Source organism: Chlamydotis macqueenii, chromosome 15 (genome assembly GCF_036417535.1).
Source record: "Chlamydotis macqueenii isolate bChlMac1 chromosome 15, bChlMac1.mat, whole genome shotgun sequence".
Taxonomy (NCBI): domain Eukaryota; kingdom Metazoa; phylum Chordata; class Aves; order Otidiformes; family Otididae; genus Chlamydotis; species Chlamydotis macqueenii.
In genome coordinates, this window is record NC_141570.1 from 7,506,202 (window position 1) to 7,642,058 (window position 135,857).

Sequence of the window (135,857 nt, forward strand, 5' to 3'; positions counted from 1 at the left end):
TCATTCAGGTCACAGAGAAGAACTGATGAATCACATAGCACACAACTCCTCAAAACTATATCTGAATGAAAACTAAACTGGACCTAGTAGATAACTGACCCTTCATGAGTAACAGGCTGTTCTGAGAGCTGAACACAGAACTCCTATCTGTACTGAACCATCCCACAGCTTTACAGCATCGCATCTGTCACAAAAAGAATTAAACAGGCATTTTTGTGTTTTCAGTAGTTACTCATTCACAGCATACTGGCTTAGTGAAATGGCCAAAGCAGAGACAAGCAAGTCATCATTTCACCTCAAACTAGTGCTTATTTTCTTCCATAACTGTGAAAGGCTCAGCAAGATTGAGTCTCTCTTTCCAAAACCACCAGATCAAAACCAGGTAGCAGATGGTCAGAGGAAGGGTCCCCACTATTTCAGTCTTCTAGCATCTCTCCTTAATAAGTCTTTGGGTTTAGATCCCTTTCCAGAATACAAAAGATCACAATGCGTATTTTGACAGGCCTGTTAAAATGTTTCACTGAAAGATATGAACTGTCAAGGCAGTGGAACACTGGACTAGATCGTTCTGATAATTTTTGTGGTATACTGTCTTTATTCACAGGTTAAAGACTAAATTATTGCCCCAATGCAGTCAATTAAGGACCTCTCATGAGCAGTACATAATTTCCTGAAGAAGAGTACATCTTTGCAGCAGGGTTGGTTTAAGTTACCTGTTGCCAAATTGGCTCCTCTACAACTAGTCTAGTTCATCTGAATGCCATGTAATTCTGAAGCAGGGCTGTGGGATTCTGTGTGTGAGTGAAGCTCTATGACAACTGACACCCTAGAATTAGCTAGCTTGAATTGAAAGTACCACCACAAGAGGAAGGTGTGAATCCTTAGAGGAAAATCTTGATTCTGGGCAACATTCAAATTCAAGTTAAGAGTGCACTAAGGATGAGCTGCTTGCATAGAGAAATAGATAAAACCTTTACCAAGGTATCAGTCATGCATTTCTGCATGCATGCTTGCCTACAGAGAAAACCACTGCAGTTACAAACCACATGCAGCAATATGCAGTAACTGCTTTCTATATTCTCCACAGAAATTTCAAAGGCTAAAGCAAGAGCAACACATCTCACAAAGGATGCATCTAGCTACACATCTGGAAACCAAATACAGCCTGAAAAGCAAATTCATCTGACCCCACTTATTTTTTTAATTGTGATCTTGCCATCTTCTACGTATCTGTGCACATCCATACATTTAGTCACTGCTTGTTGTTGACAAGGTTGTGTAGTAAAAGGCAGAATAAGAGGGTAAAGGCACTATGGGAGATCACAGAATTTTGGACATCCCACAAAAGTCTCTCTAAACTCATTTAATCCCAACAAAATTGCGTTTGGACCACCTAGATTGCAGTACCTTAACAAGAAAGAGAAGATTATTGTAACTGAGAGCAGCATTTTTCACCCATGGACTACAAAGCAAATATATTTTACAGACACTCCTCCACCCCAAGCATCAAAAGTATCAAATCTTTTTTTTAGAATCACAGAATCATTTTTTCTCCTCACTTACTTCATACTGGAGAGTGTGCATCACTCAGAGTTAGACAAGGAATCCCGAAGTTCTCTACAGAATCTCACAAAGATGGAGAGTAGTCACTTTGCAGGCTCAAGCTAAGAAAAATGAAGGAAAGTATAGAGTTTATTGCATGACATGTTAAAAAATAGACTTTACAATAATGCATGCACTTATTTTACAGAATTTTAATACAGCATCTTTCTTGATAATTGCTTTTTTTTTTTTATTACAGAAGGGAATGCAGAAAGCTATTACACAATGAAACAACATTTTGGGGACACCACCAGACCTCAATTAAAAGTTCTGTGCCACTTGTATTGCTTCAAGGGATGGTTAAGCAATGGTTACCCACTGTAAAGTGGTTTATGAATTGCTACTGATGAGAACTCTTGCTGAATAAGCAGAACAGATTCTTTAATGCCAATTTCTTACTAACAGCAACAAGGAGTGGAGAACAATAACTAATGTGTTAGTATCAAGAGAGACAAAGGGTCTGCAAAGGTCTCCGTCTTTTCCCAGGTAACAGACTGAGAAAGCTTCCTTAATACAGCTGGTACTGTAACGGTTCATGGAGGCTGGAGTGAGGGTTAGCAATGGTTGATCGATTAAGGTACAATTCTGACAGCATCTTAGAGCCTGGATAAATATCCTTTCCTTAAGAAAAATAAAAATAGGCTGCAGGCTGCAAGTGAGGCCTGGTATTAGGGCGTAGGGCATATGCATTTTAAAAGCCAAAGCTAATATCACTAAAGAGGTTCGCATTGTTGAACACAACAAGAAATAAACAGTTTCTGCCCTTGTAAATCCAAAAGACTACACTGCCAAAATATGGGACAGGGGAGAAAGCACCCACACCAGTTATTGTTTCTCCCTTGGAAACACAGACATAGCAGAACGTCACGACACACCTGAAACTTTGCCATGACTGCAGGGTTTGCACCACATTTCTTAAGAGAAGCATGATATGGTCTTTCAGGACTAGACAAGGTCATGACAAGTTTTATAGCTCAATCAAGAAAGATTTTCCAAGAGCATATTAACCACACGTAGTGCTTTGCTGGAGTTAGAAGGAAATGCATCACCTAATGAAAAAAAAAATATATATGTATAGTTACTGCTTTTTGTAGCACCAAAATCTCCCTTAACAAGTTTATAAGACAATGTCTTCAAAGTCCTGGCTGTACAAAATCCACCATCAGAGTAAGTTACCACAGCTAAAAACATTTGCCAGGCTGCTTATTGTCATCAGCAGAACAGTCTAGACTGGGGGAATTTCACTCAATTTAATTTATTGCCAATCAACATAAAACTTTAATTACTGAGGGAAAAAAGAAACCACAAACAATGAAGCAAACCCTTAGGGAAGCACCTTTCTTTCCATTTCGCCAGGCTCAGCTTCAGTCTGCCACCTCTCCTCCAGGCCTCCTGGCCTCAAGTTCCTGCCTTTCAGCAGAGGATTCCACTCAGTCCCTCCCAGTCCCTCGGGTAAGTGCATGGCCAGCGCGGAATGGTGTCCTTCAGCCACTCCTTGCTTCTTTCTCTTCTCCTCCACAGGTCTTTCCTTCTTAACACTCCCCTGCTCTGCATGGATCTCCTGTAGCTGGGGTCCCTCGGGGCTGCTGAAGCTCTCACCGGTTTCCCAAACCGGCTGGAACCGGTACGGGGCAGTTTGTGGCCTCCTCCCGGCAGGACGCTGCTCCAGCCCCTGCTATCCAGACTCTGGCATTCATGCCCAGTACGATTACACATGTGGTGTTTTCTGTGGGGTAACTGAAAGAAATAAAAGATTTCTTAAGTAAAACATCAGATTATAATAGCAAAGGGAGACGTTTGAAAGCAGAGAGGGGACACAAAATGGCTGACACAGAAATACTATTTCCTCTGCTCTTTTCTTGAAACTCTCAGGGAAAAGCAATGCTAATTTAGAGCAAATGAAAAGGCCACAGTCAAGAGATGAAATTCAAAGTTAATGATTTCACAGACTTTCTTTTTTTCCCCTGCATTTCAGCACCTTTAGTCCTCCCTCAAAAGAAATCCCATGTAGCACTGCCATTTCGCGAACACCCTAGAGTGAGCTTAGAGCTCCTGCACACGTGGGTGCCAAGGAGCTGACACGTCCCATGAACAATGATAAATCATATGCAAGACACCAGTTGTTTCACATGTGCTCTCTTGAACCTCTTAAATGTGAAATGCACCCACACCAAGCTGATTAAAAGCTTCTGTGAGTTTGAATTCTTCTCCCTGAATAGGTTTCTATACCACAAAAGAACATTTCATACATCATATCTGAAACAGATCGGAGCCTTAAAAGCAACTTTATTCTACTGCCATTACGAAACAGAGCTTTCATTGTCTGCTGCTGAAATGCTTTGAGTCATCTTCTTCCAGTAATAACTAATCTCTGGCTCACTCTCTTTGTATCTGACAATTCATGGACAGCCCAATTACAGGAGAGGAAAGTGGCATACCAGCTTCAGAGGGTGGACTCAAACACCCAGCTCACATTAAATGATTTTGGAGTATAATTCACTTAAGCAGATGAATTCTGATAATCTACTTTGAAAGCAGACTGTAATAATAAAAGGTTAAATTGCAGTAGCATCTTCTAATAAAGACAGAGCCAAACATTATTACAAAAATCAGGAGACTGAAATAATATAGTGTAATTTGAGAAACCTGACAACTATTTGTTCTCCGTGTAAAATCCACAGCTCACTTTTTTGTCTACAGTTTTTCAAGCCAAATCTGCTTCTTAGTATTTCTGTCACTTGAGTGATCTACCATAAAGCTCACTTCACACCAACACAGGTGTTTGTGCAGAAGTCTACCAGCATGTATATCTCTATGCATGTCATACAGATTTAAAATATGGCTGGCACAAGTTTGGTGTCAAGGACTTGTCATCAGTTACCCTCATGAAGATTCAGACAAATCTGGCCAGGACCTTATAGAGGAAAAAAAAATAATCCAAAAACATGGCAGAGGAATTTTAAGAATGGCATAATATCTGTGCACAGAATTTCAGAGATAATTTTAAGTTTGATCTTTCTTAATTCTCAAGTGTTTGATTTTGCAGAGTAATACCATGGGCTTTTTTTGTGTAATACCTAATCTAAGGGAAGAAACCTTAAAGGGAACACTTAGAGTGAATAGACAATTAATGGATTTCACTTTCAAGTATCTGCTCACCAAGATGCATATTGAGCATATATCTGAACTAATGAGGCAGAGGGAACTCTTATCTACAATCATAAAAAATTAAATGCAGCTAAGATATATGCCACATGTTCTTGAAGATAATCAGGAACTTCATATACTGAACTACGTCAAACCACTTAGCTGCTAATGGACAGCTGCTATCATACAAGATATTTCAGATTTTCTCCAGACTCTGAAGAAAGCTCATGTATGACTAAAAACTTTCAGGATTTACCTCCTTGGAGCCAGTGGTAAAACTCTATGTTAAGACTGTGTCAGCCTTCTCACAAAATAAGGTAAATCCATACCATATATTCAGGAAAGAAGAGAACCAGGTATTCACATTTGCACGTTAACACCATCAGGGACCTAATTAAAATAACTCTCTTTTCCCTATTATCACTGCTTGCTCACACCCCAAGTTTTCTTTTAGGAGTATATTTGAATAAACAAGAGAGATGTCACAAATCTAAAACCAACAAAGTTTGTCTCTTTTAACTTACATTCTCATTTTTCCTTTGATTTCTGTCATGAATAGAAAAGTGGCTGAATTATCTGATGATTTCCTTTCAGGGAATGCTGTCGTATCTCAGAGTCAGACATATCTAAGACATGCAAATGTCTAAGGAAAAAATACTGCAACTCCTCTGATGCAGCATGTGCCATATTTCACAGCTATAAATGTTACAATCTTTAGTAAAAGCAAGCCAACAATTCCCTTCAATTCATGAATGCACTAAGCTTAGTTGTGAATGACTGCCTATGTTGTGACACATGCAGGAAGTGTTATGTTTTATAAAAAGAAAGTTCAGATTCTTTGTGCCAACATGATTTTGATAAGGAAGCAAGTCTTTGCCAAAAAAAGATATGTTTGTTTTCCAAATCCTTATATAGTCCTTACCACTCATGTGCTTCCATTTATATATACTGGCATATAGCATGACTCAATCAATTATCCTCTCTTCGATACATAACGAGCACACAAACCAAGCGTGGGAATAAAGGGGCGCCGCTTTATTCATCACTCAAGGAAACAGAACCATAATCTAGAACAAAAAGTATCTGGTGAGAAGTAATAAATTCTTCCTCCCAGCCATATCCCACAGCAAATCCTTTTATCCACACAAGAACTATGTTAAGCAGAAAGGTTTGATCCCCTTGTTCTAAATGCCCGCATCTCAAGTCCACAAACTGACCTGCCTTACGTGTCATCACAGCCGTTCAGGGTCACTCAGTTGGCTACCATTCTTTTTTAAACTTTTGAGGCCTGAATGCTTACCATTTATTTCCACAGTCCGCTCCTGACTCTTCTGGACCCAGGGACGATATAGGTAGACACGTAGGAAAGTCATCACTTGCTTCATGAGAGTCCCTTTGCTCTTGCTAAGGTCCTCAAACCAGCTAATGGGAAAGACAGAAGGGAAAAGCTCTGGTCCATCTTGCCTAGGAACGAATTGAAAAGCAATTTGCACAGGAAATCCTCTAAGTGAAATAATTTCAGAGAAACGCATAATGCAAACAAATATTTCCAATTCACTTTCTATTCCAAAACTTCTAGGATTAGATTATTAGAACTCCTACACAGAACAAGCTAAATTTATTACTGTTTCATAATTCTGCATTGTGCTGTACTGTACTGTATTTTACAATGAAAATGGAATATTTGTTTATTTTCCAGGCTTTTTCTCCAAAAATATGACATTTCTCCATAAATTAATTATTGTACATTTACTTTTTATTTACAAGAGCTAATGGTAAAGCTTTCCTTTTCATTTAATTGCCATTTTCAAAATTGCATTTTATATTTCCAGATATATTAGAGTTATATTCCAAAGCGGGAAAAAATGTATTGAAGTTGGAGTGCAAGTTATCTTCATTTCTAATACTAGATGAGCTAGTCAAAAAGTAAGGAACAGGCACAAATTCATAAATTAACCTAGCAAAACTACACATTATCCTCTATACTATGTTTAACTGGCACATACCGTAACATTTATGCATAAATAACATATAGCAAAATATTCTGACACTCAAGTCCGTATCAATTGAGTGGTTCTGCTAACGGCTGCAAAGATGAAAGGAACAGGTCTTTTTGCAGCTCTCTGAGACCTATGGAAAGCACACGTTGCTTTGTTTTTAAATAATGACTTGACTACATCCATACCTACCGCAAGGCTTGATCTGCAGGTAACCAATGAGTTAGATGTTGTTCATCTGTTAACTTGCGGGTGAGCTCACCCACCCAGGAAAAGTCATCAGATGCCTTTAGAAATTCCCCTTGTTTCACAGTACACTACTGAATGGTGGTGATTACCTTCAATTATGCCTCTCATGTTATTCTGAAATATGTAAGAACCTGTTGACTGCTTATTAAAAGAAGACAGACTCACTCATCCTTTGCTACGGCAACCAAGATCATCTTTGTTTCTGTGGGAACAGCAGAAATCCCCTAATAGAATTAATCTGCAGGTATAATCTTGACCTCTGAAAATTACTTAAAAGCTGAATTTCTTGTATACAGGAAAGACTATTCTGTTTAAAGAAAGACTTTTAGAAAACAGGTGGTTAATACATTAATTGACTGGCCAGGAAGACAGACTGTACACTGAATGAAGAAATTCTTGTCATATACATAATTCCTATTTGCAGCTCTTTTTCAAACAAATTCAACACCATACATGAGAACATCACATCCACATCTCTCATACGCTTGCTTTTAGGTCTTTTCTATTTAGTCCATAGTATAATATAAAAAAATATTCTGAATAAAATTAATACCACTGAGAGTTTTACAAAATATTTATTTTGAAAAAATCACTCTGTACAAATTTAACATTCTCAACACCGAAGTTTTATAGAAATGCTAACACAACAGAAAAACAAGTAAAACATTAAACCTTTCTTAAATTACAAAGAAATGGATCCATTCTAAAGAAGCTATTGTAATTCTAAACATTAAAAAAAAGAGAGAGAACTTTATAAGATTTTACTTTTTTATCCATTACAGCCAAATACATGTATCAAAGGATTACTTTTCCCATCCTTTTTATAAACTTCCCCCCCCTAAACACTGTCCACAACTAAACCAAATACTCTAAAGGGTTTACACTTTCACTGTACACAGCTTGTGCTCCAAGAAAAGCTATCACAATTTGATCATCATTTTCTCAGTGCCTAACCAAAAGTCACCTCTATATATTTGGTACAAAATTCTCTGTACAAACCAACTTTGCTTATGTAAATTCGAAGCAAACTTAAAGGAAGAGTATTTATTTGTGCCTTCAGTTCAGTATAATGAAGGGACAGCGATTAAGTAAAATTTCAGAAAGTAAAATTCCATAACGGGAATACTGTCTTTTTTTTTTTTTTTTATAATTACTACTGTATAAAAAATGTACATACTGCAGGTTATTAGGAATGGCAGACCCTAAATCTAACAGTGCTAGTTTTATAGTCTTAATCATAAAATATTTTTTCTGTAAATTATTTAAGTTTCCTCTCTTTGTTTTAAGCTATTTGTGAAAGTTGTTGTTGCATATTAAACAACATTTCTTAAACAGGAAGAAAAGTCCCCTCATGAAATTAAAAACAGTAAAATTGTCATACAACTGTAAACAAAACTAAAATGAAGACTGACAAAATGCAGTGTGACAGGTAAGCCATAGTCTGAAAAGCTTTTTTCACATTTTGTTAACACAATATATGGCTCATACCACAAACAGCAGCAAAAAAAGCTATTGAAAATTGAAAATTACAGCCAGGGGTGCCAGGCAGGATCCATACGACAGAGATTATCCAAGCTATTTGCAGCTGCTACCAGAGTGTTGACTTTGCTTTCTCCTCCTTCAAACTGAGCAAGATTATGAAGTCGAGTCATGATAGCAGTAACAGCTTTCTGAACTAGTGAAACCAGCTGCTGGCTGTCCATATTTTCGGGTTGCCCAGCTGCTGAGAGTGGAGATGAAGTATCCTCTTGTGTCTTTTTGTGCCATGCAATTATTTCGTCCCGTAGCACAGTTTTTAGGATGCCATCAACCTATACGAAGGAGAAAAATCAGACTATTATATTTAATCCAAAGAACCATCAAGGATTATAAAACTGCAACTAGATTTTAGTCAATGGCATTTTGACACTTTTGGTCCCACATTGCAATCTCAGTCTTCTCAAGATGAGTGTAGCTTCAAACTTCTTTACTATTTTCTCTCAAGGTGTTTCTTTTCATAAATAGCTTTTGTTATGAAAATGCAACACAATTACTCCTACGGAAATGAAAAATCACATAAACTATAATATATTTTAAGATCGTCACACACAAATACAGTCATGTACATGCTATTTTTAAATTATTCCCCTAAATTTATTACTTTTTCCAGATACATGCACACATACACAGAAGCCTTGTGCAAAGACTGAGTACTTTGCAAAGCAGAAAATCGATGAGGGAAATCTAACTGGGCAGACATCATTCAGATGTTGAAATTACAGGCTATGTCTGCAAATTCATTTGCACATATAGACATGGCTTTGTAAGTTAAAGATGATGAATTATTAACAAATATTCTAACATAGCTTCATGTATTACAGATAAAGAAAAATACCACTTTAGGGTATTTTCCATCTTTTAAAAAGTAACTCGCTCACATCATAACTACAGTACGTTCTGTGTCTTTCTGGTGCAGATTGCTTACTAAGTGCAAGATGCCTCATTTTTGGAAAGCACTAGAATTTAAAAGGAAGTTGGACAATTTCTTTAGAAAACTACACCCTCCTAAGAGCTAGAATCCATCAAAGTAACAGTGTATGCCTAGCGTTCTGTTCCGCTAACAAAGGACCCTAGACACATTTCTATTCACAGATTATTACGAAGATTCGAAATGATGTTGCATTTGTCATTTTACTATTTGCCAGAATTCATAAGGAATTATGAGGCTAGAAACAATCAGCCTGAATTAACATGTTTGGACAAAAAATTAAATTAAGGGTAGAATTACACCCTCTTCCTCCTTTTTTTTCCAAAAAGGCAAAAGTGCAAACATTTCAGCTGACCTTTGTGATGACCACAGGGTAAGACTTGAAAACAAACATGGACTGTTCAGTTTCTATCTTAACCAAGAAAGTGCAGTTTAGTTTATAAACTGCCAAAGATAACACACCTGCAAACAACCTTTCCAAACATATACAAACCTTAAAGTTCGGCTGTGCAAAGCAGCGGGCTACTGCAATCATAGATGCAGTCAGTGGACCAGACACCCCAATGGTGGTCAGAAATTCAGAGATGTTTGGTGTAAGCCGGAATGGAACTGGACGATTGGCATCCAAATCTCCAGTAGCATCATTTATGTCAAAGCGAAAGTAAGCTACATTTAGCTTGCCAGTATCCTGGATTTAAAAGTAAGAGGCACAAAAGTAATTAAAGGAACAGATTTTCGTTAATGAAATCAAAAGAAGTTGGATTTTTGTTTTCTGTTAATACTCAGAGTACAAACAGTATTCCAATAGCTTTTCATTCTTTCAGTCAAACAGTTTTGAGCAAAAAATTTTAAATTAAGGGCATGCACAAACTCAGGTATGTATCTCTCTCAAAACGTGTGTAAAAAACCCCTTACTGAATACAGATTATTGTCATATCAAACACAAGGAATAGATTCTTCTGTAGCATGGTCTTTGAGAAGTCACACAGATAGACAGGTCTCTGTTCTCTATGCATCCCAGCTCCCAGTAAGCATTCTCTATGCATTGTTCACTCTGGGTAAGCACCTGAACACTCACCTAGAGGGATTAAAGAATCCTAATTGCTATACAGAGTATAGCTGTCCATGCATTAAAATGGCATTAAGACTTTAATATATACCACCTTTGCCCTACTAAGGTGGCAAGTCTCATTTTAACTGCTGGGTTAAAACACAAAAATCACTATTAATAGGAGTTGTAGCTTGATACTATGGCAATGCTGAAAAGAGAACAGTATTTGAAAAAGGGTATTCCCCTTTAAGAAAATTAAGCCTCTAATATGTTGGGATTTTTTAAAATCTGTTTGACACAGAGATACATTCAAAGCAATATATTTGAAGGAGGACTAAAAAGGGAGACTTATCAATCATTTACATGAACAGTTCCAATATCTAAGAACAATTTTTACAAAGTTCTAAATTCTCACCACAGAAGGCAGAATTGATGTCCATGGGGACTGCAGTTTAAATTACTACCTACATGATGTGCAATCACATATAAATGAAAGGCCTACTGACATGCACTGCTAATTATACATGTCGAATTACCGTTTTGACTCATTTCACAAGTATAGTCCAAATTTCCATTTGATCAGACATGACAGAATGCATGTAGAACAAACCAAAGCATACCTGGGCAATCTGCAGCATTTCAGGGTTGAGTCTATTTAAATGAAAGATAAACTCTGCAAAGCCAATTAGAGCTAACTGAATAGTGAACATCTTTCGAAAAGTCCAGTAATCGGTAGCATTGGGGAATGTATGTAAAGCCCACTCCTTAAGCATACTGCGCGGAACCATGTTGCTCTGTACTTCTTTAAGTATATCTCGGAGAACCTGTGTTGTGAAAAATATCAGTTGAAAGAGACAATTTTTAATACACTTCTTAGCAACAGACAAATATGCCAAAAGCAACTACCAAATGTCTCTCTACTGCTGTATTCCACTTTAGGAAAAACATCCTGAACTTGGACTCTTTCAATCCAACACTGTTTCCTGACTTCTTTGTCAGAAAACACGTAATATTTTTAGCCCACCCTCTCCACAGATAGAAAATATTCTTAATCTGAAAAGCCTAAATTTTTAACAAAACCATATAAGTGTGGGAACTACAAACAGGCATGTCAGAAAACCTGAAACTGATCCATTATATAACCTGATTTGAAGTATCTTCTGTTAAAGACTTTCAAGAAAATCAGAAGTGAGGTGAAGAGACATTCAATTCACAATGCCACACTACCTTACGGGAAACTAACGGAACATGCTTCACTGTCTTCTAGCTTCAGTGCAAGCTGGATATGCATTTTGCAGCAATAAAATAAATATTTTCTTTTAAGCATAATGGCAAGATATGAAATTATACGTGGGACCTGCAAAGCATGCAACCTAAAGATGGCTCTCTGCATGGTTTCTTCATAGAGAGGATAAATGGACATACAGAAGGATTTTTGTTACACAAGATAGGGAAAGACACTGGGTAAAGTAATTTGTAACATCTATTATTACAGCAAAATTACCTCAAAATACAAAGAGATAAAAGCTGAGAGCCGTATTCAACTGTTTCTATAAGTGTATACTGTGCAATAGTTTTTTCCCCTACATGTAAACATTTGCAATCTACCAAAATACTTAATTACTGTAGCATATAATAGCCTAATTAATTAGAAAAAGAAAGGTTAGGATCTGTTCTATGATACCAGAAAGCATGATAGTCATACTGACTTCAATTAAATGGCTGTTAAAGAGTTTCATAACCTGAAGGAAAAGTTCTCAAAATAGAAACAGATGTTACGTAACATTTCATTTTATTTTGTAACAAAGCAAGCCTGAAAAGATAGTTCCTCTAAATGATGTCTGTGAAACATGTATACCATGTATTTTCCAATAGCCATATTTGAAATGGGACTGGTATTTTATGTAAGAATTTGCATTAACCTTTAGATAAAAAAAACCACAAAATAACCTTATTTATCACCAGCGGATGTTTGATGGAGGTTACAGAGAGAGGGGACCTTTGTTCTTTCTGAGTACCATCATTTATTAGGGTGAGGTTACTCAACTGTTTCTATTTGACTTAGATTAAATGAATCCACTGGCAATTTTAGGAGAGACATTAGAAGAACATGGGGAAGCCTGCATCACATATCATGCTGTAACTGCTTATTTAAATTAGGAATGCTCTTTCCCATGTTATCAATTAATTCTTTTCAAAGCACTATATGAAAGGGCCAAAAAGCAATCAACACCTCGTCTGTTTTCAGTTGCAGTTACCCAAAACAACCTAGAGTAAAAGAAATACAGCTTTTTGAAGCTTTCCAAGAGAATTTAAAATATCAGAGAGATATAAAAGTTCTCAAGAATATATTAACCAAAAACAAACTGAATCCCAAAGTATCGAAACACTACCTCTGCAAAATACCTGGCTCACATCTAATAAAAGGTGAAGAGTCAGGGCAGGGGAGGATTGGACATAATATAGTAGAGTCCTCAAGAAAAGCCCTTGATTAAAATTCATTATGTATTCTGATACCTGATGGCTTGCTTGAGTCCCTCGTGCTTGGACCGTTGCCAGTCTGTCATAGTAACGAGAAATAGGGTTGTCATGCTCAATGCCCTTCTTGGCACAGCGTTGCTTATAGATCTCCACCAGGGAAAGAGAAGAAGGATTGTCTTCCACCAAACGCATCTGTGGAGAAACCGCTACAACACGGGGGACTGGGAGTAATTTGGGAAGGGTGACAGAGGATGGTGATGGGAAGGCAGGAATGAGGGCAGGGGAGGCAGAGAGTAAAAGAAAACAGAACAGTGAATCCATAAACCAAACAAATACTAAAAGAATTAGCACGCAAATATCAGCCCTTAAAACACAACTGTGATAATCAACTGAAGTGTATCAAGAGAAAATTTTTGTTACTATACTCATAACTAATTCACAAGCTTAGTTAAAAAGAAAGTATGACAGCAGGTGAGTTTTTTTTTCTTAACAGAAACATCAACTATATTAGCAAAAAAAAAAAAGAGCACAGGTTCGTAATATCTGATTACATGACATTGGCATTATGTCAATAAAAATTACTCTGAAGAACAAAACTACTAAATTCAATAGGGTATTTAAAGTGATTCAGAAATACTGGAGGAAAAAAAATCTGAAGAGAGTTGAGGAACAGATGTTTAAATGACACTATTTGAAAACAATATAGGGAAGACACAGCAAAACATTCAGTAATAAGAAAACTTAAGCCGCTGAGCTTTTCCATGATGAGCAGTAAACTTGCAAAAACCCTATTTGCACTTCCATGGTGCTCCACAGATGTATCACCCTACTGAGTCTTATGCGCATCCCCACCTACAACAAGACAGACAAAGCCTCTTCCATAGCTAGCTTTGCCAGTGACACTGTTTGTACGTTGTCAAACGACAGCAACCTCCAGTTACCACCCAAACTGTTCTCTCATCATTTCCCTCAGAAGCTGTAATAATTAACCTCAGAAATATAGGGGAAAGTTATTTAAGTGCATTTAAGTTGTTCAATGTAATGTCTTCAATCTTAAAGAACAAAATCCATTCTGCAGAAGGGGTGTTAATGAACTATTTCTTCTGGTCTGATTCCATTAACCTCTCACAGCAGAGAAATGAATGTTCTTTAGGTTCTTTCAAGTAGTATCAAACCACAAGGTATAGATTTATTTCCAAAAACAATATAGTTTAAAAACAACCCTTTGAAGGAAAACATGTTACTTCACTCATCATGTTATACAGAGGATATATTTCTGTATCAGTGGCCTTGGTTATCATATCTTTCAAGGCTTTATCTACTGCATTTCTGTTATTTTGACCTCAAAGTGATGCAAAATTGTCTTAATATATGTAGAAATACTATATTTACCATTTGTTACAACAAATCCTTTGGCTTGTATATTTTAGTCTTTTTAAAGTTAGGACTCAAACATGCATTTCCAGCTCTGTAAAGGCAACTTGCATGATCTGGCAACCTAAACTCATGTCAATAGATAATATTAGCTCAAAAAGGAGGACTGATAAAACCATATTTTTAAAATATCTGATCTCAGCATTTTTTTAAAGGACAACCACAAAGTAGCAGCATTGTCTTAGTGTCTTTGATTAAAGTTTCCTGTATTCGTAATATATTTCCTGCTCACCAACCAAGGATTATTAGAACTGAGTATGCAATGTACAGAACTCATTTATATGAAGTTAGTGAGCGATTCATTGACCTTCTGAAATGAAAAGTATTTATACATTTATATGAAGTAGCTACACTGCTGTAAACTGGGACTTGCCAACAGTCTTAGTATCTGGAAAACACAAAAAGTTTAACTATTTTAAAGCATTTCCATTAGTAGTCGTATCGCAAGCAGATCAAGTATGTTGCCAGGTGACGCTCTTACATTCTTTTTTTCTCATTTCATGTATGAATTATTTATAATCAACACATGAAAAAGCCAAGATACACAAGGAAAGTAAAAGAATTAAGACTGTGGGTTCAGCCTTCATTCACTGTTTCTGTTTTGAAATCCATCCCTAAATATGTGACCTTTTTATTATATGACTATTTTGGCAATTTATACACATAAATCATATTGGAACCCTCCTTAACCCTCGTCATTAAGGTCTCCCTACCATTATGTTTGTTAATTCTGTAATGTTTAAGCATTGCCAGGTGGTACTGTTGACAAAGCACACACTCCAGACCAAGTAACCTTTTACAGGATCACAGCAGTACGCTCAACAGAAGCCCTGCATCCAGTATCTGGATTATGAACGGATGTTATCTGGCAACAACTAACAGTCAGTATATAGTCCTGAATTCATAAACTGTATCAAATTCAAAGCTCTACAAAAAAAATTCTTTCTTCTTCTGTGTTACGTGAAAGAGGGAAAAGAAATTCAACATTCATATATTGCAAGCTGGGGAGAAAAAGGTTTGTTCTGTCCCTCCCCAATTGTCTCTGCATGCTTGTTCTGAGGCACAGGTATCCATCTCCACAGCACCAGGTCCAATGGGCATGCCTCTGCCTTACATATGTTATTCACAACTGAACTTTATACCACAAATGATGTGTGTAAGCGCTTCTAAGAAGCTCTAGATCACATGCAATCAACTTTACTTCTTCAGAGGGGTGCTACAATGCCAGAAAAGACTGATTACCTAGACAGATGTCAATTTACCTTCTGAATATTCAAAAACTTCAGTTTAGTAGCTGTCAAAAACTTTAGCAATTATAATCTTTGAGTATAACATATATATAAAAATAATATAAAATCTCTCTTTTCAATACCTGTAAAAAACAAATGTCTTTTTGTGGTTTCCTTCCTTTTCTCTAAGCAGGGGTTCAGAAGTCGTAGAAGCTGTAATACTCGCTCTTCTCTACGAGACTCTGTCAGGCAAGCATCATTCATTACCAGATACGGGTAAATCTTTCCATTATGGCCTCGGATATAGAGTCTTCTAGCTGCTGTATTGTGTTTCTGAACTATCTCCACTCTGGGCATAAACCTATTGGGAAGAAAGGTAGATTAAAGCACCTGATGTAAATTATTAACATTATGTAAATTATTAAACATTAAATCATGATGTAAAAAAAATATCCAAACAAACAAAAAACCTAAAACAAACACAGAAACCCCACCAAAGAAATAAGGCAGTGCAACTGTATTACAAGGTACAACTCTACTATCCAGCTAGCCCATGGTTTCTATTTTGTAGTCAAAAAGGCTCTTCTGTTTGATTTGTTTCTCTGTTTTTAAGAAAACATAGTTCTTGAGCATAAGTAATCATTAGATCAGATCTTTATCACTATGTTGAAGAACAGTACCTCTGTGGACTACAATAGAAGAATTAATCTCAGCTTATATCAACATAAAAGAAAATAAAATACACTCTTTATATAACAGTACAGTTGCTTAGTGAGGTAATGTAAAATTACTGAAGGAGGATAAAATAAAAAAATAAAGGTGTGACAGGAAAGTATGACTCTATATGTGTACTTTAAATATATGAAATGTACACAGCATCTACTTTTGCAGAGTGGACAGATGGAGGAGGTTTTCATTTTCTTCTCTGTTTTCAGAATTATAACAACCAAAGGGTATTTTTAGATTACCTTGCTATCTTGATGTAGTAATGCGTTGGCTTTGGCATAAGGAATTCCCCAGGTATCTCTACTTCTGCAGTTTGAGCTGAAAAATTACTTAGGAAGCGGCACTTTTCCTCTATGAGGAAGAACTTTGGAAGTTGTTTAGTTTTTGCTTCCAGAATTTTGATCCATTTCTTCAGTTTAGAGATCAGATTGTGAAGTTTCATTGACCCTGGCACACTGAAGTCGAAGTCTAAAAGAAAAAAAAAAAAAAATATATATATACATCCTTAGCTTTTCAAATGCTATATAGAATATTTAACTATAAAGTGTCTGAAGTTTGCATTTTCAAAGAGGTTTTTTCAGTCATATGCCCTTAAGCAAAATACTTTACGGAGTCCTACATACGGCACACATACCCGTTACGCAGAAAAGCATCGTGGTAGTCTCAAATACTATAGTAAAACTGAAAGCTACCACAATCAGCAACTCACACAAAGGAAAGCATACTGCCAAGCAAGCCCACCAGAGAAACATGGCTATGTGTGAACCCTAAACACAAAGAAAAACTAGGAGGTTCACACCTGTCTACACAGGTTCACAACTTAAAACCTGTCAGAATCTGCTACCTCTTTTCTGTACACAGCTCTAAAATAGTCTCTATTATTTAGTAAATCATGAACTTCCCAAGATTTTCCTGGTTTACAGTCATGCTGTGAAAATGTTAAATACTATGACTGTACTTAACTGTCTATATACTGCAACCAGACACTCTGCATGCAAAGAAAGGAGTAAGAAACCAATCGATGCCATTAAATCAGATCACTTAGTGAAAGAGGAAAGGTAAGCTTATTTTACAGTCTAGCACTGTAATTTTCTGCCTGTTTCATTAAAAGTGATTTACTTATTTAAAATCAGTGGAGGCTTTTTACTTTTAAAAGGGATGAAAGAGCCTCAACTGAGGATATAATGTAGAATCTCTGAGCAACTGCAGGACAAGTAGTAAAACTGCTATTACTATTATTCTCCTATTCTAGGCTGCAAGAAAATTATCTTTATTCTTTCCCGGCTTCGATAACAATTGCATGCCATCACAGGAAGAACAGATATGACAGCCTAAGCAAAAATGACAATATTATACAAACGGCCTGCTCTTTCCTTTACAACACAACAGTATTGCAGCATGGAACACTCTACTCTAGCCCACATGCAAGTGAAGTACGAACTTTCTCAAGCTCAATATGGTCTTGAATACACTATACAAAGAATTCTGTAACAGAAATCACTGCAATATCAACCATTTTCTGGGCCAACAGCAGTGCCATCTTCTCAACACTGCTTTCACTACAGTTTCAGAACACAGTAAATAACCAAATAAATAAATAAAGGAGTTTGAATTTCCAAAAGAGGGAAAATTAATAACCCCAAACACAAATGAAATTATGGTTCAGTCCCTCAGTACCACAACGAGAGATTAAACACAACCGGATAAGAAAACAAACTGCTGTCTCTGTAAACCTCATTAGTTGTGGCATCCCAAATTGTGCAAATTTTTAAGAAGCATTTCTACACCAGAGTCTAAAAGATGCCATTTTAAGTTCAACATGTTACGAGTGAAAAAGCAACAGCAAGAAAGAAACAGAGAATGTCAATGTAGTATTTCTGAGATTTTCAGCTAAAGCAGAAGAGAATCGTCACTGTGGTTCAGTACAACAGAAGATTAACAGTCTCAAAAATGAGTTTGAGTCTTATTGCAGAACCTACGTTTCAGTATGTAACATACACACAATATCTTCCTAAATTGACAAAAAAAAACCAAACCAAACCAAGTGCTGCTCAGAGGGGAAATTAATTTGACCACATAAATATGCTGCAGGCATCTATCTAAAAGTATGCTAATAGTGCGCTAAGTACATGTGCACAGCTATTAATTACTGCATATAAAAGCTTTTTTTAACCACAATTAAAACCATTCAAAACTCAGATTATCCACAAGACTTACTCCTACAAACAAGCTTAGAACATCTATTCTTTTAGCCAGAAGAGTTCATATAATTCCACACATACATCTTGTTCCTCAAGTTCTCTTATTTAGATGTACAGGATACTATTCCCAAATAAAATAATACAACCTTACTTTTTGCTATTCTTTTACCTAAACAAAATATCAGAGAACACATAACCCAACATCCTGCATCGTCTATCCACAACACACTGATAGGCTACAAGCTTCCAGGGAAAATCTGAAGTCTACTAGCCCAAACAGAGCAAAAAAACCAGCACATACAAAATCCTTTCCACTTCCATACGGAAAATTGTGAAGAATACACTTTCATATTTATGCACGTTAGAAATTAGTAAACTCTGTAATATTCCCTTTTCTTTTTCTACCTGGTATGGAGAGTGTATCTATGGCAGCATCACTGTTAAACACTCTTATTACAATCCCAAGCCTACCCTCTAGTGAGCAGTGGGAGTAAATCATTTCATGAAGGTAACAAAATTATTGAATCATTTCTCTCCTGAATCCCTGAAATGCAGGAAAGTATTCCCAAATTGCAACTAGTTTTTGTGCTGATGTGAATCACTAAAGTATTGAACATATGCATCAATATATATTCCTTACAAAAAAAAAAAAACAGTCAGTCAGTTCACCACAAAAATAGCTCTAGTTTGTTTAAATGTCTATTTTAGGATTTTTGTTGTTGTTCTGTTTTCCAGTGGCAGATGGGAAAAGCAGAGTTCAAGTGCTCTTTTTGCTCATGTCACAGAGAGCCCATCTGAGAAGAAAAATCACTTCAGCTGAAAGAAAGGGAAATACAAGGCCAGATATTATTTGTGTACAAAGTCTCTCTGCTTTGCAGACATCTTAATCTATATAAATAGTACTTTTGTTTCAAACAAATCCACTTTTTCAGCACTTACTACTGGAGAATATCTTTCTTAAGCTAATACATAGCGGTCTAAAATACCTGACTACTGACACCATATTTTCCTACACAGAGCAGGCAGTTTACTCCCTCATCTTTAATGGAGATATTCACAGAAGACCGTGATACAGACTGCAATTCAAGAAGCTTGCTCTCTCTTCTCAACACTGCTGAAGATTTTACGGTGTGATATATGTATTTTAAACAAACACGTTCATTCAATGCCATCTTGAATGCTTCAAAATGCTTCAAAAAATTGTTGCCTGAGTCCATTCAACACAGCATAACTGGCAAGTTCTTGCCACTCTCAACAAAAGGACAAACGGGGCACAATCTTCCTGCCAGTGAGACAGACCTAAAAAATCCTGATTGGTCTAAACACAACTAGATCAAGCTTACTTTTTGAATGAGAGCTGTACCATCACTTCTCATGAAGCAATAGAAAAAAAAAAAACAAATACACTTGAGTTAGGAAAATTAGAGTACCAGCCCCTCTGTCCCCCTAAAACCTTTGACCTACAGAACATTAACACAGCATTAGAAAACAAACAAAGACAACACCTCCAAACTAAGACTTAACAGCTAAACAATCTCCTTCTGCTACACTGGCAGAAAGCAGTTCTAAGCAGTTAAAAGTAACCGACAACTAATGCTTTTAGAGCAAGCAATAGTTCATCTGTAAGATTTTAAAGATAATTCTGACCACAGGCAAAGCCTGATGACACTCGAAGTTCATGACCCAAAGATCTTCAACTAAAAAGCCAGGACACCCATTGTGTAAGATGTCACTCCACTTAGGACTGAAACGTAAGCTTAGCTTTACAGAGCAGTTCAAACCCCTTATACATATGATACTGAAGAAGATCCAAGCATTCTCCAAGAGAGAATAGCTGTTTTGCTTTTGAAGTTATTATTCAGACGTTTATATAATCTGTACTTTCCCAAAGGTTCTTTTTAATCTCATAAGAGCTTCTGGGAAGCATCAACAAACATGAAACATCTTGGTGACAGGTAAGCAGAAATATGAAGCAGGACTTGTGGTTTATCACTCAGCTCCAGAAAACCAAGACTGCAAAGACCAGACCAAGGTCAAATATGATGCTAACTCCAATCTCTTGATCTGGATTTTCTGGATTATCTAAAACTTTGAACTGAAGTAAAGAAGAGGTATCCAACTGATGCTATGGTCACTCTTGAGAACATGAAAGAAAATAAAATTCCCTAAAAAAGCTGAAAATTCATAAAAGAGCTCTTCCCCTGCCCTCTCCCCATGCTTCAGAGAAACAGTAGAACTTCAAGAAGATTCCTTCTGATGACAGAGTTTCCATTTGCAGTACAGAATTCATTGTGCTGGATGCCAAAACTCTCAAGAAAATTGTCTTGCCCTTAAAGGGTATATTTGCAAAACTTCCATTTGTACTTAGCTTAAGTGGAGAGATGGTTGCAGAAAGAAGTATGATCCAAACTCTAAACTATCATCTGCCCACAAAAGAACAATTGAGGCAGTTTTTTTTCCTTTCACTACCGAGAGAACTCTCAAAGGGAGCATTTCTCAGCATTTGCCTGTTCTTTGATGTCAAAGGTTTAGCAGAAAAGGAGAAGGAACAAAGAACAGATGGTCAAAGAACTACACATTTGAAGTCCCAGGCAAAAAATTCAAAGAAAAATTTGGTTTTAAAATATATAATGTTAGGATGGAAAAAGATGACCTATCAAAGCTCCAATGGTCCAAAGTATTTAGAATGTAAGGAATAGTGTGAGAGTCCCCAGTGGCTCCAAACAGGAATCAGGATGCAATGCAGATGTTGGTGGAAGAGATTATGCAATCAAACATAGTTGAAAGTGTCCATAAAATATAGCTGGCAACATTAAACTGGAAATAACTGAAGAAAAGAGTTTAATCCAAGACAGTCTCTCAGCCTGGACACAGTGGTTGCCTTCCATTTCAAAAGTAATTATCTGTCCATCACCTAAATGCAACTGGTACTGAGAATCAGAAAAACAAACATGAACGGTCTAGTATGACAAAAGGACACAGTAGTCATAATTTAGAGATGGCTTCTCAAGTGTTAAAACAGTCTTTGCTATCTTTCATACAGTAATTACAATCTATTCATTTATTTATGTACATTTTACTGTTATTGCAAAATTAATAAAAAACTTATTTTCATTTTCTGCATAATGAATTAAACTACAAAAATGCTAAGTATATTGATCGGTTTAATTTCTTGTTTTCCTACACTTCATTGTGAATTAGAACACTGAATTTTTTAGATTAAATCAAATCTAGCACTAAGCAAAATAATTATTTTAATCCTGCAGATATTCATATTTAATCATACTTGGAAAATAAAACACCAACTCTTCAATAAAAAAAATACAGAAAGTAATTACTTATTATTAAACTGAAGTTTACAAAGAAACACTTTGCTGTGTATTTTTTTCCCTGTATGCTTGTGTCAAAGACACACAAAATGCTGCTTCTTCCATTACCCTCCCTAGTACACTTTATCATTAAAAATTAAAATCATAGGGTTCAGGACTTTCAGTATCTGCTGTCATGCCAACTGTTGTGCCTCAAAAAGGACATCATGCAATATCCAGCATGCAGAAGATATAGAGGTCATATCTACAACTGAGTTACTTCCACGAGATTCCCATCAGTCCACTTATTTTCAGGACATTATCAGTAAAATACTTGAAAAAACACTGCACGTCTACTTGTCAAACTCCGTAAATGCTCAGTACGTGTGCTGACCTCAAATAATTTTAAGTTAAGGCATCTTTATTTAACTTAAAATTCTAAAAAGAGTAACTTTTCAATGCATGATTCACTTCTGCAGAGGAACCGGCTTGATGCGGTAAGGTATTGTTTTTTAAACCATTACAAAAGCTAAGATGATTTTTAAGATGAGTTTTAAGTCATGCTAGAATATGCTAAGTCAGAGTCCCAGTGGGGTAAAGAGAAAAGTATACTCAGAAAAAGATTAAAACTCAGGTCTTCACAAAAAATCTATCTTTCCAGTTTTGAACTACTAATAAGTTTGAATTCTTTAAAAAAAAAAAAAAAACCCACAAAACCAACAACCTGTATTTAACTATTCATTTTCATCTAATTCTACAGTTACCTTTAAGGAAAAGCTGATCTAGTTTACATTGGAATTATGTAAAATTCAAAATCCTGGCAATCCACAACAGTGATGGTAATCAGTGTCATCTTCCATAATACACAGCTGCATGGCCTTAACACTTTTCACCAAATATATCAAAACCACACTCTACTGTACAGAAGCTTTTCTTAAAATTTTAAATCAACATCAGATACTCAAACATGTAACATCACTGCTAAAGAGAAAATGAACGAAGCAAAAAAGCTACTTCCCTTAAGTACCTTTTTTATTAGATCTGATTAAAGTTATTGATTCAATTTACCTAATAATGATGTAAATTTGTGTAATAGGTTTTTTATAATGTAGTTCTTTTCCAAAACACTAAAGTAATCTTCCTCATCAGAATGAGGCTGTTTTGAAAGACTTCACATAATATTATCTGTTTGGAGTTCTGGGCTGAAAATTTCATTAAGTTCTGGCATCACCATAAAATAGAGGTCATTATTGTCCCTCATCTACAGCAGGCAGTTCTATGGAAATCGCAAAAATACTAATAGTGAAGTCATCTAATTTATCTTTAAACACATATGTGATTTGACCACAGTTTTAGGTAATAAAAATACAACAGTATACTCATTCTCTTTGTTCAGGTCTGTTTTACACTTGAATTATCTTTATTACTCAGAAGACTGGAGCTGATAAACTATTTCAGGTTTGGCGAATGACAAAAAGGTGCTGTTTTCTATATTTTCTCTCAGGAAAAATATTGAAAGAAGAATAAAAAAGCAGAACGCCTTCACAGTTGAACTTCTGGGGGGAAATGGAGATTAAAAGTAACATTTAAAAAAAAAATAAAATTAACACTTACCTGTTGTAAATTGCCCTTTTAACTTCTGGAACACGGGATCTTGAGCTGTTGCCTGTGCTCTCCTAGCTAGCGACTCTGAGGCTGCACTAGAAAACATGGTGGACACATTGGAGACATTCTCAAGACCTACTCCAAAAGTGCTGACTAACTTCTTGACAAAATTTAATGTATGAGGCGTGATTTTGGCATCTGAAACAGCTCCGCTTTTCTCAAAGGCAACCGAATAGCACTTTGCCAAGCCCTGCTGCAGTTGTCTAAGAACCTAAGGATTAAAAAAAGATGAAATAATCAGGAAGATTAGGCCTTCTGATTTAACAACAAGTATCTATTCCTGCACTACATTTTATATAGTAAAGTTATCCTCTCAGAAACATTTATTTAAAATGTTACTTTTAGATTGCATCATAGGGTCAATCAGAATGACAGCCCCGATTCTCATCAGCACTGCAACTGAACAAAGGGAGCAGTGGAAATGCTGCATCACCAAGTACATCTTGCTCTTTCAATAGCAGCTAAGTTTCAGATTTCCTATTTTGTGAGATATTAGAAAATGTGACATGAGGAATCCTCCTTCAAACAAACACTGTGCTAAGTAAACAGAAGAGGATAACCTGACACTTTGAGAAGAAAATAATAAAAGTAGAGTGGCATGTCCATTATAATCTGCTCTCCATTATAATTCAAACTTCAGACAATAATCACCACCTGTCACAGACCACCAGATCAAGAAGGAACTGGTATCTGTGAAATTTAACGTAAGAATATAAATTTTCAGTTAGTACAAGCAACAGCTTAAATCCTAGAGGCATTCATCAAATTAACAGTTTTGAGAAACCTCTGTATGGCTTCCAGAAATAACCAAGCTCCTTAAAACTCCAATCAGAACAATCACTTCTACAAATGCATCAGTTTACTAACCAGAACAAGCAGTTATGTTTTAATGTTTAAAAATAATTCTAGATAAATATTTTGCAGTTAACTTTTCCTTAGATGATACATACATATGAAGGTATATTAAAGTCAAATACCTCTTCATGCCAGTTCTCTCTGAACCAGACCATCTGATCTACAATCCCTTCCAGAGAAGACAAAAGTGTTGGATGCAATTCTCGCTGCATATGCATAATTCTGCTGCATCGCCACATTGGTGCAGTGGCTCTGATTGGCCCAGGATCTGAGGCAGAGTGGGACTGATTTCCAACTGAACTTGGCTGTTGTTGCCCAGAATCTGGAAAGTGGAAAAATTTAAAAAATAAAAATTACCTTCCATAAACTTGATAAATGTCTGCATGAAATAAAATAAATTGTTTTGAGAATTTGCTTTAGATTTGCATTTTACTTGAAAATTCACCATAAGAAGTTATTATGGAGACACTAAAGTACAGATTATTCAAAGAAAGCGGTTTACCTCACTTGTGTTACATGAACTCATCTTTTGTTAAATTATTTTTAAAAGTTTGACTAATTTGAAAAGAAACTGAATATCTCATGGTTCATGCTTCCAATTAAAATTAGAGTAGAACACCTTAGAAAACTATGATGGTCTTCTGTATTTGCAATTCAAGAATTTTCTACCTCTCCATCAATTTTTAGACATAAAAATCTATAAAGAATACGTGATTCTCAATAATTAAGGTGACATCAGAATGAAGGAGATAAAACTGTTCTTGGTAAATACTCTATTCAAGAAAATTCAAGGCAGCTCAAGCCATCTGTAGATTTAACTTCACAGAAACAAATGAATCTGAGCAAGGTTTATCAAGAATTTTTTTCCTTAGCCTTGATGAGTTGATATGTTCTCTGGAGAATCTATTTTCCCCAGTAACGTCAGGTGAAACTCAAAATATAACTAAGTTAGAAAAAGCCCAAACAATCAGATCATTATCAAGCTCACCACTTTTGTAGCGCTCTCGCTGTTCTATCTTCAAGGTCAAATAGAGGGTCCTGATAGGGAAGTAGACAGCCTGGGGATAGACTCTTCCCACCTGTTTGGAGATACACACACACGTATTTCTCAGTTAAGGAAAACTGACTATAGATCAGATCAACACCTACAGATTCTCTTTGTAAATGAGTGCAATTCAACAATAATCAGCTCCTTGTTTCAATAACAGCTTATGGAAAAATAGGAAATTAAAGATTCTGTCCGTAACAGAAACCCAAAGAGGATGAAATGGTAACTCACCACACACACCGTTAAGGCATTACCTACTTACAGCTTCCAGATCACATTGCCTAATAAACCTGAAAACAGCGTAATGCCAGGGTACCAGCTGGGCCAGCTCAAAGATCTTACTCAGGTACATAATGGAAGAAAACCAGACATAATGGTTAGTCACTAAATAAGGCCACAATTCCCAGTGAGCCCCATGATACTTGATAAGAAGGCCCATTAGAGAGTAACTTTACTCCATCTAATTGTGGCATTTAATGAAAGAGGATACTAATTTCACCCAAAAATAAAAAAAGATTTTGCAGCTTCCATTAAAAAAAAGCTAAAGAGATAATACCATTCAGTATCCCCTTTGAAATCTGTAATTCTCAGTATCTATTAAAGGAAAGAAACGATGTGTCTAAGTACTACTCACTATAGAGGACATGTTAAGACATTATTAGAGGCTTCTCCAGCCACAATTTTACTAAATCATGGATTCTTCCTCCATCCAAATGGAAGTAAGTGGTAGAAATTTTGCAACAGCACTTAACTGTTCAGTGACATGATATTTATGGCAGATTGCTAACACAATGCTTCACAGATTGCACACATGCTTCATGCTGTAATTAAAGAGTAAATTACTTGAAAAAAATTGTAAGGTTTAGGTTCTAGTATTTCTGCAAAACTAAAGTTTTCAATTAGTAACTCAGAAATTCTGCTATTTTCTTTATTTTATATTCCTTCTATGGACTGGAGGTTTAAAGGCAAGATAAATAAAAACATCTGCAATATTTATAAAGTCCAACTACAGTAGGACTTCCAAGCAGGCACTCACTTCTAAAAATGTTATACAAATCTCAACAAATAAAAAGTGTCTACAACTCACTGAAGTAAGTTTTTTTTTCTGTCTGCTGTCACAAGACAGCTAAGCACACTGGTGTTGCAAGACAATATCAAGTCACACGCATCAGAAAATTTGCCTTAGCTGCTTTGCTTTCTTAAGCTGTTCAGGCACATGGTCTCTTCAAAGTTTTACTTATGGAGAGAGAGGGAATGAAACATATGTATGCATATACACACGCATAGTTATCTAGATTTATGTACACAAGAATTAATGCACATGCAAACACATACTACTATATTCTCTCTCTACAAAAACACACATTTTCAGAGCTTTGAAAGAGCAAAGATAACGGTCATATAAAGGGAGCTGAATATCTTAGAATCATAGAATATCGTGAGTTGGAAGGAACCCACATAGATCATCAAGTCCTTATCTCAAAAATCAGGAGTGGAGGGAAGGAAAGAACACCACTGTGAGGAATTCAGCACAACAGCTGCCCTTTGCCAGTGTTCAGGAAACTGTGGAGCACTGCAGACAGAAGTGGCCTGGGGTACAGGCTAATGTGAGAGCTTCGTATGTTCACCTGTAGGTTAACAGGACTTCACAATTGGTTTACATTAACCTTAATAAACAAACACCAACACGCTTCCAGGTTATGTGCCTGCTAAAATGGAGCTGAAGTTAGACCATGAACAGTTAACATATCTGAAAATATGATGTTTGAACCCTGTTTGCACCAAGCCATAACAAAATAGTATCTAAAAACACGTTACCTGAAAGAAGTCGCTTATTCTCCCTTAGTCAACAGACATGCTTAAACCAACCTTATACTGAGATACAGATACATGTTCTACTCTTAGATTCTGCTTCAGAGCAGACAGCAATAGGCAGTAAAATCTTAAAATCCCACAGTAAGACTAACTAAAACTTGTATCTGTCAGTTGAGAGGTACAAATCCAGGAAGTCACTTTCTTCATCTAACTCCCTAAACCTTATCCTGAGTTGTCTAATCATTTGTCACGCTAAACATCAAGTGAAAATTTACAAAGCCCTGGTAAAGATTTCTGATGGTATCAGACAGAGTCTTGTTTTTTAAAATCAAATCTATTAAAAAACAAAGCACTGATTAGTTTGCCCTTTAGTCACTAAAGCTAACAGTCCTTTATCCCTACTCCTACGTTACAAGCATTTAACTACATATTTCTAAAGGTGTTCTATAATGTTCACAAATACGTAATAAATAGAATTCCAGAAAGAATGCTATAATGTCTCATGCACATACGGCATACAATTTCACTGGATTTAATTTCATGTGGCGGTTTAGCTGAAACCAGAACATTTCATTAAGTAACACTCACTTTGAAATTTAAAATATTCTTACAGAGAGAAATTAGCATTTTTTAACTCCTCAACAGTTACAAACAACAGTATTTTTAAAGCTTGGCATTTTCTTAATTTGCTTTGAAAAATATTTGTATCTAATCCTGAAAACAAAGATTAGAGACAATAAAGAATTAGTGATAACCTTCTGTACCTGACTAATGAGGTTCAGAAGAAGTTTGCCCTCTGAGCCAACCAGGCACGTCAACAGCTGTGGAATCCAGGCCAACCACTGAATGGGCGGGACACCGATACAGTACTTGTCTACGGCATCTGCTAAAGTGTTCTTATCATCATCAAAACTCAGAAGCCAAAGAACCTAAAAGAGAATTTCAAGAGGACATCTCACGGTCTTAATTCAAGACACGTCAATCATTATGATGTACAAAAAACCCACAGGCATTTTATTAATATGATAGTGGAGTCCTTTTAAGTGTTAAAGTTGCCTCGGACACAAGAGCTTACATTCATTATGACTGGCCAATGTAATTTTTAGCCCTTAGAAATAATATTTAAAGGATGTAAAAAATAAATGTAGGAGTACTACTTGCTATGAAATGAGAAAAATGCCAATGAACACAACTTTATTCCACAAAGTCTTCAAGTTTTTGTTTGGAGGAGTGGGTGGAAAATGAGGTATGTTTATAGAACCTAAAATATGCTACTCAAATAAATTAACTTTTATGCAAGAACTTGAGTATTTCTTTGGCTGTTTTTCATTATTTTAACTGTCCACTTCTAATGATACTTCTTCTATAATTTCATTTAAAGGTAAATATATTAAGCACTGACTAAAAATCACTAACAGTCATGCAACCAGAGAGGGAGAATAACAAACTTTCAAGTGCTACAGAGGCCATCTTTAATCTAACTTTTTTTTTTTTCTGTGTTTGTTTCAAGTTCAAAATAGATTGTCTTTCACAGTCTGCTATCATTTTTTAGACTTTTTTTCATGAGAGAAATTATAGCAAATATCCTTAAACAGAGAAATACATACTACAAAGAGCTTTGGCCGAAATTCTGTGGAATTAGAGCAAAAATTTACAGAAAAGGCTTATCTGGAATAAAATGCAACACTGAGGTAGAAGTTAATATGAATCATCCATAGTAATGATAAACAGGCATCAAATTATGTCACTTTTTAAAGCACCAAATAATGCCCTTCTGCAGATACTTCACTGCATTATACAGTGTGATTTGTCCTCTTTCTCCCATAAAGAGATTCCATATGTAAAGAAAACCCCAGATATCCCAATGAAACAGAAAAACCCATGATAAGTTACATGCAGTGACCTAACAGCAACCACATGCAAACTTTCTGCCTACATTAAAGCTTTCCATCAGTAACTGATATTTCTCTAATTGCACAAATTTAAGCATTGAACATTGTTCCAGCCTATTCTGAAGGGGTGGAGCCCCAATTCTTTTTTAAACATCTAGATCTTACCTTTGCTAAGTATTTTCTTGATTTGCTCTCATTCTGATGACGACACGCATGTAGGTAGCAAGTAATGGCAGACACACCTAGGTGAAGCTGACGTTCTTTCACAAAGATATTCTCCAGGTAATCACCCCACATTGCCCATGCTTTCACCAGCACATCATGCATTTGCACAGCTGCAGAAAAAGCTTTATTTGCTTCTTCAGATCTGCATTGGGACAAGTAAAGCATTAGTTTTATACTAACAAGAAGTTACTAAATTTTTTAAGAGTCAGATTTCTGATAGGGCACTCCATTACTTCCTTAACACTCAATGGTATTTTCCCATTAAGTTCTTTAGTAAGTCCTTATGACTGTTTATCTTAGCTTTCCTTAAAGTTCAGCACCTACAAAAGCAAATGCTTCATAATGGAAACAATTATGTAAGTGGTTAAGATCTCCAGACACTCCCTGAGAAAAAATGAAAAAATGTTCAGTGCACTGTCATAGCAACCCAAGCAACAGAGTACGATACTGGGAGAAAGAAGAACAAATGATAACACAAGAAAAGCAGAAGCAAAAGTATTAAAAACAGCCTTTCTATTGAGCAAGAAAAGAAAAAGCAACGTTCGGAAGATGTTCTACTAGCTGTCTCTTGATAGACTGCATCTTAATTGTTCTCCCACCAAAGTAACGAAAAGATTTACAACCAGCATTATCTGGAAGAAGTCAGTTCCTCATCCTCACAGCTTTAAAAGTTTATTTTTCAACAGGAAAAGTAAAGGAATATTAAGCTTAATCACACAGTTCCTGGTAACCAAAAGATTATTTAATACTTTTTAAGTCTTCTCTAGGTTTCCTGAAGTGTTCCTAGTTCAAGATTTGGCATGATTCATCCATATACACACACACACACCCCCACACCCACACCCACCCACCGCTACCCCTTCAATCTATGTAACTTTTCAGGTATGAAAATAAAGGATGAGAAAACTCACATACACATTACTGAAATGAAGAAACTTTTAAAGCATTCCAAGATTCTTTAATAGAAAGTGCTTCACTTTTCCCTTACAAAATAAGCATTGAAATAAACCGTACAAAAGTAACATAATGGTTGTTTGATTCATTTTTTAAAATTAACTGTAAAGTACTTTTAATATAAAAATATTAGTTTGGAGGATTATAGTGATAAATTAAAATTACTAGCTATTGTGGCAAAACTATAAAAACAAAAGCAATTTCGTCTGTCAAGTACACATTAGTTTCTGTGTTACAAGAACATGCTACTTGCTTTCAGAGGCTTTCTGCACCCTAGATCAAGGTTTTGAACAACCACAGCAGCAGCCTGATAGATGACTTTTTATCACTACTTCCTCTTTCTAAAAAGGGGACTTTTCAGTCGGTTGTCTTTTCTCCTTCTTTACAATCCATCATTCTTGACACCTGAGATGACTTTTTAAAAATGGTTTCTATCACCTCGCCCAGGAAATGGGCAGCACAGGGAGATGTAAGAGCAGAGGTGACCTTTAACTTCCACTTCAGTTGACACACAGGTCATCAGTAGTCACGCATTCTCAGGTTCAACACTGCCATTGTTCCTAACTGTAACCTTCCTAAATTCTGACCTCAGCTGCAGTGCTAAAAAATGCCTGCCTGGTTTTCTGGTAAGATTAAGAAAGCGTCAGTACATCAGAACCATGTTTTAAACAGAAACCTTGATCTAGTCTATCCTGAAAGAACAAACAGAGATAGTTCACCTGCCTTTTACTTTGTCTGCATGAATTTTAAAAATTAAAAATTTAAAAAAAAAAAAAAAAAAGATGGGAGGAGGTACACTTTATTCTCTTTACATCTCAACTAATGAAACTAAGCTCACTTATGGTCATAAAAAAGCCCATTGCACTTTCCAAAGTAATTACATTCCGCCTATTTAAAATTCTCTCTTGTATCCACAGAAGAAGATATTCATCACTTCCTGACTTAAATTGCTATGTGAGGTTGCAGTGTACAGCTTAAAACCTGATGGATTTCATTCTGTAAGCGTCCACAATGTACTGGTAAAGGAATTACTCCACCCACATGTAACATGTAGCAATACTGTCATTAAATACCACACATACTAAAAGCTGTTAAAATCAGAAGGGTTCTTCTGGCATCACTGAACAAAATTTGACTGCCGAGATACTTGTTTACTGAATTAAAGACAGATCTTCCTCAAAATAGTAAGATGTCTGTCAGCATAAAGCAAAAACATTACAAAAGGAGTTGTGTGAAAGCAAGGCTTGCACCTAGGTGTTTAATTCCTGCAATGCAAGATGTCTCCAACGCACACCACGTTAGTCTTTTCAGTTCGATTATCTGAGTGTTGCATTTCCATACTGCAGAGCACACCAGATTTGTCTAAGCACTCTGAACTACGCCACCACACATTTTCCTATGCCTTGACCAGCTGCAGCTGGTAATGGGACATCCACAACAAACGATGAAACAGAAATGTGAGAAAGAAAGAGGTAGGCTAATTTTGTTTAAGTAGCTGCAAGCTTATACACTGAACTTTTTTTTTTCCTTGGTTTTCTATCTGGTATTTACATTAAGAACAAAACTAAAGCAATCTCCTTTTGTAAACAACATTAAGACGTCACTTAGACATCAGTTTGTCACAGGACCAGGCGGAAAAAAAAGTGTATCTTAAGCTGCAAAGATTTGGACAAACCTACTCTCCTTGCTTCTTCCCATCTCACCCCTTGAAATATAAAACGTTTTAAAAAAGAACTGGTGCAACATTTGCTGTAACTAGTTCTTTCCTACCAGTACTTCAAAATATGATCAATCATTAAATCTTCTAACTGCAAAGGAACTCTCATATATACTTTTACTTTCCTATACAGTTGTGACAAATTTTAGGCTGGTATAAACATATGGAAAAACCTTCCTGCTCAAATACTGTGTTGAAATACTTCAGTTGCATTTTCCTCAGATATGTGCTAGTGCCTCTTCCAGCCAACACACTTACTTGTTAATCTGTGCCAAGAACATTCCCTTCAATGCATAAAACTCAGCAGTCATCTCCTTGGTGAAGTACTTCAGATTGGTTGATTCAATAACTTCAAGACCCTGTTAAATAAGACTTAGTGAGAAAAGCCTTCTAAAATGGAAGGTTTTATTAAAGTGCCATAAAAAAACAGCCAAAATGTTTTCCTGAAATTTAAATACAGTGAGTTTCTAGTATTTAATTTTCATTTTAAAAAATCTGGACTAACAACAATTTTAAGTTTCCACTGGCCTATGCAAAATTATCAGATACTACAGACAACATTCATCAGATGATGGTTTATCTTTTCCACTTCATCTTTTTATGTTATATTATTATTATTTAAATTACGTTATATTACATTATTATTATAAGGTCCTAGTTTGCTGTTTTTATAATCATATGTCAGTGGGTTTTGCCTACAATCACATTTATTCCTTTCCTTTTAACATATATGATTTAACTTCAGTATGCCAGCATCCATCACTCATGAGTTAGACACTCAAAACTGACTTGACATTTCAGTTAGTCTTGCAACCATGTTGTTTCTTCTTATTGCAAATAACATGATTTTCAAAGTCCCTTCCATTTATCTATCTTGTAAGATTTCAAAAAAACATATTTCCACTTTACCTTTTTTATTCTGCTGATTTTTAATATATTCACAGTACTTAGTTCAAAGAGAACAAAGACTGCTTTTGACTAACAGCATTACTTAAAACAACACTGTATGCACGGTATAACACGGCCAGCAAAATTCAGACCATGTTCTGTATACAGGCAGTTTATTTAAATCAAAGTATCTGATGGCCATTGTAATCCTCCACATTCCAACAAAAATAAAGCTACCGTACCTGCATACACTCGTTTTTCCCCATGACTCCAGCCAGCTGAAGATAACATTTAACTTGCTGGCGAATCTTCTGAAAGCAGTCCACAATGGGCACAGTTGGAATTGTATGAATGCGACTCAGTATATCCAGAGCTACGTTGACCAGCCCTTGTTTTCGAGCTATCTTTCCATACTGGATAATTGCCGATGCAGAAGCATGAACTCCCAACATAGCGTTATTAGAACTAGGATCATGCTGAGAACTATTTTCATATGCAGTTACAATGGCTAGAAACAAAATATTAAATGTTTGTCATTATAAATGAAATTATATATACAGCAATATCTTACACAGCAATACATATGCAATGATGACTTAAGATAATGAAACACTTAAATGGAAACTGAATAAAAACAAACACTTGTCAAAATCAACAACATTCCTGTACGTTTAAATAAGAAAAAAAAAAAAACAGAAAAAAACCAAAAAACAAAAAACAAAACTTATTTCAAACAATGTGTTGTCTGGAAAATTACATGATGAATGCATGCTGGACCAGGCAGTTTTACCCTGGTAATGATGTTGTCTCCACATGAAAATGCTGCTCCAGTGGGATAAATCATCTGACACAATAGGTAACCTGTTCCTCCAAGTCTTTACAACAGTCTTCATATCATGTAAGCTGTTGTTCCTCCCCAGATTAGTTGGTTGCAGTCCTGCATTTATTTGGGCTGCTTCTTGAAGTTCAATTATTTGCTGTGCTGCCTAGAAAACATTAAATAATATACATTATCATGAAGGATAGTACAATAAGCTGGCCAATTTCACTGTCAGAAAAAGATCTCTATGAATGATGCCACCTTTAAACGATCAAGTAAAGACGAAACTATTAATGCTGTTTTAGGGACTTGTCTATTAGTTGCATAAATGATGTTTAACCAATCTATTCATTAACAAATTAGCAAAAAAATCCATGAGATTGATGCAACACTTCAGTCATTCACTGAAATGTTGAATTCATCCACCGAATCACCAGTACAGGATTTTTACCAATGGGTTGCTAGTCTTAATAAACAAACAAATTATTTTTAAAAATAAATAAAGTTTCCATAAAGTACTTTCTTACTTGCTTGCAAAAGGTCCCTGCATAGCTTCAGGCTCCTCTCTTCTCAAGGGATGGAGTACACGTATCAAGCAGTTTATTTCACGCACACCTCCTTCTGACAAATCCTAAATGCCCTGACACTACTTGGTTGCAAACAGTCATTACTGATCCAGACTTAACGTGTTCTTCCTCCAATACTACCGGTTGGCTTGCTATGTTTAACTTTGGGCAACTATGATATGGCTTTCCTTCATAGTATTAAGACAAAAATCATCCTTTCTTTTATTTTGAGCTGCAAATGCTTTCACAAATTATCACTCAAATGGCAGTGTCTTGCTTTTAAGAAGCTTTTTTTTTTAAAAAAAAAAAAAAAAAACCAACAAACAAAAACACGGAAACACAGACACCAAAGGGAAAAGAGTTTACTGGAATCTACACTCTCTCTTCACCCCCATCCTATTCCCCACAGACACAGAAATAAAACCACAGGTTAGAGTTACATTCTAGCGTACAGGTTTGAACTTACTACATCAACCCTAACCACAGACAAGCACAAGAATATATATACAGTGCGCTAGATACAAGGGTCAAGAAAAAATACTGACCTTAAACAAAACTTGTAACAGAACTTACTAGCATAAATTCCCTGGTCATGACCTGACTTCTTAATAGAACCACAAATGTATAGAAATACTATCTATGTGCTCCTGAAGGTGTTACTCCAAGATACTCTGCAAAGACCTTAGCTTTGAGAAATTACGTAAGTGAAGAATGGTTTTTCACTAACATCTACTATCCTCAAATTAATGAGGAGAAAAAACAGAAATGGCAGTAGTCTCAAACCTACTTAAAGGCAGCAGACATTTTGCTAAAACTTCCAACAACCTGAAGAAAAGGCCCACAAACTTCAATGGAATTTAATTACCTGTAGTACAATAAAACCAATGGAGTATTCTCTAAGGTACCACTTGGTAGATAACAGTTGTATTCAGTGCAAATCAAACCAAATAAGATAACTATTGGGGGGGGGGGGGGCAAAGGCAGTCCAAATTTACAGAGTGAAATCTCTGGAAACAAACTAAATTAAACAAAGTAATATTTTCCTACAATCATCTCGGTATCAGCTCTCACAATAGCTTAACCTCCATCCTACACTCATTCATCACATAAATTTAATTTTGTCACAGGTATTTAATCACATACTATCTGATATTAAAAAAAGTAATTACTGCAGTGCAAATCCATGGCTGCATTTGTACCACTGTCAGTCAGTGACTAATTTATCATTTCTTCATGAGGGATATATACATATTAGATTATTTTAAAAGCTTATTTTAATTAATACCTGAAAGTATTTAAATACTTTATTTAGCAACACTAATCCTTTCATGCTGCAGATACTGCCAGTCTTAGGGGAGAAAAAGGTGAAGTATCAGTGAAAACTTAACAGGAAGGAATTAATTTCATTAAGAAGCCTTCTAGCTGTATTGTATCGGCTCAAACAAATGAAACATTGTACGGATTTACTTGACAACTTCCGCTTAATACGGGGAAAACTTCCCTATTCATTCACTTTATCTGATGCATCAACTTAAACTACAAAAATCTGAACGTATGGGCTGCTGTGCAAGCTCTCCCCACAAGTGCAGTCATTTCAGTAGATGTACCTTAGATCCTGCAGATTTAGTCACCTATGAATCACATCAGGCATGACACAGGGTGAAGCTACTGATCTTAAACAGAACTACAGAAGTCACTATATCAGAACTCAGAAAGCACGGTGCTCTGCATTTCTACATTTAAGGTTCATTCATAGATCTCTGAGCAATGGTCCACCGAGAAACGCATCCCTGTTAGGAAATTTCAAATTGTGCTGCACTGAGATAGCCCAGAATTTCTCCCCTGGAGATGAAAGGTTCCCTCAGTGGCAACAAGAGTTGGTCTTCACCAGGTACACGTTTACCAGGACACCTAAGCAGGGACACAGCCAACCTAAATAGGAAATGAATGGCATGTTTTGTCCAGATCTCACACGACGTGACACACTGAACACAATCCTGCCCCAGTCCCACTTTCACACTCTGGCTGCAGCTGTACAATACAAATCAGAAGACACAAGGTTCATTTTCAAGAAGCTTCTGGAAGAATCTCAATGCAAAATTCTGTTTTTTAAAGATTATTTTAGCCACCTGCTTCCATTTGATTATTCTTGTCAATAACATCTGTGCTCAAAAATTCTTCTCTTACAGTTGCAAAATGAATTATTTATATAATTAAATCCAAGAGATAACAAAGGGGTGTTGACATTTCATACATTTCAAAAGGAAACAGAAGTCTATTTTTGTTACAGTGAAAGATGTGTAAAAGTTGCAAAGGACACAAACCATGCATTTCTCACCACGTAATACAGGTTATTTCATCTCACATAATAATTAAACTGCATATTCTGTATTATCAGAGTTGTGCCAGCTGCTTCCCAAAAATATTTCTGGAGGTCTGAAAAAACAGTCTCAAGTTCTTACAAGCTCTTCCTGACAGGACATGAAATAAGTACTCTTCCCTAATTTTCTAAGTGGATCATTTGCGAGTAACATACATGCCAAAGAGAAAATATTTTATGCTTACAGTTATTAAAAGTTCTGCAACTTGCTACTGGAAAATAACTAGCAATAAAAACCTTTTCATTCTTACCTGGAGAAGGGGAGTATGAACATGCGAGACGACGTGAGGAAGCCTTCGCCATTCTCGAATAGCTAAACTACTCGCCATCTCTACCAGGCGCTCAATGAAGTTAAGCTGTTGCTCTTCCGGGTGGCAGATGGCTAAGTATCCTCTGTACATATTCACTTTCCATGCCATCTCTTTTGGACAACTCAACTCCACCTGGTAATGAAATGGAAAAAAGTCTAGTAAAGATCATTCATACTCAAATGTAGACTTTTTTTTAAAAAGCCTTCTTAAGCAGTTTTATTTTTTAGAAAAATTAGCTCATTTTCTAAAAATATCAGACTAAAATATCAAATTTTTTGTCATTGAAGTAGTTTCAGCCCTCTTAAAAGTTATTGGCAAGGGCAGCCTAGCAAATAAATTGCAAATTCAGCACAAGAGCAGAAGTGCCTGCACACAACCTGCTGTTAGGGTATTTTTACACCGAAAACTGTAGTGCAGCTCTGAGACAGCTGAGTAAGCTGAAAGCAGGAGCACGAAGCTTACTGCACACCAGTTCCCTCTGTATAAAGAAAGAAGATGCTTCTCAGCAGACAACACATACTACCTCCGAAATGCTCAGGGGCTCCAGAACGAGTAATGTCAACTTCTGACATAAAAGGATCTCGTTCCTGTACGTCAGCACATTATGTGAGCATTGTACTTCCTAATTGCCTGCTCTAGGACATTACTAAGTTTATGAGAATAAAAAGTTAATAATTTTTAAGTCATCTACAACTAACCTTCCTGTTTATGTCAAAGTAATTTCTGAGTACAGGTGCAAAGTCACATCATAGTGCTAAGATAATTTAAAAAATAATTTAAAACCATTTTCTTAAAATCCAGGAACAGCAGAAATACGGCAACTAAAACCAGCAAAGTACTTGAATTGTCTAGCAACTAAGTTCTGTGAGTATTTTACAGTAAACCTGGACTCAAACAGTGCTCAGTAGCTGACACCGCAGGCCTTAAATATACAACTTTTTCACATCCCTTTCTTCCGCTTTACATCAAATCCTTTATGGATGGATATGCCACACAGAAACCTCTCTGCATTATCTTCCTGTTGATATTCTGTATCTTAACCATTACAACTGTTATTTCTGTTATCCTCAACTGACTTTTACGCCTGAGCCACCAAAGAGAAACTGCCAGGTAGCAACCTTACACTTCCACAGTGAAAACAATCTCTTTCTTTATTACATTATCGACTGGATCATTAAACATAACGGCAATGTGAGCAAATGGAAATGCGTCTTGGGTCCTATCAAAGGCCGCTTGCTATTTTAATAGCCCAACTTTAATAGGTAGATTATTAAAAATGTTTCACAAAGATTTACAAAATCTGCTACATATTTGCTGTCTTTTCTGACCTCTATTGTGAAGCAACCATGGAACTTGATAAAAAACAGCCACGTTAAAGAATATCCATAAAATTGGAGTAAGGCGTACAGCAGCATAGAATCAATTATTCTCTCATATCCTAATATTTATGCAAACGTGTCCTGACACTTCTACAAGAAGCTGAGTAGAGCCACAAAATCTCCATTTATGGCTTCAGCAGCATCTTCTGCTTAGTCGTTCAGTAAATGTCTTATTACTGAAAATATCTCACTTAATACAACTGCAGCTAAAGCATAACAGCAGTTACTCGTGGTTGTCACTTCTACTCAACTTACAAATCTCCAAAACCAGAACCTGCCAGACATGATCCATTTTATTCTGTTTGAACACAAGGTTTATAATATAGTGTACAATACAGTTCTTATTTTAGAGTTTAGACGTTTCTCAAATATTGTTTCTATAATTAGCCACTGAATTTGCATAGGTAAATAGGACACAAAATAGCAGTTGTTATAAGAACAAAAGAAGTTACCAAAATGTAAATATAACCTGTAAGACAATTTTTGTAGGATATGCAGCTTGCTACTTACAGCTTTGGCTTCACATGGGCTGATAAACAATAAAACCCATCTTTAGAGACAGCTACTTGATTTGAACCATCACTACGACAAATATTGACAAAATCCATTTCAAATGTTGCAACGGTTGGACACTTTTAACTTAGGTTGCAACAAAAGACAAGACAATCTTTAATTAATTAATCAACTTCTACCGTTTTCATAGTTTAGCCTTTAAAGTAAAACATACTAGTTGTATTAAATGTACCCGTTTTTCCTTCTGACAAAAGAAAGTGTTACAGAAGAACAAACATACTACATTTAAAAAAGGTTTTGAAGAAAGTAAGAGACATAAAACTCGGCACATTTATCATGTGAGTCTAAGCTGTTACAACGAAGCACGCTGTTAGGATATTTTGTACATAGGAACTTAATCCTGCAAGATATTGGAATTAAAGGATGCTCAGCATTTTTCATAATCATGTTTTATCTTTTCCAAATGTTATGAAGCTAGACAGTCAACTGTCATTTTGATATGTAGTACTTTTAACCGGTAGGTATTGGTTCAACATTTGAACAGTACCAATGAAACAATAAACTCCAATTATGTGAGGGATTAATTCTTCTGACTCTCTCCGCAATATGAAAAAACACTGCCAAAGGCTCTGCTCAGAGCTTTGTCAGTAAAACTGTATTTTAAATATGCAGTTCACTCCCTTATAACTCTGGCATATTTAGCAGAGTAATTCCAGTAATGTCACAGTATATAGCAACAGTGCAATGAAGATCAGCAAGCTCCTTTCCACTTGTGATTTAACGCAGTATTCTCACCTTTTAGATTTCAGTTTTACATCTGGTTTACGTTTCTACATTAACTAATCACAGATTAACAACTCTGCCTACCGTGAAAAAAGGACATACTTCCTTAAAAGGAAAAAAAAAAAAAAAAAGCAAAAAACCACCTTCAAAAAAAAGAAACACACGAAAAAAAACCAAACCTCAATCTTCTGTAGAACAGTGATATCACACACAAGGTTAAAAAAAAAAAATCCCAGAAAAATCTACTGGTGATTCTAATACATAACTCTGTCATTTTCCCCAAGAACCCCGAGATGGCTGTACAGCCCGACATTTTATAGCAACCTCAAGAATAATAACCACTAGCTTATTCACATGGGATGGTTCTTAAAAGAGTTGGGAAGATGCTCAAGAGAGGATAAGTAATAAATTACCTAAATATGGTCATTTTTTGCACATGGAAGAACTCCTCAAAATTTGCTCTCAGATAAAAATATCTACCTAAGTATTTTGTGTTGCACTTTTTCAGGAAATGGAGGGTCATTTTCAGCATGTTTCACTATCCATTTAAACTTTATTCACACACACAAAGAAATGTTTATGATCTTCCAGATTTAAATTTGTTGAAATGTTATCTTCTGCATATGCTGTGCCCCCTGCCTTCAAACTGCTCTGTAACAGCCAAAGCTTTACTGAGCATCCATTCATCAGGCATATGGAGAGCACAGAACACACAGTCTCATGAGTGAAACCCAGGAAAGGAGAAAGGGAAGGTTAAATGTTTTACAAGTGCATATTGTTCAGCAAAATGAATTACAAGGAGAACACAATAATGAACTCCAGAATGAATCAGGAAGGTCAATAGCAGGAAAGTACAAACAATACATATTATCCTCTACCAAATGAAGATGATAACCTCACTTGCCATACACAAGTTCCTTAGTCCCTAAGAAAAGAAGCTAAGTACCGTGCTGGTTTCTAAAACAACATGTAACAGGCAGGGCACACCCATGATACTTCAGATGAAGAATATCCCCAGAAAGGCTGTGGCATCTCAGTTCTTAAGAGTTCTAAAACTCTACCAGACAAATCAACGTAATCTACTCAGGCCCTGCTCTGAATAGAGCATCAGACCAGATGACCTCCACGAGTCCCTTCCAACTCAAACTATTTTATGGTTCTGTGAACTTTACATTAAACTACAAAATATAATTATCAATGCATTAAGCTTCTGAGGAAATCTTGGAACATCAGAAAATTCCAAGTCAAGTTGTCTGATTCCACAGAATAGCAAATAAGGAACTTACAGGAAACAACACCTACTAGCAGTGCTCTCTTGAAGCCTCAGCGCTCTCTGTCATGAACATATATATCTAGAAGTCTGTATAATCATTATGATATTTAATTCTAGCACAAAACTTACCACAAATTGTCACAATTTGAGAGGGGATAAATATACTTTTTAGCTTTATTTATTTTTTTCAGTACAGGCTGTAGATTTAAACAGTGTCACTTCAAAAAAGCCTACTCTTTCTTATAAGTATTTTTACTTATATGCTTTCTACTGTAAAGATTATGCACAGAAAAAATTGTTTGGGGAATATATTTGAAAGTCAATCATCTAAAAGCTAAGCATGCTCTTGTGCTTATGCATTATGATTCTATTTACTTTATAAACCTACTTGGGCAGAATCAAAGTATTTCTCCCCCCAGAAGTAATCTATCCCATACTGTAAACCCAGTGGATCTTGTTCAAGCCCAATTCCCATCTCTCTCCCTGTCAATCAACTGAAACCCTGTCTCTGCACAGCCAGTCCCATTGATGCTCCCTGTAACATTTAATTCAATGTCTCTCTTCTCTCTGCTAGTTTTACCGAGTCCTTTCCACTTTCTTGAAGGAAATCACTTTCTTCAACTTCTTGCTTCAGTCTATTTACTTACTCAGTTATCCCTGCCACTCCTAGTCAAATTCGTACTCCTCCAACCTCCTTCACCCTCACCTCATATTCTTCTCATTGCTTCCCAATCTCACACTCACTGCCTGATGTTCATTACCTGGTCTTCTTGTCCCTCATCTCTCGTTAGGTCTCTGCTTCCCAGTCTTGACCACACTGCCTCCAACCTCTGGTGCTCCCAAGATATGATTTTAAAATCGTATGTAATGGATACATTGCAAAATTACATGAGCCTTATTTTAAATGGAACTAAAGTAGACTCAAAGTGAGTATAAAGTTAGAAAACTAGTAGTTAATTTGCAGTAATAAAGTATTTGAGTACTTAAAACAAAAGCACAGAAATACATTGCTACTGAAAGAACAACAAAACTTCTATTACGCTTCTGCTAAGCATGGTTATAAAATCCAAGAAACAAGAAAACCAGCATGTGCCAGGTAAGTAATCCCAATACATTTCCCACCACATATAAACAACTTCAAATTTGTCACTGTCTTCATTTAAAAAATAACTACTGGTACAATCTGTAGTGTACACTAGCCTCACCAACCGATCAACACTGAAACTGAGATTTTGTGTGTTCCTTTTTCAGGGATTTTTCTTTAACAAGGAGACCTGAAACACAGACTTACAAATATTCCTCAGATACACTGAAGTATTTAATGTAAAACAAATTCATTGACAAGTCCCTAACCCTCACATTTTCATACACATCTTAATCTCCCTTCATGTGTAGTGGAGATGAACAGAATAAACTGTGTTTAGTAGTTTTAAGTTTGGACAGTAGAAGTTGAGAATGCTTTGGCTTTGCTTTTCAGTTGCCAAAACAAATAACAGAGGCAATGGCCTTTTGCCCTTTTACACTTGGAAACAGTTACATTCCCACAGACAGGGAGATGATAACAGATGTATTTTCATACCTTATTCCCTTTCAAAAAAAAGGAACATTTTTTCCTATAAAGGTGTAAATTATTAAAAATGTCCCTCCCCAATATTGCATTATTTTAAATAATACCATATACTTGCAAGGGGCCCATTTTAAGTTTCTCCACGTATCTCTGCTGGCACATACTTCTGTGGACAGCATTTGTTGCTTTTTGATGACTCATTACCATGCATCATGTCTTTCACTTGTTCTGGCTAAATTTATTACACAGTACAACTTTATAAACAGACAAAAAAGAGAATCAAGTTTGTCTGTTGAAATGACATGCTTCAATTGCCAAAATACCCAGCTGTGTGCTGGGACATCAAAGAAAACTTCCGAAGAACAGCTCACTGTGTCTACGAAATGAACTGTAATGCTGACTTGCTAGAAATGTATCAGTAAAATTAACAAAGGAACTAAACATTAGCATTAAAAGCCCTCACTCACCTGCACCAGAGCCTCCTTCATAGCCGTCCAGTTTGAGACCCTCCATGCACATTCCAGTACCAGGTAAGGGTTTATATGACCTTTTGACTGACCATATTCTGTCAAAGGTTCCCACTGGTTCAATTCTTTTGAGCAACTAAGAAAATCAAAACCATTGTCAATTTGGTTACCAAAAAAATAAAATTTAAATAAAAGCGACCATAAACATTGCATAGCAGAGTATTATCTGCATATTTGTTTGGCTATGAACAGCTTTGCAAGCACTGTGGAAGTTGTATCCAGATGGGAAGACTGTTTAATTTTTTTATTTATTTATTATCAGTTATAATACAGATATCTGTGAACAGGGAAGAGCTGCATTTTGTGTCTCCCAGAACAACCATTTTAAATAGGAAAAAGCACATTTTAGCTTCAGTCTGTTTCCACCAACAGCAAATTACATTTTTACAACGCTTCAGGCATATCACTTCTGAGGGTCTGTTAAGGGAATAAAGAATAGCAGTTTTTATTCCCTTAAGTTTCCCTTGTATCTGAGCTAAGTTTATTCTCATAACTAATGCTTTAAACCAGTAGGGTATTTTACTTCTATTGCAGGGTAAAAAAGACTTGTTCTACATCAGCTTTTAAGTCTTACCGAATCCAATGGTCTTCCCAGAGCTGATACTCAGGAAAGATTGAAGGGGAAGCGTTGCTCCGTTCATGCTCTTTTTTAGCCTTTTCCATTGCTTTTTCATAAGTTTCTTGTGCCTAAATAAAATTCAAATTATTTTTCCATCTGATATATACACATTAACTCAACACTCTTTTCTTTTTAAAAAGAATGATAAGAAAAGTTCTACAAATTGTAAGTAAACAAAAAGGTGAAGTTTTTAACTCATTCCCAAATACAGTAATTATTTGGCAGCATACAAATGTAATGAAAATCTGATGGATGTGCTCAAAAATCTTACCTAGGTATTAATTTGGCCTTAAACTACTACTTTAACCATTAGAGAAGCTATGGCACTTTCTATTTTAGAAGACTGAAGTCGTTTATTAATATCCAGAATATTTTCTTGCTGACCAGAATATTCGTCCTCACAGTAGAACGACTCAAATAATTTCTAATATCAAGAGTGTACCTGTTCAAAAAAGCCATGTTGTTCATAGGCAATAGCTGTTGCTGTCTCTGGGAATTTACAGCGTTTCTGCCACAGTCCAGCCCACATATCCTCTTCTTGTAACAAAGAGTAGAGCTCAGCAAGGGAATCCAGTATTTCCTAGAATGTTAAGCACACATTTCTCCACAGTCAAGCTGTCCTTATAAAGCAGAGCAGACAGCAAAACCACATGTTCTACACTGAGGCAAACTGAGAAAGACACAGAGATAGAGAAGTGTTTATATCAACTCTTTTTAAAAACTCTAGAAGGCAAACAATTAGCAACAACCAAGTACTGAGAAGAACAATATGGCATTACACGACAAAAAAAGAACATCTCTGGTTTGTTACATTAATTCTTGCTTGTCGTCCCTAATATATCAGATCAATTCATAGAAAACAACATTGTTTAACAAAGCCAACAACTCGGTCTTTAATGTAAAAAGAATCTGCAATATTTAGCTTCCTCAGCTAATCACAAACATGCCAAGGTACATCATAACTACCTGACTGGCTACTAAATGCAATAGAACCTGTTTAGAGGGAACTCAGTTTTGTTTACCTAATAATTCTTTACAGTCATAAACCAACAGATTTGATTAGGGAAGGGAGAGAGAGAGACAATACAGACTTCTACTCAAGGTTTAAAATTAGAGGCAGAAACAGTTTCATCTAGTTTTACAGCACTGTAGAGAATGAGTGTCAAAAGCAGGTGGAAAAGAGGGAGAAAGAGAGAAAAATATTAAAATGTCAATGACATAATTTCTTTTCAACGAAAGAAAAGTATGAGAAGCAGGTAAGACACAAAGTAGTCAATGTTGCAAATGTCTGTATTCGCAAACACACAAGGACAGGAATTTCTTCATCAAATTAAAAAAATTGACACTACTTTAACAAGCTTCTAAATACAAAGATTTAGAAGTGATTGTCCCTTTGTACAGCAGTGAGACTGCACTTCGAATACTGCGTTCAGTTTTGGGCCCCTCACTACAAGACAGACATTGAGGTGCTGGAGTGTGTCCAAAGAACAGTAATGAAAGCGCTGAAGGTTCTGGAAGTGGCTGGTGGTATCTAAAAGTTGTGTCAATGTGGCACTTAGGAGTTTCTAGAGTAGGAGTTTAGCAGTGGACTTGGAAGCGTTAGGTTTACAGTTGAACTCAATGATCTTAAGGCTCTTTTCCAACCTAAATTATTCTATGACACTATTGTACTATACTGTCACTGTGGTTTTCTCTTCACATTTCATAAGGTATTTCAATGAATATAACACTACCTGTTGAGGAGGAGTTATGCTTTCCTGCTCATAAAATTCTGTTGTCTGTTTAGGTTTAATCTGTAGACTCAGTCCTTTTTCAAAGGCTTGATGTTCCAGCATCAGTGTAGAACGAAACCAGAGATTGTGAGTTTTGCCCAAGTATTTCAGGACACAGGGTCTGATGGGAATGGGAGGAACACACTGCGACATTGCTTCCACAAAACAATTCAGTGCACTTGGCTGGCAATCTCGCTGTACCTGATGGCTACCACTGCACAAGAAAGGGCTTATTTCACCTGCTAGAGCCTAGAAGAAAAAACATAAGAATAGTTACCTGGTCATTCAGATTCTTCTATTAGAGAATTCAGATTTAAAATTTTCTTAATACAGGGAACAATCATTTGGTAAATGTACTTCTCTTTGTATATTGAAGGCTTCTATTTCTTTCAAAAGATTCATAGAGGTATACAGCATTCACTAGTCACAAAGAATGGCAAACTTCTCAAAGCAAGCTAACAACTAGTTTATCACACAAATATATTTTACTAAAACACCAGTCATTTACAAAGAGGAATTTGTAAGTGAGGAGAGAGAAAGACTCTCACATGTTGTTGTCTGTCAGACAAGATTTTCCAGAGTCGTGAAAAAAGCTGTATCCAGGTCTTCTCTGCTAATGGTGTAGAAATATGACATAACTGAACAAAGGCACTCAGCAATGCTCCAGTCTAGAAAGAAATGTATATAAATGGGGAAAAATACAATTAATACCATGGAAAAACAGTTTACAGTTATACAGGTGTTTAAGTAGTAATGCAAACGCCCTTTCCGACCAACACATCAATAACGTTTCCTTTAGCAATACAGACTACTCTAACAAGAATTTAATAATATTTTCATGTTGATTGAGATTCTCATTCATTACTGTAACCATTTAAAGAAAAAAGAAGGAAAAAGGAAAGAATTTGATGACTTTGTTAACAGGAATTATCAAGTTAATTCTATAGAGCTGTTACTACTGCAAGAATTATTTCAACATGGCTTTCAGCAGAAATTAACTTCTTAGAAATTATTTAAACATAAGATGCTGATACACATTTTGATCCTACATCTGGTCTTTGTCATTACTGTTTTCTTAACTGAACAGTTAAAATACACTTACAGGTGGACCAGGATGAAATTTAACTTTGCAGAAAATGGATACAGTAACAACTAGCAATAAAGTGAAGGCTTAAGAATTTTTTACCTAAGAATTTTAATTTTTTTTCTCAGAATTTTAATTTTTTTAATTTAATTTTTTACCTAAGAAATTACATTAGATTATAAGAGATGTCTACATAAAAAAAAATTAGCTAAAAAATGTATGAGAAAAAAAAAAAAAGAAAAAAGCGCATCAAGACAGTTTGAAGATTTCAGTATTAAAATGGTTTCTGAAAAAACCACAACCTGTACCAACCTTCACTTCTCGAAGAGAGTCAAGAAATTTGTCATGCCGATTGGTCAACATATGCAGCTGATTGCCAATGTCCTTCTCCGAAAGTTCCTTAGTTTTAGGCGTACTGGTCTGATCTCCCGGGGCCAATTCAATGTCTATTTCAACATCCTACACAGAAGTAAACAACTCAAAGCATGCAGATATTTACTAAGGACTTGTGCTTTTTTTTCCTCAAACAAATAGAAAATACTTTTCCCATCAATTTATTTCAGGTCTCACTATTTTTGCTAGTTCTTCAGGTTCAGATACAGCATTGCTGTAGTGCTACAGTAGAGCATGAATGAATGCAAGTTCTGAGTAACCCATGCACGGTTAAACTACAGTGTATTAAACACAGCATATACTGAACAATCTGTGCACATCATCTTCAAGACACAGTCCCCAAACTTATTTGATGAGAAACTAGGAAGAGCTATAACCCACCAAAAATATTTCATTTTCTATAGTATTAAGTTACCTCTTCTTTGGATTCACTGTTTTCCCTTTCCCGAGGTTCCTGTTTGACGTGGGTTACCATAGCGAACGCTGCTCTATCATGACTGTCAGCAAGGTTGATAACATTGGTGATGGAAGGCAGCATAGCACCCTGACAGCTCGTCCCTATCGTAGTATTTCTCTCGCACACCGCCAACAGGAGCTAAGACATGAACAAGAAAGGAGAGTTTTTAAATATACATTTTACTGTAGCATTTCAAGGAAAATATCACTATGGTTTAATACTTATCAACAAGATTAAAGTTTCAATAATATGCTTAAGGTCTATTTATCAACTTTATTCAAATACACCAGTACAATTCATCTTAATCTGATCACATTTTGTCACGATTTTCATGACTTTCAAGATCGTTTTTCAAGCCCTTCCTGAAAATGATGAGAAACAGGAATCTTCTATACCTAAATTCTGAATTTTGTACTTTTTAATACATATATTTAGTGGCCTCAATCAGCTAATGTATACAGACTCTCCACGTTACAATGAAAGTCCTCCCAAAAAGGATATGGGAAAAAGAAAAACCACAATGCTGTTTTTTATCTCTCTCGAAGGAGTTCTAATCCTTTTAAGAGTAAGTTATCCTCACAGCCAATTTAAACTCATGTTTTAATATGCAAATTGTTTTTTTTTTTTAAAAAAAAAGTTTTGGTCCCATCTGGTTTTAAATAAAACAACTAAAAATGCAATTTCATGTCAATGCAATTCCACCTAATAGTTGTCATACCACCAGAGCTGACACTCCAGCCGTAACACTTTTCTTGAAATCATCTACTATAACAATTCTTGTATTTTTATAATCATAATCATTTCTAATAAATGGGTTTTCTGAAGAGATATTAACCTGGTCGTTAAGCTTTTTGCAGAGAAAATAGATTTTAAAGCTTGATATTAAAGCCACTTTCCAATCATGGTTTAGACACTGTATTTATAATTAAGCACCACTGGAAGTATCTGAGGCAGCAGACTAGGTATTTTTAGCTTTGATACAGATAGTACATACTACAAGACACACATTGCATAATGCTTTTCCACACAGCCATGGAAAATGGAGACTAAAATGTATTTCTCAAATTATAATTTTATTTCTAATACAAGCTTTTTCCCCACCTCGATGCACTGTTTTATCCAAAAGTGATTTCCCATTGCTTCCCAGTTTTGAGAACAGGTCACATAAAGCAGGCGCTCATAAACACGACGTTTCATAGAATTGTCAAAGACTTCAAAAAATTTGGCTCTTATGAGTGGCTGGGCACAACGCAAACCCGAAAGAAATGCTGGCTCAAGTTTAGCAGTAAGTTCGCTACCAGAAAGATTCTCATCCCTAAAATCAATAAAGATGAAATGACAGAGACATTAGAAAGCTCACATGACGTGGCACGCTTCCAGCTGTAGCATTTTGATAGAAATAGCGAAGAAAATACTGCTGCTTGTTAGCAACCTGCCCCACAACTATCATAAAAACTCTTTCAGAATAAGATCTTATCATAACTGTGAAACAATTTCACTCACAACTGTACCTTGCTTGAAATGCCAAATGATATTCACAGATAAAAACTTATGACCACTGTGTCCACACCAGGGCTTTGCACAGTTCATCAGAAAACAGAACAGGAGCAAATAGTAACTGAAGATAATGTGAATCATCAGCACAAAATTAAACACCTGGCATTTTTTCATAAGGTAACTATTTGAATTATTTCACCTTGTTGCAAATCTGTCAGTTTAGCTAGCAAAGTAACTCTCCTGAAAGTATAATTTATAATAATTTCTAAGGAAAAAAAAAAAATCTTTATAGCCTACAGATGTGAAAAGACAGACAGATTTCAGCTGTCACCACAGTGCTTAGACTACAACCAGCTCTGAGTATGCCCTGGTATCTTGGGAAAGGAAGATGTTGGGGCAGGTGAGCTATTTTAGCGCAGCCAAAAAGAAAATCCTTTCTAAGCTCTAACAAATGATTAATTGCTATAATTACCTATAGACATAGTTAACAAGGTCTAAGAACTGGGCGTTTAATTCAAGGTCTTCTGGAAAACGCTTTTCAATGTAAGTCATCATTTTCACTAGTAAAATGGACTTCTCCCGGAGAGTAGGTGTCTGTGTTAAAAGAAGACATGATTTATTTTGTCAATTAATCTTAAAACATGCAGAGAACTGGCACATTCAAAGTATGCCTCAGCCATCCTTTATATCACTCTAACTTCTAAAGTACTGAAAAACAGCTTGATAGAAGGTCATAGTTCTTAAAAAGAAAAATAACTCAAGCATTTATACTTTTAATATATATCCTAGAGAATTTTTAAATCACAACTAAAACAAGGTTTAAGTTGTTTAATTATTACAAAAATCTAACATATATTTTTTAAAGTGTAGGTCCCCTTATACAGCACTAGATTGTCAAGTACTCAACTCTAACAGAAAATATGGCAAACTGAGGAGGCCACAAAATGGTACAGGAATAACACAATTTAAGCCAGCATTAGTCATCCTCCTCCTGAAGAATCTCTCTATCCAAGTTAATGTGAAACATATTTTAAAACTTTTATTTTAAAACAAGTTCTCAGCAGAACAGCATTTGAGATCAAACACTTTATATAAGCCTATAAAATGCTAAGCACTTTTAACTCCAGTTACTTTCACAGGGGATGCAAAATATTCCAAACCTCATCAAGGGCATATAAACATATATAACCGATCCTTACAAACCTCACTGTCAAAAACTGATGAATTATAAGTCACTTATAATCATTTAGTATTTGAGAGCAATAACTATTTTATCTTCCCAGTTTACCTGATTAGCTGCCATTGGGGAATTGTTTTTCACCCACTCTTCCACTATTTTTACCACTGCACGAAGAATTTTGGCATCACTAGATTTTTCGATGAGAGATGTTAGAATAGCTTGTATAAAATTTTTCCTCATTTCCATGCTCATCACAGCCAGGCGAGTTTTCACAAGATCCAGGCTTAGCATTACCAATTCACTTGTACCTGCTATGAATGCAACAAAAGGATTAGCATTGTGTATACACCTATAAAACACCTAGTAAAGAAATTTTCAAGATAAGCTACTGTAGTTCTAAAAATACCAACAACAATATCTGTTACCTGGAAATATATCCCTAGAAATAACGTTTTCGGAATTACTACTTTCCATTCCTGAACAACTAAGGTAGAGTCTCGCCAAAAAATACCAAATCCATTCAAAATCCTAAAGGTAAGCCTGTGTGGTTTCATTTCAGTAAATCTTTGGTAACAAGTATTACAGAACTCCAGTACTGAAAAACTGCAATTGAACTTGTGAAAGAAATACTGTATGATGCAGCACACCTATTCGGTTCTGTTAATTCCCTGGTTTGCTTATCTGTCAAGTTTAATGAATGTCCAATTGTTTCTCAGTGTTAATCAAATTTGCAGGGTTCTCACTTATGTAATTAAAATATGGGCTGGGAATCTAGAAGTAGTAATTCTTTCAAACTATTTTCTTCAGTAGCTTATTCATTAATAAAGTACAGTGCTCTTTACTAGCACTGAATTTTCTTCTACAAGAACACCTGCTTTTTTCAATGACTCATGACCTAACTCATTGATGACAGACAGGATTGTACAGATTGAAAGAGATGCTATTTTAAGACAAAAACAAAAGCATCAGCTCCAACAAGTTAATTTCACAATTGTTCCAATATTATCAAATAGTAAATAGAGTAAAATGGTTGGACTTGATCTTAAAGGACTTTTCCAACCCAAACAATTCTGTAAGTCTAAAAAAAAAAAAAAAAAGTGAATGCACAGAATAATCAAAATAATTCAGCTCCTCTCCCCTCAACACTATAAACCCTTGAAGAATTCCAGTATTTCTATATACGCTGTAGTTCAATAAATAGTCACTAACCACTCACTGAAATTAATGGGTTAATACTGAAATTCATATATTAAGCAGGTAACAGGAACTGAAAGTGCTTTTTTATCTGTCAGTACTTTAGTAACATTTCTCACTAATGCTGAAGTATTTTTCAATATATAATAACACACACAAAACTCTACAAAACAATTTGAATCCCTTTAGAATGAACAGATCTTCATACTTTAAAACACTTCTAATCATTAACCTCCTTAGAGTGTATTATGAAGTACCTGTATTTGTTTCTGCTGTTCCTGCTGTAGCCTGTGGGTTTAAGTGTTCCCTAACCATCTTCTGCAAAGATCGCATAAAAACTGAGATCAATCTGTCAATATAGCTGGGATTGTTACTGCACGCAGACTTCAGAATCATCAAGGTACCTATAGATAAAAACAATACTTAAGGAAATAAAACTTTTATTGAGTATGATCTGAGTAAGAGACAGGTTTTCAATGTCGATGTTCTCATTCTACGAAATAACAAAGAACACAGGAAAATATTCTACCTGTATTTTGACCTGCCATAAAAAAAAGCACGGGACTACCCAAGTTCCAAACACTGTTAATCTGGATAGAAAAATTTCAATCTCAACTTCAGCTTTTAATCTAAGACTAAAAAGTTATCTTTGCATTAATCAAAATACTTGAAAGTCCTGTACAGAAGTGTGTGATGGAGGGCAAGGGGGAGAAAGGGAGGATAGAAAGAGAGGGATTGAGAGTCTATACTTCTCCAAGACCTTAAAAAAATATATATATAGTTAACCAGACAAAATGAAACTACTGCTAATGCTGGATATTTGTTTTCGTAGGAACAAGTAGCACGACATTTACATGAATAGGTCTGGGTTCAGTAATTAAAATAAAATAAATTTTAAAATTACACAATCTTGGTATTCTGATCTAGAAACTAGTTTCATAAATCATTGAAACAGGTAAGTTCGGCATAGTTTATGAATGCACTATGCCTACAAGATCACAGTCCCTACAAATTACACGTAGTTGTTAACAATGCCTATCCCAATATAAGCTTATCCATATGCATGCAAACCAATCAGTTTTAGCAATATCTGTACTTTAGAATAGTGCACACATCCTGTCAAACTACACCCTCTAAAAAACCTACAGCCATCTCTTTCCTGACCGCAACTTGAAAAAAAGTCTACAACAATCTTTATAGAAGCATGCTTTGTTCACTGAACGGTGGCTTCAAAAGTTTTGCTTTCTTTCCCTGCTCAAATGTGCACAAAATTTGGCACAGAACTAATAACATTTGCACTACCTGACAGTTAGACTGCAGTGCTGGTTTTAAGTGAGCTCTGGGCAAAGCGTAAGAAACACCTTTCCTGGTCAGTGTGTTGTAAAGCACATGCTGACATCTGACAAATAGGCAATTCCCAAAGCGAAATTACAACAACTATCTACACAGATCACAGAGCAGAATAATGAGGGACATTTGCCATTTAAATCAGCAAGTTTCCAAAATTGTGCAATTTCAGGTCTGTATTACCAACACAACCAGTTCTGGGCCAAACTGTATTATTCCAATATATCTCTGTCATTGCATAAGGTAGCCAAGCTCTCTACCAGTTAGATAAGTACTAACAAGTACTAACAAGAAAAGAAGAACACTCCAGCTCTTCAGAATGGTATATGTTGAAAATTCAGATTTGCTCACTCAAGAAAAAATAGTATTTTTCTTATTTCTTACTTAGTGAGAATTCAAGATCTATAAATAAATAAATCTTCCTACACTATTTAAATCAGCTGATAAATGAGGCTTTAAAAACAACTGCAAAACAAAGTATAAGGCAATAACATGTAAGAATGTTTACAATAGATTCCTTGCAATATTCTATTCTATCTCAGAACAGTACCCAAAGTACTTTGGTTTTTCCACGTAATAAGCTTCCAGTAACTTTCACTTTATATTTTGGTTAACCTGAATGCTGTATCTTTTTCCTCCACATTCTGAATACAGAAGGCTTCTGTTAAGCACAGCTGCAGCTCCCCACTTCCAATAACTGCTCCCAAGTCAGCTACCAAGAGAAGACAGAATGCAACAAACCCCCCTGTCCCCTTCTTCACAGATGACAAACATTCCAAGCTCGTCTCTCAACTCAGCTCCTAATGCTTCCCACAGCTTCCTCTGCATTATATCAGATTTTAACTTCTTTATGGAGAATAAAAGCTTGTGAGAAAGATCATACTCACTATCAGGCACTCTACATACCTCTACTAGAGACGTGGGAAACTTACCGAAGAGCTGAGAAGGGTTAGCATTAGTGGCTTTTTCATAATTAGTAAGTCCTTCATAAATAACCTTCCCAACTGCAGCATAAAGGCACTCCAGCTCTTCATACTTTGAAGCTACACTTGAGGTACCTGCAGAGTTTAGAGACCTGTGTTTACTTTTGGTAACATTAGTGACAGAACAGGCAGGCAACAGTTACACTGTCAACATACGGTCCTCTAGACCATCACCAGAACTTTATCTTACTAATAAACCAAGGTAGCACAAGCAGACCTCTCATTTATATAAATCTCTTTATTATACAACCAAATGTCTTCTGTAATAGCTTAGCACTACTTCTAAACAATTCAATTTGATAAGAAGTCCTAGATTATTGACTTTTTAAAGAAAAAAGCATCTAAATTAGTTTATATTAAGACACAGCACATTACTTAGTGTCTTTCTCCTTACACTCTATTTCTCTTTCTTGTTTTAGCAGAACAGCAAAGCTGAACAACTAAAAAATTGCATTTCTGAACCTGAAAAATTATAATTGCAAAAACACATTAAATTTATAGCATGCATTTCCTGAATCAAAGTTATGACAGCCACAGGTTATTAAGCTTTTATGTCAACGGATAATGATGTATTCCACATGATTACTTATTTCAGCTTTTCTTTTTTTAAACAGAAGTTGAAAGTGCAAGTTAAAACGGGCCATTAAATGCAGGAATCATAAAACAGAATATTAGCACATTCCAAAGAGTGTCCTCACCCTGCTCGTAATCACTTAAGTTATGCAGCAGTACAGGATAAAAGGAGGAAGCAAATACCACATACTTGGTTCTGTAGGGAAAATACCCATCAAGCGAGAAAGCAAACTGTGGACTGCTCTCAAAACCTTGGTGTTTCCACAAGTCATACAAGCTGCTACACCGCGTTGCAGGGGTTTGAAGCTGCTAAGGATGGCTGGGGGCTGCAGTACAGTTAACAGGAAACTTAAAACCTCTAAGCCAGTGCAAATGTTGGCAAAGTTGGCTTGATTGGGTTGTTCCTAAAGAGAACACATACAAAAAGGCAGTGAGTGGGGGAAATCACATAAATATTACACAGATTAGTAAGTCCAGATCAAATCTCTTAAAAACATGTAATATGGTTGAGGTTTCTACACTAGCAATGTTTCATATCAATCATTGTGATAAGCCATGCAGTATAAAACTGTAAAATATAAGGACACTATAAAATCTTTAACTATGAACACGTTACTTAACCATTTACAGTATGTACACTATGACATCAAGGAAGCTTCTAAAAATTTACCACAGTAACAGTTTCTAGTCTATTAAATAATATTATACAAATAAAATAAGTGTAGAAAAACTTCTTATATAGCAAAAAGCACACAAACAGCATACAGATGATAAACAAACTATGTTGTATCATCAAATACAGGAAGTTAGCCTTTCAGTGAACTTCATATTACCATAACGTAGTCAGAAAACTAGGAACCAATAAGATCAATCTCAATTTGTAAAACCTCTTGCTAACAAAAACAAACCAAAACACAACACCAACAACCAGCAGGCCATCCAAACAATCAAACTACAACTGATTTCAAAATAAAAGTAATCAAGCAGTTACTCCACCTGCTCCTAAATCTATCCTAATATTTGTAAGTACTGCAGCTACCCAAATTACAACCACTGATGCAATTCACATACATAACAATTTATGGATTTCACTACAAAGAAGAAAAGATTAAGACTGTAAAAGTCAGTGCCCAGATATCACTAGTATTCAATCAACGTAGGTGCTAGTGAAACCTAAAGACCTACAGGACTAGAACGTTACCTACCACGGTCATTAGCAGCTTATCAAACCACTGCAATTTCAGTTCTGATTTTGGCCACATGTCTGGTCGTAAAGCTGTCTTCAGAAGGTTGACACAGCGGCGAGACAGCAATTCCCCAGGAGATCCAGCAGTGTTTGAGTTGTCATTCACCTAGCAATTAATCAGAGTTACCAAAATGACACCCTTTTGTAACCAATTCATTAACTTATTATGCATTCCAAGCAAGCATATAATTTCTTATTTCCGAAATGGATGAACGTAAGTAGTTTTATCAGTAGAATCTCAGAGTATTTAACTGCATAAAAAACTGACAACTAACAGTAAACATCAGAACCGGTGTCTAAACTGCTAGTTAATTACCCCAAATCATCCATCAAAGGTATATTTTAAAAGTTTAATCCCATATGTTATTACTACAACTCTGAACACGTTCAAGATGCTTAAACTTTTCTGTTTGCAAAGTATTTATAAACATACATAGTTCTTTACTCAATTCATCTTTGTATTTCAAGAGCACACCTATTCTGTGCAAGGGACTGTGATGTATAAAACCCCATGTTACTTCCCAGCCCAGTCTGCTGCAGAAGCAGAAACCATAAAATTTGTCAGCTTTGAGCTACACCCACCTAATTTTCCCCACTCTAGAAAAGTTAATTCTTAACAAAATTTGGTGAAAAGCTTTAGATTTACATGCTTCATGAAAAGAAGTATTTCCATGTATTTGATCTTGAAAATACAATTATCTTTAGATACGTAATTGAGATAGTCTTTCCGTATTAAACTCTCTAAATATGTTTTAGCTTTGGGGTAGAATATTCTTGGCATTAAATCCAGGCAACAGAAAAAGCAAACTTTGCAGCATCAGGTAAATATATAAATGAATTAAAAAACGCTTATGGGAACTTTTAGAAGTCTTTGCCTGGCTCCAGCCAAATTCTACTAGTCACATTTGTTTCAATTATGTCACTCTTGATACAGTACTTGCTTGAAAAGAGAAACTAAAGAACAAACAAAATGCTAGAAGTGGTCAACAGCACAGTAAAATGGAGACTCGAATTTGAATTTCAAAATCTGGATTGCAACTGTTCACATTTCAAGTTTTCATTTCAAAGCACACACTCCCTGCATCAAGTTATAAACGCACAACGCCAACAAGAAGAAGCTACAGCATACCTCTCATGAATAATATCTACAATTTATCAAATGAAAAACATGCGGAAATTGGTTATCAAATTCAATTTCTTTCATCCTTAAACAAAAAATGTTACTTTTTGTACAATTTCACATTTACATTTCTAACCTTCTAGCAACAGGAAGTATACAAACACTAGAATAATCCAAGCATAAAAGGAGTCTTAAAGAAAGAGAGGTTTATGGTTTTGGCTACTGATGCCACATTGGTATTTTCTTGTAAGAATAAACGCACTACCTGGCACGCAATTCTAATCAAGAAATTCACGACCGTATCTGTATGCTGCTTGTCAATTGGCTTGGAAAGAAGTGCATCAGCTCCTGGCAAGGACTGGGTACGTCCAAATACCTGCATGTGCAAAACACAAAAAAAATAAGCAACATTGAAGAAGGATAACAACAAGCAAAACAGATTTTAAAGATTTTCCGAAAGTATAACCTTCAATTCAGGGAGTTTCAAGTTATGCAGAAAAAATAAATACAACTAAATTGCTTAGTCAGTGCAGGTTATAATTTCAGACAATCTGAAAAAAAAAAACGGATTTTTTCTTACAGCACTTATTGCTCCTGTAGCTGTCCTGAATCGTTTTACTTCTTGGCCAGAATCCACAGACAGCCCTCTTTTAACAGCAGATGAGGCAGAATTTGCTCCTTCTCCACTCACACTTGAATCCATATCTGAATCTGGCTGAAATACCAGCAATGTGCATGTTAAAAAAGCATTAACTGTGTAACAGTTCAATCTTTACCAGTTTATTTAGACTTCCTACCTGCTGGTCTTTAATTCTTTGCAATTCCCATTTAATAACTACTTCAGCAAGATCCACAGCTAATTTTCTTTGCTCTATCGTAACACTGGGAGTGAAGCCCAGTCTCTGCATGGCACTAACCATATGCTGAACCAAATGATGTCTCACTGGATAATAAACCTGAAAAGACAGTTTCACAGTTGTGTTAGCCATTAACCAATAAAATTCTACACAAAAAGCTACAGTCAAAATAAAACAAAACCCTAAAACAGTCTTTAATCTCAACAGTTACGAAATCTGTACCATGTTCAAAATTTGCAATCCAGAAAAGTAACTGGTGCTTTGAAAATAAAATTTTGGTTATAATTTTCAGTAGTGACTACTGATTTAATGAAATTAAAACGTTCTTTTGAAGATACATGATTTTTCTCAAGGACCAATCATTCCAATTTTTTGCCAATCTTTTTAGAGAGCTACAACTCAGATTTGAACACACGCACTGATGCATCACTTGCTGAAAAGTGACTTAAACTCATATTAGCTAGCTGACACTTTGGATCATATTTTAACATGTGTTTTCAAAAATACTCCTATATTGACGTTCTGCAGCATGCCCCTATTTGTTTAATGTTTCCCAACATATATTAGCTGGACATAAAAGTCACATAGTTAACCTCACAGAATACATAAAGTCAAACAAACAAGGATTTCTGGAGGATGGAAAAGGATACGGTCCTGTACTTCTTTTAAACAACTCTTAAATAACCATCACAGCTCTGCTAAAGAGCACTACTAATGCACATGCAACAAATTCATCTTGCACACTTTCACCTAACATTATGAGTTCTAGCTTCAATCATTATAAAGCTTAATAAGTGGTTTGCTATTTAGCTTTAATAGTTGTTTTCAATTTTAAATAAATCTTTACAGCCAGCTGATGCCTTTTGAAGCTAAACCATATAAATCAGATTATGTTATTTTCTAATCAAACTGCAGTTTACCTCCTTGATATCTGCAATACAGTGACTACCAGCATAACTGCTACAAGTACCTTGAAATGCTGCACTATCAAGTGCAAAATATGTACTAGTTGGGGAACCGTATGACCCTCTTCCACGATGATTTTTCGTGTCCAGTGAGTCAGCATCTGATGTCCATCCTCCATTCGAGCAGGCACAGCTGGAGTCAGAATAGCCATTGCTTGCCTGACAATAGCTCGGGCCTCCATCGCATGAGCTTTTAGAAGACTGTGAAAAACCTACACAGCAAAGTTTCTGATCAACATTAATATTATACATATCTACAAAAATAAAACATTTATAAAGAAAGAGAAACTATAACATAAGCTTTCTAAACAACACAATTTTTTCCTAAAGGCTCCTAATTTGGTAAATACATGATGATACTTCATTATCCGAAATACACAGCGTATACGTCTGTCTCCGTGACATTTCTGTTTTCTTCCTCCCTCTCCACTGTCCAATTTGAAGTTTCCCTTTGGTCCCCACATTCTGCCTCAACTGAAATGTCTGCCTCTTTTAAAGGAAGAAACATATCCAGTTTCGTAATTTAACCAAAAGGACATTTCATTGTCCCATTTACCCTCCCTTTTTTCACTTACCTGCAAACTTCTTTCTATACTATCTTATCCCCAAATAAATCTGTGTTAATATTTGGCTTGCTGCTTCTGTATTTGTTTGTTGCATATGAATTCAACTGTTACTTTTATACTAAACATCCAAAACTACTGTGCACCTTCGACTCTGCATTTTAAAATAAAACAAAGCACACTGCAGAACTTATCAACATCCCTTAAACATATGAATACCAGCCCATAGTCAATACCTGCAGAACTATCTTCTTATGTATGGCAAATTTTGCAATGATGTGTGCCAAAAGCAAATGTCCACTGTATTTGCATGCTGGGTCCACACATGCCTTCGACAGAAGGCAAGGCCAAGCAAACGTCATTAGGCGGCGTAGTTTGCTGTTCCGGTTTTTGTTATTGTCGTGAATGTGATGCGGAGCATGCTCAACCAGAAGGGTGGCAAACTGCAAGAGATATATCCTGAGAGAATCCAGCATATCAGCCTGTTTTTCTGGATCAAGCACCTAGTCCCAGGGATAATCAAAGAGAAGAGGAGGAAAGTGAAAAAAAAAAAAAAAAAAAAAAAACCAAAACAACTTTATTATCTATAAAAGCAAAGTCCTAGTTTTTAAGAAGACTAATAACTATAACCACTTTTTTTATTCTGTTTAGTACCTAGAAAACAACTTCCTGAGGTGAGAACTTTTAAATAACAAGCACAGCTAGGAACTTCCAAAGTGCTAACGTATATAAAAAAAACCAAAACCAAAAAGAAAACAATCCTCATCTTCAGCAACATATATTTTATAACTGCCACTGTTTCAATGAAACCGAAGTGAATTACATAGATAATAATGCTCAGCCACGGAAAGTTTGGCTTCCAAATAAGACTGAGGTAAAAGTCACATAAGGCCCACTTCTTAAGACAGACATTCAAGTCCTAAAGATACTGAAAACTGTAGTCAAACCCTACTGATGAACGTTCACAACAGTTCAAAGTTATTATGTGATTCGATATAATTGATCATCGTATTTAGAAATAGCAAAACTAATTCAAATCAGGATTGAAAAGCCAAATAAGAGGAGCAACTTTTTTTTTTTTAAATTTTCAAACACTAATGTAAACAAAGACTGTTACCTTTGTTATAAAAACACTAGTAATGCTTTCTGGATTATCTCCCTCTGGGTTTGGGGGTCCTAACAGCTGTTCACCTTCTCCCTTTTCAAAACTGTACAAGAAAGCAGGATTCAGGACATGTTGCAGCACCTACAGAATATAAACAGAAAAAATCAGTTATACTCAACTATGGGATTCTTCTAATGGCAGCCAACATTCAAGTCATTTCACATCCAAACCTGTGTGTTAGACACACTCACTGCGTTACAAAAGGAAGTTATAAATAAAACCTTAAGAAAGAGATACAGAGATTTTTTTTCCCATCTTCCCCCCTTCCAAGGGCAAAGGTTCTTAGAAAGTGTAAACTAAAGCACTCGGCATTGAAAGCAAGATGAATTGCTGTTACTGTTTATTATCGCTCTTCTTCAGGTATGGTATTTTCACCTAAATGGCTCTGCCAATTATCAAACTCATTGACATTTAAGTAAGATAGTTTTGTTGCCCTAGTTCCCAAGAAGAAAATTAAACCTAAATACCAGGCTTCTTTGATTTAATTGCTTCCGTTACCTTGGCTTTGAGCTCATCTCCAAAGTTTGGGTCATTGAAGTCTACAAATCGGAAGAATAAAGCCCGCTTTTGGGGAATACTGTAGTTTTTTGGGATCTCTTCTTCCATATATTCCTTTAAGAAAGTCATATTGCAGAGAAATCTACCCGTAAAAGCCCGAAGCAACTGGAAGAGCAACTCTATATCACCATAATTCCTTCTGTAAAAACACATAAAATAAAAAGCTTCCGTGAAAAACTACCCAACCAAACTACTGTGCTGATGACTTGGTGAAGAAACTAATCTTTGTTTCAAATAAGCAGAGGGCAGGCAGTACCAGAGGCATGGTTTTAAACTTAATGGCAGTATGATGCAAACACTAAACTTCCTCTTCAACAACTGCAAACCACTTTTAATACTCCTGTATAACTTTACAGTATTTTCAAAATTAAAAAAAAACAAATGTACACAAGCTATAGGAAATAAATATTTTTACGTACTTGCAGTAATTCAATAAGCAATATGCTAATAGCTTAGGTTCTTTCCAATTTGTCGCAGCCATATTCTCCTTACGATGTCTCTCCTGAAAAGCTTCGCTCACCCATACACGCTTCAGCTGATTCACCAAGGAATGTTGATTTGCTAACCAACATTCATCATTCTTAACAATAATACTTATGATCTGTCAAAAGCAGAACAAGACGAATACACAGTCAATGTGCAATAGATCTGTCAGCAGAAACAATGATATAAAAGCACTTATTTAAGGTCAATTAAGGGTTCTAAAATATTTTTTTTGTAAAAAGTCAAATAAAAACTAATTTAGGTCAATTTTTAAAGGATTTAAAAAAGTTTCTGTTGCCATGTTTTCCTCTTGTATTTTACTTGATTAAAAAAGTATAGTGCATTTGAGTCTCTTTTCCCTTCCTAGAGTAGCTCTGACTACGCTTTACATTTTTACAAGTGTTTTTCTACAAGCTATAATGCATACAGACACACTTGAGAGCCTGTATGTAACACATCTGTAGCTAAAGAGATTTTAACTATGTAGTGCAGAGACAAACAAGAATGAATAAATACCTTGATAGCCTGAAACTGAAGATCGAGACGCATTGTGGTAGTGCTTGGAGAACCAGGTCTAACAGCTGCTTGGGTACCAACAGGTAACAGGAGAGTGATAAAGCGGTTAGGATTAGCTGCTAGTACATCTCGTAGAGGTTTGGCATCTTTATGTTTTAAGAAACTCTGAAGAAGGGGAAGAAATAATTTTAGTAACAACCTTTAAAGGCAAAAATACCAAAAAGCTATATCATCCTGTACCTTTTACATTCCCCACCACAGTTGCAGAGGTTATATTTCATATATATAAAAATAAACTCTACAACTTCAGTAATAATCCTACATGATCTGAAAAGATATAAAATCAACACCTTGGCACAAACAAATCCAAAACGGAGAACAGACACCCTACAGTCAGAGTAAGACCATGATTAAGGACTCCGCTCTAGTGAGACACCACCAGGAGTACCACATCCAGCTCTGGAGCCCTCAGCACAGGAAAGACATGGACCTGCTGGAGCAGGTCCACAAAAATAAAAAATGATCAGAGGAATGGAGCACTTCTCCTGTGAAGACAGCCTGAGAGAGTTGGAGCTGTTCAGGCTGGAGAAGAGGCTTTCAGTACCTATAGGGGGCCTACAAGAAAGATGGGGAGAAACTTTTTAGCAGAGTCTGTAGCAGTGGGACAAGGGGTAACAGTCTCAAACTAAAAGAGGATAGATTCAGACTAGATGTAAGGGGGACATTTTCTGTGATGAGGGAGGTGACACACTGGAACAGGTTGCTCAGAGAGGCGGTGGATGCCCCATCCCTGGAAACATTCAAGGCCAGGTTGGACGGGGCTCTGAGCAACCTGACCTGGTTGAAGATGTCCCTGCTCCTTGCAGGAGGGTTGGACTGGATGGCCTTTAAAGGTCCCTTCCAACCCAAATCATTCTTTGATTCTATGACTACGAGCTCATATAGGAAAAAAAAAAGATGGAAAACTTTTTTCCATCAGATTTGTGAAGATAACGGCTTTTTCCTGCTCTGCTCCCCACACAGCTTACCATAAACATTCTGCTCCACTGTGGATCATTCAAAGTGGCTTCCATCATGAACAGCTCCACAGTCTGGGATGGATGACGTGTCAAAAATTTTATCAGTGGTTCCCTGAATGGACTGCCAGCCTGAAAGATTCATTAAGCTTAAATTAAAAATGCAGAGTGTAGAGTGTTTTCAACTAATTTAATAGCACTCAGAAAAATAAGCTTGACTTGGCATTTATGCAGATTTCAAAATGTTCAGAACTTCTATGATAAGAATTTATTGTCAATTTCAAAACTTCACTGTTAAGAGTCTAAGATAAATGTTGACAACTCCTAAAAGGTTTGAAGAGCATATTTACTTATTTATTATATCAAATGTTCCCACACCATGTTTAAAATATTAAAATTATTATATATTAATGTTTCAAAACATTATAAAGCAAAAGTATCACAATGTTAACTTCCACTGTTACCTCAATTAACATTGCTCTCTCTGTTTTCATGACAACTTCCAGCAGAGGTTTAACCAAAGTCTGAGGGGCGGCTGGGATCAAATGGAATAAATTTATAATTGCTGAACAAATCTTCATTTCCTACAGGTAAAAAAAAAAACACCATTAAATTAATATTACCAGCTAAATATATCAAAATAGTATCACACATCCTAGTTTTTGGGTTTTTTTTCCTCTCTGTATTAGCATAGTCAGCAACCAGCTGTGAAGGGTTAACATATATACAGCATCTACTTACCATGATGTATGGATAAAATCACTTTTGTGGAAGTCTGCCCTTGTAATATCATGGTTTAATTTTATTTTCTTTGTCAGTATAGTGGTGTTTTACAGGTAAGAGCCAAACACTGTGTAATGATAATGGCGATGAGGGAGTTATTGAATGCTCACTGCACTACACCAAGCAGCTCACGAATCAAAAAGCCAGACCTTCCGTTCTAAACAATTTCTCATATTCACCCCACAATCCCAGATGAGACATAAAGAAGAAGATAGACAGCTTTCTCACAGCACTGTTCAGTGTATCTTCAAAACAGCTGGTTACTTCAAAGAAAAGTCAGCTCTGTTCTCCCACTAGATATTAAATTATTCTGAAGCCCAAAACAATTTTGTGTTTTTCTTTCGTTGTGTAATTTAAATGGGGACTATATTTCTGTTAACCAGTGTGTGGATTTTCTTCAGTAAGAAAAGAGAAAGGAAAAAACAAAACAAAACATCCACCCTCACTATTCCTCTGAAAGAAATTTCTAGTATGCAGCATAGAAAACAACACTATCAAGTGCAATGCATTTCCTCAACTGAATTTAAACACAAAATACTAGGCCCCACTCCTTTAACATGATCTGCCTAGACAGATCCCGACAAGACAACTCTCACGGAATGAAGTGCAGGACTGAGAACACGTATAAAATCTTTTGAAAGCACTTATGCCTTCACAGAAAATAAAAACCCTGCTCTTCCTTCTGCAAACATGCTTAACATCCTTAACAGCAACGTTATCAAAACAACTCTGCCACAGGCAAACAGAAGACAATTCACAGCACTGCACTCAAAGGCACAATGCACTCTGCCCAAAACACAACAATAAAACTAACAAACCACAATTTAAAAGAAAGAAAATAAAAAACAAACAAAAAAGACCCACAACAACAAAGAACTTCCTGGTGCCTCCACTGAGTTTCTCACCTCTACCCCTTCTGCAGCAGGCTGAGCCAAAACAGAAGTCAGAACATGAAAAGAAAAAGCCCACAGAAATATCAAAGAAATGAACAAATCAGCACATGCTATTCTTCAGATTGCAGTCAGAAACTGACTTCAGTAGGGGTATTTTCCCATCTCAAACTGAAAGAATGGAGACTATGTCTATCTCCTATGCTCTGAACTGCCCTTTTTTCTACTTGCACACTGTTTAGACATAGCTTCTCAAATATTTGGACTGAATAAAAAGATATTAGAGATGATTAAGTCAAGGGAAACAATATTTTAGCATCTTCAAAGACAAGTTTGTTCAACATCAATTACGAAACCACTTTCAATACTCGAACTATCAAGCCATAAAGCCCTTCTAATAGGCTGCGACGCAGAATTTCTACCGTGGTGCCACTGTTCATCAGAGGGACAGTCAGAGGCAACCATGTATTCAAAACTTCTTTTGTCCATTACCGGACATGACCTAAAACCCATGCCTTTCCATGTAGTGGCAGAGTAAAGAGGAAGAAAGGATCAAAGATTTCACTCATTAGGCCAATGAATTAGATCTTAATCACTACTTGTTATGTTATGATTTAATTTGTTCGTTTATCTAAACGGTCAAGTCATAGTTCAGGAACACAGTAGGAATGTCATAAAATTATTTAGGTGAACAACGAGTTCAATTATTCTGGTATTAATGTGGATCTTTATAACAGTTGTTAATTACTACACAGTCATTTTTAACTGAGATGTCTGAAGTTTTTAGTTTGTCTAGAATTGCCATTTACATATGAAAACTCATTCCATAGACTTTTGGACTGTTTCATTAAGAAACCTTGCTGACTAGCCACACCTGCACTACGCTGGAGAACTGCATGACAACACCAGCATCGCCATCAAATGGCACCTTCATAACGTGCTGCTGGAAAAAGATGAAAATTCTTTTGGTCAAAAAAGTTATTGTAACAGTGCTCTGCACCATTTCACCTAGCAAACATAAGGCTTTCTTGACCAATTCCATTCTCCACTGTGTGTTTACCGTCTCCTAGCTCTAATCACTCACTCAGTCTGAATGATGAAACCTGCTCCAGTAACACCCCTCAATATTGCTTTTAAGTGAGTATCTCAGATTTTGGAATCTCACTATGGTCAAGAAGAAATCAGAGCAAGTAAAAGGCCAGCTACAGTAACTCTGACCGTCACTTTCACCATCCTAGTTTTTACACATTTAGAAGAGCCAATTACAGCAACAGTGCACTGTACATACGGACATATGAGCACAGACTGCCACAGCAATTGTATGAAGACCATACTGTTTCTGCCCTCCTTTAGTTTCCCAGAGTTTTTATTTTTAAGGAAGCTTTAGAGTAACAGCCAGGGAGGCAAAAAAGGAATCCTTCAGTCAGCTTTGCAGTTACACAATTCTATTTGAAAATGTTTCCATAGACTTCTCTCCTCCCTTAAGATGTAACAGTAGATTCCTTCTCAAGTGTTTGGAGTGCACCTCCCCCTCAACAGACATAGGTTTAAAACCAACACTAAAAAAAAAATTACAGGTTTAGGAGACTAAACACACAAATACATAGAAAACATCAACAGAAGACATTAAAAGCAGAAGAATTCACAATTAAATGTAATTTCAGGACAACTAAAAACTGTTCTAGAGGTGCCACATTGTGGTTTGAAAGACTATCGCTGTAAAAGATCTCCACGACATCTGTCATCACCACATCTGAGGAAAAATGAATACCAAAAGAAAAATATGAAGGCCTTAGAAATAGTCTGACCTGAATAAAATTTAAGTGTTCAACTGAAAAATGCACAGTTTTTAAGTTTAAACATAAGAAACAAAGTCTACTCCATTAGGGAACATCTAGGTCAAATACAAAGCAATGACTAAATTCAGATTTAAAAGCTTTCTTTGCAATGACAGAAAAGAGAAATGAAAAGCCATTTCCATGTTTTGAGGGAAATAAAAAGCCAATCTAATTTCATTCTAATTTGAAAAACAAATAAATGAATAAAATTCCCCCTAATTTTTTTTTTTCCTAGTTGTAATAATAAATCCCAACACTTAATATAAAAACTTATTAGTACAATCTTAATAGAATTATGGGACTTCTGGTAATCTACATGAAACAACACTGAAGCAGGAATTCCCTGCAGTGTCATATTGCTAAAAGCACACAGTGTTGTCTTTATGCTGTGCAACTTTCCATTTGTAAGAAAATTGATCAGTTTCCCAAAGTTCAACACTGAGGCTGTTAGTTTGGGTGGGAGAGAGATTTTAATGTGATCTCAATTGATAAATATTGAACTTGTTTTTCACAAATTATATTGAAAATTAACTGGGATTATGTTATTATTCTGTATATTTTTCAAAAGACTACGTTATGAACACCAAACATATCAGTGAAAAAAGGGGGATTATGCTGTTGAGCTCATCAGCCATTCCAATGAAGAACAGATTTCTAAGCAGAAAATCCTGAGGAAAAAAAAATAAAAATCAATGAGCTGTTCCCACACCAACCTGTATAGAATAGGCTTTAAAGTAACTGTTGTTAACAGATAAGATGCTCCTCTTACTAAGATTTGTAACAAATATTCTATAAACATTAGCTTGGAACAAAACATCACTATGTAATCAGTTATGGCAACATCTACAACTGAATGAGTTCACCAATTCCGAAATATTAATACTTTCTTTCTTGTCTTCCCACATAAAAGCATTCATTAACTTACATTTCCATCACTCCGTTGTCCACCTTTGTGTGTAATAACTACAACTTCCATCCATTTACGCAGGTGTTGCTACAAAGAGAGGATAATTAGTGTTATTCTTCTAATTATACTGTTCCATTTTAGCAAGTGACAACATATGCTACAAGAAAAGAAGTAGAGGCAGAAATGAATGTTTGAAGGAAACAAAGTACAAAATGATTCGTACTTCTCATTCCCTCAGATTGAAGAGTTTACTATTGCTAAAAGTCCTCTCCATATTCAAGAAAGCAGGGGTTATAAGAGTACATACATTAAAAGGCACAAAAATCTGAACTCTGGCAGGCTAACACTTGTTTAGTGATTTGTTTTATATATATACATTTAAATATCCATGGCTAAGGAATAAAGAATTCATACACATTGTTTAAAAACTGCAAGTCAGAAGGGAAATACCTTACACTACTTTATAAATCAAGAAAACACTGAAACAGACTTCACCCACTAGGAAGCAAAACATATTTTCAAGAGTTTCCTTAGTATATGATGCTGCTGGCACTTTGCTTAAACATAAATTTGTCCAAGCAGACCTTAGCATAACTAGGTATGCCTTCATCAGAAAAGAGGGTCTCTTAACTTTCTGGTTTAGTAACTCTTTAGAAATTAACTCATTATGTTCAAAGATTTTGTTTCTATTAATTGTGAAACAAAAATCTTTTAATTCCAATATATACATTGAGTCACTACTGAATTGTTATTTGACTTTTCAACAACACAAATATTAGCTAAAAGACAATTTCTTCTGGAAGAGCTAAGGAAAGCTTGAACAGGCTTACCATCATCTGATCACAGAATTTATCATTAAAAGAGTTTGGAAAAAGTCTAGTGACAGATGTCAGACGATTCACAACATTCAGCGTCAGACTTCGATAGTCTCCCAACATCATAAGCAATGGCCTCATGTGTGTATGGATTTGATCAACTTCTATGGTAGCTCCTTCCAAGAACTGCAAGAGAGTATGGGATTAAGATACAGATGGAGAGGAGAGCGACTTCTGTGCAAGCATCTTTCTTAAAACAAACTCTGCTGACTTGATTTTTCTTCTTCTATTTTGTACTTTCAGAATGCAATAGCTTAAACAATATTTATTGCTGGAAATATATATAGTGGCAAGACGTAACTGGGAAGCACTTAAGTATTTCATAGAATCATAGAACAGTTTGGGTTAGAAGGGACCTTTAAAGGATATTCCATAAAATAATGAAGTAGATCTTAATTACAGGTGGATTGGAAAACTGCCATAGCTATAAATTAAATATACAGCTATGGACAAACTACTTAGACATCACTTTATTAAGAACTGCCTGTGAATCTGGCTGAAAGCAACAGAGCCAACTTCTGTGTTACAATCTGCATGCATCCTGAGTAACATAAAAGGTCAAGAGAACCTGGCTGCAAGCTGCCAAAGAGAGTCATAGCCAAACACCCCATGAGCAAGGTTTTATCACATGAGAAAATGATCAGAAAATCTTATACCAAATGCATAGGTCAGAACAACCCTTATTTGCTCCTTCTTACCTCTCAACCCAACTGTATTGTCAGCAAGCCATAAATAATAAGTACATTCCCTTTCATGACCAGAACGACATGAAAAGCTGTCTGATCTCTAATCAGTCAGTGGCCTAAACAAATATAAACCACCAGTATTACTACAGCTATATTCCCTGTTACATGCCAGTCAATCTACACACCATTACAAAGAGGCTATAAGTATTTTCATTATCATTTTCCTCATTTATAAGAATGGTATTAAAATCTCGCTGAATCAGAATCAGGTATATCTACTGGGCAACAAATTATGACGACAGAACATCCTTTTCCCTGTCCTTCCACCTATTTTACACTATAACCTAGCATCCACAGAACAGACAGTGTAGCGTAGTACCATGTAAGGGTACTCATTCTGACCTTAAACAGTACAGCTGCAGTCCTGTTCCTTGAGGTAACTGCCATACCGTGACAGAGTTTAACTCTGCTGCATTGCTTACTCTGCCAAAACCAACTATGGGGTCTCTACCACTTCTTTTAGGAACAAAGAAGAAACACGAGAAAAGCTTTTAAAATAGAGCCAGGCATGCACATTTGTGAAACTGCTGGGAAGGACTGACACTCTTTATTTAGAAAAGAAGATTACAACGACCAGACAAATAGAAAGACCAGACAGACAGAAAGATTCAAAGACTTACCATGGTCCTTGTCCAAGAGCTTATAACGCTTAATTTCAACCAGAAGAAATTTTTACGGCTAAGTTCAAACCCCCAAATAACCACATCTAACAGATACCTAATTATATTGGTGTCACTAACAAAAACTTAGCAAAGTAGCCATTATTTCCTGTAGAGAACTCTCCCAAGAAACTTAACAACAAGAAAGTAAAGCAGAGAGAACAATGACCTCAAAAGCAACATTTTTTTAATACACCAACCTTTCTCATGCATGCTTCTCCTGCCTCCTGCAGTTCATTATTTGTTGAATTAAGTGCCTTGAAAAGTGCAGCAATGATTTTCTCTCTTGACTGAGGCAAGTAATTGCAGGCAGCTAGAGCATCTGCAAATATCAAAGTAAATTTGTTCTCTTTGTTAACTCAATTTCAAAAGAGAGGGGAAAAAACCCCTAATTCTACATTTCTTCTCTTCAAGTTTCTTTTATTTCATCTTAAATTACAGACAGTTAAAGCACAGCGTGCTTTGCCAAAAGCAACAGGCATCATAAAACAGTAAAAGAATGGAAATTCTATTAACAGTGTTCTAAAGTACTCCTAATGCTATATAACATAATTAGTCTAAAAATATTTTGGGTTCATTTCAGAAAAGAAATCCTAGTCATTAAGAACATAGCAATACTTTCCCATTATTCTCCATTAAACTGTGACCTCTAGAGAGTAGCCAACAGTTTTCAAGGGCTCAAGCTTTCTGCTGATCTTGGGAAGAAGACTGCCTATTGCTCAAAAGGACACTTATCTACATCAAATTTTGTTTAGCAAGTTTTACTTACTTAAAGCTGCAATCCGGAGAGGTACAAGTGATGGAAGACTTTTGTAACAAGGTAGCTTCATTAAGGCAGCATCTTCAGCCTCACACAAATTCAGTAACTAGGGGGAAAAAAAAAAATCATTTTAGCATCGCATTGTGAATCACATTTGAAATGGTGTCACCAGTTACCTTTTGAGTCTTGTTTCCTCAAAGAGTCAAGTTTATGTAAACACACTAATACACTAATCAACCTCCAAATTTCACCAACAGGCAAAAATTCTACTCAGAATCATGGTTAGTCAGAGGCAAGAGAGCCCATTAGCACTGCCACCAGAGAAAAGTCAGGCAAAAATTACCCATTTTGCATTTTGTTGGCCAGTACCCAGCTAGTCTATTTGCAAACAGGCTGCTCCTATGATAAAATAATAGGTCTACAGAAAAGCTTGCCTCCTGACTGGCAGTAACAGTACTGAACTTACTGAGGAAAGAGGTAAGAGAACAGAAGGTGATCAATAGGGAAAAAATGTGCTGAAAATGTCTTTAGTAATTCTACTGGTCACGGGTCACTGGCCAGAGGGACAATTCTTTCCTACAGAGTGCTCCTCTTTGCAGGTAAATATTTTCAATCTATGTATACGGTTTTTGTTAGAAAACATCAAACAGGTTAAAGCAAAGTTACACATTATGCAAGTTAACAGTGTCCATGTTGCACCTATATCCAAGAACACTATTAACATTCAGATCTTCACAATACCAGTATATCACTCTCCCCTTTACAGACATTTTTTGATCTACAACACTTGTCTTAAGGCAAAAATAGAGGATCCTCTGCATTGAAAGCTATACCCTATACCTGTCTTGCTAATTGCAGCTATTGTTGGAATCAAAGACCTTCTGAACTTATGCTTGGACAAGATAACTAGGAAATCAAGGGACTGGACAGTTTCTTTCAGTTAAATCTACACACTAGTTTTATATCTGATTTTACTCAAACTGTTGGGGACTCAAAAACGTTAATAAATAATATCTATGTATATCCAATAGATTCACTGTGCATAAAGTAAGACCCAAGTATGAAAGTTAGTGCTACTAGACTAGGAGTATAACACCAAAGTTCATTTAATATATTTCACACACATTAGAATGTTCTGCTTAGCTCACAGCTATTACATTGTAGGCAAAGGCAGACATCAGCTCACATTTCAAAAGGTAAATTCTTACATTTCGGTGAAAATTTCAAATGCACAGAAAAAAAAAAAATGTGTCTTTAACAATGAAGGTTCTAACACGATCACTACTTAAGTATCTACATTCAAATATGAGAACATAAAAAGAAAGTACCTCTGTATAGAAAACCTTGTGTTCCACAACATTTAGATCCATTGTAAACAATCGGGGTTGCAGAGTTGTGCAAAATGTATTTCCCTCCATCAGGCCAATTTGGGCATTAGCAGGTTGATGTCTAAGTAGATGTTTTTTAGGAGGAACCATGTCTTGGAGAACCTACACAATATAATTTAGATTACTGAATTAGGAGCCTATTCAAATGACCCCACAGACCTAGCCACGAGGAAGACATCATTAGTCACTGTTGCATGTTTCTATCCATTTGCCTTTGTGGCTCCAGACATACTTCTTCAGAAATCACTAAGCAAGAAGAAAAGTATTTATCTGAACTACCTTAATTCACAGTTAGTTAGCAAAATAACTCAGCATCTGTAATTATTACATACTCTCTGTGAACAGATCTATATTTAATAACTTCACACAATGTTATAAACAACAAAGAAATTCATAGACTTAATTCTTTCAAATCTTCAAAGTCAAGAAATAATATTTTAAGCTCCTAAAACCACCAGAAAAACAGAAACATTCATGTAAGGTTTTTTTTTTCCATTACACCTACTTGTCACTCTCCCCCATGAACACCTTTAACAAAATACGATATCAATTAGGGCTTCTCCACATGTTCCCAAACTACAATAACAACATCAATAATTTCATACATTGTGAGGGCCCTTAGGGCTTTACGTTTACTTGTCTTTCAAGAGAATAAATGCTATCAGCTTTAAGGAGTATCCAGCAAGGAGTGATTTCAACCAGCTTCAATCTTTATAGTCTCTTTCTGGACATGGAAAGGCAATATGCCTCATATTTAGAAAATAACACAAAATTGAGGTTCAAAATGCAGTATGTATCTAGCCAAGCCTATGTCTGATTGGTGGTAGGATAAGCAGTCCGTAATTTCAGGAAGTAAATCAACCTGAAGACACTACAACTACTCGCTAAGCAGTCAGGCACAGCTTGTATGACTCTCTATAGTACTCCAGCCACAGTGTATTTTAAAACAATGAAACCTAGCAAGTGACAAACATATGCTACCAAAACACTAAGAATGTAATTCACTAATGTGGGAAAACATATTCAGAAAAGCATTTTGCAAATCCAAACTTGTAAACAACTCTAAACTCACTTGGACTTTCAGTATTTCTGCTTACCTCTTTATGTGGCTCCATAATCACCGTGACACTCTTGCCAGTGACCTGTGCAAGTACCTGCAATGAATGCATGGCCTGTTTCCTCACAGTAGAGTTTGGAGAGGTAACTTCTCGAACGAGGTCATGTGTTACATGATGGAAAGACTTTTCCTGTGCTGCTAGGATTTCTTCTGTTTTTTCTTCGTCTTTTAAAGGAGTTGCACATCTAATCAAAAGCTGTTCTAATGTGGTCTTTGCCATAGCAACTGCTCCATTGGAAACCTAAGGTATCATAGATTATTTATCTTAAATACGTACAGAACATAGATCACAAATCTACACACTACTCATCAATAAACTTAGCATTTGATTTTGATGAATACTCTGCACACAGCTAAAAAGACATAAAGCTTAAACAGAACACATACTCAACTAGTCTTCCCACCAATCATTCCAGAACTGTGAGGTTCAACACAACACAATTTTATAAACGAACTCAAGCGCCGGAACCCTTAGCAATGTGGTCATCATATGACTCACATTGGAGAAAACGTCAAGCAGCCTATTCTCTAGGTATCTATAACTACATACAGCTTTTCCATTAGATGAACACTTTTCAAACTAAACACAGAAAGAAAAATTAAAAAAAAAAAACAAAAACAAGGTGTTTTTCATGCAAGTGACAGTGAATCAAGTGTTCTTTCACTGATCTGAATGCAACCTGTACATTTCTACTCTGAAAGAAGCAAGTGTAATTCCAAAAACTCTGGCAGTTATGTGGAAAAAAACAGACCTCATTCCTAACTTCAGATCTTGGTTTAAATTAAAATTACTACAATTCACTCGTAACTATCACCAATATGACACATTCTGAAGTTAAGTAAAATCAAGATTAGCAGGAGTTCAATCTGTGTGAATTTAAGAACAAAAGTTTGTTTCCCCATACTATTTGACATAATGCATTCGTTAAATACCTCTCCGGTTAGATCCATCATAACAAAGAGAAGTGCCTTCAGGAAAGTCTGTTGGTTCTGGAGGACCCAAATCAGTGGCAGTCGTTCCATAAGAAATTTAATTGACACAACACCTCCCAGTTTAGCATACCAAGCTTGTTCATAACAGCAAGCACATAAACGTTCCACAATGTAGGAAAACAAGGGAAGCTGACAAGCCTGGAAACAAAGAAACGTACCAGTTTGCTTTTTCCGCTCACTGGTAGCCTTCAAAATTTTAGAAGCAAAATTGCATTCTGAATACTGCATAACTGAAACTACATCAGTTAAACACATTAAAAAAAAAATTATATAATTACCCTTTCCTTTGAGCCCAAGATAATGCTTGCAACATCAAATATCACTGCTAGAGCCACCTCTCCTATTTTGCAGAGTTCCTTCTCCTCATACGCCATGCAGATTGCTATGGCGTCAATAAGCACCAAGGGATCCATGCCTTTTGACCCATTTTCTTCACTATGAAACATGGCTGTGCTAGGCTGGCTTCCAACCTGATAGCACTGCAGCAAAAAGGGACCTGTAATTTGTATTGGGGAAAAAAAAAAGACAGAAAAAAAAGATTCAACAATGGATATTTCAATATGAATAGTCTTTCAATTAGATTTTACTACTCCTCTAACTAGCTCATGGCAAAATCAGTAAGTATTGTGTCTATTTGCATATAAATGGATCGTAAGGCATTCTTCAATCTCTGAAGGAAAAAAAGATTACATCTACTTGAATATTTTCTTCTATGCACTAGGCTATGCATTGCAAGAAGTTTTAATTAAAATGAAGAATCATAAAAATTCAAGTTACGCTAATGTCATAATGAAGAGTGATATGCTTATAGTATGTCTTTTCCCAAATTACTTGTCATACAGTTGAACTCCAAACAAAAAGTTTACTTCATAGATACAAGACACAGCAGTGCTCTAATGTTTACTTACTTTCCTCCTTCAAAACCACAACTGGAAACAACCCAAATGAAGACCATCCACAAATATAACCGTGTATATCAAGTTACACAAATGCTCTGGAAATATAAACTGTTCCAAGTTGTGATTATTTCACTGGCTGTAGCATTTTGTAAGTATTCTTAAGTGATTGCTTTTAAAAATTTGCTTAACAATTTTTCACAGCTCAAAAGAATTAAAACATAATTCAGCCATCAAAGACAAAAACCAACGTATCTGCCCAAAAACAACTGCAACATTATGGCGTTCTTAAAAGAAATTACTATTAGAAAAATTCTAAACTTCACCACCTCTCCCATGACAGTCCACGGGATCTCTATTCCACTTTACTTACCACACTGCTGAGCAACTGCCACCATTGTGTAATGGCGGATTAAGCTGGCCACAAAAGGCAGAGCACTCGGCCTCAGATCTTTGATGACTGCTGACATGAACGCCCCTGTCAATGCCTGTTCAAACGTTTTACGAGCTGGAGTATCCTGAGCTTTGTATCGATGCGAAATAATCACACTGGGTATGGACTTCTCAGTAAAGCTGAAAGACAAAATTTAGGTTCATTATAATCCTGAACTGCAGTACTGGCAGCTCAATCACAAGCACTGTCAAGTAGCTGATTTGAAGTTTGCTCTTGATATCTAACTCCTCCTCCACCTCCCATTTTCCCCTTATTTTGACAGAGCTACACCAGTTCACTCAGTTCATATTAATTTTGTCAGCCGCTGGTCTCAAACATGATGGATAGCTCAATTTCATCAGGAACATTTAAAGCCAGTGGTTCAGAAGAAGCCACATACATTACAAATAGTAGGTACGCAGGCATCACAGTGCAACTCAATTACAGAATGCCATTTTCAATATTTTGCCATTTTTCCCTTTTTTAAAATGACATTTGATTTTAATCTTGAAAGAATGAAACATTATTTATCAAATCACTGCCCAACAAAACCTACTCAGTGCAAAGCTATATTTATGTCAAGTCTAACAAATCCAAATTATAAAAGCTACTATAATCTTTAGCTACATTTACTACACTGCAAAACTCAAAGTCAGCACACACTTTGTGGGCAAAGATATCAAAGTTGTCTAAAAGCAATAAACTCATTAAGTATCAATGACTAAAATTGTGGAAGATGTAAAGAAAACTCAATAAAAAGCCCACACACTAAGACAAACACAGGTTATGTGTGCGATTATTCTATAGTTTGGTCACTAAATGAAAGTGAATTTTGTATCTTTTCCTCTTTAGTGAAAAGTTAGATGTACATACAAAACATCACAATCTAAGTCAATCTTGAAAATGCAATAAAGCACCAGAATATTCCAACTATTTAAATATACTAAACTAAAATGAATTTTTTTTAAATGTCTGATCATATGTAACAGATTATACAGTGGACTGTGATTAGGGGAAGAAAATTAAAGTATGAAACATTAACACGTCATTGGCATTAAACAAAAGTGACAAAATTCCTCTTACTGGAAAGTCCTGCACTGATTTAAAAGGAAGCGGGATGAACCAGTAGGTAAAAATCTCATGAAGAACACATTGCCTAGACTAAGCATTATCTCTAAATTAGATTATTCTAAAGACACTATAAATTTTACATACACATTTAAGTTTAAAGAATTGTCATACTTGGGATGTGCAAGAAGTTGGTATAATGCATGTTTATTATCATCCAAGCTCATCATAGCTACTAAAAAACACTTGATTACTTCCCACGCTTGCCTCCGATAATACGGTTCTGTGTTAGCACTCTTCAAACAGTCCAGAGCAGTCTCAATTGCCTACAGTGAAAAAAAAAGAGAGAGTAATCGAACACTTCTTGTTCTTAATACTTACAATAAGGTGATTAATCAAGGGAATGGTATCTTCAATACATTTTTATAGTATGTACAATTTGGACTGCCTAAGTTAAGAAACGCAGAGAATGCCTGAGAGCGCGGATTTGAAACTATTATGGTATTTGCTGTGCTTTTATAAACACAAAGTTTCATGGCAGATACATTTCTTCCCACGGACAGAAAGCATATGGAGTGATAAGTGAGGTACGCCTTCATTCTCCTGCTCCCCCTCTCAAGGAAATTTTCTTCACCTTCCCTCCAGCGATAAGTGCTGTTCCTAATCCCTACATATTACAGGTATACCATGCATTTATACATCTATATAAATGGTACCAAAAATGTTCTATCTTACAAATTACTTTGTCATATTTTCCATGCAAATCAAGAGCTCCCTGTAAGCAACTTCTAAACACCATTTACTTAATGGAAATAGTACTCTTCTTTTCCTTTGCAAGAAGATCTGCTTAATACATTTGAGAATAATTCAAATAGTCTCTTAAAATACGAAAATGATGAAGGGAAGGGATACATCTTTTTGGAAAATTTTTATTTTGCATATATATAGAAATATAAAAGACACAGTTAGCTTTCTATCCTTCCTCAAAAAAAAGAAAGAAAGAAATTAAAAACAAATGAGACGGGTATTAAGTAGAAAAACATCTAAAATTCTTTTGGAGTGCACAAAATAAGGAATTTCAATACCTGACCAATTGTAAATAAAATCTAACCACTCATGTTTAAACAGGATTATGTAGAAAAAATCTCTACTACAAAGAAGTGAGCATTTTCCTCCTTAGAAAGGAAAATCATCTTTCCACTCACAGACTTTTCAGCTTCTCAATGAAAACAATGAGTTTTACACAGAGCACATAAGACTACCAAAGCACTAAAAGAAAACATGGATTTCTCATTTTCAAGTTGTTCCACTTCTTCTTCAATTTGACATTTCCTCTTTATAGATACAAAGTGCTCAGCAGACAAGACTTTCTTGGTCAATGCCAAGAAGCTGAAGATCGTTCCATATCATTAACCAATGTGTCAGACACACGAGTATTTTGTAAAACCTGGCTTGTATTAAACCTAGCAAGATAAGAAAATGTCAACAATTACAGTATTTGTATGTATTTAACTCATCATTTTCAGTACAGAGGAAAAATTAGTAAAGCTATGTGCATTTTAAGAATCATTTTTCCAAGCTATTTTTTAAGCCTGTTTGCTGTATGCAGCCAAGGAGAGACAGCTCCCTGTAAAGAAAATTGTTTACTACATTCAGATCATACCTACTTACAAAGTGTAACTGAAAAGGTGAGTACTAAAACTCTGCAGGCCAAATTAACTCAGAATCCAGCTTCACTCTCAGATCCCAAGACAGAGACACACATTAGATTGCTGTAACTACTGAGAACTAAGCATTTGTGCCACACTGAGACTGTTAGGCCAACGCCACAAGTAGGAAGTGGTTTTGCATCTATAAGAAGTCCTATACACAACCTGGAGACACCAAACAAAACCAAATCGTTGGAGTCATTACAATAATTACCACTGAGGAATTTCTACATCAAGTTTTTGGCACACTTCAAAAAGAAAACAGGCAGGTTTTAGAGTAGATTCCCACTACTAATCTAAGCAGTACACCAAAAGTTAAGAAGATGAAAAAAATGCACAGAAAGTATTTACTTGTGCCAGTTTAGCTCCCTATCCGACCACTTTGTAAAAGCAGAACAGGGTCTAAAATTTGTTATTTTGGGGATGACGCAGAAAACAGTTTAAAGGGAAAATAAAGAAAGAACAGGTTGGCAAGTCTTTGCTACTTCTGCACGCCAAAATGAAGCAAGTAGTTAGTGTAGATCTGCCTGCCTTATATGAAGAATTTTCACTCATCACTCAAAAGCTCTTTGCTGTGATCTCCAAAATAACTTTTTGTACTTTACCTGCCAAGTCTGGCAACTCAAAAATTACTTGAAACAAAAACAAACAAACAAAGTAAGTGGGTTTAGATTCTGTTCTTTGATTACAGCATAAATTAATTAGAAATCTCTTTGTCTAACTGGAGGGATATAAAAAGAAATGAGGTATGCATGACATCCTAAAACCTACTTTTAATTAAGTAAATTCTATAATGTTAGATATTCATTAACTCGTATCTGTAACTGGCAGACATACCATCTATTTTATCAAGGTTTTACAAGTAAACAAACTCTCAAAAAATCTGTAATAAAGGAAAATTGAGTAAGACGGATTTCTCAGCACAGTAAATAATCTAAGCCCTTACCTTTTCCATTGGGAGTTGAATGGATGCTTTACAGTCTGAAAATTCAATTGTAATACTGGGTCCTTGGATTTCTGTGACTACATACTGCAGTTTCTGTGACTCCTTTAACATCTTCCTGTTACTTCCACCAAATTTACCAAGTACACGATAAGCCACATGAGAAATGCTGTCTGCAGGATTGCGCAGTGTACGCCACAAAGCCTGTAAGTATTTTAAATGTTATACGGTCACACCAGTCTCACTTCAAAATTTTTCAGGTTGCAACGTAAAAAAAAAAGTCAAGGAAAACACTTATTCTTGTATCTGAGTAATTTATCCTGCATAAGTTCCAGAAAATACTTGTCTAGATTGAATAAAAGTGGTCTCAGTTAGCAACAGTTCAAGTGCTTTGTAACAAGGTTGTCCTAAGAGCACTTTTAAATGAGATTAATGCAATTAGCTACAAAATCTTTGCCACACTGAAATGTAATTTCATGTTTATGGCTAATATTAAATAAACAACATTATGAATTTTTTTTTAAAAAAAGCATAGTATGAAGTGAATTAACCTCAAAGACCTACTTTTGAAATATTAAAAGCAAGTAAAGTAAATAAAGTAAATGCAAGCACTGTATCAGGGGAAATAATCACATTTAAAACACTGTTCCGAATTTCAGCCAAATCGTCTTCACAACATACGAGTATATTACAGCTGTCAATCACGATCTGCTGAAGGTAATTAGCTTTTCTTGTTTTGTTTTTAAAAATTTAACAAATTTTCATCATTTTCTGTACCAACTCATCTTAAGCATAGTAATGTTCTTGGTGAGTCCCAAGTCTTAATTTTAACCCCTTAACAGGTGGTACAGAAGAAATTATTAATTTACTTTTAAACTTTTCAGAGTTTTCAGTTTAACAGCACAAGATCAACTGCTCTCTTAAACGCAAATCAGACTGGTATGGTTCTCACGACAGATTTTTCAAGTTTTTATAACTGAAGGTTCACACAAATGTCTAATAACATTTAGTGAATCAATGACCTCTTGTGGTCTACCAGGAAACATGTTTACCTGCATTAGTTCAGCTCGAACTGGCTGAATGTGATCATACAGAAAGTCTGGCTGCAAGTTATCCACGCACAATTCAAGAGTTCTTAAGCCTTGGCTAACCAGGGTCTGAGATCCATTGAGAGCTGACACCAAGGGATCCATCAGCATTGGCAGGTAAGGCAGCAACGAGCTCAAGCGAACCGGCACAGTGAGGCAGAGCTCTACAAACAAGTCTTTCATGTGCTGTTTATGAAGGCCACTTTGCAACATATTAAGTCCTGAAAATCATTGATAAGTTATAAACTTAAAGGAAAAAGACAGTCCACAGTTTATTGTTAAAAATTGCTGTTTCCTAAATTCACAATAACCTGACATTTTTAAATTCTGTAAAGCTTATAGCTCCATAAACAACATATTTACAAAATACTACACCATTCATAATTATAACTTACATCTAAGGATTTTATGCAGTGAATGCTTTTGTAGGTACATGCATATATGAAAATAAAGAATATCTGTGCACATTCTAAAATTTAACATCAGACTCAATAAAGTCACATTTGAATATAGCAGATGAAAATCAGAAAAAGATAATTTGACTGAAACCTCAACCTTGTATCAATTAAAACAAAAAAGAAGTTTTTAAAATATTTGGAATCCTGAAAAGAAACATTAAATGAATTAAAGTACATTCACTGTCCCATACAGACTAAGCATATTCCCCAACTTATTTTTCTCCCCATGAGGATTTCACATATTCCATAAACCTAGCTATCACTTCTGCACTGACATCTATTTTACATAATGATTTACAGATAACATACGTATTTGCTAACTACAACAAAAATTGCCCCTACAGTTGTAGATGGGAACCACAGGACTTCACGTTCCTGGAACTGTTACGATTAGCTTGTTCTTAGGTTTAAGTAGTTCTCCACATCTCCTTACTCATCCTCAGTATCTCTGGAACACAGTCTTTGCAAGCATAGATGCTCAATTAATCAAACTGACAAATCAAATTAATCCATTTCGTTTCGGAAACTAACACAACGTACACGTACATTTATCATGCACTTGCAGATGCACACACGCGCCCTCAACTGCAGAGCAACCAGAGCTTCTCTGTAACGTTCCTCCCACAAAACTAGTGATGGCCTGGCAATATTGCTTTTCCTACTACTTTTATGCCTCAATGCTTTATGCTAACAAAGTTATCCATAGCAACAAATGAAAAAAAAAAAAAAAACAAACAAAAAAAACCCCAGCAGCCCCACAATGAAAAGCAGAAAAGCAAGCAGCAGAAATTGTGAAGCAGCCAAAACTATGGAGCCTGAAGCAGCTGATAGTAAATGAAAAAAGCCACATTTCAGATTAATCAACTGCTAAGCTCAAAATCAGAAGCTACTTATCAGCGTTAGGACTTTAGGTTTGTTTTTTAATTACATAACTTAACTTTATTACTACTATTTACATAAAAAGATCAGACACTGGGGTGGGGAAAGAAGGTATTGTTCTACCTTGCAGTAAGTTTGGTAACAGCGGCAAGAATTCTTGATATAACAGATCATGGCTGCCTCCTCCAATAGATCTGAACAGAGCTCTGAGCAGCAGGAAATAGTTATAGGGCTCTTTGGCAGTCTGTGCAAGTTCCATAGAGCTGTTCACAATCTTGTGCAAATGTGGCTATAGAAAAAATAAAGCTTGGAGATTAATAAAATATCAATTTAATCATCATTGTACTGTATAACAGTTTAGCACGAGACAACTTTTTCAGATTAAAAACCTTCAGCTATTCCAAGTCCTCTGATACCATGCTAATTTTATACCACCGTCAAAAAATTATTAAAAAGTAAATCTGTATTTGAACAGTATGAACAACCCAGAGCATGATTTAATTAATTAAACCCTGCTTTCATATTAGCCAAGTGATCAAATCTGCTTGCTACTCCAAGCAGTAACTTATTAAAATAAAAATCTTCTGCAAATCTGACACAATGAAAAATATTTTCTCCACAGAACCTAGGGATGTGTAGCAGAAACCAGAAGTGTCAGAATGACAAGAGGAGACATTTCACAGTATTAATTTACTCTTGATCTAACTTCGTCAATAATTCTTCATTTTTGTGACTGCTAAAATTTCACTGAAATTTAAAGTTTGAAAACAAACTTTTACAAGTAAAAAAATGGTTATGGAGCTGGTGGCCTTTCTAGAGCAGAGTACAGGAACAGCTTGCAGGAATCATCAAGAACAGTTGATAAATACAAGGGTTCTCACAGATCAGAGACAAACAGTGACACAACTCTGGATTTTATCAGCATCTAAAAGCTTTCTACATTGCTATGCAAATGCTGCAATCAGCCTTCACCATGCATTTAAACAGTCTCCCCAAGGCCCATATCATCAATCCTACGGGGAAAAAAAAAACCCTAACAGAAGCATGAAACTGTGAAGGTAGTAAATCACACCCTTTAAATTGGATCTCCAGCTTATAAAATCCAAATTACCTCAATTCTGATGACAAACGAGAAGAATTTAAGCAAGATTATATGAACAGTGCTTCATGTTACTTATGAATATTGCTTCATATTACTTCTACCTTTCAAAGAATCTGGAAAATTAGTAGTCTCCACTCTATTCTACCCAGAAAACTGAACTGATCCTGCTATAATAAATCGTTAAGCACAGAAACTATTATCACACAGTTACTTGTATCAAAATTTTTTTTATTCTAAGTTAGGAGGAGGAGAAATGGAGAGAAATTATGAGAGAAGGTGCAGCGTTCAATTAATATCTTAATGTTTTTCTGGATATAGGCTGCTGTTAGCTTTACGAGAAAAGCACACTCTTGCCTCAAGCTCAGTATTTCTAAAAACTCACTATAACGAGATGATCTCATCAACATAAATGCATCCTTGGAATACACAGACAATATGTTGTCAATAGATGGACTGGGTCTGGCTGAGATGGAGTTGATTTTGCCCACAGCAGCCCTCATAGTACTGTGCTTTGTATCAGTAGCCAGAAAGGTGCTGATAACACGCCGGTGTTTTGGCTCCTGCTGAGCAGTGCTCCCACAGCATCAAGGCTCTCTCTCCAACATTCCCCCCGCACCAGCAGGCTGGGGGTGGGCAACATCCTGGGAGGGGACACAGCCAGCACAGCTGACCAAAGCTGAGCAAAGGGATGTTCCATACCATACGATGTCTGCTCAGCAATAAAAGATAAGAGAAAGGAGGAGTGAGGTATTCATTATTACAACATTTGTCTTCTGGAGCAACAACTACGCAAAGGAAGCCCTACTTCCTGGGAAGTGGCTGGACATCGCCTGCTGCTGTTAAGTAGAGAATAAATCTTTTGTCTTCCTTTGCTTCCACACACAGCTTTTGCTTTATTAAACTGCCTTTATCTTGACTCAAGAGGTTTTTTTTCCAGCTTGTTTTCTCCCTCTACTGTCCTCCCGAGGAGGGGAGTGATAGAGTTGCTTGGAGGGCACCTGACATCTAGCCAAAGTCAACCCACCACAGTCCTTTTTGGCACCCAATGTGAAGCATGAAGAATCTGAGACAAGGATAGTAATGGGGAGAGGCAACAGGCAAATATGAACTGAACAGCTAGAGAATGAAAAGTGGAACAATTGTGGGGAATTTGTGCTGTTGTAATCATGGTGAAGGGATGAGAGGTGGATTGTAGGTAAATTGTCCACTTTCGTTTGGTGTTATGATATTTTCGTGTGGGGAATTCTTTTTTGTGGATGTGAGTGAAGACTGTGTGATGAACGTGGATTTTAATTTTAAATATGTGATTCACAAAAGCAAGGGCTGGAATGTATTGGGTTTGCATAGCAAGGTTTTGACAGCAGGGTGCTACTGTGGTGGCATCTATAACAAGTCACTAGATGCTTCACCCATGTCTCAGAGAGCCAATGCCAGCCAGCTCCACAAGGGACCTGCTGCTAGCCAAGGCCAAGCCCATCAGCAATGGCAGTAGCACCTCTAGGATAATATATTTAAGAAGGAGGGCTGGGGGGGAACTGCACAATTGCAGCAGAAGAGAGGTGTGAGAATATGTGAGAGAAACAGCTATGCAGACACCAAGGTCAGTGATGAAGGAAGGAGAGGAGGTGCTCCAGGCACCAGAGTAGAGATTTCCCTGCAGCCCGTGGTGAAGACCATGGTGAGGCAGGCTTTCACCTGCAGCCCATGGATGTTAATGGTGGAGCAGAGATCCACCTGCAGCCCATGAAGGACCCCACACCAGAGCAGACGGATTCCTGAAGAAGGCTGTGACTCCTTGGGAAGCCTGGGCTGGTAGGCTCCTGGTAGGACCAGTGGGCCCATGGAGAGAGGAGCCCACGGTGGAGCAGGTTTGCTGGCAGGACTTGTGACCCTGTGGGGGACTCACACTTGAGCAGTCTGTTCCTGAAGGACTGCATCTGATGGAAAGGATCCATGCTGGAGCAGTTCTTGAAGAACTACAGCCCATAGGAACGACTCATCTTGGAGAGTTCGTGAAGAACTGTCTCCCATGAAAGGGACCCCACGCTGGAGTGGGGAAGAGTGTGAGGAGTCCTCCCCCTGAGGAGGAAGGAGCGGCAGAGACAACATATGATGAACTGACCGCAAGCCCCATTCCCCATTCCCCTGCATTGCTGCAGGGGGAGGAGGCAGAGAACTCGGGAGTAAAGTTAAGTCTAGGAAGAGGGGAGAGGTGAGGGGAAGGTGTTTTAAGATTTACGTTTTATTTCTCATTATCCAACTCTGATTTGTTTGGTAATAAATTAAATTAATTTCCCCCAACTCAAGTTTCTTCACACATCTGAAGAATATATTAAAACTCAAAACAGATTCTTTTTCTTTGTTTTTTAAGACAAATGACCTTTACCTTCAGCATTTGTTCATTTTCAGCTGCAAATAGTGAAACTGAGCCAAAGACTAACTTGAACAGCTTGAGATACAGATTGGAGAGTTCCACATTAGAGCCCATTTCTGGCAGCCGGTCCAGAAGATATTCTACCAAAATAGTTGCAAAGAGGGCAGAGGTAGTAGGGTTTGCCAAGAAGGAATTGGCAACAATCTATAAAAGGAAATCACAAAGGAGTTAGTGTTGCTTTAATGAAAACAGAGAAACAAATGCACTACTCATTTAGAACAACAAACTAAGACAAATTTCTTTCCCCCTCTCCACTGCTACCCAAGTGATTCATACTATCCTCAGTGGAAAACAACTACGCATATAACCTAAGTATACATGTTTAAAGTTTAATTTTAAATTTATACTACAGGACTTGTCTTCTGTAAAACAGCAGATCATTAACACAACCTGAAAAAAAACAAAAACTCCACAATGTCCAATACTTTTCAAGAATAAAGTCCATTCATATCTTGTAAACTGAAGTGCTCATGTTTGTATCGTATTGTGTAGTCTGGAAAGTTTTTGAAAATTCATCTTTACAAAGTATTTTTATAGACCACTTCAAATCTTGCACACTAATTTCCACTTCAGCCTTACATACTTCAAGGTATAAGCTATTTTCTATAGGCTCTTCATTATAAATTGAAAAAAGTAAACAAAAACATAATACCTGAAGAGCATAGTTTTTTGAGATTCTCTCCACCATATAAGGAACAGTAGTTTGGAAGATTTCTTTAAAAGTTAAAGGGTTCATCATTGTAAACACACCAGCAAAATGCTCCAGAACTTCCTTTTCCTCTTTCATTCTGACTGTCTGACAGTTTGCTACTCGAACATATGTCTGTCCATTTCCTGCTATTTGGACCTATGGTAATTTAGAAAACACATACATTTATTATAGAATTAGAGCAACTTCCCCCCAACTATTCTTAAGAAAAAAAAAAAAAATATTGTAGAAAAAAAGAAAAAAAATATTTTACAGGTTTCACACACAAGCCCCATATAATTAGAATTTAGGCACAAGAACCAACAGTGACAATAAAAATATTAAAATAGAGTGTTTCCAGCACAGATTTTATAACCATGAAGTCAAGATTAAAAAAAAACAAAACAGCAGGAGATATCATAGTGTATCTGTCAAGTTACTCAATTCCCAATCATATACATTTACATTTCATCAGTACTTTGTGTAACTACAGAAGACAAACGTAGCCATGTGAATGCTTCAACTGATAGCTAAACAACCTCTTTGAAGAAAAGGTTTAATCCACTACATGAAAGACAAGTATTTTTAGTCTGACCTGCCTGCACAAACATTGACAACAACGGCTGTGAAGAAAATAATTTGTACCTTGCACGTGATAAGGACTTTGAAATTCATAAACTTCCCAATAGTTACGGTCTTGAAATTAAAGACTTATTGAAAATATACAACATGTGAGATTTGTCTTCTAGCTGACAAATAAATCCTTATTAAAACATCTGACACACCGTAACTGTATAAATGAAAGTGCTATGTGGCCAGGTTACATACCTGATAAATATCTAAAGCTTGCATTGCATATTTTACCAGTTTTATATAGATTTGAGTCTCCTTAGGTTGCAACTGCTTATTGGGAATAAATTGTGCTTCTGAAAGAAGATAAAGAATAAGACAGTCATTAACCATTAAAAATACTATTTGCTTTCACGCTGAAGAGTTTTAAATTGTAGAATTACAAAAGATAAATGTAATTAAATATGCTGCAGTTTTACCACCAGGAGCTTTGCATGATGTTATGCCCCACGTGATTGTCTTGACACCACAGACCAAAGTTTTTACTAAGCTTCGGCAATCTGTGACCTGAAATGTCTGTTTATCTTCTTTTTCTTTCTCCCCCTGTTTTTCAAATACAGGTACTGGTGCAGGCGCCACTGGAGTGGCTGGGGCAGGAGATGGAACAGGAACAGGTGCCGCATTTGCTGCTGTCGGTACTCCAGGTAACGCGGCTTCAGCAGCCCCAAGTTCAGACTGTGGCTTGCATTTTTTAAAAATTACAGAAAGCTGGTATCGTGCTATAGTGTGAAATTTCAGGACAAAAACCTAAGGCACAAAGAGGAAAGGCAAAGGACAGAGCAGGGAGGGGGAAGAAAAAAAGAAAATCACTTTCTTCTTCAAAAATCATTCTAAATTTAATAATACTAACACCCCAAGTCAGCATACTGAGATCAATAAAATTTACAACTAAGTACTTCTGAAGTCATCCAAATGACAGCAAATATTTTTAAGTGTATCAATAAAGCAGCTTGCTGACTTTTAACAAGTTCCAAAACTAAAATTATTTGCTGAAAACTAGCAAAACCATCAACTAAAAATTGATCTCTCTAAAATTCTACTTAATTTAAAATGAAAAGCTATTTGAACTCATTTTTTAAAATAAGACTTACTATTTCAGTCTATAAATATTTACTACTAAGTATAAAAAGCTCAAATTTCAGATTTATATCTATATGCAATGTACGTCAGGTGTATTAAAAGATGTATACGTTATAGGCTTAAGTTTTAGCTTTATGCAGCACATCAGAGTTAGAAAGCAATAATCAATCCTGCAGAACAACAGTCCCCAACATTTCTGCATCTTGGCTAATACCAAACAAGGGGCATATTGCACAAGGTTTCACTTTAAAATTTTCTGTACTTCCTAGGTTTTAAAGTCTAGAGCTACTTGGCTTGTTCACATATTTCCCCACTACCACCGCAGTTCTGTACGCTCCCTTCTTCTTTAGATCTATCTTCTCTGAATTCACATATTATTACAAATTTTAACTTGATAAACAAATGACCAAACAACTGTGCTACATTATAGCTTTTTTAAAAAGTAGATCAAAAAGTAGAAGTTTATTTGGAAGACAAACTATACTAGAAAGCTACCTCAGTTTGAGAAATCTGGAATAAAGGACCCATTACAATGCATAACATCAAGATTTTTCACTTGCACAGGCATTTGTATTTTATATTTAGGATGAAAGCCATGCCCTAAACTACTGCTACCTTAAGAAAAAAAATGTTCAAGAACAATACCAGATAATCTGGAGATTATTAAAATGACTAAATCTCTTCCCTGGTGCATTCAAAACCACGGCAGACTGTCAGTGACAGAGAACAGTCAAAGATGGAGGGGGTCCACTACATCCAGAATTCCTATGTCTCCCTTTCCAAAACAAGCAGCCATATGGCTTTCCTCAGTTGTCTTGAAGTGCTAACACCGGTGTGATTCAGATTTCAAGATGTGCTGTCGTATCCCAAAATTAGACTATTAAACTAGTATTTACTCTAGATGTGTTTTGCTCTACCACTGAGGACATCTTCACATTGTGGCAGAAGAAACACCAGGCAATCTTTTTCCATTAACAACTTGGCCACAGTAAGCAGGCAGTGTTCCACTTATACTGCACCACAGATGACAGCTTTTAGGGTGCATATCTGATTTTTAAAAGTCATAAAAACAAGAAAAAAAAACAAACCAAGAATTCCTCCACATAAAGAAGATCCTTTAAAAGGATCAGTAGGTGTTCAAAGTCCAGATATTTCACATTTTACAGATTGTATTGGGCTATGCCAAGGATCTGCGAGATAAACCAACCAAACAAAAAAAACACACAAACCCAGAAGGCATTAAAAAAATACCATTTTTACATTATCTTAAGTGGAGAAAAAAGGAGATTACAATTAAAATTTAAAAGAAAATGTAAAAAAAAATCATAGTAACAGTAAAGCTATCCCCAGCATCGCAGACATTCTGTTTCCTGCTTTGAAACAAGTCACTGAATTATGAGGTTGAGTTCACAAAGCATCTCCACTATACTTGTGGTATTATCCCAGTTGCATAGCATTTTATAAAGTTCTGTGAAGTATTAAAATGAAATACAGTATGGAGTCTGTTTCTACATATTCTCATTTCTGAAGAAAGGAGCAATTAAAATGTGATTGACAATATACTAGAAAATAGGATATTGAACTTATTATCAAAAGTTTTAAACAAATCAATACCTCCAGCATTCTCATAAGAATATCTCTACCATTTCCATTTTCCTGTTCACTTTTAGACCGGATACAGTCTACCAAATTTAGCAGAAGCTTGCAAGACATTGTCTGGATACTGCTAGGCAACGACTCATCATCAATGTTCTTGGCAAATAGCTGGACAGCAAGGGAGAGATCATTGAGTGGTAAATGCTGACGGACATGATGTACCAGGTCTGCCAGTGTACTGTATGCAAGTGGTCTATCAGTAAAAACAAGAAATGAAGAAAACACATTAAGGACAACTATAATTGTTGTTAATTAGACTTAACAAAAAATTACTGCCTGGAGCTACTTCCAAGACTCTAAATAAAAAGTTTCTATTTTTACATGAAAATCCAGAGTTCACAAGGCTTTTTCAATTACACAAGCGAACTGTAACCTGTACAATCTAACCAAAGATGCATTAATCTGTCCCACAACGCTAATATTACCTCTCTGATCTTTCTTCCCCCACTGCTGAACATCCCCAGCACATATTTTCCTCTACAAACAGTTACGAGCAAATCAGCATGTTTTACGCCACATTTTAAGCAGTGTAGGTAAGTTCTTTCATGATTATTCAATGATCATTCATGATTTCAAAAGTAGCTATGAAAACTGATAAATTCTAAAAATCATTTCCTTTCAAATACCAAGTTTAAGCATCTAGTACAGCAAATACTTTTATATCTAATACATGTTGTCAAGAAGGTACACTTGATACTTAAGCAAGAGGAAATAATTCTCCTAGTTCCGCATATTTTAATTTGGTCAGCAAAGCACCTAAAAACTAGTAGATTATTGAAGACATAGAAAGTAAGTATTCTCCCTGCTTATTTGTTTCAGTTAAAGAATCATACAACAGTCTATGTTGTAAGGGACCTTTAGAGGCCATCCAGTCCAACCCTCCTGCAAGGAGCAGGGACATTTCCAACCAGATCAGGCTGCTCAGAGCCCCGGCCAACCTGGCCTTGAATGTTTCCACGGATGGGGCATTTACCCACCACTGGGCAACCCGTTCCAGTGTTTCAACACCCTCGTCATAAAAAAATTCTTCCTTATATCAAGTCTGAATCTACTTCCTTATATTTTAAAAACATTACTCCTCCTTCTATCATAACAGGTCCTGCTAAAAACTTCCTCCTATCTTACCCCTTTAGGTACTGGAAGGCCACTATAAGGTGGCGAATAAGTTTTAAGGTACTTATTGACAAAACAGTTTAAGTCTCATTCACGTTTTACACTGGATACAAGATTTTGGCTGCTGCATAAAATATTGGGAAGACATTGAGTTGATTTCACTGTAACCACTGTTTTGGTTGTGCTCTGCAATTAAAAAAAAAACCAAAATAATTTTCATTCACTTATTTATCCCATTTTGCCCTACCGCCATGCTGCACAATCAAAGAGTTAAACAACAACCACTCTTTACAGCAGCAAAAGCCCTTCCAATATTAGAATCTAATAAAATTAGTTATTTAAAGCAAAGATTTAGGACCCTATACAGACATTGTTGCAAAGATTAGTAAACCCTGAAAGAAACCAGTGCAAGCAGGCACTCAGATAGCTATTCCAAACTTTCTGTCCTACCTCAGTGTCTCTCGGGCAGTGTATCCAGAGCCAATTAGTATAGATTCATCAAACAGCTTGTCCATACACGGAATAAATTCTATAATTAAAAAGAAAAAAAAAGATGAAAAAGCTATACATAATGATTGACAAAGGAAATAATCAAAATAAGATAGTCAAGCATTAAATCACTTAACTTAGGAGTTTAAACCTAAACCAGGAAGTGGTTCTATTACAAAACTCACTCCTGAAGCTTACAAAAGGCAGTGTCATTTACAAGGAAACTTTCAATTAACCTCTTATTAACTCCACTGACACTTGCCCCTTGAGTAACATTACAGCACACAGTCAAAGCCACAGCACTGATTAACTGAGTAACAGTTACAGCTGCAAAGAGAAAAAAATGCTTGTATTATTTTCAACTTTGCGGAACTTTTAAAATGTAATTAATGAGTTACTGGAAAGGACAAGTTTAGGCAACACAATACAACACAACTCTATTTTGTCTGGCATCTTATCATACAAGCTCTATGCCAAAATATAACGAGGAATACAAGCAACTTGGGGTCCAGGGAACAACAGGAAAAATCCAGTAACAAAATCAAGTGAGAAAGCAAGCATTTTCCTTTTCAATATAGAAATCAACAAGTTTATGGAATTGATTAGGTCACTCCACGCTAAAGGCAGACCTGCTCGCACCTCCAAATAATGCAACAAGCTAACACTTATTAACAAATAAGTAAAACATCAAATAAAGAGAAAGAAGAGCATCCAGCAACCTTCATTCTCCACAGATTTCCAAACAAAATTAAAGACAAAAATCCAGGATTTTCTGAATGAAAATCTGTCCATCTGAAATGGACAAGGAATCAGTGACGTTCACTTAAATGAAAGAAACAATGGGGTATCTGTCCTTGCTTTTAAGAGACTATCACATTCTGCAAAAACACAAGAGAAAATGAGAGCATCGGTATTGGTTTTTGAGGTGGGTAGAGATCTGAAAGACTTACAGTGGAAAAAGGAAAAAAGAGTGGGAATAAAGATTTTATATGCAAAGACAATCCATTATTTTATAAGGCAACTGGCACAGCAGTCATGAGAATAAATTCAGTAGTAGCCAACAAATAATACTGTGCAGAAAAAAAGCTGAGTGAAAAAGATGGCTTGAAGGGAACTGCCTTTGATCAAACCACTCTGTTTGAAAAAAGGAATTAGTCTCAGACGAACTAGTCTGAGCAGAGCAAAGAGAGTAAGACTCAAATCCTGACAATGAAAAAAAAGCAAAGAAAAAGCAAAACAAAAAATGGTAATGAGTTTTTGTGTATTGAATACATTTAACATTAATATTCCTGTGTTGTGCTATTAGTCTTTATGGGAACTAGCAAGCGAAATTAAAGCACAGCAAGCAATAATAAATTGTTTACACTGGACCACTGATTGAATTCTCTCATTGTTAAACTTCATAACATATTACTATTTTACATTGAAATTAAGAAATGTTCACAATGTTCAGTCATTACAATTTCAGAAATGCCACACAAACTATTCTAGCTTTTTGAAACAGACGTCTCAGCTAAAATTCTCAAAAAAAATGGCTTAAGAGAGATGAAAATAATTAAGTTTCTAAATTAAATTTGAATTCTACCCTCTAAGCCAAGTTTTAAAACCTTATCTAATTTTTACATGCATACCACATTTTGCTTATATAAAATATTGTCAGACAGAGGTTGTCTTTACAGTGGCAACAGTGGAAGTAGCACGTAGAGTTTCACCTCCGCTATCTCTTTCAGGAATCAGAAACAAAGTTCCACACAGACAATACTCATCACAATAAGATACACGGCATTATTTGTCAGCTCTCAGAAGACTCAGTTTGAAAGATTACTGAGAACAGTAATGACAATGGCAAGACCCACAGACATGGAACACTTCCCTCAACACTCACTTTTCCAGAGAAGTTGAACCAACCGCGCCAGTAGCATGACCGAAGCCTTAACTTCCACAGATCTCCACATACTTTATATTCCACTTCTCCTCCTCCCCACACTCCTTACTTGTCCTGAGATACCATGCTCCATCTTCTCCTTAACATTTCTAAGCATTTCCTCCTCTACATCCACTTTCGGGTTGCCAGTAGCCAAGAGAGGGGCTGGAGGGATGTGTCACCAATATGTATGCTAAAACACCAGCCAGCTGACGAAGGGCAACGAATTGCTAAGCTAACACTGCTGTTTAATCCTCCAATAGAGACACTAACTCAGGTTTTCTCTGCTACCCAAACACTAAAGTTCACAAAGGATGCAGAACATCATCTTTTCAAGACCTCGCTCCTCTGTTGAATTCTGTTGAAACTAGTGAAGTTCAGCAGTTATTGAGGACAGGCTGAGAAATGTAGAAAATTAAGCTAAATTTATTTAGAAAAATAACCAAAGAAACAGCTTTCCATGTGCCTACAACGCTAAATTCCAGAACTAGGAAACATGCTTTTTTTTTTTTTTGCATGCTAACAATACTTCTAAGACATCACACTGTCCCATAATTGTTCTCAGCAGAAGGAAAAGAAAGGGGACCACACAGTAAAGATGAAAAGAAAGAAAGTAATATTTTACAATGTACACTCATCTCCAATTCTGCAGTTCTGCCAAAGCAGAACGTATCCACCAAACCTAGTTAATTCAGGCAGACCAAAAATAGCTTTCCTCTGCTACAGACAAATACTATGAGCTGAATCAAATATTGTGACAGAACTACTTCCACTCAGGTTAACAGATTAGTATTTCAAAGTATCCACACAATTGTAGGCACAATTACAAACCAACACAAATGTTTATCATCAAACGGTAATTACTTGGAACAACAGATACTTGGAAAACTAGAAAAGCCACTTGTTCAGTACGCCATCTTATTTATATGATCTTCTGTTTTTAAAGGAAAAATTTAAAAGGCAAAACAAAAATCACACCTACTCCCAAAACAATCACAAGTATGTAACAGTCCAAAACAACATGCCTCTTAAATACACAGAAATAGCTGAAGTCTTTCCGGTCTATAGATACATGTTTAAAAAGTACTACATACGGCTCCTCAAGTCTGTTGTCAAGATATGCTTAGCAGCAATCAGAAGCTCCTTCCGGAGGTGTGCTGTTTCAGCTGGACAATTGGAAAGCAACTGCAACATTCCTTTTACCATTTGCTGAGAATATTTAGCCACTAACTCCTGTAACAAAAAATAACATTAATACAATTACAATGACATTTTATTTTAAGGCTTTGCTTTATATTTGCAACACAGTATTCAATTAAAATTCACTTGTTTCTCTTTAATAAGTCTTACTTGTAAAAATAAAATATAATAGCAATTTCATAAACGCCTGGGGCAGGAGGAACAGCACATTTTTACTCTGCATTCACATGAGAATACTCCTGAAAGGACAATCAAGTACAGTCCTGTCTTCAGATTTGCTACACAAATGCTCTTCTCTCCAATCCCTGACACGCTGCAGCCATGCTGGTTACTTGCCTGCATAAAGTAACTAGAGATCTGTTGCACTAAGAGTACGAAAAATGCAACCTACCTGGTAAATTCTTATGATGTAAGCCAAAAAAGACAGTGTTTTAATTTGAGCAGCGATAAAATCAGCATACAATTCCTTGTTGTAAAGTTTATGTTGCCTGAAATTAAATTGAACGGTGGTTATGATTTTGTTCCTCCTCTTTAATACCTTTGTTCAAAAAATTCAGGGAAGTTTCAAATTACATTATCTTGTAGTGAGGTTCTTGCTTCATAAGGGAATAAAATCACCATGGGAAAGCCCATTTTCAACAAGTTCTCTGCTATCCAAATTCCCAGCATCTTATGCTCTAAGCAGAAACGCACAGCTCTGAGCTAGTCATAGAATTTTCACCTTTCTACAGAAAGCCAAGCAAATACATCAGCATCAAACATCTGGCTCTGTTCCTCTAACTGGAGCAACTTTTTTCTCCAAGCAATACTCCCTCTCACAAACTTGTGTGTCTCTCTCAAGCTTCAATCACTTATTCAGATCATTCAAGCAGACAGGGAAAGATGGAGATCTTACTCCTGCTGCCCTGTTCAACACCACTTGCTGCTCCTTAGAGACATCTCTCTGAAGCAGGAGAAGCAGAACCCATATCTGCAACATCACAAGGCTTCACCTAACCTATACCTTGGGAGAGCAAAAATGTATCACTGGTGGTATGGTAAAGAATAAACAGCAGCCAGTGTCCTAGCTAACATGGGCTCCATCACATACTGTCTGCGGTAATACGGATTTCTGCTAGCGACTTCTATTTTTAAAAAATGCATTATTAAATAATAGATTTGGATCTACTGCACAACTATGGATTTCATCAGTGACATATAATTAAAACACCCAGATTTGCCAGTTACTTCATCTACAAAACTTTGACAATTTTAAGTCAAATAATCGTTGCTACTTTTGAGATTAGAAGCAGTAAAACTAAACGCAAAAATCACAGGATATAAAACAAAAATACTTTGGGCGATATTGAATGGCAAGTTTAAGTAGTTTACCCCAAATATCATCAAAGTATTGTTAAAATGCTCTTACCTTGCTTGAGCAGAAACCTGTATTATAATAGTGTTCATAATCAAGGGCACAAATTCAGCTACTACATTATGAATGTTCAGTTTGTAGAGCTTAAAAAAAAATAAAAAATATTATTAGAGAAATTCACAAGTCACACTTGCACTCAACTTATTTGAGAGCTAATCAGAAAATATGAAGAAATCTCAGTGGCTTGTTTTTAGACCATACTTTAAATCTCAAAAATATGTTACATTCATTTTCACAAATATGTTAGCGAGTAGAAGTTACACAAGCCATTCAGTAATAAAAAGTATTTACACACAAAATACTGGAGTATACTAACCTGATACATAAGAACAACTATAATAGGCAGCTCAGCCAAGACCTTTAGAGATAAAGATCCTCTGGGAATTATAGAATGCTGAAAGAGAGAATACATGTTTTATAAACAGTTTAATTATTAATTCAAAAAAGTATTTGAAACATATTTTTAAAGAAACTGCTCATTTTAATAGCACTATATTTAGCAATAATAACATTAAAAAGCACAAAACCGTTTGCAACTATAGTAAATAAAAATCCTGTAATTACAAGCTGCATAGAAAATACCTGAAAAGTTTCAATCAGCTTCTACAAATAAATCTTGATAAGAGAAACAAGCAAAAAGAAAACCTATTACCTTTACCTGCCCCTATGATTTGGGGTATTGTAACACAGTCTTATAGTTAAAAAGCGGTTAGCACACTCACTGTTCTTGTTTCACTATCTTCTCGCTCAGGGTTTACTTTCACCACAATTGTTGTAATCATGCCAACCATTTCGGGAGTAGGAACGGTGTTCTCTGGAATCACCTGAGGATTCTCAAAATACCGATTCTAGAAGCAAAGAGCAGAAGAAAAGTATAATAATGCTACTAATAGTCAAAAGGCCACTTATCTCATTGGAATTTTTCCATATAATTTCTCCCCATAACTTTTTGCAGACATGACATTTACACTGCAGTATCTAGTAGGACTACACACATATCCTGCAACCTTTTGCTCCCACTACAGCAAGAAGCAGAAAAGCATCCCTAACCAAGGTGGTTCTTTTGTTAAAGAAAAACATCCAAACAGATACCCCGTGTCAACGAGGGAGAACAGGCAACGGCCGCCGCAGAGACCATGCACACCAAAGAACTGTATCAGCTGGAAAATACATTACCTCACCCTTCCTTCAAAAAAATAATTTGGCTACATGGACAACACTGCAGTCAACTGATCAATGCTTTATTATATAAATTTACCTCAGTTTTCTCATACCAGTAATACTGTGCTAGAAACAGAAGGTTTTCTAATTCAAAACCTAAATGTCTCCATTTTTAGACATATTTTTGTTAAATATTTTTATTAAAAGTATATTTACTTTGTATCACCAGATACAAAAGTCATTATGCTACTATCTTTTACAGATAAAATTAAGACACAAATCTAGTTTTCTGACTATAGCAAAAGCAATTTAAGAAACAAAAAGCTTACCACTACTTTTGGAAGTTCCTTGTAAATCTGTTTCACAAAGTCCAAAAAATGATGGATCTAGGAAAGATTAAGTCAGTTTACCATTAAAAAAAAAAAAATTAAAAAAAAAATTCAATCACAACTTTAGAATCTCTGTATTAACAGTACAATTACATAAAATCTTTTCGTTACTACCAGAGTATATTTTTCATTACATTGAAAAAGAATCTAGAAGTGTTCTCCCATTTCCTTCTGTTCTACCAATATTAATTTGAACTGCACTTGGAAAGAATCAGATTTACCTATGATCTCAACATAATTCCAATACAGTATTATTAGAAATAATTAATATAAACCAACTAAGTTTTCCTAGAAGAAAATCAAGGAAAGAAAGCAATTGAATAAAAATGTAAACTTTCAAATACTCCTTCATGAGTCACAGGAGAGAAACAGGGGTAGGGGAAAAGACAATCATAACATTCCTTTCCAGGATTTTCACTTCACAAACTGAAAAGGCATCAATTGTTTTCCCTTTTGTTACTTTACTGCTTAGTCTAACCATATTGCCCATGAACACTTAAAGCAAAAACAACTAGACTTTAACATTTTTTTTTCCCCAGGGGTGTTAGCACTATGAAATCTTCTTTTAAAAATCACTTTAAGGTAAAAAAAAAAAAAAAAATGAAATGCATGATTACTACAAGTCAGCCAACATAAAAGGACAGTAGGAAAAAACAAAAAAACCAAACCAACCCACTTGAACAAAATAACAATTCTGAAGAGCATGGCAGTAAGTTCTATACCATGTAACAAGATTTACGACCTACTTCTTGGGTGATTGCTGGCCGGAACTGCTTGTGCAATTCAATAATTATTCTTAAGCAAATCAGTACATTTTCTTCATTCTCCGTCTGAAAAAAAAAAAAAAAAAAAAAAATCTTTAGTGAGCCTACTGCTGCACTCTTCAACTACTCCATAAGTACTTCAAAACCCTAGAAAATTATACCCATCTCAGCAGCCCACAAGTGCCCTATTAATATGAATTTGCATGAGCAAGATGCCTTTCCTTTGATAGAACTTTACCTTGTAGCCTTAAGACTATGGCTAAAATTAAATGTACGCCTACTGGAATGAAAAACAGAAGTTTAAACGACTGTATAGAATCGTACCGGTTTCTAATGCCCCACAGACAAAGGGATACAAGCGGGGCTGTTTACACACCAAGACACCTCCAAATACAGCAGGTTATTTTCCATGTGAATTGAAAACACTGTCACCTGAAGCCAAGTAAGAAACAAAACCAAATCTCTAGAATAAGGTATCTGCACTTACACAAGCCAGAAAAGCGTTCAGTAATTAAACATTGTCTAGCATGAGAAGAGTTGCTTGCATTTGTAAAATCCAAGTTTCTAAAGAGAAGAGAACATGCAGAAAACCTGCAGATAGTAAGATATCACACTGGGGAAGCCTAAATAGAATGCCCTTCTACTCTTGCTCTAGAAGCACAGCTATTTAAAATCCTACTCCCAGCAATATTTGTAGATGAAGAAAAAAAGAGGAAAATCTTTCTGAAAATTTGAAACAGTTTTAAGAGAAAAAAAAAAATACCTCTAGAAATCTAAACATCACAGACAGGATATTTTTGGTATGAAGACGAAGATGTTCATTTGTTGGTATTCTATGAATTATTTCAAGCACTAGCTTTCGAAGTTGCTGTAAAAAAAAAAGAAAAGCAAAAAAAAATAAAGGTATGATAGAACTTTTTAAAAGTCCACAAAAACAACTGCTTGCAACATCTTTTCAGTCTAACACTTCTGCATGCTTAAAAAGAAAATAAGCCATTTTACTTCATGCAGACATACGCTTACATAGAAACACATAATGCTTCCAAATTTTATAACTTTACAGTAGAAAAAAAAGCAAGTTATAAGACTTTTTTTAAGGAACTCAATTTTAAGTATTTAATGACATAGAACTTTTGCCTTTCATTTCACAGTAAGCCAGCAATTTGTAACAATGTGAAAAAGCCAATTCTGTTGCATCTAGTTTTTCATAATTTTCCATAGCAGCACAGATTTGCAAAGTTTATAAGTAACTTATTTAGAACTTGGACTTTCCCAATTTCACTCCAAACGACAGATCTAATTTAACAACCAAGTCTATACATAAATCAGTTCATTAGGTTAATCAAGTACTTCACTGAACAAGTAGTCTGCTGCACACATTGCAAAAATGTAAGAGATGCTCCACACAGTTTACCTGTGCTGGCTTCTCCTGTAGAAACTGAACTTCTCCATCCTGTAGAAAGGTGAGAAACCTAGGGATGATGTGTTCCAGGAATGTAGAATATTGAGGGGATGATGTCACATTCTGATTAAGGAAAAAAAAAGAGGAGGGAAGATAAATATGACAGACATTACACAGATGATATCAAGTTACGTTCAAAGCCGCTACTAAACGTTTTCAGTGACTTTTTAACAAATTCAGTGATTATGCATCTGCTGACTGCTGTGAGATGTGAGCAGCATGTGGCAACGATGAGATTAGATTGTGAGGCTATAATAGCACAGGAATGTATATAAAATTATGGAGGCTGTTAATACGTTTTAAAAGGCTTTAAGGGCTTTGCTTAACCACTTAAAGGTAATTGTTCGTGATAAAGTAGAACCTATAGCTTGCTTAATGTTCTTGCGTAACACCGACCTTTTACCTGACTGTAGGAAAAAGAAAACTCAAGAGAGCCCCAGAACCAGTTTGAGCTAGAAAAAGGAGACACAGTAACGACTAGCCTAAAGCACTGCCCCAGAAACAGGGAAAAGAACCCCCCCTAGAGACAAGACAAGGACCCAATGAAAAGTAAGAAGATCCAGACTCCAACATTAATATTGGACCAGACTGTGCTGTGAGGGGCAGGAACCCAAGTTGTAAGGATATAGTTGCCTAAAGATTTTGGTGTTCGAGGTCCCTCTCTGGAGGCACCCAGCTCAAGCTGCCTAAATTTGTGCACCATAGATACAACAAATTACACCTTTGTTTAGAAAGCCTTGATTGGATATTGAGAAGGTGAGCCTAGGGACAAAACTTTCATTAACAGAGCACTATCAGTGAAACAAATAAAAGTGAATACAAATTAATCTCTTTCCTTCAATCTCAGATCATAATATGCCTTTTTCTATTTTAACACTGTCACCTCACACAGAAAATAAAAGTGGCATAAGATACAGATATTTTAAATGAGGGGGGAACGAACACCACTGTAGATGTTCTTAACAAGAAAGACTGACAAGCACACTAACATTTCATTGTTCTAGGATTCCCAAGACTTTTCAGACACTGTTAAATTGAGATTTTAGTTATTTCTCCAAACGTGTACGTACATACATCACCCAAACCAAGAATTACTTTCCACCATGAAAACCATCTTGCACTACTGTCCACTTGTGAAGTCAAAAGAAATACTAGATAAGCAACCTTCCTCCACCTGCAACTGCTGCATCTGCCTTAAAAATAAACTAAATTAAAAAATCTAACTTGGCCACTGTGGGGTTTATTTGGAAACTCAGTTGTAGTTTATGTACGTACTGTTAGGCAATTCCCTGAAGTATCTGGGGTACAAACGCATACTGCGTATGTTAATAAAGATACAGACAAGAATACAGCATTCTTTTGAAAAATCTAACCAGCTATTTCAGGGGTCTACTCACATCAGTTCTTGATTAACATATAAGTTTTACAAAGCCTTTCATAGATTTCCACTACTATTCTCTGCTCTGCAGTAAGATTTCAAAACACGTAGCCACAAATCTCACTACACTAGGTCCTGTGCAAAAAAAAAGCTTTTTTATCTGAAGAGCCTTCAAAAAAGCAGACAGATATCATAAGTGCATAAAAACATTTTAAACGTATGTGCTGGTTTTAGCTACGACAGAGTTAGTTTTCTTCACAGGAGCTGGTACGGGGCTCTGTTCTGGATTTGTGCTGGAAGCAGCATTGGTAACGCAGAGATGCTTCAGTCACCGCTGAGCAGTGCTGATGCAGAGTCAAGGCCTTCTCTGCCTCCCACCCCACCCCAGCAGCGAGTGGGCTGGGGGTGCACAAGAAGCTGGGAGGCGGCACAGCCGGGACAGCTGCCCCCAACTGACCCAAGGGATATTCCACACCACGTGGTGTCACGCTCAGCACAGAAAGCTGGGGGAAGAAGGAAGGAGGGGGATGTTCAGAGTGATGGCGTTTGTCTGCCCAAGTAACCGTTACATATGACAGAGCCCTGCTTTCCTGGAGATGGCGGAACATCAGCCTGCTGATGGGAAGTAGAGAATGAATTCCTTGTTTCACTTTGTTTGTGTGCACAGTTTTTGCTTTACCTATTAAATGGTCTTTCTCTCAGCCCACAAGTCTTCTCACTTTTACCCTTCCAATTCTCTCCTCCATCCCACAGCGGGAGAGGGAGCGAGGGTGGTGCTTAGTTGCCAGCTGGGGTTAAACCACAGCAACGCAAGACAGGATATCAACCAACAGCAGATTAGCCTCCATCTTCTATTCACCTCAAAGGTGTTCTAAAAACAAGTACGTCTGTATCTTCTCCTATAGTCTTTCCAGTTTTGAAAGGATCCTAACCTCCCCAACTCTGTGCCATGAGAATGGTGGGAATTTGGAGGAAGGAAGGAAAGAAAGTTTCCAACAAGAAATGAAACAAGTGTTGCCGCATTCTTGGAAAGTGGCTCACAAATCCATCCAAGGAAAAGTATAAAGATAAAAGCTTCTGACCTTTACAGCTATTGGAAGCTGAAGTAGGCAATAGAGTCAATAAGGAGACTATGCAAACAGAAGATGAAAAGAAACCATCCAGCCTAACAACATGCAACAATAGTACCCACAACCTCCAAATGAGAAAAGGAAACTGAAATTAGAATGTGTATTTGTGTTTCCATATCACAGGCTAAGTGAGATGACTTCAAATAAAGCAAGTAAGGACAGGATATGTTATAGTGGTAGCACTGTTTTTTATTGCAACCTGACTAAAAATCTAGATACAGAGAGAATTACAGTGATTCTAAGATCTTGAACTTATTCTACAAAACAAGTTCTCTATAACTTTAGAATAGACACATAATAACTAAGTCTTCAACTAAAGTATAATTTCTGCTAACACAGGGTTGGCTTAACTTGTGTCTCACTCTTTTTGTGCTGCTCATCTAAGCTTGGCAGTTCATCAGTATGCAAAAGACAGCACCGGAGCCAACTCCACTCCTGATGGCAGATTCTGCATCTGACAACTCCTCCCTCACTTCTACACTGTGGAACTACTCAGAGGAATCAGAGGGGCTTTGTGAGGGCACAATACACATTTGAACCAAACAGAAGAAAGCTTTAAGTGTAGAGATTTCTATCATTCAACAAAATGGAAAAAAAAAATCTATTACTTCATTTATTTAAATGTTTACTGAATAAAGATTAGAGAATGAAACAGTTCTCTAAGTCCAAATATTGGAATTCTTCAATAACCTGGCTAATTCCTAAATACAAATCTAAAATCAATTACTTATAACAACATACCTCATAAGTCACAAAATACTAAGATTAATAGTTTAACCACATAACATCAGAAATCAAACTAACATATATTAAGCACAAGACAGACTGTCATTTCAGAATGTCAGAGTTTTTTGGTGGGGTTTTGTTGATTTTTTTTTATTTACCTCAAAATTCTCACTGACTTCTTGCATCATTTTCAATTTGGTTTCATCAGCTGAAAATGGGAATTCAAGCAAAAAAATTAAATGTAAAGCTACAACATGAAGGAAAACACCAGCCTCACTGATCAAAGAAGCAATCAGATCTTATCAGTTTAGCTATCATCGCCGAATCATAAGGCACACAGTTCTCACAAACAACCATCACACAACTGCACACGCACACAGCTCGCTCACTTCGGCTCATGCAAGCATTGCTCATCACTTTGCTTCTTCAAAAATCAAAACCCAAATGAAATTCAAAGTTAATTCAACACACACTTATGAACGGTCTAAACAATACTGCAATGATTGTGAAACAAACCATAGAAGAACTGTGACTTTCAGTAGAAAAAAGTATCTTACGTGTATTGACATCTGTAAGAGCAGCCACAAACTGAAGGTATTTTTTCATCAAAGTGGTTTGGTCCACGACCGTAGGCCCTTGTGCTGAAACAAATGTCATCTTGAAGGAAGATGGATCAGCTTTCAGTACGTAAAATTAAGACCAACACACCTACAAAAAAAAAAATTTAAAATAGATTTGTTAGTTTACATGGCTAGAAAAGAGCAGCTATCACATTCTTATCACATATCTACATCCATTCTTTTGAGGTGTTGAAGAGAATACATCTTTTCCAAAAACCACAGCTGTCACATTTACTTAGGCTTACAAATATAGTGCCTAGCATGTCCAGCGCTCAGTATCACAGGACCACACTTCGTGGTTACTGGGCTCTTCATGCCACAGCATAAACAATCACGAGTTTTGTGTGGTTTCGTTTCTCCCAGAAGCAGCAGCAGGCTCAGGGATGCCACGGCGCCGCACACCTGTTATCTGATCTTCAGACCCGGATGCATCCCAAACTTACAGCATCCCGGCAGGACTCTCGCTCCCAGAGATGCCAGAAGCCGTTCAGCCGTCACGACCTCCCTTTCTCGCTTGTAAAGAAACCTGGAACCAAATTCAGCTTGAAAGGCCGGCGACGTCTCTCCTCACCCCGGCGCTCTCCCGTCAGCTCTCCCACACAGCCCGCCTCAGCCGAACCGCCCTTCACGCCGCGATCACCAGCTGAAGGTGCCCCGCAGACACCCCCATCCAGTGCCCCCGCGCCTGCTCCAGGGCCAGGCTGCGGCCTTGCCGCCGGGCCCCGCATCCCCTCACCTTCCCCGCCGCAGAGCTGGCCGCGGCCTGGTCGCTCCCCGCTGTCAGGGCGCCATCACGCCGACCCCATCCCCGCCGAGGCGCCCGCCCTGTGAACGCAGGCATCCGTGAGCGACCGCAACAACGCTTCCTCCCGCCGGTCCCTCAGCCCTCCCAGCTACCGGCCCCTGCCCGAGGCCTTCGCCCGCCGCGCTGACGGCGCTCAGGCCCCATCCTCTTCCCCGCCCCTCGCCGGTTCCGCCCCGCAGGCCGCGCCGGGCCTCGCCTCGCCCCCTGCCGCTTCGCTTCGCTTCGCCCCACGCCCGGGCCCCACCGAGGCGCTGCCGCCGCCCCTACCGCTCCTCACCCCGCAGCTCCCCGGGCTCGGCCGGCCCCAGGCCCCCCTCAGCTCCCTCCTTTGTTGCCCGCGGAGGCCGGCGGCAGTGCAGGGGCGCAACGGAAGCGCCCGAGCTCAGTTCTTCCGGCCGCCTCCTCCCACTACCCGCCTCCCGCGGATCTACCCCGGTGGAGGCGGGCGCTGAGGCCCACGGCGCCGCCCGGGTTCCTCACCGCGGCCCGGGGCGGGGGCATCCGCAGCCCCCGGCCACCCTCTACGCTGCCCCAGCCGGGAAGGGCGCCTGCTAGCTCCCGCCGCTGCCGGGCCGCGCTGCCTGAGGCCTCGTCCTTCCCCTCAGCCGCGGGGTCTCCGCTAACGCAGCGGCCGTGGGGCGCGATGCCGCTAACAGCGGGCGCGGAGTTACCGCGGGCGGACGCGGCCGCTACTGGGTGTCCCCCCCCCTTGCCGAGAACCGCCCCGCCGCTGCAGCCCCGTGGCCCAGGGGAGCGGTGGCAGAAGCAGCTCCGGCGCGCCGGGTAATGGGGAGCAAACCCGGTAGAGGGGGACTGATCCATTTAAAAAAAAAAAAAAAAAAAGTAGCCAGGAGTAAGAAAGAGCATCGAATAAGTACTTAAAAAAAAATAAAACCAACCCTGCATGGCGTTTGTGAGAGCGGCTCTCCTGTTCTCCCCAGAAGCTCCCACCGCACACCTGGCGCTGCGGGCGCCTTGGGAAGAGCCGCCGGCCCGGGCGCCCAGCCACCGGGGAACGCAGCCCAGCTGCCCGCGGCTGAGGCGCCCTCGCACCGCCCGGGCCTGAAAAACACCGCACGTCTGCCATGCCAGCCACCGCACCGAAATACAGGCTCTTTCCCCAGCGCTCGCCCGCTGTGCCCACCCTCTCCGCAGACGGGCAGCATTTGTGTGGTTGGTTTTTGTTTCTTTCTTTTGGTTTTTTTTTTTTTTAAATCCCGGCGGTTTTGCAGCAGCCCGTTACGTTGGCAACACGACGCCGCAGGAACTTCCCCCGGGAGCGGCTGGTTGGGCGCTGCCGCGGGGGAGCGGCCCGGGGGGGCGGACGGCGGTGCCGCAGAACGGCGGGCGGCCTCGGGGGCAGGGCCCGGCCCCGGCTCGGCGACACCCGGCCCCGCGGAGCCTGCCCATGGCCCCCGCCGCCCCGAGCATGCTGCGGCTGCCCTGCCTCCTGCTGCTGCTGCTGCTCGGCCCCGCCGTCACGGCGGCAGGTAAGGGGCTGCCGGTCTGCGCCGTCATCGCCGCCGGGGAGCGGCTCCCGGGGAGCGGGCGAGGGGGGCAGAACTCAGGCGTGAGCTGCTTGACTGGTGGGGAGGGTGGTGGTTCCCTGCCCGGGCTTGCTGGGCATTAACAGGGGATAGAGGCAGCTCCGGGCACCGTCTCGCCTCCCCAGGCTTCATCGTCAAGCGCTGCGACCTCGGTGCCTGCAGCGAAGCTGGGGCTTCCCGGGCAGCCGGGGTTCTGCTTTGCACTTCCTAACCCAAAAGCTGCGTTCCCGCTTCCTCCGCTGACCCAGCACAGTGGGTCACAAGGTGCCCGGGCAGCCTGGCCCTCGCTGTGCTGCATTCTGCAAAGAGAGGTCGGAAACGTAAAAGAAATCACAGAATTGGGTTTTCATCCAGTCTTGCTCCACCGGTGACTCACTGGTGACCTTGGGCTAGCCACCTCATCTCCCACTGCTGCAGCTGTTGGGCTTCAGCACGGCCCTGGTTTGTAAAGCACGGTGATAACCTCCAAGGAGAAGTGCTAGATAAGCGTGAGGTAGCTGGCTGTTTTTCCCAAGTCCTGCTGAAGCAAAGCAGAGAGTAGCCTGAATCTTCTAGAGACCTGAAACCTCTCTGTGCCGGATTTCATCAAATCACAAACATTTCTCCATTAACTCAAAAATCTGAACTCAAGGCCATTCCTTGTGTTGTGAAATGGGAACAGTGGAGTTCTTGCTCAGGCAGTAATGTTACAGTTATTTCTCACAGTCTATTTACATCCAGATTTGCTCAACAGCTGCGATTTGTGAAATAAAATGTGGACACTAAGTAGATGCTTTAGATTCTCGTTCCGTCCCATCCTAAGCTGATGGATGCAGGCAAGGCAGTACAGGGTTAGCTGACCCCCATGCTCCCTCCACAGTACAGGTCACGGTTTTTAACACATTCAGGTCATTTAATCTTGTTGCAGTGCTGTGTTGTTTTTTTTTTTTTTAATTGAATGTATCCTTTTCATAAAACCCAACATGCGTAAAGGTGGCAGAGAAGGTAACGGTGAGCCATCCAAAGCAGCAGGGACGCAGTTGGCTTTCAGGGCTGCGAGCATTGTCAGCTCATGTCAAGCTTCTCATCCACCAGTACTCTCATGTCCTTCTCTGCAGGGCTGCTCTCACTCTCTTTATCTTCTAGCCTGTGTGGATACTGGGGGTTGCCTCAAGCCAGGGGCAGGATCTTGCACTTGCCCTTGTTGAATCTCATGAGGTTCACATGAGCCCACTTCTTGAGATTTTCCAGTTCTCTCTGGATGGCAACTGATCTGCCACTGGGGCATGGAAGAAGCTGGTACTGAGGTTTTTTTGTTCCTTAAGAGGAAGGTGGGAGAGATTTGTGGGTCAACAGAGCTGACAAAGGAATCTATTGGATGAAATCTTACCTGAGTTTGAAAGTTCATATTTTTTTAGGACAGAGATTAGAGCTGAGGTTGACTTTCTCCCAGTAGCTGGAATTTAGTGACCATGTTAGATCATTAGTGACACTGAACCTACTACCAGAGCGCCCAGCTCTGCCTATAAAACCTCATCAAAGTTTTTGTAATGTTCTAGTCTGAAGTTCCCTTCTACTATTGACATTTCTAGGAGCCAGTCGAACATGTTTTTTAATGCTACTTGTTTCAATTCATGCATACAAGCAACAGCTTCTGTTCCAGGTTTTTAAATGGGAAAAAAAAAAAAAAAAAAAAAAGGTGGTAAAGTCTTTGCTGGGATGATGAGATGAGTCTCATTGTGAGTCACATAACTATGGCTGACTAGTTAAAATGTGTAAACAAATAAATAAAATAAAAAATGCAACACAAGGTTTGTTGGGGTTTTTTTTTTCCTTCTGATTTCCACAGAGGAGTATCATCTGGAAATAACCAACAACGGTCCCATCACAACAGGAGCTCCAGCTACTGTTCACGCCCGTCTAAGTATGAAGAATGACAGCGTCACATCAAACTTGTATCACTTTAACTGGATTTATGCTCCTCTGATTCTGATAGAGAAATCCGAGCAGCAGTTTAACTCCGTGATTAATGTGACCGGTGAATTTCCTGGGACTTTTCCTGTATCTGTCTGGGTGACTCACAGAAACTGTTGGTTATGCCGGCCGGTTGCTAGAAATGTCACCGTGCTTCAGATTACAGGTAAAATGGCTTTACAACGTCTATGTCTTTTCAGGTGTTCAGTATACATCTGAATGCTTGCTGCCTTTGCTAGCATCAGAAAAACGAAAACCAGGCTTAAATACGGCTTCTGCCAACAGAGTTTGATTTGTGTAGCCCTTTGATTGAAGGTGGCTTTGGACAGATATTTGGGCCATACTGTAGTATACCTACATCGAGGAAGCAAGTGTGAGCCTGCTCGTGTTTCCCTGCCTCTGTCACTTAGAGAAACTGAGCTAGAGAGCAGATACTTCAGCAGCTGCAGCTCACACATCAGCATTGTTCAGTGATGTCCGGACTCCTAAAAACAGTGCTTCCTGTACTGCTTCCCAGCAGTTCTAGTCCTAAAGTTAGGATGTCCAGCAGCAGTAACAATATATTGATTTTCTCTGTTGCATGACATAGCAAAACCAGGCCATCAGCACAACAGAGCCATTACATTTTCTTTTAAAGCTCTGACTGTGTGTACTGAAATCAGATGTGAAGTCATAGCTGCGCTTCCAAATACTGCTAGGTGCAATTTCAGCTTACTGGGAATATTCATAACCATAAACAAGCATTTTTTGACAAACTGAACAATGGCACAGTATGGTTAACCTAATCTCCAATACAGAGATTGACATGAAATATCACCTGACAGCTTCCCACAAACCCCCTCTTTCAGAGACTGGTAACCACATCCCTCCAGCCACATGTCCTGGTGCTCTACTCAGGCACTCCAAAATAGACCCAGCTCCTCACCAAAGATAAGGACATGCATGAGGACAAAAGAGCTAACCACAGGGCATAGCTGACATTTTGGGGAATAGCTACTGAGATTTTTCTTTGAGAAAAACCAAGCTTATTCAATAAGTCTTTATAAAACACATATAAGTTGAGGGGAAACTTCTAGCAGCTTCTTGCTAGAAGCCTCTCCACCACCAAAACCCAAACACAATACATGAGATGTTTTCTGTCTTAAGAACTGCTGCCTTGCTGAAGACTACTTATTCCTTTCTCACTTTGCACTGTTTTACATTCTCATGTCACAAACAAGAGGGATAGAAGCTTTCTGTAGGTTTGAAAGGGAAGACCCCATTGTACCTTTCTGCCTTCTTCAAGAAAGAGTGCCCACAGGGGCTTCAGAGGGGCCCAGAGGCAGCTGCCAGTAGCTCAAAGAAGTTACAGCTCCAGGTAGTTCTGCATTACCAGCCCCAGTCTGAAGCAGTAGTTGTGGTTCTTGTTTGCGCATCATCTAGAGAACAGTTAACCAGATTTAATGAATTGTTAGTAGGGTAAGAGCCTGCTACTGGTAATTAATATCCCGTTAGTTTTATAATGAGCTGATAAGTGTATTATCATAATACCTCTTTGTTCATAGGTTAGAGAGGATTTTTAGATCAGCCTTTCCCAGTCCTTGTAAACAAGCTCAAGCATAGGATCTCTCACAGACATAGAAATCAAATTTTCACTCTTTCTGTATTCACAATATATAGTACATCTGTTGTTCATAGTAGTCAAACTTTAATTTCTGTGGAAGGAGCTAAAACTAAAAGACAAAATAACAGCAACATAAAATTCCCACAAAACAAACAAAAACTGCCACCCCAAATATGAAGCGTATGTATACTGGTTTGATATTTAATCCCTTGATCTAGATACTTGATGTTAATCTCAGTCCTTTTAAAATCAATAGTAACAAATTGATATTGACCTCAATCAGCCCAGGGTTATTTCTCTTTGTTCTATTAGAAGCTTTATCATGACCCACTGTATAACCCTAAATAAGTAATTTAATCTCCTTGCCTCACTAAGACATGTAACAACACTGAGTAATAGATATAAAATACACTTAACCACTTGGCCTAGGACACAAAGACTTACACAATACATTTTAAATAATGTTTTGATACTCACACAGCGCATGCTATGGAAGTGATATCTGCTGTCGTTCTTTCCCTGCCTTATTATTCTGCAGAATTTATCACAGGGAATCTTACCATTGCCCAGATAGAAGACAGTAGATTTATCACGCATGGTTCTAGTTCCTCCACGGGTGCTGTGACACGGATTTCTTTCTGTCTTCATGACCCAAGTCATTACTTCAAGTCAGCATCATTTGTCTACAACTGGGATTTTGGAGACGGGTAGGTGTGGTTACTTTTTTTGCTTTGCTAAGTATTCAAGATGGTTCTTGATTCAGATGCTCATCTAGAAAAAAAATCCTGATTAAATTATAGGACAAAGCATACACCTTGTCAGTTGGTACATTCTTAGCATGTCAGCCAGGTGAATTACAAAAACTTTGGCACAGAAGTCACTGCGTACTCACAAAATGGTGATGTTTTAAAGACCTAAATTTCATGTTCAAATATAAGCTCAGGTGTATTACTGTGTGTGCAATGAGCTGAACTGAACTGATTGAACTGGAAAAAGTAACTTATTGTAAATTGTTATTTCAAAACATCATTATGCCTGCAGATCTCCATTAGCAGGTTGTTTTTTTTGAATATGTGAATAATTTGTGCACTTAAGGGAAATGTAAACGGCATCCTGCCTTGTGGTTGGGCAGTGAGTAGCTGTTACTGTGACCCATAAATACACCATGGCTTGGTGAGGGTGAGGAGCTTTTGGAAGTGGATAGGTCTTTTTAATAATATGGAGGTGCACATGAGCACACACCTAACACTTACCTAATAACAAAACTGGGGCAGGGAGGGGAACAATATAGCTTAGAACCACCAGAAATAAACTCATGGGTACTATTTAGCCCTTAAGCCACCCTGCAGTAGGGAAGAAGAAAGACACTGAGTTACTTTCCTTCTCTGAGGACGAATATATGTCGAATACTAATACATGTATGCAAATAGAAGTGTAAGCTTTAGTCTTTGAATACTGTTTTTTCTTTCTTTTTTCTCCCCACCTCCTCTTAGTGCTTCAGTTAGCTTACAGTCCACCTCTATAAAAGTAGTTTTAATAATTTACTGACTATTCCTATTCCATTTTATGGATTCTTTTTGCATTAGTTTCTTTTAGCATTTTAGTTTCTTTACTTAAAAATGTATAAGTACACTTTGGGTCTTATACTGATTGTAGTTTTATTGGTAATGCTATAGACATTAATCCTCATTGATATGGACATAAAGTAGAATTAGAATCACAGCTGACTGTAGCATTTTCTATAAAGAAAATATATTTCAGCTTGCTCCTTTTTAAATCAGAAATATGCAAGGACTTGGTAAAAGGCAATTTGGATTCTAAATCTTTTCCTGTTGCACATAGAGTTTATCAGATTACCAAGGAGCCCTTTGTCTACTATAACTGCTCTACCATGGGGAATCGCACGGTGCATCTGAAAGTCATAGCTGAATGGGAGCAAATTGGAAGCATCATACGTGAAAGAGAAATGGTGCAGAAAACTGGTGATTTTACCACTGCTCTGGAGCTGTTAGGTAATTATAAAACTTTGCACATAGTGCACGGAGTGTGGGGGGGAGTTGAGAGAGAGACTGCGTAGTCTGGTCCGATCGGGGCTGAACTACGACAGCTATATATGTACAGATACAATCTAGCTTTCATGTCATAATACAACTTCAGCATTGTTTCATGTGCAAGAACTGGTCAACGTTATTCAATGAAGGGTTCCATTGCGAAATGGACTTTGTGCTGTTCTAGTGCAGAAAAAGTGGGAGAAAATATATAAAATCTTCTGTTTCTTTTTCATTTGTTTCTTTTCATGTGTTTTGTAGAAGTCTCACATACACTTAAAACTTACAATAAAGTCTAAGGCAAGTAGTATATGTGTGACTGATGGAGCTAAAATCTGCAAAGCCTAGGAAAACAAACCTTTACTGGAAAACCAGTCAATTTCAAGTTTACATGTGGAGCATTACATGCTTTTTTTCTTCCTCTCAGATGCTGTTAAAAGTATTAATGTAGTGGGCTCCAGAGAGACTCACGTAATGGAAAACTTGAGTTTATCTCTTCATATCAATGGCACGTAAGTAGCAAATGCAACTTCTTTCCCCAAAAAGCATTTAAGTGTTTTTCCCCACTGTTTCCTTAAAATAATCAGTTGCACCCCACAGAACTGTTTCTTAAATCAAAAAAGAAACTTCCTTTGAACAAAATGCTGTTGAATATTGCTTTTTCCTGAGTTGAAACTCCATGAACTCTTAAGAGCCTGAAAGAGCTGCATCTTTACAGAAAAGTAGAATCCTCCTACTTAAAGAAAATGTTATTTTTATATCTTTGTAAAAAGAATGTTAAAAGAGAACTAGCCAGAGAATGATAGTGGGAAAACTTACAATTTAAAACTTCCTTTTGAATTTTTCTCCTTGGCCAATTTCCCCACCATTAAATTAAACTGTATTCAGAGTGGTGTTGCACAGCAGTGATCCTTGCCTGGCACATGGGAGTAGGGGGTTTGGGGAATAATTTTGGCACAGTTAAGATTACCACAAGATGAAAAAACAGAGAGGCTCCATGCAGTGAGGAATATAGGAGAGTCATGAACACCCTCAATTCTACAACAAGCTCTCTCAAGCTGCAGTATTTGGAACACATCAGAGCTTTTTTGTATGGCAGAAGCATTTTAAATACCACTGAAGCACTCAGGAAAGTGCCTTCACCACAAACACTCCGTGACCATAGAAGTCATTTACTCTCCCGAAGAGTGACACTTTCGCGTTCTGCTACTGGGAGCTATTGAGGCTAATAGTGGATTTAAAAAAAAAATAGAGCAAGGCTGTTAGTATGGAGGTAGGATAGAGCGAGCAGCACCCAACACAGGCAGTAGCCAAAGGTATAAATAGTCTCAATAGACAAAGCAGCACAGTTTGCATTCAGAAAGTGAATGGCACATTGGCAGGAGTGGAAACTGGAGATGGCATACAAGTAAATGTGAACAGCCAGAAACCATTACAAGCAAATCTGAGATCCCTAAAAGCAGGCTTGGTTTTAGGATGGACAATGTTTGCCTGACCTAACTGCCAAGCCACAGGACCAGGACTGATGCAATAGGAGTTTATGATAGAGAAGCGATGACGAAGGCTTGCGAGACAGGTTATCAAAACCAAACCTAGAAAATAAGCTAAACATATAAACATTAGCAGAGAATGTCCTGGAGAGTTAAGGAACAAAATGCTAATAAGATAGGATAAAGAAAAGCTCTATCTGTTGTCAGAATCAAAGTCCATAGTGCGTAAGGTGAGTCCAAGCAGAATCAGTTGGAACAAGGGTCTAAAAATGTAAATAAAAGGCATCAGCTGGGCATTGTGAGGAGACATATGGCCATAAAGTGGATGGCACCTAGATTGCTGGATAGGAAATAAAAACATTTTGTTATTTTAAGGGAGTACTGTGATCCCTGCAATTTATTTGCCTTTTCCAGCTATTAGTCCATGGGACAAAGCTCATCTTACATTCTTTCCAGTTTTGATTGTGGGGTTTTTTTCATCAGAAAAGTCTTGGGTGTGCTTTAGTAGCACAGAGAGTAATTTCTTCTATGTGAGAAGAACAAAGGAAAAACAACCTATACTCCCTTGGAAGCGCAGGGGAAAAAAGATTCCTTTTATCTTTATTGGAGAAGGACTACAGGGTTTTCTACACATGATGGCCTTGCTACGACCCACACCGGTATTCAGGTCTCAGCTGAAAGGCTTGCTTTTATAGAAGCATCACAAAGAACTTTTTCAATTGGCAAATACTATAAACCAAACAATTGTGCAGTTAATGACTTCTCTGTTTGTATTTAGATTAGCTTCGTTATTTTAAAAATTACTATGCTGTTTTAACCAAGTGATTCATCAGCTCTCAGATGAAATTTTGGTGAAGTTTTTACCTAATTTTTTTTTTTCTTTTTGCTCTTGTCATTTCAGCCCTCCACTGGCGTTATGCTGGCTTATAAAGTCTGAGTGCATTCCACTTGAAGGTGAAAAATGCCATCTGGTGGTGATTAATGGCTCCTGCTACAATCTCAGCCATACCTTCAGTGACGCTGGGCAGTACTGCCTGAGCGTCAGAGTGGAGAACGGCGTGACGATGCTGCAGACGTACCATGGAATAAAAGTGTGGCCAACAGGTGAGGAGCAGCTGGAGTCTGAGCAGCACGGAGTCCCACCTGCTAGGGAAGAGGCAGGCTCAAACATGGCAGGGTCAATCACTAGCCTGCAGATGAGGTTTCTGGAAACTGGTATAGATCCCTAAAAGCAAAGGAAGCAGGAAGAGAAAGGAGAGCCTATAATGTGCCTACTATAATTGCTCTGAGCTTCTTGCATCCTGCTGAACCCTTAGTCTCAAGAGCATCTTGAAGCTAATGAGTTTCCTGGGAAGGCTGAGTTACTTAAATTACATAATTTTCAGTTTAAATAGTCTGGCTCTTGTAGTTAGATGATAACTAGGAAAACGTATGCATCTATAACACTCCGTTAATTAAGCAGTTTCAATTCTTTTTATTTAGTTTAGTTATGTTTTTTTTCAAGGGTAGATTTTTCTTGGCCTCCATTTCATTACAAGTTTCTGCCCCCTGAGTCAGAAATCCCTGCTGGCTCCCCATGCACGCTCACACATGTTCCTCTTGGGTCATCTGAGAAAGTAGTTAGGCGGCCACCTGAAGAGGACCTGGCCCGGGCACAGCCAGGCTGTGATGCAGAGTGGTTATACCATCTCACCGTGGGCCAGCCCTCCTGCACACTCAGCTGCGGGCAGCTCACTCCAGAAGGCACTGGTGTGCAGTCAGGGCTGAGTGTGCAAATCCCCTTTGCTGGAAGCTGCTGGCTGCTGTGAAGATGAGGTTCCTTCCTGTCCTATTGAGGTACCACAGAGACACAAAAACACCCTGAGGAGTTAGGGCTAACATATGTACCTGGGTGGGTTTTTTGGGGCTGTTCAAGGGAAAACAGACTCAAAAAAGAAAAGACCCTTACAACTTCCCAACCCCACATTCCCACATCTGAGATTTCAGAAAGACGTGAAGTGTTCTGGGCTGAAAAAATTATTCCATTACATGCATGTCCTTTGTTCTAAAAATATGAAAAGTTCTCCTAAAACATCATTTCCTTCTCACTCTTGCCCTTCTCAGTGCATTGTATCACTCCAGGAATGTCCCCTTGTGCTCTTTCCTAGGGATCCACCCAGCTTTCTTTGTCCTGCTCTGCATCGCCCTGGTTTCAGTGACGCTAGGACTGGTGCTGTACACGACTTTTCGAAGTAACACACAACAAAAAGACCTTGTGGAGGTATTTGGTTACTTTTACTTTGAACTGGGGTAGTAATTAGATACTTTTCAGCCTGTCCCTTCTTTAATCCCCCAGCAACCAGAGCAGGAGGGAGCGTTTCCCTGGTATGTCTGATCCGTTCCATGGAAAAATCTGAACAGTGTAGGCAAACACTTTAAGCAACAGGCATGCTTCTGGCTTCTTGTGAAGAACTATAACTATCCTTCAAGTTGCCAGGGCTATCATGGGCAGTTTGTTAATATTTCCAAGCAGGTGCTTACATTGAAGTATCCCTTCCAGAGGATCTTCCTCAGAGAGGTTACATGGCAGAAAGCAGGGGGCTAGCGAGAGGATACAGGACAGTAAAAAAGGGTGTGGATGTTACCCAGCACTAAATCGTCACTTGACCCTAGTATGTGACCTTCATCTCCCCAGCTCCCTTCCATATCTGGTCTAGATTTCACTTGCTATATTATCATATTTGTAATAAGCATGAGCTCCTAAATCAAAGGTAGCTTTCTTGGCCCCTTGGAAAGTACCTAATACACTTTACATGAATAACGTACCTCTAGAGAGACTGCCTGTGAGCCAGGTGTGCAGCAGGTATAAACCAGAAGTCTATGTGAAGTTGGTGACTGAAACTGGTTGAGGACTAAATGCCATTTCTGGCCCAAAATATTCTTTCTGGACTCATTTGAGCCAGTAGAACCTGAATTAAAATGGATCTCTTTGATGTTCCTTTTCCAGGTAGCTGACTTTGACTTTTCTCCACTGTCTCATAAAAACCCGTCTTCTCATTCGGAATCAGGCTGCAGCCAGATATGTTGCAGATCGTGTTCTCTTTGGTCATCTCAAGAAGCTGCCAGGGAGAGTCATGAACTTCTACATTCTTTTTACAAGCCAGTCAAAATGTACACAGTGTAAAGAACACAATTGCACATTGGTTACACAAACTGCCAAGTTTAACTTTTCACTTAGGATGAGTTAAAAGCCCAGTGCTGCATGCATGGTTTGGTTTTGCCAATGCAATGAGGTTAACCACTTTAAGTCCAGCACTTGAGTGTTTCATTCTCTGAACTAAAAAAAAACTACAAGCCCTAAAACACAGTAAAAGTAGCTTTGTATTTTTAAATTATACGGGTGTATACATTTACAGGTGTAAATGCACCATTTTAGTCTTATGAAAGATTGTTTTATGTGCAGGTTTGCTAAACTCACTACCTCTTGTAATTTCTCTGTTCCTTCTGCTGTCTGTTTCAAAGAAGAAAATGCTTAAGACAAACATACCTCTCTTTCCTGTGTTACAACAATATACTGGAAATGGAAGTCACCCAAAATGCAGTTGAATGTGTATTTGTTCTAAAAAAGAAGCGGACTTGTCCTGGTTGAGAAAGGCCTAGGTGCTTCCAATGAACCAGACTACCTAATCATGTTGGCTTTTTTCCTCCTGTCTTAAACAAAAAAAAACCCTTGTTTAAGTTAATGGGATTCTGTGGGACTGTAGTGGCTGGTGCCCTGCTCATGGAGAGCTAGCTGCTATCAGTAGTCTGGTGGGATTGCAACATGTGCTGAAGAAGACCCCACATCTCCAACATTTTGTGAAGTAGTACATAGCTCTAATCTGTATAAGTAGCTTCCCCCCTCCCCCCAACCTCTACATTACTTTCTTGCTTATGTTACTACACAGCTACTCACCAAACATCCTCTTCCAAAAAACACAACAACCAGTAGCTCAAAGCTACTCAACAAAACATCAAATCCAAATTCATAGTCAATGTTCAAGGCTGTATAAACTCCGTGCCTGTTGCAGACTGTCTTCCACTCTGACCTTCCTGCTCACCCAAACTTCACCCCTGCCAGGATGCATTTCATAGTACCCTGGAGGCTTTTAAACAAAAGTGCCTTTGTGGTCATTTCTTTTTTTAAACCTGACACACCTTCCCCACCTCTGATTTAAAGCCTATGGGTATTGTGGACTTGGGGTTTTTTAAGTACATCATAATTTTATAAATGCACTGATTGGGAGATAATGTGAGGGGATTGACCATAAGGTTTTTGAGGTGCTCATCTCACACATTCAACTTCTGCCTTTCCTCAGAGAAGCCCAGAGCTTCAGTTCATCTGTAAACAAAATTACATGACCTCGGAATGGCTTTGTTAATTAACCTGATACATTCAAATTAGAATAGGGTCATCTAAGATAACAAATGATGCAGTAAAACTAGGTTTTTGTCAAAAAGTACTTTCCAAGGCAGAACTTCCTCTTTTTTAAAGATAAATGTACTTATAAGCAAGCTTGTTAATTAGGTGTAGTATCCTCTGCATTCCTTCTCAGTGCCCTGGTGTCAAACTCTTATCTTCAGTCATATTCAGTCACTGTTAAAAATGTGCCTCTCCTTGGGCTAGCAAAGGACCTACTGTTCTTGAGAGCTTCAGCTTTATTGCTTATTCCTGAGATCCCAGCTATCTGAGCCACAGCCAAAGGTACGTGACTTGTTCTGGGATGTCAGAGTGTTCTGTAAATGGCTACATGATCCTTGGGCACTGGAAATAACAGATTTCTGATGTGAAAAATGCAACTCGAAGTGATGGTGGCCCTAGACAGACTGCACAGCACCTCTCTGCAGCCAGAAGTTTAGTTTGGGCTGCTTCTTTTATTACGTTTGTGACAGACATGTGGCCCCTGCTGCTGTAATACACCTAAAGATAACCCCTTGGCACACTGATGAATGTGTAAAAAGCCCTTTCTTCTCCATATTGCAAAGACTCCTAGCAAAGACAGTAGCTATGAGAGATCAGACTCAGTTGTAGCTACCTGAAACAGGGGTCATTTGGGTTGGAGGAAGATCATATCGAAGCAGTAAGATCTAAGCTCTGTCTTCCATTAATACCCAGCTGGTTCAAAGGGTATCATGGGGTGTTAGGCCACAAACATTGCTTCTTTGGTTTTGTGCCTCCATGCTCTCCCCAGTACATCTCAGCTGAGATATGACTGATTGTGTCAAACCTGGCTAAAGTGGTTATCAACCACTGGGCAAAAAAAAAAAAAAAAGAGGGACATGGAGTTAGTGATATGAAAGACAGGCCTAAGAAAATGCCCAATTTCCTATTGAGGAAAACACAGCAAATGTCCTTCAGAAGAATATTGGCTCTTGTTCTCTTCCTAAAATGAACAAAGGATAGCAAAGGAGTCAAATGATTCAGAAAGGTAGAAAAGATCAAGCACTGCAAAGTGGAAAGTCAACACTATCAAATAGTGGAAGACATTATTCAAGAGCAGATGGAAAAGAATTGAGGTGAGAAAGACATCTCTTGCAAAAAAATAAGCACTGGAGAAAGTACATTTAAAAGGTCATGTCAAGAAGCAAATTAACGAAAAAAATTTAAACAACCTTAACAAATTGAGGTATAAGTATGAGAAATATTCACACGAACATGTTCCTGAATCCAATATGAAACTGCTTCCTGCACAAAAGACTGATCTGTGGGTTCAATAAATGCCTCTGAAATTGAAGACAAAAGGTAATTGAGCGGCTCAGGGTATAGCAAGGAGATTAGTGGGACGTAACAGGGATCAGCAGGAGGATTCATTTTGTCAACCTTAGAAATCGATGACCTGGAAAAAGGAATGCTCAGCAAAACGATAAAACTCAGTGATTCAAAACAAGAGTCCAGTGAATGCAAAGCCAAAGAGCTATTCATTGCAGGTGATAAGCAAGAGTGGGAGCAGATAAGAAGTTTATGCAATGAAAATTAATTACAAGGAAATGCATTTGAGGACAAAAACGTTCTGGAAAGGCAGAGTATAAAAATGCAGAAGAACTCCTGTTACTCTGTAATTTGTCACATAAACAATGGTACCAGTTTGTGCAGTAGATGTGGGGACCAATTAGCCCTTTATCTTAACAGCAGAGCACAGGGCTCAGACACTGAGTGGGTCAAGGCTGAATTCTGTCTTTCATCTCTGGAAAGCAGACTACACAACCCAAGCTGTGACAACAGTTTGAATTCGCAAGACCTCTGTTGCGTTTGCTGGATGCTGCAGGAATGGAAATTGTTTCAGCAAGAGGAAGGTGAAGAGCTTCATATTTAAATGCTCAGCATTATTATTAGATAATCAGCCAACACTTCACCTTGATTTTGGAGAGCCTGCACCAGTTTCCGTGGAAACTGAAGTGCTATCCTGCAGCTGTCACAAAATTGTTTAAATCCTGCAGATCTCTGCTTTGACAGCCCACCTACAAATGTGGATTTTTAAATTGCAGCCACCAACATGGGGAATGCAGAAGTTCCAGAAACTTCTTGGGCCTCATCTTTCACAGCTGGGTACGCTCATCGCCAGCGCGCGGTAATTCCCACAGTGGTGCAGTGTATAGCGGGGTTTGCACAAAATAGCGTAATTGCTCCACAACTACAAGAGCAGGTTATAGCAAATATATATAGCCAAATACTCCTCTGGTGCCACGACTACTCCAGCCAAATAAAATTCTGATGCGTTTACTCACAGCAGCCCCGGGAGGCAGAGAACTGACGTTATCACCGTTCCCAGGAGGCAAAAGGGAGCCATACAGGGGTGCCGAGCTCGCTTGATTGCCGACGCAGGTGGAGATACCTGCATAAAATTCCAGATTAAAAAGATTAAGGAAGCATGCTGGCCATCCACCTAATCTCGGCTCTTTTTACAGCCCGTGGGGCGAGGTACGCGCTACGTTCAGGCTGCCGGGTACAGACAGCAGCTCGGATACCGCGCCTGCCTGCCGCAGCTGCAGAGGGAGCCCGGGCACGGCACACGCAGCGTGGAGCTGCTGTTTGTGGAGCGCACAGCAGGTGTCTCCCACTGCACGAGGATATTTCCACACTCGTCACACTCCCACGGCGGCGGGCGTGAGCCACCCGGCAGACTTTCCGTGTACATTTTTACGCACGCCTCGCTGTGGCACGTAAGCGAAATGCACCACCCGGTCCGATAAGAGGTGCGTGGTGTTCACCACGCAAGTGGCGTAGTTTTGGGCACCACCCCAAGCAGCTATGAGGAATCACTCGGTGTCGGTCACTACGCACAGAAACGCCTGTCCCGCACTGGGTGAGGCTGGTATCTCTCACTGGAAGGCGGAGATGGACAGACAACGGGAGTTGTGCAGGCAGTAACACTCCCAGGAGAGAGGTGTCTGTACTTTATTTGGTGCCCTTGACACACCAACACGCTGTTCTACAGTCCCTTACGTCAGCGGGACACCGGCTGCCTGAGCCCGAACTGGTGGGACCAGGCCCGTCCCTGTAATGAAAGCAATACGACTTTCCATAAAGGAGAGCAACTGTGAAGTTTCACTCTGCAATGACTTATCTTAAATTAAGGAAAATGAAGAAGAGAGCAGTCCCCAGTATAAAACAGGCTCTGCGTGTGCACAGCTGAGCATAAATATTTCTTTAAATCACCGGGAGGCCCCCATTGCCCCAGTGGAAGGTCTCAGGAACAGGAAAACAGAAGCAGCAACAAGCAGGCACATTCTGGTTTGATAGCTCTATAAGCTCAGTCCTTCCTGGAAATATAAATTAGGACTCTGTCATTGAAAGCTTCTTTTCAGCTACAATTTAGATACAAAATGAGAACAGACCACGGCAATAAAAGCTCTCTTATCTGATCAACAGCATGTACTTGATAGCAAAAAAAAAAAAAATTACGCCATAGGTTTTTAATGTCTTTTCAGTTTCCTGTCCTTAACCTATTCTTCTTACATTATATGCAAAGCACTTACAATATTTTGAATTAAATCAAAAAGGAAAAAATAATCTAAAAAATCAAAATGTACTTGCTAATTAAATAGCAATGCCCTTACTTTCATTCACGCAATCTTGATAAATTAGTCTTCCCACACTAATTAACTTCAAGTTTAATGGATTTCTCTCACCACTCCAAGCTATGTAACAAAACACAACATGCTCAATTTAACAAAAAGAAGCCAATATTGAAAGTGGCCAGTTTCATTCTGCTCCAGCAAAGCACTCACACACATGCTTAAGGGCACAGGGGAGCAGACTTGGAGGAGCAGCTCCTCGGGGTGGTGGACGTGGTCCAAAGGAAGGGTAAGCAGCCTCACTTCAGGGGGAGAGCCCAGGTCTCAGGACCCCATCAAATGGCCTACAGCGAGCACCCACACCTGGAGAGCTGGCGTCTGACTCAAAGCCCATTTCCTAGCCTGCTATTGGATTTTTTCCATGTGCCATGAATTCACTTGCAATTCACACTTGCAATGAACGCAGAGCAATTTCATGGGTCGCTGGAGACAAACAGGACTGTTTTACGGCAGGCAGCACAGCGCCTTCTCTGCGGCCCCAGGTGAGTGACCTGTGCGGGAACACTGCAGGCGTAAGGGCAGATGTGCGTTCCTGACCTATCCCCAACAACACCCTGAGCAGTTCCTGTATTTGCACCTTGAAGTGTTTTATCATATTTAATTAAACCATTAAAGTAAGGTATTTCTGTTATTAAATAATCTGTATGCTAGTGGAGTTGATCAGGGTTATCAGAAAGTAAATTTGAGTTAAAACATTGTGGGAAGATAGGAGAGCTGTTAACCAAGGCGGTATCAGAACAGGAACAGCAGCCCCTGATCCTGGGGGAGAGAGATAGGTCAGTGTAGTCCACCTGAGCTGCCAAGGAAAGGCTTGGATTTTTGTTACAGCTTGAGTTTTGAATCTGAAATTATTCCAGATAGATCTACTTGTGATATTTTGAGTTCTCACTTGTGATTTTTTTTCTCCCTCTAACAGCAGTAGGATTGTAATGCTCTACTCTGTCAAGCAACTGCAAGATTTCACTCATGGATACAATTCATACTTGGTAAGATGAGTGCTTCATATCACAGGTATCATATCCTCTGCAAAAGGAGTGAGGCATACATTTCCCATCGATATCTCCCCGCAGACAGGAGTTGCATTCTGAAGTATCCTTAAGACCAATCAAGGTCTTGGATAGAGAGGGGGGAAACTTTCAGAGGCAAGCAGATTTGCAAATAGCCATTATTTTATTTGAGGTTTATTCTCTTTTGTCTGTTTTTTTCTTTCCTTCCCTTTGGCTTGGTAATAAGTATTGGGGAAAACCTGCTTGCAGACAGGAAGACACTGTGTAACTAAAGGTAAAGTATTAAAGGTAAAAGTATTAAAGTATTCTGTAGGAACAACATTCTTTTTCACAATACAGTATGAGAAAAATCAGGTAAGCAGTGCATACATTTTTTTATGAACAGGAGGACCCTCAACTACTACTAATGAAGTTCAGAAAGAAGAGACAGGGCTCTCAGTAGGGAAATACCATCCATTAAATGCCTCCCTGGGGATCAAATGACACTTACAATTGAGAGACACTAACTGCCTCCTACATTTCAATTGGTGCCAGCAGGACGCCTATTTGTAAAGATTTGTGCTGCCTGTACTCTGTTAGTGTAAGATGCCACATAAATATTTTCTGACCTTTGCAGTAGATATTACCCTTTTTTTTCCCCATAGACCAGCAGCTTGAATTTACCTTTTAAAACCGTTGATCCTGCTGAAGAAAGAGCACAGGAGAAACCCTGCAAGTGTGCCCGCTGAACTCAATGGACCTGCTGAACATTTGTTCTGGATGTTTTCTGATCAGGGCTTTATATGCAGCACCCTTTACAACAAGACTTCCATGGTTCTTTTTGTAAAAGAGTACTTGCCTTTTACTAAACACCTATCACCAAAGATCAAAAGGCCTTTGAAATACGTCCCCTAAGAAAGCAAAAAATGAGAACGTAGAAATCCATTCATTTCAAAAGTGATTAATCAAAGGCAGCTCTTTGATCAGTGAAGTAAATCCTCAGTTCCAAAACAATGAGCGCATTAATAGGGAACAATTACATCTCTCCAGGTGCACTGCTCTTGAGGCACATACTGGGCTCTCATGGGTGTCACTGTCAGGGCTGCCCTGGACTCCAAGACATGTCTACTTTTCATTATGGTACCACTTGAAAACTCAGCAGCTCCATCCCATGCACTAACTGTTGCCTCTGTTTGGCTTTCTGGAGTATGCAGTAATGTTTGCACTACAGCTCCCTGCATTTTTTGGCTTTGTTTTTGTTTTTATATATATACACACACGAGTATATTTGTGCAATATCCACTGCCATTCAAATGAGAAATGCACAGTGATTCAAAAAAAAAAAAAAAAAAAAAACCACCAAAACAAACCTGTAGCCACAAATAGCAGAGATTAAAGAGCCATGCCAAGGTCTGAGAGATTACAGATCCCATATCCACAGATGTTTGCAGCCGCTGACAGTCATGCGATTTAAAGATTCTCCCACGTCATTACAGGACAGGAAAACGTCCGCCACAAATAATATCAACAGATCCCACCCTTCCCCGGAGAGCTTAGTTTGGATCAAACAGAGCCTGTTCAAAACTCACCATGCCCATGGCAGTGACAGGTGACCTGGAACTGTTCTCCAGTGTCAAGAATTCATCAGGGTGCAAGACGCAATGAGGACACTCCATAGCCACGCTAAACCAGCGGGAATTCACCCCTTGCACACGGCTCATTTTGAGTTGCTACAAGATGATGGATTGTCAATGACTTTGGGAGGGTCACAGTGGCAACAGGAAGACAACAGATATATGGTTGTTATTATTAACAACCAGCATTCTGCTGGTTTTTACACCACGGACAAATTTATGCAAATTACATAAAAACAAAATTATTCCTGGGGACTGACTGTCATGAAAGGAGAAACAACTCCAAAGTAAGCTTTCAAATTAAAAAAAAAAAAAGAAAAGAAAAGAAAAACAAATCAGCAATATCAGGACATTACAAAAGGACTTTCTGTCCAAAAAGAGACAGAAGAAGGCATAGCATCCTTTGGGGAAATATCCAAGTGAAGCAAAGAGCATAAAAAGTATAAGGCAATTCTATGGTTTTGGAATTTTCTGGGTAACTTCTGTAAAACATACTCCTGAGAGCCAAGGAGAAAGACATTGGTAATCAAGGCCTGCGTACAACGTTACAGGGCGTTTTCAGAAAAGGTGGGCATTGTCACTCACTGGCAGGGACACACAGCCCTCTAATCATCCTCTTAAAGTGAGAAAGTTCATGTACAGTGAGAGGGGTGTGAATTCACAGCTTGTTTGTTCCCCCTAACTCCTTTTTCAGGCAGATGCTCTCCCATGCAAGGTGCCAGCAGCCTCAGAGGGCTGCCCTCCTCCCGCTGCAGCTGTGTCCTGGGAGCACTCGCTACCCCTTGTCCCTGCTCTGTGCCCTGTTGAGCACACCGCAGGAGCATTCCCTGATGAATCGGCCAAACCCCTGGGACCAGCTCACACCAGCCACTTGGCCAGTTTGCGCCAAGCAGTGGATGCTGCCTGAGCCACAGGCGTATGCGCTCAGGCAAACCCCTTCTGCCAGTAAATAGGAGCAGACAGCAAGCTCTGGCAGAGCAGCGCTGCGGAGCGCCTGGATCAATAGCATCTTCCATGGGCTCAGCTGGACCTGCAAAAGGGCATCTGCCCAGGCCCTCCCTGCGCTTTCTGAGTAAAGCAAGCTGCTTCGCACAAAAGAATTCAGCGTGTTAGCCGATACGCTCTCAGTTCACAGCCTGGTTTACTTGCTACTAATTGCTTACAGGAGCATTGAGCCAACATTTCTGGTTTCTTCCCTCTCTCCCTAGAACAGCAACTTTACTACCAGTAGTTCAGACAATACAGTGTCTCCTGGGTACAATGAACACACAGAAGTCCCCTTGCAAACCCCAGATACATGTCCACTGTTCTGCTCTTTATTAACAGTAACATGTTGCAGTGTTTGAGCCAGGAGAGAAACTTGAAAGAAAACAGAGCTGAGCAGCTCTGCTAGACTCAGTCAACACATGTACAGCAAGTTTGTAATTTCACACCTGTCCTCTGTTCTGTCCCAGGCTCTTTGGGAGACTTGAAATACCAGTGCTAATATATGTTGGTCTGACTCTGCTGTGGTCAACTCTGGTTTACATCATCCACGAGTCTAAAAAATGTTCAACCCAAAAGCGTTAAACTCTTAGATGATCACGGAGTCACAGGATAAATCGGGCTGGAGGGGAGCCCAGGAGGCCTCTAGTCCAACCTGCTGCTCAGAGCGTCAGCCTGAGCTCAGACCAGGTGGCTCAGGGCTCTGCCCAGTCAGGTCCTGAAAACCTCCAAGGACAGAAACTGCACAGCCTTTCTGAGCATCCTGCTCCGCTGCTGAGAGCCCTCGTGGGGAAAATGGGATTCCTTATATTCAGTCTGAACCTCTCCTGTGTCTATTTATGCCTGCTGTCTCATCCTCTCACCACACACCCTGGTGAAGAGTTTGGGGCTCTGTCTTCTGGACAAGGCTTTTTCTTCCTAGGTGAAACACTTTGTATTTGTCCTTATTGAATTTCACATGGTTCCTGCTGGCCTTTCAGCCTAGCAAGGTCTCTCTGAATGGCCGGTCTGCCCTCAAGCTACAGACATGCAGCACCCAGAATTTGGTGTCACCTGCAAACTTGACAGAAGCATGCTCCATCACCTGCTCCAGGTCACTGGTAAAGGTCATAAACTGGACAGGCCCCAGGACAGACCCTGGAGCACTGCACTGCTTACATGCCTTTCAGTGTGACCAGGATCGATAAGACAATCGGTTTTTTAATGGATTGAGTTGTTTGTCTGTGCAGAATGCAGTATCTCACACTAGTTAGAAGAGTATTCTGGGAGACTGTTGAAAGCCTTGCTGAAGTCAAGCTAAGTGACACACACTGTCCTTCCCCTATCCACAAACCTTGTTGTTTTACCACTGAAGACAATCAGATCAGTCAGGCGTGTTTACTCTGGGTCAACCTGTGCTGACTGCTCCCAGTGACCTTCTCCTCTCTGTACTCACAAGTGTGTCCCAAGAGGAACGGTTACTTGGTGCAAAGGCTACGGAAAATTCAGACATCATCAGATATTCCCATTCAGCAGCACACCCAAGTTTAGAAGCATCTACAGTCAAAGCATTTTTGTTTTAAAGGTAGATGTTATGCAGCAGATGAGCCATGGGTTGGCTGGTGCCAGAGTGAGCTCTCTCCTAGCTGAGCAGAACCTACCAACTAACACAGTTTGGTCATAAGATGTGACGAAACACTTCCATCAGAAAATCAAACTTCAAAATAGTTCATGATCAGCGCTAAAAACAGCAGACTTAGCAATGAGTGCATTTAATCAACTGCTTCAAGAGGAGACATACAAAATCATTTTTTGGAAATCTTCCTGTTACCCTACAAGTTGCTGTTTCTAATACAACATCCCAAATTTTGATGTATACTGGGGCACGTTCTTAGTGCTGTATAATTTTTAAAACAGATGGGGCTTGTTTAGTTCCAAAGCTCTTGAGTATGTAATTTTTAAATACAAATCTGGAAAATTTCCACCTAATTTATGCCTCAAAATTAGCATGATTTCACAGCAGCTGGATCTGTTTCGCTAACTTGTTCACTCTGAGAACACAGCCTGTACCTACATACTAACATCTGTCTTCAAGAGGAATAGAGACCCATGGAATGCAAATGTTTCATCAGCATGCATGTGGGACAGCATTACTACTTGCATGAGATTTTACTTGGCGTTTTAAGGCAGGCTATGCAATTACAGATTCACATTCAATTCTTTATGCTGCACATGCCACACTTCTGTAAAACTGTTGTAGAATTTTTTGATAATTTACTTTCTTATTTTAAGCAAGACTATTTTTTATATTCCTTTAGCATTACAACCAAGTGCCTTAGTACCATCTGTCAAATTACTCACATGGAGCCATAAAAACACTCTGAAATAATCTAATACGCCTTTTATTTGCTGGTGAGTGCGACAATTTAAAATATTTCTAATTCAGATTTGACACGGCTACTAATCAGCACTCAATATCAGAAGACAAATAAGTATTTTCTCTTCCTAATGATATGCAGCACTGTAGCTTTTAAAAAATGTAATGTATATGTTACCAGCCCAGCACTGAATCTCACAAGTCACGAAGTTTTGAAGCATGACATTGCATTGTTCGGATGTGAGAGAGCCTGCAGAACCACAGCCACAACATTTAAAATGGGATATATTTTTTAGCCTAGAAATGCTGGAGATATATGTGGCTATATATTTTTTTAAATTGCTTCCTTTCTCCTGAAAGGGAAGAAAGATTGTTAAGTGGTTTTATTGTAGCACAGAGGGAATCACATTGGCTCTGAGAGAGAATAACATTGCAATCAAAAAGCCTTCAGGAGTGCATCAAGGATCCAGTAACCTGCACCAAAACTACTCCTCAGCTTCCCTCCACGGATTGCAGGAGGATGAGCTTTGGTGCCCTGGAAGAGTCAGAGACACCACGAGGGGAGGGAGGAAAACAAGGGCCCTCACTTTTCAACACCTTAAAGTCAGGCTTCCTGCAAACCTGCAAGACATTCTGAAAGCTAAAGCACTGATAACTGCAGTTTACGCTATTCTCCTCTCTCAAATACCCTAATACAGCATTTAGTGCTAGGTTCACTGTCACAGCCTAAAAGACACCTGCCACACACACCATCTGGTAAGAAAACAAATAGGTGGCCTTATTTTAGGTGAGGAAAAAGCACATAATATAGCACTTCTAGCTTTTCTCACAAAATCGTGCCAATCACGCCTGGGCGTTTTCAGAAGCCCAGAGAGCAAGTGAGGCCATGGGTGCTCCTGAAAGCCAACAAAGCAGGAGGGGTCCTGCTAGGAACAATCCTGGCTCTTCTTTTGAAAGTCAGCCTTCTAGATGCCTGCTTATCAGGATGGCTTTTATGAAGTAAGTAGCCCAGGACTGCATCAACTGCCAGAATTTGACTTCTTTAATGCCCCTTTGCAGTTCTTTGTCCTTGTTGGGACTTTCATAACAACTGTTATTAATAAAGGTTGCCAGAATACCTGTATCTATTCAGATATTTGGAAGCACTGCAGGTCTGCCAGTAACTCAGGACAAGTAGCACAGATGCTCTTTGATCACAAAGCTCTACAGACATACAGACACGCACTTACATGTGCGCCCAAACATTTATAGGTGTACAATAAAGGGCATGTTCCACCTATCTCTCACTACTCCATAAGCACCGCAGATGAACTCCCTCAGTGTCTGTTCTAACATTCAAAGGAACACAGAGATTTTTCTGCAATACTGTAAATGATACAGACCTTCTAATTCTGTATTCTAAGCAAGAACATGAATTTCGAATTTCCTACATGCTCTGTGCCAAGTCTCCATGAAAAGCAGTCACCTTAGGTCCCTCTGTCTCTTGTCCCTGGCTAACTCAGCTACGCTGCTGCCTCAGAAACCTGTAGGAGGGATACGATGGATCCAGACATCGCAGATGGAAATGGCAGCTAAGTAAAGCATTTCGCTTCAAAACCTACCTCATCGCACATGAAACTCTTGTGTAGACGATCCTTAGTCATCATTGTTTAAACCCAAGCCAGGGATTTTCATACACTTCCTCCTCGCTCCTTCGTGTGTACTCTCCTTCAAAGCCCAAAACAGACAACATTCACAGATTTAACACATCATTGTAATCACACAATTTCTAAGTAGTCTTGTGTGGCTCAGACAAAATTAGATTTTCAGAACTCACACTGATGTCAAAGGACTAAAAGACAGGAGGCCGGTGGTCAGCAAGGTGGCAAAGAGGATAACGCTGGTATTCTGAAGAGCAAGCTGCTGGGCTGGTGCTGGGCCACAGCAAGGAACCACATCACCTTGAGAGGCACATGTGTCAACAAGAAGTAGTGGTCCCTGACTCCTGGTTCCCTTATCTGTCATCTCATGTGAGCCAGGAACTGCAACCTGCTGCCTCCCCAGGGGTGAGATGCTATGAGGAGCTGGACCAGCAGCATGTTGATTTTCAATTGGAAACATCTCCCATTTATACCAGGTTTCCACTAACATGCTTAATGTCCAATTTGCAAAAATATATATGTATTCTGAAAGACAGTCCTTGACAGGTTGCCAGGTTTTGTGCTGAGGGATGCAATCCAGAAATCTAGAGCTGCTAAGCTCTGTGTGCTTGCTCACTTTCTCTCTCTCACAAACACACTCACACACACACAAAAAAAAAAGTTCTCTTAAGAACAGAAAGTTCCTACTGAAACTGTATCTGTTACAGAAACCTGTTGTCCCTCCTAAGGGTGCTGCCTTATTGAAAGCCACAGCCTAGATCTGTATGTGACCAGGTGACACCGTGCAGGGATATGCGCACCACATCCAAGTGGTGCTGATGGGAGCTGGCTATGGATTGTTGCTCTGGAAGAGGGACCTGCCTGCTTCTCAGTCCATGTAAAAGTACCAAGCCTTGGAGCTCGACATGTAAAAGGATCTGCCTGTGCTGTTTGAGCTACAAGGGGAATCCCAGCAGCTCAAACATGCGAGTGTGTTTTGCCTTTGTGTTAAGATGATGGGTTAGCTGGGCTGTGCTAAGCTGCCTTACGCTAGATTGGGTATTTCATAAGCAAGATGAACATTAAGTAAATAGAGACAGGTCCCAAAGCCCTCTCCTGTTTGTTATCTAGAGGCTTCCCGCACTCCATACATTAAACAAAGAGGAGACTTTCCATTGTTTGAAACCCATCACGAAAATACTCCTCCAGCCTGAATTTCTGCCTGTTTCAGTACACCACTAACTTTTGTTTTTAATCTTGAAATGGCATGAGTTTTGTGTGCCTTTGCAGTTCTGTTCTTCAGTGGGAACCTGAGAAGTTGAAATACTGCTGAGAAGTGTGTCCTCACAGGAGGTTCAGCCAGGGTTTGAAGACTCATGACATTCAAATGGATGAGAGAAGCTTATAGAGAAGCGTCTGAACTTCGGGTTACTCTTCTGAACTGCACTCAGATGCCAGCCTCTAAGGAGTTCACCCATCATTTTTAGAACCTTATTAACTAGAGCTTAAGGGAAATAGCTATAGATTTTATTCAGCGGGGACATTCTGCACAGTGGAGCAATGCTCTCTGCATTCATTTCCTTTTCTGCAGTGATTCAGTATTGCACATTATTTAGGCATCAGATCTGAACACAAATAATTGTATAATAAAAAACTCAACAGGTTATTGCCACAATAACTCCTGCATCTCCACTGTGTACAGAGTTAGCTTGGTTGCTTACCCCAGTTAGGAAGCAGAGGTAGGCAGCACCATTTGAAGCCACTGTGCACCATTTGTCACCCACTAGACAGAAGCTCATGTCGCTCACTCAGGGTGTTATTGAGACCACAGGGCATACTCCAAATTGAAGGAGGGGAGAGGGAAAGCAGACCTCTGCTTACAGCATTAGCAAATTCTCCATACACCTCCCTCTAATGTTGCATCTCCCGTTCTTTAGTTCGCAATTAAATGCAGAGCTTATACAGGGAAGGCAGAGCAGGTGGAAGCACTTTCCAGCCCATCACACTCTTCATTGTGTTTTCTCCTTCAATGCTCTCTTCCATTTGACCTTGTATCCCACAGCCAGAGGGATGGGGACATCATTTGCTAGTCTTCCTTACTAATTTCTGAAAGATTCATGAAACAAAACATGAGAAAAGGGAGAAGGAAACCATGGATTCATTGATAAAAGTGCTCACATTACACTACAAGTTTGCTACAATACACGTGGGAGAACACAGACTTCAAACTCCACAAAGAGATTGTGCTTTTAAAAGTTTGCATAATTACAGAGCCTGACAACCCCGTTACATTCATGCAAGATGATGGAAAATCTCATATCTCTGCATTACAGCTCCAGCTGTTGTTACAGCAGACTGGAAAAGACTGCCGTAAGATTAGGAAATAGCCTAACAGCTTTTCAGTAGAGTACAGTCACCTAAATCTCCTCTTCTGTTGTAGTATCAAAGTCCCTGCAGTTTATATTACAAAGACAAAGAAGGAAAAAAACAAACAGTGAGTTAGGGAGGTGGCCAGCATGCAGAGCAAACCTATGAGGTCCAGCAATTTTCCTTCTCCCTCTCTTTCCAGACACCTCAGAGGTCCCCCAAAGCCTCGGGGAATTACACAGCTGTGAAAAGGAGCAGGACTGAACGCACCATGTGTACAGGCACGGCTGAAATCACTCTGCACACAGCCATTTCTGCTCATTTGACTTCTTAGCACTCATGACTCCCCTTCTAGGAACTCGTCACAGCTCATGGCAATAGCAGCCGCTGGCCCTGTCACATCTCATTGTGGAGGCTGCCCTTTCATCTCTCTGTTTTTTTTAAGCTAAGCTTTAGCACATCAGGGGGAACATCTTTGAAATCCTCACTGATTCCCACTGGAAAGGGTGCCAAGTGAAAGAATCATTTCCCATGGACATTTTCTTTCCCCAGGGCCACAAGGAGGCCCAGCTCAGCCCTGCTCACAATGTTATCTAGAAACAAAACAAGCCCAAACCGCAGCTCTCCCTTTCTTCCAGCAATATTTTCTGGGTTTATCCAGAGCAACTCTCCCATCCCAGCCCCAGCCTGGGGTGAGAGAGGGCAGCAGCAGACCTACCAAGGCAGCTCTGATAGATTTTTGAAGCTCATTTAGCCTCAGCTTGGACATTTTACCCCAAATTCTGTGCCAGAGCTGGGCAGGAGAGGTTTATGGTTGGTAATTTGGGCTGGAGCATCCCTGGAGTAGGGCAACCAACAGTGCCCCCAGACACAGGCGTCACTCTGTGCGCTGCTTGTTCCTGGGACGCACTGGGCCCCGGTGCTGGAGCAAGTCTTCCCTTCACCCATTATCTCAGTACTTTTTGTTTTGAAGTTGCATTGGGAAGAAATATTTAGCTACAGTGAGGAGCCTTGTCTTGTTATCTGTGTGGCCTTTTTGATGAATTATAAAGAGCTCATGCTGCTTGCTAAGCATGTTACAGATGCCATGCCACAGGCAGATTTTTTTTGTATTTTTGTTTTTAGTGAAAGAAATATTTTCCAGAGGTTTGCTATAAACTACAGAATGATCTTTGTGCAATGTGGAGACTAGGTGCTCTTGCCAGCTTGGAAATCCTTGTACAACACTCATGCCAAGCATATACTCTGGATTTTGTTTTAGGGAATGCTTGATCATTCTCTCCATCATGTCTACATAGCCTCATAGTAAAACCTTTTATTTTTTTCACAATCTTTAATTTCTCTGCAAAGCACCCCTGTGAGACATGATCCCCTTTTTTTCAAAGAGAAACTTTAAGATTTGTATGGATCACAAAGAGATTTAGGTACCTGAGTAGGAAGGGGAAGCCTAAATCCCACTGAGATGAACTGGAGATAAGCCCTCAACAGGACTGAAATGCTTTAATACTTCACTGAGTTTCTACCTAAGTGATTTGCCCAAGGTCACGCAGGACATTTGGAAAAACAGCTCCGAACTCCACAGCTTGCTCAATTACTACTCTCCCTGTGAAGGATGGAAATTTAGTAATTTGCAAGGTCATTTGGGAACACAAGACACACCTATTGTGTTAGCTAATCCCAGTGGGCAGTAGGTATCTTTGCCTGGACATAACGTATCAATACAACTATTCTGCTCCCCAGCTTGTTTGGAGGTAGCCTGGAAATCTCAGCACAGGACTGCATTGTACCGGGCCAACGTCACCTAGAGCAGGGCAGAGACTTGAGCCAAAATCCCATGAGTTCCACCCAGTTCCTTAACCACAAGGGCAGTCCTCCCCACGTCATCCCTCTTCCCTCTGGGAGGGTAAGGATGAATGAACGGTGCCTTTTCAAACACCACAGAGAGTGTTTGATGTGGTGGGACCTGAATTGACTCTTTCAGAGTCCCTGAACCTCTTCTATCCTCATAGAAAAATAAAAATCTTCAGATTTTTTGTTTTAAATTCAGATCTAGTTACTGCTGAGCTCTAGAAGCAGCATGCACACACAGAAAGCTTTATGCCTCCCTGACTGGTGTCAGGCAGAAAGTAAATTATTTATGAAAGCACTCCATGTGATATTTTATTTTGGATTTAAAGAGGCAGGAGTGATGCGAAGGATCGTTTAAAAAAAGTAAAAAACGTGTTCAAATGTGAGTCTTTTAGTTTTGCTCAGGATCCACTCCCTGCTAAGACTGCTTGCACAGAAGCATAAATCTGACCTCATCTCTATTTACATGGATAATCCCATTCACTTCAGTGGAGCTGCTCCTAATTGCCACTGATTTATATGGGATAAGAATCAGGATTATAAAAAAAACAAGTCTGGTGCCACCGCTTTGGGGCTGAGTGAGCATTTGCAAACTCAAACCCACTTTTCCTCCCACCATCTGATCCACTTGTAGCTTTTCATTTTCCATGCACAGAATTCCTCAATCCATTTCTTAAATTAGCAGCAGCAGACAGCCCCAAGCAGCCATTGCTACACAAAATAAAATTACCTGAAATACTGCGCTGCTGCAGAAGGACTAAGATCTCAAATACTGGAATAAAAATGACAGTAATATCCCACAGTTTGCTAAGTGTAATTTCAAATCAAATATTTTTAAGTGCTTGTGGCTCAGAACAAAGCCCATCACCTTAACCATCACCAAAGGCTTAACCTCTAAAAGAACACTAAAGGCAGCTTTTTGAAAAGAACAGAGCAGAAGTCATTCCTCTGGGCCTCTACCTACCTGGTACTTGCATATATACAGTAAGCCTGGCTGGAATTTCGCTGAGGAGTTAAATGATAAAACACCTTTCCAGCATACCAGGGTCAGGTCACTGAGGCCAAAGCATGAGTAGGAGCCTCATGTGATACGAAGCTTGCATCAACTTGCCCACAATTTCAGGAGAACACTCCAGGGAGCAGACTCCAGTTTGCCTCTCTACCCATTGACGTAATAAATCGGTATTTCAAACCTGTGTTTAGATCCTTAAGCCATGTGCCTTTGCAGGATTCTCCCCCAGCTCCATGCTTAGGCAGTAGGACTGTGCTCACTCTAACTCCAGAGTTACAGCTGCCCTCAGTTCTCATGAGATTATTGTGTCTTCGATAACTTCTTCCTGTCTTTCATTGTCCTAATTCCAAAATATTATTAAAATATAAGGAAAGAAAAGAAGTTGAACTGTGTGTCTTTATACATCCTGCTACACATGGCAGGCTTTACACACACACAGCAGCAGTGTAAGTAACGCACAGCCTGGAGACACACAAAGTGTTTCATCTGATCCCAAACTGTGGACCAATCCAGGATTGGTAACTCCTGAATAGACTTCTGGGTTGGTATCACACAGCTTCTGAACTGGCCTCACCTGTGGGTTTTAAACCTCAGAGTTTGTGACGTTTCACCTTGTTCAGACACATGGGTTTGTTTTGAGGCCTTCCTGCAAAACAATTAATGTATAATTATTCAAGTGTCCTAGGGAAAACCAAGGAGACTGGCACCTTCTTTTGGTCACGAGCACCAGCATCAGCAATCACTGTGCTAAAAAGAACTCCTGCCCTTGACTTGGACTCGACTTCCATTTCAGAATGAGTGGCTGTTCTGGTTCTGTTAGTGAGGGGGGGCCTAAGGTGGTAGCTTCTGTAAGAAACTGCTAGAAGTCGCTCCCCTTTGTTCAGTGGACTCGGCCGGGCCTAGGGTGGACCCGCTGCTGGCCAAGGCTGAGCCAATTGGTAGCAGAATGTCCCGTGATAACGCCTCTGCGATAACGTATTTAAGTAGGGGAAAACAGGAAAAAAAAAAGGAGAAGATGTGAAGCAGCTGAGCGGGGGCAGAGAGGGGGAGGCGCGAGCCTCATGGGCCTTGCAGGCCTCACCCTCTGGCCTCCCGCCGGGCAGCCGACTGGGCCCAACTCGGCCCGGCCCGGCTGCAAGAAGTGGAGAGGAGATGAGAAGTGAATAAGATGTAAAAAGGATCCTGAGAGACGTCTGCCAGCCTGTTGTGAGGAACGGCTGCAGACGCCAAGGTCAGTTCAGAAGGAGGGGGAGGAGTAATATGGCTCCTGGCCAAGATTCCTCTGCAACTTGTGGTGAAGACCCTGGTGGAGCGGGTTGTCCCCCTGCAGCCCATGGAGGTTCACAGAGGGGCAGAGATTCACCTGCAGCCCGTGGAGGACCCCACGCCAGAGCAGGTGGAGGCCTGAAGGAGGCTGTGGCCCATGGAGGGCCCGCTGGGACAGCTGTTCTAGAGGGACTGCACCCCGTGGAAGAGATGACCCACACCGGAGCAGTTTCACGAAGGACTGTGGCCCGTGGGAGGGACCCCACGCTGGAGCAGAGGAGGAATGCGAGGAGTTCTTCCCCTGACAATGATACAGCGGCATAAAACAACACGTAATGAACTGACCGCGACCCCCATTCCCTTTTCCCCCCCCGTGCCGCTCGGGAGGGGAAGGTAGTAGAGATAATGTTAAGCCCGGGAAGAGGGAGGGGTGGGGGGAGGTTATCTTGTTCCCTGTCTCATTCTCCTGCTAATTTTAGAAATAAATGAATAGTTTTCCCCAAGTCGAGTCTGTTTTGCCCGTGACGGTAACTTTAAGGATTTCTCCCCGTCCTTATCTCAAACCTTGAGCTGTTTTTTCTTATATCATCTCCTCCTATTCTCTCAGAGGGTGGGGGGAGCGAGAGACGGACTGCGTAGTCTGGTCCTGATCAGGGCTGAACTACGACAGTGGCACAAACCACTGTGCAGAGCTTGCAATGTACCCAGCAAAGTTATTTCTTTTATTACAAAGCTTCTCCAACCTCACATGGAAAAATAGCTCTATATTTCTCAAGCTGCTTTGATAACTGAGCTGGTGCTGAATTTTTCCTGAGTCCAGAGAATGTGCACAAGTGCAGACACTGCTTCACAGCAGGTAAATGAAGTACTGGCCTGACAGGGGCTCCTTCAGCCCTACAACAGGATGAGTTGCAGGGCTGGAGTATCTATCAGTGAGGGACAATCCAGCTGGATTCTGAGGACACTGACAAAAAAGCCATATTTCCTACCCACGTGCTTCTTTGTGTCCACCTATGATGTCAACCACTACTGACTCTTCAGTGACCTGATCATTTACACCCTGGAACTGAACAAAAAACCTCTCTCTTCCCCCTTAAGAAAGGCTACAATAAACTTTTATTAACTCTAATTTTGAATTTCCACACTTTCACATCCTTCATTGTCCACTGTGATAACTAAACTGAGACTTTACACTCAGAGGCCCAGAGCTTGCTTTCCTGCTGTGTTTTCTGTGGTCAAGAAGACAGTTACACTTTTGATTATTTAGGGTCCTTTATGCCATCAAGGCGGCTATTACACTTTGTGCCTAATCAGCCCCAGGGCAGACAAACAAAACATCCAGCTCTTCCTTCTCTACCATAAGGCAGATTTGGGCATGCTGGCAGAAATATGAAATTCCTACTGTAAAGGCAATTTTTTTGTAACTCAACAGCAGCTCATAACGGTAGAATTGTGATATGAATCCAGTAAGAAATAATATTTTAATTTTAAAAATCACTAGCATTTAAAATGAGATTCCTACAGTTGATGTGCATAGATTTTTTTCTTCCCAGTGTCTTCATTCATTTCGGTAAGATGGTGTTTATTTCCATTGCTGTGGTCAGATTCTGAATATGAAGATTTTTACATGCTTGCTCCTTTCTCTTTTTTTAAGCTGCATTTCAAACACTACCGACATCTTCATGCCACCAGCTCGGCAATAAGGCCACATGATTTCATGTCAGCATAGAATCAAAAGAAGGAAAAGTAGAGATAAACTTTTCTGTAACATTTCAGCAGCTGTTACCATAGTAATAA

At 38.3% G+C, this 135,857-nt stretch overlaps 2 protein-coding genes across 6 annotated transcripts; one reads left to right on the forward strand and one right to left on the reverse strand.

Moving 5' to 3' along the window:
• Positions 1-7,551: 7,551 nt before the first annotated feature.
• Positions 7,552-103,298, reverse strand: TRRAP (transformation/transcription domain associated protein). 5 transcript variants are annotated; one of them, XM_086759305.1, is made up of 71 exons: positions 103,185-103,298; positions 102,386-102,536; positions 101,987-102,036; positions 98,547-98,657; positions 97,896-98,000; positions 97,115-97,198; positions 96,309-96,365; positions 95,541-95,666; positions 95,135-95,212; positions 94,813-94,901; positions 93,796-93,892; positions 93,299-93,437; positions 90,242-90,320; positions 88,637-88,871; positions 86,362-86,689; positions 86,141-86,238; positions 85,277-85,471; positions 84,577-84,768; positions 81,212-81,377; positions 79,716-79,972; positions 78,667-78,867; positions 76,186-76,337; positions 74,884-75,083; positions 73,893-74,110; positions 73,555-73,752; positions 72,602-72,862; positions 71,445-71,606; positions 70,126-70,222; positions 69,557-69,678; positions 67,907-68,077; positions 67,095-67,163; positions 63,123-63,242; positions 62,671-62,790; positions 61,643-61,807; positions 61,063-61,244; positions 60,584-60,782; positions 60,038-60,166; positions 59,157-59,423; positions 58,363-58,569; positions 57,333-57,491; positions 57,116-57,250; positions 56,801-56,911; positions 55,375-55,521; positions 54,360-54,573; positions 53,546-53,671; positions 51,524-51,670; positions 50,181-50,383; positions 49,365-49,486; positions 48,497-48,710; positions 47,354-47,533; positions 46,858-47,004; positions 46,010-46,129; positions 45,423-45,710; positions 44,132-44,269; positions 43,645-43,757; positions 43,011-43,146; positions 36,969-37,160; positions 33,742-33,937; positions 33,194-33,459; positions 32,322-32,422; positions 29,333-29,534; positions 28,040-28,204; positions 25,401-25,491; positions 24,535-24,734; positions 23,507-23,768; positions 16,626-16,851; positions 15,801-16,018; positions 13,031-13,215; positions 11,134-11,337; positions 9,956-10,150; positions 7,552-8,806 (listed from the first exon to the last, which is right to left on the reverse strand). In XM_086759305.1, exons 2-71 carry the CDS (start codon positions 102,483-102,485, stop codon positions 8,522-8,524), a joined length of 11,514 nt encoding a protein of 3,837 aa, XP_086615431.1. In that variant the 5' UTR covers positions 102,486-102,536; positions 103,185-103,298; the 3' UTR covers positions 7,552-8,521. The 5 variants fall into 5 exon arrangements, with proteins under 5 accessions (XP_086615431.1, XP_086615429.1, XP_086615430.1 ...); XM_086759303.1 differs by having other exon boundaries at positions 33,709-33,937; XM_086759304.1 differs by having other exon boundaries at positions 76,159-76,337.
• A 1,159-nt stretch (positions 103,299-104,457) lies between these two features.
• Positions 104,458-115,463, forward strand: TMEM130 (transmembrane protein 130). The gene is made up of 8 exons (XM_086759967.1): positions 104,458-104,743; positions 106,629-106,919; positions 108,895-109,063; positions 110,199-110,368; positions 110,832-110,916; positions 112,796-112,998; positions 114,042-114,154; positions 114,881-115,463. Exons 1-8 carry the CDS (start codon positions 104,662-104,664, stop codon positions 115,055-115,057), a joined length of 1,290 nt encoding a protein of 429 aa, XP_086616093.1. The 5' UTR covers positions 104,458-104,661; the 3' UTR covers positions 115,058-115,463.
• Positions 115,464-135,857: the final 20,394 nt, after the last annotated feature.

What these genes read in the sequence shown, in the direction of transcription:
- TRRAP (XM_086759301.1), bottom strand. Translation starts at nt 102,485, where the DNA reads ATGACATTTGTTTCAGCACAAGGGCCTACGGTCGTGGACCAAACCACT. An exon ending in TCTCCGGATTGCAGCTTTAA is followed by an intron (nt 69,679 to 70,125) that starts GTAAGTAAAACT and finishes TGATATTTGCAG; the next exon opens with ATGCTCTAGCTGCCTGCAAT. An exon ending in AAAAGGGCAATTTACAACAG is followed by an intron (nt 16,852 to 23,506) that starts GTAAGTGTTAAT and finishes TTTTTCTTTTAG; the next exon opens with ACTTCGACTTCAGTGTGCCA.
- TMEM130 (XM_086759967.1), top strand. Translation starts at nt 104,662, where the DNA reads ATGGCCCCCGCCGCCCCGAGCATGCTGCGGCTGCCCTGCCTCCTGCTG. An exon ending in AACTGGGATTTTGGAGACGG is followed by an intron (nt 109,064 to 110,198) that starts GTAGGTGTGGTT and finishes TGTTGCACATAG; the next exon opens with AGTTTATCAGATTACCAAGG. An exon ending in CACTGCTCTGGAGCTGTTAG is followed by an intron (nt 110,369 to 110,831) that starts GTAATTATAAAA and finishes TCTTCCTCTCAG; the next exon opens with ATGCTGTTAAAAGTATTAAT.